Consider the following 105,174-nt stretch of genomic DNA (forward strand, 5'->3'; position numbering starts at 1 on the left):
GGGTGAAAAAATGTCTTTAAAAATAAAAAAAAGCTTTTGATGATCGAGCGGCTCAGCTGGGATCATCAGAACCCTTTAAAAGCTTTTTTTTAACAACCTCTTCGGCTGAAGAGGTTGTAAAAAAAAAGCTTTTAAAAGGCTCCTCTGGAGATCCCAGCTGTGTTGCCTGATCGCCAGAACCTTTAAAAAGCATGTTTTCTACAAGCCCTTCGGCCAAAGAGGTTGTTAAAAAAATCCTTTTAAAAGGTTCTGGCGATCAGGCAACTTCAGTTGGGATCATCAGAGGAGCCTTTTAAAAGCCTTTTTTCCTTTGGCGATCCCAGCTGAGTTGCCTGATCATCACAGACTTTTAAAATCATTTTTTTACAACCTCTTACAACAGCCCCCGCCCAGGCCCACGCAATCGCCCGGTCCCCACTTGCCTACTTGCTGCTTCTTTCGGGCTCGCTAAGCCTTGCTTTGCTTCGGCTGCTGCAATCGATTGCATCAGATAGCAACTGAATCTGCCTGCCTGCAATCTATCTCATCGGTGAGCAACTCAATCTGCCTGCCTCCAATTGGGTAAGTAACTGGGCGAGGGGAGCTTTAAAAAATAGTTAATTGGGGTTTTTTTAAGAGTTTTTTTTAAGACAGCAATTTAAAGTTAAGGAAGTTTTAAATTTAGCTGCTTTTATCTAAAAAATATAAATAAAATAAAATAATAAAATAAAATATTTGTGCAGTTTTCTGAGATTTGGTGCGTTTCTATAGTGTTTCACTCTAACCACATAAACACACAAAATCTCACAAAGCTGTATGTGGCATTTTGTGTGTGTGTGTGTGTGTGTGTGTGTGTGTGTGAGTCAGTTGTGTTGTGTTGTGTGTGTGTAAAGTGTGAAAGTTGATTTTTGGTACCTCTTATTGTGTACTTTGTTTATTATTTTTATTATTGTTGGCCACGCCCACCCGGCCACCTGACCACTAAGCCACGCCCACAGACCCGGTAGGGAAAAATTTTAGATTTCACCCCTGCCTCAAGGTGACGTGTCACATGCAGGGGTCCATCTCGAAGTCAGTTAAAACTCAAAAGGGTTTTTTTTTTGCATTCCCCCCACCTGCATTTCAACTTTTAACATAAATGACATGGTAAAATGTCTAAACAAACCAAATCACCACCCCCAAAAAATAGATGACCGAAGCATTGCCCTCGTGCTCTATGCAGATGATGCTGTGATCCTCTCCAGGACACCAGGAGGCCTTATGAGCCCTTCTCCAGTATTCTAATCACAATAAACTGGACATAAATTATGAGAAAAGAAAGATCATGGCCTTTGCAAAAAGGCCAAAACTTTATCCATGGTATCTAAATGGCCACAAAATAGAGCAGTTAACCACCTTCAAATACCTGGGGGTGGTCACTCAGGCCAATTTGTACCCTATGACTATCATTAAGTGTTGTACCTTAGAATTCTTGATGAACGTATTTTTTTTTTATGTACACTGAGAGCATATGCACCGAGACAAATTCCTAGTGTGTCCAATCACACTTGGCCAATACAAAAATTCTATTCTATTCTATTCAATGGTTCAAGAAAAGCACATGAACAATATTCAGTGGCCTTGGGCCAAAGATCAGCAAGCACCATTCTTAAATTTTTCCGTACGAAGGGAAGATATTATGTCCCAGCTGCAATTAAGCTTTTTCTGGCCAAGTCGCTAGCACAGCTTCTTTATGGGACCTTGCTCGGACCATAAGCTTCACGTTTTACATCAATAGAAATAGTTCAATCCAAATTCATTAGATCAATTCTCCAGATGCCACATTGTGTCTCAAATGCACTTCTGCGCCTGGAGACAGGATTGACAAAAGTCGAAGCAAGAATCTGTATTCTTCTTCTTCTTGTGCCATATCCATCATTGGACGGTGGCGATCATGTTGGCAATCCTATTTTTGTCAACAGCTGCATGAAAAAGTGCTGCTGAGCTTTTTCTAAACCAGTCCCTTAGGTTTTCAAGCCATGATGTTCTTCTTCTGCCTGGACCTCATTTGCCTTCAATCTTTCCCTGGAGGATTAAGTGAAGGATAACATATTTTTCTGGGTGTTGCATCACACGTCCAAAATATTCTTTTGTTTTTTAATGGCTTTGATGAATCTGTATAGCATCCTTAAATCTCTGGCTAAAGGTTAACTTTTTTCCTCAAGGTCTTGCTCCATTAATCCTCCAACACAAATTCTCTTCATCATGGATCAAGGCTGTTGAGTCCAACCTTGCCAAACTAGGCTTCTCCCCAGCTTTAATACTCAAGATGGACTATGATTTAGCAAGGCAAACCTTGCGACGAAGGGTGGAGGACATCAAGAGGCAAGTGGACTAAGGGAAAACTCTTCTGTTCCTGGCTCCAGATGCCATTAGATGTGTTGTTGTTCCTGCCAGCTATCTTAGTCAGTTGGAGTCAGCAAACCACTGGAAAGCATTTGCACTCGCACCGTGCCATGCGCTTCCATCAGCCATCCTATATGGCAAGTATAAAAGGATACCCTTCACGGAAAGACTCTGTCCCTGAAGCTCAGGAGAGGTGAGACTGTGGGTCACATGCTCCTTAGATGTTCCTTTTATACGGATATTAGGAAAAAACATATTCTAGCCATTCCGACACTACCTATCTTCAGTGGCTGCTTGGGGATGAACACTCCATAATTACAGCACAGGTGGCCAGATTCTCCGTAGCAGCACTGTGGATTCATTGCAAACATGTGTCTTCTCCACCATAGTGATGTTACATAGCAATTTGTGGTAAACTCTTTACACTGCTTAGACATTTCCCCTTTAGCGTTGAACCTACAATGGGCCACACAGTTTAGGGATTGCAACTATCGTATAGTCAGACCATGTATAATTGATTGAATTTTATTATCTATCTCGATGGCTTCTCTGATTATTCTGTTGTTAAAGTGTTAACAGAATAATCAGAGAAGCCATCGAGATAGAAAAACGCCCACACAGCATGAACAAACGAAATGATACCTCCCGCCTACCAGCCATTTGGAAACCTGCCCTTATTGACAAACGAGTCCCTAACACGAGGAATGACACCAGACCCACACTCACGAGGTCCACACAGGATGTCACCACCACACATCCACCCAGAAAGCAGACCCAAACCCACACTGATCAGGAAGCACGACCAAGGACCAGAAGCCAGACCGCAGCTGCAACATTAGCCATTTCAAACCCCTCAAATCCATACATACAGCAGACAGACACCCACTATGAAGATGTAGCACCACCACAAACACGAAGCCAAACAACAGCAATGCAGCTCACCAGCTCAAATCCCCCTGCAACTCAGACTAATCTGAGCACAACAAAGCCCCCACCAACACAGGACACACCTCCAGCCAATCAGAGCACAAAAAACCCCCCATCCAATCAGAGCACAGCCAAGCTCCCACCCAATCAGTTCAAACCCCCACTAGCAGTTAAAAGGAAGAAACAGCTGCGATCACACATTGCTCCCAGAAGCACGAAGCTGAAGCCTGAAGATGACGAATGAGACTTTGTCGAACGTCGCCAAGACACTTCCAATTTTACGGAGAAAACCGAATAACCAAAGACCTACATACAAACACCATGAAAACCTCAGAAAACAAATATATATATATATATATATATATATATATATATATATATATACATACATACATACATACATACATACATACATACATATATATATATATATATACACACACACACACACTGAGTGCTTTTATTTGTTCTGGTCTCTGGTCTAAGATTAACAATAAATTACTGTTGTTGTTTGTATCTTATGTTTTTTATTTATCACTTTGTTGTTTGTATGTACATTGAGAGCTAATGGACCAAAGACAAATTCTTTGTGTGTCCCATGATACTTGGCCAAAAAAGAATATTCTGTTCTATATGCTTTCTATTCTAATGGTGGTGTTTGATTTCCAATATTTTTTATTGATTTACACATATGAACAGTTTTGGGGTTCGCTTAGATTGCTTGTATTCTTCAGTGGAAGTGAAAATTGGAAGAGAAAACTAAGTCCATCCTAATCAATTTTCTCCCTTCTTGATGTAGTCTAAGAAGCACAACAGCTGTTCTAGCTGGCTCTCTCTGTTACCCGTTCTTGGGGTTGCCTGAAATCCATTGCTGGAAGCCTAGCTGCCCCCTTGCCCTGAAAGGCAGGGACACTTCAGGGCTGAAGCACAGAGAGGGGCTGCTGGCGTCTCAGCTTCCAGGCTGCTGGGGCTAATGTTTGTCCTAATTCTTCTGGGAGATGGGAAGAGACCGGCGAGTGCACAGAGCTGCCTCTTTTCCTGGCCCAAACTGTAGCAGCAGAGAAGGAAGAGGGCCTCATCTTCCAACTCTCCCCTTAAACAGAGGCCGACTTGGTTGCCCTCCAGTTGAAAGGAAGCCTTGAGGCAGTGCAAAAGCTTTGACCCCAAAGAAGGATGCTTGGGATGGTTGTGGTTGTATGTCACCGGCAGGTTAGGTTGCAGCATTTCACAGACTGCCTTATTTGTATTCTCCCCATCCTGGATCAGCATATCAGGAGAGGAAAAACAAACAACCCGAGAGACTGGAGAAGGCTGTCTGGTATGCCCCACTCTGGCTCCCCCACTACAAATAGCCCACAAGGCATATCAGCTACCAGCAGGATGCTACTTTTAAAATGATAAATATCACGTCTGTAACCTGCTATAATTTTAGGTCATTCACAAGCATAGCCGGAATGCCTTGCCTGAAGGCATCACTGCAGGTATAAAATTAGAGGCATTACTTTTCAATTCCTTTGGGGCTGTAGAATATGGTTTTACTCTTAATGGCTACTGCTCAACTGGCAAAATCCTTAAGAATCTATTTGTAACCAAGACATTTTCTGCTAGAGAGAGAGAGAGAGAGAGAGAGAGAGAGAGAGAGAGAGAATTGCACACAGTAGTTTGCAGGAATGGGAATGGAAATCTGGGCCTCCCAGGCAAAAGTCTTCCTCCCCCAAGCGAACACTGCAAATCACAGAGTTAGAAGGTCCTTATCCAGTTTAGCCTCTTGTTCATTCTGGAAGATGACTGTGTCTCGGGGACAGAGCAGGCAGAGGTATGATGATGATGGTGGGCAGGGGGAGATATGATGGGAGATGAGGGTGGTTCCCTCTCAGGGAAGTGGCTTCAGTGTTAAGCAGCAGTGCTGCATTCCTGAGTCTTGTAATCAGACCCAAGGCCCAGTCTTCAGACTTTCAGTGGTCTTACTCCCTTTCTGCTGCTCCTGGATGCAAGTCTGGCCTGTAATAGATTCACCTCCTCTATGATCTAGTCATGGATATTCTCCACTACTGAAACCTGGTTGGGCTCAGTTGGAGGGAGGCTCTCCTCTTGCAATTGTGCTCACACGTGATGTCAGCCATGACCCAAGCGCAAGCGAGGAGGTGTAAGCAGTTGTCATCCAGAGAATTCAAGTGGCTTTCAGGGCTGCTGTGTCAGTCATAAAACCATTTGTAGCTAAGAGAGGCACAAAGAGCCATGGGAAGTATTGTATATTAAATAGGAATGAAGCATAGGCTCCACTCAGATCCACCAAACCGGTGGGAAAATACTTGAAGCTCATTGGCCAAGCTGTCAGACAGCTCCCTATAAAAAGGGAAGCTGTCCGACGAGCCGGCTGCTGGGTTACTGATCTTCTAATAAAGAGCTGTTGTTACTTTGAGAGCTGCGTCCTGTCTCTTCTATCGCCCAAACCAACACTGGCGACGAAGGTGGGATCAGAAGGGGACGGACAAGAGTGTAATTAGCAGATAATAGTTCCCAGCGGAGGAGGGGATCACTGGCTGGCATCTAAAGGCTGTCTCCGCAGCGAACGAGATCCACATCAGCCTGCATAATGACCGCCCATGCCTCGCCAACGCCGTTCAACCCAGTCATGGACAATTGGGACTCATACATGATTTGGTTTGAGTGCTTCATGGAGGCCAATGACCTCCTTGGACTATCGGACAACAGAAAGTGAGCGCTGTTTCTCAGCTATTGTGGAACTGAGGTGTTTGACATGGCCAAGGTACTTGTAGCGCCAGCCGCAGTGCAAACTGCGGGCCTGGGCCAATCTTCAAAATGCACTACAAGCACACTATGCTCCAGTGCAATCCAAATTTGTAAGAAGGCAGGAGTTCCACAGCAGAATGCAGGAGGAAGGTGAAACAGTGAACCATTATGTAGCGGTGCTTAGAAAGGCCAATGCATATTGCGAATTTAGAGAACTGGAGGACGTGCTGTTGGAACAGTTAATCAGCGGAGTGAGGGATGTTAGCTTGCAAAAGCGATTGTTAGCAAAGCTGACCCTCACTCTACAAATCACTGACCCTCACTCTACAAATCACTTTAGATGAGGCTAGAGCATCAGAAGCCTCACATAAATCAGCAGCAGTCCTGACGAAGGTGGTAAATGCGCCGACTTCGCGCCCAATCGCCATAGTCCACCAGGAGAGCACTGAGCAGATCGAGTCACCGAATGACGAAAATGACATCTATCGACTCCAATACGAAAAAAAAGAGAGCCTACATTGCCGTGGAAGAAAGACAGCCCTTATGCGCAGGGTGCAGGGAACAACACCCTAGGGCAGCATGCAAGCACAAGGAAACTATATGCCATAGGTGTGACATAAGGGGCATCTGGCAAGAGTTTGCCACGCTAGCCACAGTCTTCCATGCCAAACAACCTCCCACTGCTGCTGCCACATCTGAGAGACAGAAAGCAACATCCTGGAACCCCAGGCACAGAGGGAAGCCCCCAGCTGAGGAAAAGGAGGCGTACCAGACCAACATCAGGCAGACAAGAGCAATGGCAGGAAAGATACATGTAGATAGATACATGCAGATAGAGGGCTCGAACTGCGAGATGGAAATAGACACGGGGTCATCCCTAACTATTGTTTCATGGGAAACGATAAAAAAGACTGTACCCAGCATCAAGAAATGAGATCTAGGGCCCCAGGGGGTGCAGCTCAAAGACTACCAAGGAAACCGCATCCCTGTTCTAGGGAGCAGAACCTTTCAGGTCCAATTTAGGGAATTCTCCGGGCCCCTGAAAATAACTGGTTAGCGGGGCATTGCTAAGCCTGCTCGGTTTGGATTGCTTTGAGGCCCTGGGCATGGAAGTCACTGGAATCAATGCTATCGCCAATGACAGCTCAGATGACCTGATCCAGAAGTTCAAGGACGTTTTCAGCAATGGCCTAGGCACGTATAAAGGAACGCCTATTTCTTGCAGCCTAAACTCCAAAATTGCCCCAATTAGATTAAAACTGTGGAGGGTTCCTCTTGCCCTTAAACCAAAAATTGATAAAGAATTGGATAAACTAATTGGCCAGGGAATCCTTGAACTGGTTGATCATGCCAGTTGGGAGACCCGTATCGTCATGCCTGTGAAGGCTGACAGCTCAGTCCATGTCTGCGCGGACTATAAGTGTACATTCAATAAGGCCCTACAACAGAGCGCCTATCCTGTCCCCATCATTCAGCACCTACTACACTCATTGGGGTACATTTGCCAAACTTGACCTGGCGCAAGGGTATCAACAGTTGCCAGTCGATAACAGTACAGCCGAGGCACAAACTATCGTCACCCATAGGGGTGCCTTTAAGTGCCGCCGCTTGCAATTCAGCGTCAGTGTGGCACCAGGACTGTTCCAGAGCATTATGGAATGATTGTGCAGGGTATTCCTGGGGTAGTACCCTATTTTGACAACATCCTGGGTGTCCGCCATCAGCAAAACGGTATTACTCGACCATTTGAGAGCTGTGCTGATGAGATTCCAGGAGGCAGGACTTAAAGTGAAGCATGAAAAGTGCCAGATAGCCGTGCTGTGGGTGGAATTCCTGGGCTACTTGATCAACGGATCAGGGATTCACCCAATAAAAAGTAAAATCGCGGCAATTACAAATGCCCTCACCCCTAGAAATAAAACAGAATTGCAAGCATTCCTAGGTTTGCTCAATTTTTACAGCATGTTCCTGGCACAGAAGGCAACTATGGCAGAACCATTACATAGGCCCGTGATGGCGAACCTAATGTCCTCAACCACTGTGGAGGTGGTCATCCGTGTGCTCCAGAGACGATTCGCCACACATGGCCTCCCCAATGTGTTAGTGTCGGACAATGGGAGGCAGTTCACAGACAGTCCCTTTGAATTATTCCTGGCTGAGCAGGGTATCAGACATGCCCTCATTGACCCCTTTCATCAGCCAGTAATGGGCAGGCTGAACCGATGGTGAAATCCGCAAAAGAAGCATTGTCTAGAATGGGCCCAGGGGATTGGCAAGCATGAATCTACAAATTCCTATTAGTGCAACACCTTACACCCTGTGCCACAACAAACAGAAGTCCGTCGGAACTCCTCATGGAAAGGAGAATCCACTCCCAATTAGACCGCTTGCACCCAAACTATATTGCTGAAGCACCTCCCAACTTAACAGGGAAAATCCGGTCATTTGAAATAGGAGTCAAAGTTTATGCTCACAACTATGCCAGGGGAGCCCTCTGGATTCCAGCCACTGTGGTGGAACTGTCAGGTCCTCACTCATACAAAATAGAGCTAGAGGACAGGAGATTGTGGCGATGGCAATTGGACCAACTCTGAGGCCATCTTGAAAGCTCACTGCTAAGACTACCAAAGATAGCTCAAACCAACAAGAGGCTGATCCCTGAAGACTCTAGGCAACAAAACAAATGTCTAACCATAACTCAAACTTAATTGTACAGCGGGAACACCCACCTGAGGAACCGAGACTCCAGCGCAGACTGCAGGAAGGGTTGGGCCTAGAAACTGCAGCCACGCCCCATGACAAAATCCAGATGGTTCCATTGGCGAGCACTGAACCAGCAACAGGTCCACCTGTTCAGGCTGACAACCAGGAACCAACTGAGCTGCACAGGTCAACTAGAGCTCGACAATCTCCCACCTGTGACTACAAACATAGTCACCTATGTGACTATGTTTGTAAATAACTTACCTGATTGGACAATGTCTTATCCAGGAGGGGAGAGGTGCTGTATATTAAATAGGAGTGAAGGATAGGCTCCACTCAGGTCCGCCAAACCAGTGGGAAAATACTTAAAGCTTATTGGCTGAACTGTCTAACAGCTCCCTATAAAAAGGGAAGCTGTCTGATGAGCCGGCTGCTGGGTTACTGATCTTCTAATAAAGAGCTGTTGTTACTTTGAGAGCTGCGTCCTGTCACCCGATCCAACAGGAAGATACTATAGATGCTTGGAATCACAAGACAAGATAGAAAGACCTGCACAGGGATTAGAGAACAAACACAAGCGTACAAGGCCATCAAGAGAGTCAAAGAATTGCAATGGAAATGGGCTGGTCACATAGCAAGAAGAACTGAGGCAGGTGGACCAAGAATGGCGGTCATAGAATGGATCTCACGTGATAAAAAGCATTCACAAGAGAGACCTAAAACAAGCTGGATCGAGGACATCAACAAGTATTATGGGTCCAATTGGCAAAAGAAAGCTCAGGACTGTATTGGTTGGAAATATGTGGAAGAGGCATTCATCCTGCAGTGGCTAGACAATGGCTAAGATGATGATGATGATGAAAGCCATTCATGAAACTGTTCCATAAGGATCAGTTGGGATTACTGCTGCACACTGGCTTCCCTGCCTGTGCTCGTTGACTGTGGGGCTCCTTGACATGGAGTTCCCCTGGCTTATGGTTCTGGGACACTTCAACCTGCCTTCTGTGGCCCCAGAGCAGAGGTGGTTTGGAAGTTCATGATCACCATGGACCTGCTCCGCAATACTGCCCCCCCCTGCGTGTTTCGCATGCTCTAGATGTGGTTTTTGTTTTGGTCACCCAGAGCTATTTGCTTAAGGTCACAATTTTATTTCTAAATACATAAATGGACTAAAACCTAAATTCACTCAAGGAAGTTTTCTATCACGTGTGTATTGTCCTTCTCTTTTTAAATTCAATTCTCCCTCCTGTTAATATTGCATCCTGTTTTTGTGTCAAATTCTCTTAAAGATCTTAAGATTGGATGGGGAAAAACAGGCTTCGACTCAACCCTCAACCCTTCCAAGACTGAGTGGGCTGTGGATGCCGGCTTCCCGGTACAGTCAGCTGACTCCATCGCTGACTGTAGGGGGCGAGTCATTGGCCCCCATGGAAAGGGTCTGCAATCTAGGCGTCCTCCTGGATGTATGGCTGTCTTTAGAAGAGCATATGACGGCCGTCGCCAGGGGAGCTTTTTATCAGGTTCGCCTGATATGCCAGTTGCGTCCTTTCCTAGACCGGGATTCCTTATGCACGGTCACTCATGCCCTCGTCACTTCCCGCCTGGACTACTGCAATGCTCTCTACATGGGGCTCCCCTTGAGGAATACTCGGAGGCTCCAACTGGTCCAGAATGCAGTTGCACGGGTAGTAGAGGGAGCAACTTGAGGCTCCCGTGTAACACCTCTCCTGCGCAAGCTGCACTGGTTGCCGGTGGTCTTCTGGGTGCAATTCAAGGTGCTGGTTACTACCTTTAAAGCACTCCATGGCAGAGGACCGGGTTATTTATGGGACCGGCTGCTGCCACCGAGTGCCTCCCATCGACCAGTGCACTCCCATAGGGAGGGTCTCCTCAGGGTGCCATCGGTCAGACAATGTCAACTGGCGACCCCCAGGGGAATGGCCTTCTTTGTGGGGGCTCCTGCCCTCTGGAACGAGCTACCTCCAGGGATACGTCGACTCCCTGACCTCCAGACCTTTCATCGCGAGCTCAAGACATTTCTGTTTCATCGCGCAAGGCTGGCCTAATAGTTTTAATGAGGGCTTTTATTAGAGTTTTATTAGAGTTTTAATCATTTCTAGCCAAACTGAATCAGTTTTTAAATAATGTTTTAATTTTTGTATTTGTGGTTTTTATTCGGCTGTAAACCACCCTGAGTCCTTCGGGAGAAGGGCGGTATATAAATCAAAATAATAAATAAATAAATAAATAATAAAGATGATCTGGAATCTCACCCGGCCTAAAAGAAAGCAATTGGTGACTAATTGGGGCTTTTTGTCAGTTCAGTAGCTCCCAGACGGTTTCTAGTCTGTTGCCGAGCTTTAAAGACTTTAAAGCTTTAATAGTTGGATGAAAAAAGATTTATATCTGAACAGATCCTTAGATCATGTTGGAGACCATCTAGAAGTCCAGACTGGTCCACCACTGGCAAAGTGCTCCTTTTCCCAGAGTCCCTTGCTTCTCTTTGTATTAGTTGTCCCGTCACTTAGAACAGCCTGCCTCAACATGAAAAACTCAGGCTTGTCAGACTACAACACCCATAATAATTTCAGTCAATATAGCCTTACAGACACCAGCTGGAGGACAGCTGCCTTATGAGACCATTTCTCAGCTCTGCAAAAGTCTTTGCTTTAAAATCACCTGGCTCAGATATCACATAGGTGAAAACAGACAGGCTGAGCCAAGTTAATGACTCCAAGTGCATTTTAACAGCTCCTAGCCAATTAATTCTTATTTTTCAGCTACTGCAACTTCTGGGCTATTTGAGAAGGAGGAAGGCCAGGTGGATAAAACACTCTCGGCCAAGCAAGTTCCTTCTTCTAGCTATTCAACCCCTTTCCTGCTAGTGCTTCTGCAGCTTGGAGAAGGTTAACTTGCTTTCCTCAGGAAACTGTCTTAATGTGAAAGACCATCCTGGCATGCAGAAAAAAGATTCTGCACATTGAATATTTGCTTGATCTGGGATAGGTCCCTGGTGGCCCCGTTCCCCAGCTGAAGAAAGTGCTCCTATCTAGAGAAAGTTACTAGCATACTTCTCTTGGAGAGAGAAAGGCTATCTCTCTGAGACAACACCATAAATAAGGTATTTTAACCCATGTTGTTGTATGAATCTAGTGCATGTGTTTAAGTGTATGGTTAAATCAGGCATCCAATTTAATTATGCATGAGAGATTAGTTCAATGTATACAACGCGTAGAGTATGCAGATACATTTTGCAAAAATCCTATTGGGGCGATATACCACACCAAGCAATAATATTTGTTCCGTCTTTGGCTCTTTTCTCTCACCTACCACTATCTAAAATGGGACCTTTGCCTGATGAAGACCACATTTTTATAGGATTGGAGGAGGTCTTGGAGGTCTTGAAGTCCAAGCCCCTGCTCACATCAGGAATTCCCCTACCATTATGGACAAATGGTATCCTGTTTTTTTCCTGGAAAGCTCCTGTGATAAGAGGCAAGCTGCTCTATTATTCATAACTCTCACAGTTAGAAAATTTCTCCTTATTTCAAGTTTAAATCACTCTCTTTAAAGCTGCCAATCATTTGTTCTTGGACAATCCACATCTTCTTAACATCTTCTTAACAAAATCTGTGGCCTATCTAACCATCTATCCAACAATGCAGTTCAATGGTAAGTAAAGTACCATTTTCCTGCACTTAGGCAGGAAAAATCAAATGCACAGGTACAGAATGAGTGGTATATGGTTCAACAGCAGTAACTGTGAAAGGGATATAGTAGCTCTAGTGGACAATCATTTAAATATGAGCCAGCGTGCTACAGCTGCCAAAAAAACCCCAATGCAATCTTAGGCTGCATCAACAGAGGGATAGCACCAAGTTCACAAGAAGTGATAGTACCATTTTATACAGCACTGACCACCCTTGGAATACGGCATCCAGTTTTGTTCACCACAATACAAAACAAGACCCTACAAGGTGTGTAGAGAAGAGTAACAAAGATGGTAAGGGGTCTGGGGTTAAATCATAAGATGCGTGGTTGAGGGAACTAGTATGACCAGCCTACCAAAGAGGAGGATTAGGACTGATATGATAGCAGTCTTCCAGTTCTTGAGGGGCTTAGAGAAGAAAGGATCAACTTATTCTCCAAAGCACCAAAGGGCAGAATAAGAAGCAATGGATAGAAACTGGTTAAAGAGAGATCCAACCTAGAAGTAAAGAGAAAATGAGAACAATTAATCAGTGGAATAGTTTGCTTCCTAGAATTGTGAGTGCTCCTTCACCACAGATTTTCAAAAATAGACTGGACAACCATTTGACTAAGATTATATGAGGCTCCTGCTATGAACAGGGAGTTGGACTAGAACAACACCATGGGCCCTTCTAGTCCTATGATACTATGTTCTATGACATCCCTTCCTTTTCACAAGGACTTTGTGAGATTGGTGTAGTCAAATGGTGTATCCCTCATGTTGATCTTACTCCTAAACTACAAAGCATGTTGCAATGCTGCTTACTGCAAGGGTACTGTTGTGGCTTAATTTCATGGGTGTTCATTCTACTCCACAAGAAAAAAATGCTTCCAAAGAGGTCAGTTGTAAACTGCCCAATTGGCAAAACCAGGAAAAGCAACTCCTGGAACATTATTTTACCAAGAGTTTAAACTTTACTGAATAAACCACATTGGCACAGAAGAAATGAAACCGCCTCTGGGTTTCCCGCTCAAAAGCAAGGAGAGTCAATTCCCTCTTTTCCCTACGGGCCACCCACAGGCCAAAACATCCGCCCTGTTCATTTTTTTAAATAGGATTTTTTATAGGAAACAGCCAGCCATGCCAGGACATCTGCTCAGTGTGTCCTTGAGATGCCAGCAATGTTTTACAGAAGCCGACAGATGTTTGATTACTATCCCCACCCCTGCATTCCATCCACCCCTCTCCCTGTTATTGTCAAGCTGAGAACAAAGGAAGAATGTAGGTGAAAGTGCGAATCAGTCTTGGCATGTCAACCCCCTGGAAGAAGGGTAGACCTGAAACAATAATGAACTTATTATTGTAACGTTATTACTTAAAATGCAACTATTGCACAAGTCCTAATAGGTATGAAACTTCTTGACTAACTGTCAGGTATGCCTCCTTTCAGTACACAAGAAAGAAAAACCCCGACTCCATTTTCATAGAGAAGGTACTTTTACTGAGTACGAACTGAATGCAATCGAAGTAAAGCAAGATCTGAGATATTAGGCGTGAGATTCACATATAGGAAATATCCCGAGAGCCCTCCTCCCTTATTTCCAGTCAGTATTGTCCAATCCATGTTCCTTCAGATGGACACGTGGTGTGTATCTTCAATTTGCTCCATCCATCTGGTATGCACGGATGGTTGGCTTTGACCGTTATCAGCACGCCTCTCAACTGCCGAGAAACACAGAGGGAAACTTCTTCAAATCCTCTTCTCCACCAGCATTCTTTCTCCCCTGCTACCTATAGCCAAGACAACTCCTCCCCTCCGTTTTCATGACAGCCGTAGCAAGCAGAGCACTAAATGCATAAATCAGTCGAGAGTAAACAGAGTAATAAAATAATAGCAAGCGGAGCCTGACATTCGGCCCTCCTGCAGAAGAGACTTTAGTCCTATAAAAAACATAAAAAGGTGTACTAAGATTTATCAGGGTATTTAGAATAAAATAATTTCAATTGCTTCAGAGCTCTTACATCATACTTATTTACCCATTCAGCTTGAGCCAATGGGAAGTGTTTCCAGGCCAGCAAATACTGCACTTTCCCCCTATGTTTCCTAGAATCCAATATTTCCTTAACTTCAAAGTGCTGCTCTCCTATGAGTATAGGAGCGCCTGGAGGTCTAGCCGTTCCGAGGCTGATCGGACACTAGTGAGGTCTTTTACTAAGACCTACCTAGTGGCAATGAGGGAGGCGAAACATTCTTACGTTTCCATCCTCATTGCATCAGCAGATAACCACCCGGCCGCCTTGTTTCGGGTGGCCCGTTCCCTCCTTCATCAGGAGGGACGGGATGACCCCTTACAGGGACGTGCTGAGGAGTTTAATGGTTATCTATACGATAAAATCGTTCAGCTTCGGGATAGTCTGGACCAAAATTGCGATGTTCCTGGTGAGATGACGGAGCTGCGTCTTGTTGAGGTGGTTTGGGATGAGTTTGATTCTGTGGCTCTCGAGGATGTGGACAGGCTGCTGGGGAGGTTACATGCAACTACATGTTTACTGGACCCGTGTCCCTCCTGGTTAGTACTGGCTACTCAGGAAGTGACACGAGGCTGGCTCCGGGGAATTATAAATGCTTCATTGGTGGAAGGGGTTTTCCCCGCTGCCTTGAAAGAGGCGGTGGTGAGACCCCTCCTCAAGAAGCCTTCCCTGGACCCAGCTATTTTGGGGAATTACAGTCCAGTCTCCAACCTTCGCTTCACGGCGAAGGTTGTAGAGAGTGTAGTTGCATGGCAGCTTCCCCAGTACCTGGATGAAGCTATCTATCTAGACCCGTTCCAGTCCGGCTTCCGGCCCGGTCATAGCACGGAGACAGCTTTGGTCGCGTTGGTGGATGACCTCTGGAGGGCCAGGGATAGGGGCTGTTCCTCTGCCCTGGTCCTATTAGATCTCTCAGCGGCTTTCGATACCATCGACCATGGTATCTTGCTGCACCGGTTGGAGAGTTTGGGAGTGGGAGGCACCGTTTATCGGTGGTTCTCCTCCTATCTTTCTGATCGGTCGCAGACGGTGTTGACAGGGGGGCAGAGATCGTCCGCGAGGTGTCTTACGTGTGGGGTGCCTCAGGGGTCGATTCTCTCGCCTCTCCTGTTCAACATCTATATGAAGCCGCTGGGTGAGATCATCAGTGGATTCGGGGTGAGTTACCATCTGTACGCTGATGACACTCAGCTGTACTTCTCCACCCCGGACCACCCCAACAAAGCTGTTGAAGTGCTGTCCCGGTGCTTGGAAGCCGTACGGGTCTGGATGGGGAGAAACAGACTCAAGCTCAATCCCTCCAAGACGGAATGGCTGTGGATGCCGGTACCCCGGTACAGCCAGCTGCAACCGCGGCTGACTGTTGGGGGCGAGTTATTGGCCCCAATGGAAAGAGTGCGCAACTTGGGTGTCCTCCTGGATGGGCGGCTGTCGTTCGATGATCATCTGGCGGCCATCTCCAGGAGGGCCTTTTACCAAGTACGCTTGGTCCACCAGTTGCGCCCCTTCCTTGACCGGGATGCCTTATGCACGGTCACTCACGCTCTGGTTACATCTCGTTTGGACTATTGCAATGCTCTCTACATGGGGCTGCCCTTGAAGTGCACCCGGAGGCTGCAGCTAGTCCAGAATGCAGCTGCGCGAGTAGTAACGAGAGCCACTCGTTGCTCCCATATAACACCACTACTACACAGTCTGCACTGGCTTCCTGTGGTCTTTCGGGTGCGCTTTAAGATTTTGGTTACCACCTTTAAAGCGCTCCATGGCTTAGGGCCCGGGTACTTACGGGACCGCCTGCTGTTACCTCATGCCTCCCACCGACCCGTACGCTCACACAGAGAGGGTCTTCTCAGGGTGCCGTCCGCCAAACAATGTCGGCTGGCGGCCCCCAGGGGTAGGGCCTTCTCTGTGGGAGCTCCTACGCTTTGGAACGAACTTCCCCCTGGTTTACGCCAAGTGCCTGATCTTCGGACTTTTCGCCGTGAGCTGAAAACGCATTTATTTATCCAAGCGGGACTGGATTAAAAGTTTTACTTAATTTTAACTGGGGTTAATTATTAATTTTTAGGTAATGGGGTTTTATCATTTTAACTGTAATTTTAAATTCTGGCCTATTTAAATAAGTTTTTTAATTAGTTTTTATTGTGTATGATTTCTGTATTTTATCTGGCTGTAAACCGCCCTGAGTCCTTCGGGAGATAGGGCGGTATAAAAATTTGATTAAATAAATAAATAAATAAATAAATAAATAAATAGGGACCGGTGGGGATTTATGTTCTGGATGGAAGGAGGAAATACGCTCGGGCTTCAGTAAACTAACATGAAACACAGGATGAATCCTCCTCAAGGGTTTTGGTAATTCCAATTGTACTGTAACAGGATTCACTATGCGTACAATAGGGAAAGGACCCACATATTTAGGTCCAAGGTTTTTTGACTTTTGGGTAGTTTGTAGGTACTTGGTGGATAGGAATACCTTATCCCCTGCTTTGTAATCTCTAGCCGATGTTCTTTTCTTATCAGCTTGTTTCTTATGTGCGTCGTGTGCTTCATCTAGGGCTTTATGTGTTACCGATCAGGTACTCTGTAGCTGTTCGATCCAATCAGTTAATGAAGGTATTTGCGGTTTCTCTCCAGGTAACTCCGGGGTTCAAATTCCTGACCTGAGGCTACCTTGAACGGGGTGAAACCAGTACTACTATAGATAGAATTGTAATAGACGACCCCTGCAAAAGGCAGGAGGTCCACCTACAGGAGGTCTTGCTGATAATTTATGTAACATCTAAGGTATTGTTCCAACACTGAATTGGTTCTTTCACAAGGTCTCAGAATGGTGGGTGAAGCTTAACCCCTGGGCGGAGCCTAACAACCCTAGGAACTCCTTCCAGAAATGGGAGGTGAACTGAACCCCTCTGTCTGAGATTATTCCCATGTAAACTATACACATGTTGGACAAACAGTTTAGCCAGGGTTTTAGCCGAAGGGATTTTTGGACATGGTATAAAATGCACTTGTTTGGAGAACAAATCAGTAACCATCCAAATAACTGTATTTCCCCCACTCTCAGGCCATTCAACAATAAAATCCATGGATATTTCTCTCCATGGGGCTCCAGGCCTGGCAACACTCTGAAGTAACCCAGGGGTCTTCCCCAGAGGTTTCTTTGCTGATGCACACATGGGGCAGCTCGCCACATAGGCTTCTATGTCTTTCTTTAGAGCCGGCCACCAGAATTGTCATTTAACTAGATGCAATGTCTTTACAAATCCAAAATGACCACCAGCTTTAGTGTCATGGCTGTGCTGCAATATTGCCCCTCTCAGGCTTGCGGGGACATACAATTTCGCGCCCACCCAGGTGAGACCCTCCCCAAGTGTGCACTCATTAGAGTGGACTAAAAACCAGTCATCAGTTTTTAATGCTTCTTTTAGCTGCTCAGTCAGGTCTCTGGATATGGGTTGGTCTGTTTTCGCTTGGCCCCGGGTGACTGCTGGGGCTGCCAGTTGATTCGAGGGAACAATCGGATGAATCACTTCCGTCCAAGCACTATTGTATTGAGGTAACCTTGAGAGGGCATCTGTTAGAAAGTTCTTCCCCCCTGGGATGTAGCGCAAAGAGAAGTTAAAACGGTTAAAGTGTTGGGCCCAGAGGGCTTGCTTTGGCAACAGTTTGCAAGGTGTTTTTAGGGCCTCTAACTTTTTGTGATCAGTCCACACTTCAAAAGGGTGCTTTGCCCCTTCCAGAAACTGCGTCCATGTTAACAGTGCCCAGCGAATGGCAAAAGCCTCCTTCTCCCAGATCGTCTGTGTCAGACAATTTACGGGAGGTATATGCACAGGGTTGCAACTTCCCCTCGGCATTGGTTTGAAATAACACTCCTCCGATGGCCACATTGCTGGCGTCTGCCTGAATGACAAACGGGGCTTCCATGTCAGGGTGTTTAAGGACCAGCTCGGTAGCAAACAGACGTTTCAGTTTCTCAAAAGCTGCCTGACATTCCATTGTCCATTTGAGAGGCCGGGATGGTTTTGGCTTTGCCTCTCTGTTGGGAATCATTATGGCAATGGTCAAGTAATTCTGCTTTGCATTAGCCAAATAATCTCTCAGATAAGCAATATAAAACTTGTAGATGTAGATTCTTGTTAGAATCGGATCATGTACAAGAAAAACTAGCAAGCAGACAAAGTAGCAAGCAGACAAAGTAGCAAGCAGACAAAGTAGCTGCATTATACGTGTATTTCTGTATATCCTGTTCCAACCACATAACCATTAACTGTGATGTTTCCATGTCTCGCTGCAGTTGAACATTCTGTAACAGGAAAAGTTCTGTAGAAATGTACCCACACCTGCTGTTGCAAACTGCTCAGAAATGCTAACCACAGAGCCTGTCCGGGTAACACCGGACATGATATGAAAACTGCTTTGCACACATAGAATATTCATCTTACTTAACTGTGCTTGCAAACAAATTGCCGTATATGTATATTCCAACCCAATGTGTCAGTTTATGTATGGTTAATCAGGATCACATGCTTGCCTTCTGAAACTCTGTAACCCACCCCTAACCTCAATAAAAGAGTTGTCTCGAGCTAGCTCGAGGCTCGCTCACCCCGAGAAGAATTGGACTCCGTGTCTTCGTTCTCACTCCGTCCGGCGCGGGGACTGCCCGGACCCTCTCGTGGCGAGCCCGCTGGCCACACCTCTCCCTTTGTTTTATTATTATTATTATTATTTTATCATTTATTAGATTTTTATACCGTCTTTCTCCGAAGGACTCAGGGCGGTTCACAATCAAAATAAAAACAATAGTAATATACAATTAAAATAAACAATTTAAAAACTTATTATAAAATTGGCCAAAAATTTAAAACATAGTACAATCTAAAAACCCTTAAAATTCATCTAAAAATTTAAAATTTAAAATTTAAGCCAGCCCCTTGCGAGTAAATAAATACGTCTTCAGCTCGCGGCGAAAGGTCCGAAGGTCAGGCAATTGTCGCAAGCCAGGGGGAAGTTCGTTCCAGAGAGTAGGAGCCCCCACAGAGAAGGCTCTTCCCTTGGGGGCCGCCAGCCGACATTGCCTTGCGGACGGCACCCTGAGAAGTCCCTCTCTGTGTGAGCGTACAGGTCATTGGGAGGCATAAGGTCCCGTAAGTACCCAGGCCCTAAGCCATGGAGCGCTTTAAAGGTAGTAACCAAAACCTTAAAGTGCACCCGAAAGACCACAGGCAGCCAGTGCAGCCTGCGCAGGAGTGGTGTTACACGGGAGCCACGGGCGGCTCCCTCTATCACCCGTGCAGCTGAATTCTGGACTAACTGAAGCCTCCGAGTGCACTTCAAGGGGAGCCCCATGTAGAGAGCATTGCAATAATCCAAGCGAGAGGTAACAAGAGCATGAGTGACCGTGCATAAGGCATCCCGGTCAAGGAAGGGGCGCAACTGGCGAACCAGGCGAACCTGGTGAAAAGCTCTCCTGGAGACGGCCGTCAAATGATCTTCAAATGACAGCCGTCCATCCAGGAGAACACCCAAGTTGCACACCCTTTCCACTGGGGCCAGTAACTCGCCCCCAACAGCAGCCGACTGTTGCCGGCATCCACAGCCACTCCGTCTTGGAGGGATTGAGCTTGAGCCTGTTTCTCCCCATCCAGACCTGTATGGCTTCCAAGCACCGGGACAGCACTTCAACAGCTTCGCTGGGGTGGCCTGGGGTGGAAAAGTACAGCTACGTATCATCAGCGTACAGTTGGTATCTCACCCCAAAGCCATTGATGATCTCGCCCAGCGGCTTCATATAGATGTTGAACAGGAGAGGTTCAGGAGGTTTGTAATCAGTAAGGCAATCTTTGCAAACGAGGGGATGAATTGTCGATAGAAGTTAGCAAAACCCAGGAAGCTTTGTAGTTGTTCAATTCAGATAATTTACTAACAGCGCAGGTATTGCTCTACCAATGAATTAGCTCGTTCAAAAGCTCCATTGGTACAAGGATGATAGGAGTTAAATTAAATCTCTGGAAGGACCCTATCATCTTCTAAAATCCCTGCCAAAACTTTGCTGTGAACTGCACTTCCTGCCTGAGATAATGTGCTTTGAGACCCCATGTAGTCTGTAGATATGCTGCAGAAACATGTCGGCTAGGACCAGGGCTGAGGGACACTTTGGACATGTCACAAAGTGTGCTTGCTTCAAGAAGAGGTCAATTACAGTCCAGATTACTGTGTTCCCAGCACTCTCAGGCAACTCCACAATAAAATCCATGGATATGTTGTTATATGGATGGCATGCGTATTTATTTTATGAAAAAAAAGTGGATAGGGCTTTTAAGAATCATGTGTTGAGAAGTGCTCTTTTGCGGGTCTGGAAAAAATATTCTTATAAACTAGACTATAAGATTCCTATATGGGCGAGCCCCAGACATGCAATAGAGAATATAAATATAGAACAGAAACAGGAAATGATTACTTATAAAGAACTTTTGTATGCTGAAGGAGGTAGATTGCAATTAAAATCATTACAGGTATTAAATGAAGAAGGGAGGAATTATACTTGGTTTCAATATGGGCAACTAAGTGCTAGATGGAAAGAAGATCAAAAAATTGGTATAATGCAAAGGGAGGAAAATTTAATAAAGCAAATTAGAAATCAGACCCAGGAGCATATAAAGAGATTGTATAATGTGTTGCTTGAAATAGATTCGGAAAAGGATTTGGTAAAGGACTGTATGATAAAATGGGCACAGAATATTCAGGAACCAATAATGTTGGAAACATGGGAGAAAATCTGGGTTAGAAATGTTAAGTTTACACAAGCACAGAATTTAAGGGAAAAATTTTTAAAAGATGTTTTATAGATGGCACTTAGATCCCCAAAAATTATCATGTATGTATCCTGATATCCAAGCAAAATGTTGGAGATGTGACTGTGATGATGCTACATATTTTCATATTTGGTGGACTTGCAAGAAAATTAAGGCCTTTTGGATAAGAATTTGGTGGATTATTCAAAATGTCCTGAAGAAGAAGATAAAGTTCCTGCCACAATTTTTCCTTTTGGGAATTATAACGGATTGTACAGGGATTGAGACTAAATTGATTCTGAATTTAATAACAGCAGCAAGGCTGTTGATTGGGCAATATTGGAAGAAAAAAGAGTTACCTACAATAGAAGAATGGATATTGAAAGTTACTGACTTGGCTGAGATGGCTAAAATCTCAGCTTTTTTGAAAGATAATACGCAGGAAAGATATTTAATTGAATGGAAAAAATGGATTGATTATCTACAAAACAGATATCAGATTAAGAAATATTAGATTGCCTTTGAATAATTAGGAAATATTATTTTATGTAATGGGGGAGCTGGGAAATGAAAAGATTTGGATGAGGTTAATTGGATTAGAAGGGAAAATTTTACTCTATGTTTGTTTTTTGTATAACTATACCTTGTGATTGACCGGGAAGCCGGGGGAAGGAGGGGAAGGGAGTTTGTGGGGGGGAGGGGGGGGAAAAGGGGGGGAAATGTTTTTGCTTGTTAAAACTTTTTCAATAAATAAATAAATAAATCCATGGATGTCATGGAGAAGTCCCATAGCGGGGTCAGCTACTGACTGTAGCAAACCTGGAGGCTTCCCAAGAAGGTGCTTCATGGAGGCACAAACGTCACAACTGGCCACCTAGGCTTCTATTTTTCATTTTTGGCCACCAAAACTGTCTCTTTACCAAATGATCTGCACAAACCTAAAATGCCCTCCAGTTTTTGCATTATGGCTCCCCTGCAGGACTAAGGTTGGCTGGGATGTACAACTTGCTCCCCAAGCCATTCTTTACCATCAAGTCATGCTTATGTTTTCGGAACTACTCGTTCCCTCCCCACTCAAGGCATCAGTTAGCAGCTGCATCAACGAGTCTCTAGCTGGCTGCAGACAGACTGTTCTCTACTGTCTCGTAAGTGCTGGTGCTGTGAACTGCTTGAATAGGATGACTTTTACTACTTCCTCTCAGGCCTTTCTATACTGGGGCATATAACAGAGGGCAACTGCTAAGTGATTCTTCACCCCCGATAAGTAGTGAAGGTTAAAATTAAAGCTGTTAAAATACTGAGCCCATTGGACCTGCTTAAGGAATAGGTTCCTTGGGGTCTTTAATGCCTCTAGGTTCTTAAGGTCTGTCCAAACCTCAAATGGGAACTGTTCTGACTCAGCCTTAGCAGAAGCAAGAAATAGATGCCTTGTCATGAGAAACCCCTTTATTTACCTCTTGTGAATTAATTGCATTCACCCACCAAAATCTCCCCAGCTGTTCTTCCTCCTCACTCATTTCAGCCTCCAAAGGTAGCTGCCTCTCTGGTGGCTGGGAAATGTTGGGTGGCCCTGACTCTATCTCTGCGTCCGATGGAGAGCATCCATCAGAGCATTCCCCAGACTCCAAAACTGGCCCAAGTTCCTCCCCAACCTCATCGTCTGAGTCTGCTGCCAGCTCTGCTGCCAGTTGGCAGGCCACAACACTATACTCACTGCAGAGCCCTTCCCCCAGGTCTGACCATTCGGGTGCAGCTATGACGAGAATTGGTCGTGGAAGGCCTGCATCAAAGCAGGTGCTTTGTACGGAGGTCGCATCCTCCCATGTGAAATCCTCTGGCCCATAACCCTTCCACTCGATCAGGTAGTGAAACTGTCCTTTCAGCCACCGGAAGTCCTGAATGCTGGCATACTCAGGCAGTCCACCTCCGTCACGTGGGTCTGGTGGGGGACGGTCTGGTTGGTGGAGTGGACAGGCTGGATGTTCTGCAACAAGGAGTGATCGATGAAAGACCGGATGGACTTACAGCATGCGTGGCAATGTCAGGCGATAGGCGACCGGGTTGATAACCACTTCAATGGGGAAAGAGCCAAGGTACCAGTGGTCTAACTTCTTGACTGGCCTCTTGGGTGCCTCTTGGCGCCTCTTGGACAGCTATACCCAATCCTCCATAGCCAATGCTGATGTCTCTTGCCGAGACTGGTCCGCAACTTTCTTATAATCAGGGGAGGGATGGGGGTATCCCTGGGCATGTGAGCCTGGAGTCACACTGCTCCAACTGCAACATCGGACACATCCGCTTCCACTACAAATGGACGGTGGGGGTTGGGATGTTTCAAGATGGGCTCTTGCATGAATGCTTGCTTCAAGGCCTGGGACCTTGTTTCCCAGGGGTACTCCATTGAAATGGGATCTTTTTCTGAAGGAGTTGAGTGAGGGGTGCTGTCAGGGAACCAAAGCCGGGGATAAATATCTGATAGTAGTTGGCGAACCCAAGGAGTCACTGGACATCCTTAACTCACCGAGGAGGTTGCTAACTACACAGAGACTCGATCTTGCTTGGCTCCATAGCAATGCCCTCAGGAGAAATGCAATGCCCCAGGAAATTGATGGTTGATTGAAAAAACTGGCATTTCTCCAGTTTAGCATTCAAGCGGTTCTTCCGGAGCTGTTGCAGGACCAGGCATTAGGTGCTGTTGGTGGCTCTCCCAGGAGAGAGAGTAGATCAGGATGTTGTTTAAGTAGATCATGACAAACTGATCCAACAAGCTCTGGAAAATGTCATTCATAAAATGTTGGAAGACTGTCATGCCCAAAAGGCATGACAGTATACTCGAAGTGTCCGTACCTGGTGCCAAACAAAATCTTCCATTCATCCCTGGGCCGGATCCAAGCTAGATTATAGGCTCCCCGCAGGTCTAGTTTTGTGAATATGGTGGCCTCCCGGAGCTGTTCCAACAGTCCTAGAAATGAGGGGCAGAGGATTCCGATTGCACAGGGTGATGGCACTCAATTTGCGATAGTTGCAACTAAATTCTCCAATCTTCTTCATGAACAACACTGGTGATGACGAGGGCCGGATAAAACCCCGAGCCAGATTTTTTGTCTAGGAAGTCCTGCAACCCGGCCAACTCAGGGTCAGACATAGAGTACAAATGCCCCACTGGGGGTGGCACATCCAGACGCAAATTGATGGGGCAGTCTCTTCTGTGGCTGTGGGGCAGCTGTAGGAGTGGGGGGGGAGACAGGGAAGGCAGCAATTTCATGGCACTCATCCCGGTTCTCGCGGTCATTGCCTTTTTTTTTTAATTGAAAAAGCTTTTACAAAAATTTTCACCCCCCTTTTCCCCCCTCCCCCCCTCCATCCCTTCCCCCCTCCCTCCGAAACCACCCTCCCCACCCACCTATTTCCCAGAACAAACACAAGGTATAGTTCAAAAAACAATCATTCACTAACTTTTCCCTAACACAAATAATCCTCCCCTTCTTCTCAAATCCTAACTTCCCCCATACAAATCAAAGATAAATACATCCTAATCATTCAAAAGCAATCTGATATCTCTTAATCTGATATCTATTTTGCGTATATTCAATCCATTTTTTCCATTCAGTTAGATATTTTTCTTGTGTAGTGTCTTTCAAAAAGGCTGAGATTTTAGCCATCTCAGCCAAATTAGCAACTTTCAATATTCATTCTTCTATTGTAGGTAACTCTTTTTTTCTTCCAGTATTGTCTTATCAATAGTCTTGCCGCTGTTATTAAGTTTAAAATCATCTTAGTCTCAATTACTGTACAGTCCGTAATAATTCCCAATAAGGAGAATTGCGGTAGGAACTTTATCTTCTTTTTCAAAACATTTTGTATAATCCACCAGATCCTTATCCAAAAAGCCTTAATCTTCTTACAAGTCCACCAGACATGAAAATATGTAGCATCATCACAATTACATCTCCAACATTTCACTTGCATATCTGGATACATACATGATAATTTCTTAGAATCTAAATGCCACCTATAAAACATTTTATAAAAATTTCCCCTTAAGTTCTGTGCTTGCGTAAATTTAACATTTCTAACCCAAATTTTTTCCCAAGTTTCCAAAAATATTGGTTGCTGAATATTTTGTGCCCATTTTATCATACAACCCTTTACTAAATCCCTTTCAGATCTATTTCTATCAGCACATTATACAATCTCTTTATATGCGCCTGTGTTTGATTTATAATTTGTTTTACCAAGTTTTCTTCATTCTGCTTGATACCAATTTTCTGATCTTCTTTCCACCTAGCTCGTAATTGCCCATATTGGAACCAAGTATAATTTCTCCCTTCTTCTTTTAATTGTTGCAAGGATTTTAATTGTAAATTACCTCTCTCAAAATATAAAAGTTCTTTATAAGTAATCATTTCCTGTTTCTGTTCTATATTTATATTCTCTATTGTATGCCTGGGATTTGCCCAAATAGGAATTTTATAATTCAACTTGTAATAGTATTTCTTCCAGACACGCAGAAGAGCAATTCTTAACACATGGTTCTTAAAGGCTCTATCCATTTTTTATCATACAATAAATATGCATGCCATCCATATAATAAATCATAACCTTCTATATTCAAAATCCTTTCCTCCATTAAATTAAACCAATCACTTATTACCGAAAGAGCAGCTGCTTCATAATATAATTTAAAATTGGGCATTTTTAAACCTCCTCTTTCCCGTATGTCTTGAATTATTTTCATTTTAACTCTCGCTTTTTTACCTTCCCATATAAATTTATTAATTCCAATCTGCCATTCTTCCAAATTTTTATCTTTCTTAATTATTGGTATCATTTGAAACAAAAATAAAAATCTAGGTAAAACATTCATTTTAATAGCTGCTATTCTCCCAATAAGGAGAATTGCGGTAGGAACTTTATCTTCTTTTTCAAAACATTTTGTATAATCCACCAGATCCTTATCCAAAAAGCCTTAATCTTCTTACAAGTCCACCAGACATGAAAATATGTAGCATCATCACAATTACATCTCCAACATTTCGCTTGCATATCTGGATACATACATGATAATTTCTTAGGGTCTAAGTGCCACCTATAAAACATTTTATAAAAATTTTCCCTTAAGTTCTGTGCTTGCATAAATTTAACATTTCTAACCCAAATTTGTTCCCAAGTTTCCAAAAATATTGGTTCCTGAATATTTTGTGCCCATTTTATCATACAATCCTTTACTAAATCCCTTTCAGAGTCTATTTCTATCAACACATTATACAATCTCTTTATATGCCTCTGGGTTTGATTTATAATTTGTTTTACCAAGTTTTCTTCATTCTGCATGATACCAATTTTCTGATCTTCTTTCCATCTAGCTCGTAATTGCCCATATTGGAACCAAGTATAATTTCTCCCTTCTTCTTTCAATTGTTGCAAGGATTTTAATTGTAAATTACCTCTCTCAAAATATAAACGTTCTTTATAAGTAATCATTTCCTGTTTCTGTTCTATATTTATATTCTCTATTGTATGCCTGGGATTTGCCCAAATAGGAATTTTATAATTCAACTTGTAATAGTATTTCTTCCAGACACGCAGAAGAGCAATTCTTAACACATGGTTCTTAAAGGCTCTATCCATTTTTTTATCATACAATAAATATGCATGCCATCCATATAATAAATCATAACCTTCTATATTCAAAATCCTTTCCTCCATTAAATTAAACCAATCACTTATTACCGAAAGAGCAGCTGCTTCATAATATAATTTAAAATTGGGCATTTTTAAACCTCCTCTTTCCCGTATGTCTTGAAATATTTTCATTTTAACTCTCGCTTTTTTACCTTCCCTTATAAATTTATTAATTCCAGTCTGCCACTCTTCCAAATTTTTATCTTTCTTAATTATTGGTATCATCTGAAACAAAAATAAAAATCTAGGTAAAACATTCATTTTAATAGCTGCTATTCTCCCCAATAATGATAATTGTAATTTTTTCCAACTAAGCATTTCCTTCTGAACTTTTTGCCATAACACCTCAAAGTTATTCTTATACAATTTCACATTTGATGAAGTAATATAAAGCCCTAGGCGGTCATTGCCTTCTGTGAGGTGGTTCCTTGGACTTCCAGCCCACCAAACTTCTCCCTAAACTGGTCCATTAAGACTGCGAATTGAGGCTAGGAACTTCCACTCGGTTGGGTCATCCACTTGGCTACTTGCCTAGCTTCCACTTGCTCCCCTGGGTCACCGTGACCCCAGTGGGGGTTGGTTGATTCTGATTCTGCTGCCTTCCTCACGTGACTGACTCACTGGCCCTTGGGGACCAGATAGGGTCCCTCTGTTGCTCACTCCCCCTTGAGTTTGGTTTGTTGGTCCAGCTTCTCCGCTTTCTGTTTGGGGCCTGTGCCGGCTGCCCTCATTCCAGCTTTGACATGACCTGCCACCAGGACCTCTCGAGAGGAGGCGTCCCCTGGTTTGCCCCCCCCCAATCCATTTCTTTGTTGGCTGCCAACATCTCAAAGCTGCCAACCTCCTGGTGGAGTCCAGGTAGGCGGCTACATAGAGAGTTGGTTTAATGTCAATTGTCCAGTTGGCAAATCCAGAAAAAGGAATTCCTGGAACATTATTTTACCAAAATAGAAAACTTTATTGTACAAGCCACTTTGGCACAGAAGCGAAACCAGCTCTGGGTTTCCCATGCAAAAGTAAGTGTAGTTAATGCCTCCATTTTTGTATGGGCCACCCATGGTCCAATACATTCACCAATCACACATGTTCATTTTGTCATGGGAAATACCCAGCCAAGCTGGGACATCTGCTCAGTGTGTCCTTGAGATGCCAGCAATGTCTCACGGAAGCCAACAAATGCTTGATTACCATTCTCCCACCCCTGTATTCCATCCACCCCTCTCTGTTATTGTCAAGCTACGAATGAAGGCAGAATGCAGGTAAAAGTGCAAATCAGTCCTGACACCAGTCCTCATTATATTGGCACAGATCTGGTGATTTTTAGATTATATTATCTGGAGTCACTATAAAAAAATGTATCTCTATGGATCAAAAATGACTGTAGCAGATGTTAGTAAGTTTTACTCAAAAGCATCATAAAACCAGAGCTCTGGTGCATTGGTCCAGCACAGCCACTGGGAAAAATGGTGGAATAGGTTCTCATGGCACCTCACGGGCAATGAAGGTTTTTATGCAGGCTTCAGTTGAAACACCCAGAGATCCATCCACTAATCCAAACATGAAAGTGATGCTCATGCAAAGGGGGATGTCACCGTTGGTTAAGTAGGTGGTGATTTATCCCCTCTGTCAGAAGACATTATCGGACCCACCATGTTAGAGAATGTCTGTCCTGTCTCCAATTTTTCCCTTTTAGGGAAGGATGTTGAAAAAGGTGGCTGCACTGCCATTTCAGAGAACCCTGGAGGAAGCAGATTATTCCAAACCCAGCGTCAGGTCTGGATACGGGCCTCAAGCAGCACTGATCTCACATGCATTGACCTCTGGCAGGAGCTGGGTTTGGCACCTCTGTCCTGGCTCTCCTTGATCTTTTGATATCCTTAACCACAATATTTTTCTGGCCAGGTTTGGAAGTTAAGAATGGAGACGTGGTGCTGTGCTGTTCTCTTCCTTCCTTTGGAGTAGGTTCCAGGTGGTGCTGATTGAAGAGAAGAGGTCTCACCTACAGGCGCCCTGCAGGATGTCTCAGGGCTCGACATTCTTTTCATCAAGTCCCTCCATCGGCTCAACGTCACACTCCACCTCAGGCTGCTCAAGTGCGGTCAATCGATATTCCGTCTCAGTGTCCTGAGGGTTTGGATGGGGAAGAACCAGTTTTAGCTCAATTCTAGGAAGACTGCATGGCTTCAGGTTTTAGGATTCCCTGGGTCCAACGGTTTCCCACCCATAGTTTTGGACTGGCATTACAGCTAACAGAACCAGCCCGCAAACCGGGGAGTCCCCCAGAACTCCTCTTCCACGAACACACGGCAGCTGCGGTCAAGAGCCGCCGTCTCGTTTCCTGTGCCCACCGGGCCTTTTGACAGCCAAGCGTGCCCTGGGCAGCTTCAGCGTGGATGGCTGCGATGTGCGGGACACGGGCTGCCCTTGAAGAAGGCCCAGAAGCGGCAGCCGGGCGATGCGGCCACGCACAGATTTCTGCTCTGGGAGCCGCAACGGTTCCCTGGGTTGCCACAGGCCCTTCCTCGCACGGAGTTGCCGGGGCCGCCGCTCTCAGACGGATCCTTCCCGTCTCACCAGGCGCGAGAGGAGCGGCGGGCTCCAGGTCTCCCCTCTGAGGATCACCGGATGGGACCCAGCAAGCAGGCAGGGCCGCTCGCGCTCCTGACCTGCCGGCTTCTGGTTTGGGCCGCGCGAAGGGCCGCCAGCCGCTCCTGCTGGTCGCGGATCCCCTTTTCCGCGAGGCGCTTCCGAGGCCCGCTTCTCCCAGGGGCCGCCCGCGGGAGGGAGGGAGGGAGGGAGGGGCCGGCCAGGCAAGGAAGTCCCGCCGCCCTCGCGGCCCGATTGGCCGAGGCTGCCAGACGCGGGGCCTGCGCTCCTCCCGCGCGGCTGAGGCAAGTGGCGGCGCTCCGTCCCGCCGGGCGGTGGCACCGGCAGCGGCAGCGGCAGCATGAAGAGCCTGAAGTCGCGCCTGAGGAAGCCAGAGGCCTCGCCCGCCGGGAGCGGCCTCGCAGGGGTGAGCAGGGAAGGGCGGGCGGGGGTCTTCCTCGGGCCCCGGCAACGTTCCCGGCCGCCGGGGCTCCCTGGACAGGCGGCCGGTTGTCTCCGCAGGCGAGGTTCCCCCCCCCGCCCCCGAAAGTCCGGCCGGGCTGGGCGGCTCCTGCGGGTCGAGCGAAGCGGCCGGGACCGCGGCGGAGGAGGCGCCGCCTTTGAAGGAAGAGAGGCCGGGAAAGCGCTTTGGTGCCATCCATGCAGACTCCAGAATTGGCAGCCGAGGATGGAACTGCAGCTGGCCAGAGGAGCGGGCGGGGGGCGGGCGGGCGGGCATGGAAGAGGCCGGCTGGCTTCTGCTTTCCAGACGAGTCGCCTCTTCCCAGCGGGGAGGTTTGGCTGCAGCCTGAAGTTGTGTTTCTGCCGTTTCTGAACTTTGGACTGACCGCTTAGCAGCTTTTATTTCTTAACTCTTGTCCGGTCAAGGCTGGATTTTAAACTATGAATTCTGTCTGGTGAAAAATGGAGTTTGGGGCTCTTTTGGCACCACCCAGAGGGTCTCTGGGTGGGTGAGCTTTTCCTATTGTTATTGATCAAAGTAGCTCTGAGGCGGGTGTGTGTGTGTGTGTGTTACCTTTGCCCTAATCTTATCCATTATCGTGTGTGCCAATCGGAGGGAATCCAAAATCAAACTTGGAGCTTTTACGAGCTTCTTTGGAATGCCAGAATGTCTGTTTTTCCATCCGACATCTCCTGTGTTTCACCAGATTAGGGCTACATCTCTGGATGCCACTTTGCCAGATGTGGACTAGAATGTTTGGTGTGAATGTTGAATCTTCTCTAAGCAAATCAATACCAAACAACTGTTGTAAGCTGCCCGTGGGATACAGCAGAACATGAACGCTGATCACATCTGTTTCTCCCATGTAGAACTCTGGCTCATGAAGTTGAATTGGGCCATAAGGTCCTCAGCACAATAAAGGGGGTACTTTTTGTCTTGTATTCAGTAACCACGTGAGTATTGCTGATGCTTGACATACTGAATGAACAAGACAGGTACACCTTGGATACATACTCCAAGTCTGATGTAAGAGAGCAAAGACAAGATTAACTGCCCTGCAAAACACTTGGCCAAGTGTTGCAACTTGTGGTGTTCTACATTTGGTTAGCAGCTGCCTGTACTGCCCAGTGTGTGTGGTTTTAATGTTCTTGGAAGGTAGGAGTGCTCAGGTGTGTTTGTTGAGTTTTAGCTCATCTGCAGTAGATTCATTACTATACTCAGTAATCTTTGTCACAACTGATAGTGGGTTTTTTTCCTCATGGTTAGTAAGGTTAGGTTAGGTTAGTAATGTTGGAGGTTTGTAAAATTTGTTAAATAACACCAATGTATGGAAATTGGCTAATGCCTTAAAGGACAAAATCACAATTCAAATTGACCTTATACAGCCAGTCCACTTTCACCTGTGTAAAGTGTGAGGACTTGCCTCTGAATAGGAAAAACCAAATACCTAGAGAGATCTGGGAAAAGTGGTTTAATAAAACATGTGAGAAAGATCGAAGAGTCCTTGCAAACTAGTGGATGAACCTTTTTCCAACTGATACATTCCATGCATTCTGTAAAAAGAGTAACCTAGCAAAGACAGTTCACTTTTTCTTGTTGAGGTTGATATAAAAGTGCTTATTTTACTGGAACAGCTATCTGAAAGACGTAATCTTGCAAGGAGTTTCTGTACTACCCTTTTAGAATAGTATTTGCACCCAGGTTTATTCTTAGTCCCTACTGTGCACGTTGTGTAATAAATTGTCTTGTATTGTCTGATATGATGCATAAAGTCATATTCTAAGTTATATTGCATTTTGTGCATAAATCATGTTTCTTGTATACTTTTAAAGTTCTATCTGTAATCTAGTGTCTGGCCTGTAAATGCTAGTTATTGTAGATTTTCTGGAATTAAAAATGCCAACAAAAACAATATAGGAAAAGTGGTCCTGTTTTTAATGACCAACAGTTATTCAGCAATTGAACAAATGGTAATTGTGACTTGTCCTTGTATCCTTATGGAGTGTCCGACCTCATCTGTGATCTCTATTTGCTACTAGATTTGCTCAATTGGGGAAGCCATTGAGAAGTTGTGAATGGTGATCACATAATGCCCTAGTTGCCCAGTTATTTGTGAGGATTACATGTAATTATGATTAATGATTACATTAAATTTCCTTTGAAATGTTTCTGTTCAGTTTGGGGACATAGTAATTCTGTTTGTGTGGTTATATGTTACTTTTTTTAATCGGTTATGTCACAATTTGAGTCTGGTTCTGAATGTGGCCAAACTATAATTCCAAATTCTGAAGTATTCTGGTATATTTGGGGGACATGAATTTAGCAATTCATGAGAAAGATTAGAATTTTAGTTTGCTTGTAAGATGAACAAAAGGTGTGTCCATTTAATCACAATATCTTGGTTGAGGATTATTTGTTGGAGAGGGCAATTGAATACATTACAAGCTAATTTTTCAAGGAGTTTTTGGCTTTAGGTGTTACGGCTTTGAAATAGCTTCAAAGACTCTTCTGTGAAATAATTTTCTTTTTAGGAGGCAGTCTTACTGGGTTGTTTACTTTTTTTTAATACAAAGAATGCATGTTCATCCACCAATTTAACCATTAATAATACTTCATAATAGGTGTTCAGTTTTCCAGAAGAGTTGCATAATTAGTGGATAAATGAGTTAGGACTTGCCTGTATTAATTAAAGGGTGGTAATGGAGGCTCATTCTAAAACCTGCTGTTCTAGAGTTCTGTTCAAGAATGTCTAAATTTTGTCCCTCCCCAGATGAAGAGCTGTACTCCATGAGAAGAAGCCCTTTGCATCAGAAAAGCTTAACCCTTAAAAGGCTGTATCAGGGGGGCCCATTATTTCAGTCTGGGGTTTAGCAAGGGAGTGAAGCCATTTGTGTGGGGGGAAGGCTTTAAACCTACCTCTCAACAGTCTCAGTGAAAGAAGATGGAGGAAATGGGGACAACTGTTTTCTGGAGTCCAAAAGGCAGGAAAAGAAACAAGGGGTTATTCATCATGATCCTTTTAGCCATTGTCTATCCATTGCAAGATGAAGGCCATCTAGATCAGGGGTCTCCAACTTTGGGAACTTTAAGAGGAACTCTGAGAGTTGAAGCCCACAAGTCTTAAAGTTCCCAAGGTTGGAGACCCCTGATCTAGAGCATGCCAAACACGCGGGGGGGGGCAGTATTGTGGAGCAGGTCCATGGTGATCATGAACTCCCGAACCACCTCTGCTCTGGGGCCACAGAAGGCAGGTTGAAGTGTCCCAGAACCATAAGCCAGGGGAACTCCATGTCAAGGAGCCCCACAGTCAACGAGCACAGGCAGGGAAGCCAGTGTGCAGCAGTAATCCCAACTGATCCTTATGGAACAGTTTCATGAATGGCTTTCATCATCATCATCTTAGCCATTGTCTAGCCACTGCAGGATGAATGCCTCTTCCACATATTTCCAACCAATACAGTCCTGAGCTTTCTTTTGCCAATTGGACCCATAATATTTGTTGATGTCCTCGATCCAGCTTGTTTTAGGTCTCTCTCGTGAACGCTTTTTATCACGTGAGATCCATTTTATGACCGCCATTCCTGGTCCATCTGTCTCAGTTCTTCTTGCTATGTGACCAGCCCATTTCCATTGCAATTCTTTGACTCTCTTGATGGCCTTGTACGCTTGTGTTTGTTCTCTAATCCATGTGCAAGTCTTTCTATCTTGCAAGAAAGGAAATTTCACTTGGACTTCAGGAAAGATGTTTTACTACTAAGTGCTATTCAGTAATGGACAAGGAGGTAATCCACTGTCCTTTGCAAAGAGGTTTAAAAAGAGGCTGTCGTGTCCCACTCCTCCGCTGACGGCCGGGTCAGGGAAATCCGAATCAGGCTTGCCTCTGCAGCTCTGCCCAAAGTCCTAGCAAAGTCCTCAGAGCAGGCAGGAGACCAGAAAGTGACTTCAGCAAGATAAGTTCAACTTTGCCTGACTCAGAGACTGCCAGAAAGCAGATCCTTTATATAGGCCATGGGGTGTGGCTCCATGACTCAGCACTCATTAAGGCCTGCCCCTCCCTTCCTTCTGTTGCCTCCGCCTATCCAGTCTTCTGATGCGAGGGTCACTCCAATCAGCAGCTGTTGGAAATAAACCTTCCTCAGGCTCACATGCTGTGGAGGAGGGGGAGGGGTCTAGCTGCTCCGTTTGCCTGGGCATGGAGCCAGGGCTGGGGCCGGGGGGTGCTCCCTCCTCTGCAGCCTGCTTGGGCATGGAGCCAGGGCTGGGACCGGGAGGTGCCCCCTCCTCTTCAGCTTGTCTGGGCATGGAGCCAGGACTGGGGCCGGGAGGCATACATTCCTCCGTGTTCGGGAGCAGATAAGAAGGCCCCGGCTGCTGTGAGAGCGGGCAAGACACAACAGAGGCCTTCTTGACTGGCTATCCTGCGCAGGGGCTCAGGACAACTCTCTCTGACCAGCTTGCCACCACCAACTCGCCTCTGCCAAGTCACCATCACTAAGTCACTGCAGGCCAATTCCTCATGGCCAACTTGTCACAGGCAGATGGAGGGAGAGCCAGGTGGGTGAGCAAGTAGGTGGGCAGAGCACAGGGCAGGGTGGACGATGGGGAGGCAGTAGCCGAGGACTTCCTGTTTTCACCCCACACTAAGCTGCAAGGGGAAGAGGCCAGGAGGGTGGCGATGGCAGTTGTGGTGGGCAGCAGGGAGGCAGTGGAGACTGGGGACGTCCCATTTTCACACCCACTGTCACTGCTGATGCAGTGGCTGCGAAGCTGCCACTTCACTGAACTCACACAGCAGCAGCATTGGTGGCGGCTTTGAGCCTGGTGTGGTGCCTGGTGTGGCATTACCAGCAGCTCTGAGTCTGGCACAGCTGTAGCATCAGCAGTGGTTCTGAGCCCTCTGGCTGCCCATGGCGAGTTGTCCCTGCGGTGAGTTGGCTGCATGGTGTTATCCTGTGGCGACTTGGCGGCCGCGACTTGGTGGCAACCAGTGCTGGCCACCATGAGTTATCCCATTCTGTTGGGCAGTGGGTTGGACTACCGTAGTTGATACCCAAAATCTCTTCTAACCTTCAGAATCAGTAGAGAAAACCAGGAATCAAGATAATTAGAACAGGGTGTAAAGCTTACCTCCCCTCCCCCCCATTTTTAATGAAAGTTGCCTGGGAACTTTCATTATGGGAAAAGGAAACTTGACTTTGATTGTTTGCATAGAAGGTTCAGTTCTATCAAGTGAGACGTGGAAGCAGGATTAGTTGCCTTTGACTAGCAGAAAACTTTCTCAGTTGGGCAAAACACACACTTCCAAGTCCATTTGCCAATAATCATCTTCAAGGAGTGTCTCCATTTGTATTTTGATTTATAACCAAAAAGGAAGTTTTCATATAATCACAAGTGATGGTGTGTAATTATCAACTGGATTTAGTTTTTCTTGTTCCTCAGAGTCAATGGGTGTGTTATCTGGTATGTGTTTGGAGGGAGTGTCGTTGTTTTTGGAAATAGATTGTAACTTTTCCGGTATACAGTATTGCCTAACTTCTAACTCCCTTTTCCTGAAGTATGTAAAGCTATTTAGGCTCATGGGAATGCATTCCGCTCTCAAGCCATCTCTAATTGGCTTCAAAAAATTTTTGCATAAAATAACAGTACTTTCCTTGTTCATAAACTTTTTTCTCAATGTCAAAATTATGAAATTGACAAAGCACATGTTTAAAAGAGTTAAATAATAAATGGAAAAAACTATCAATAGGCTAGTATGTGTTGGTTGCTTCTTTTCCTTACATGAGAGAGAGAAGGATATTTATGTGTTAGGATTTATAACTTCTAGAATGGGAAAGGAGGTTCACTGAAAAAATGACACCATGCCAGGCATGACAAGTCAAAGTGTTCACTTAAGTGAAGCAAACTTTGCCACCCTTCCATCCTTCCAGAATATTCTCTCCCATCTCTACTTAATTTTGATTTTTTTCTGGATATATCATTACATCTCTAAATCTGATTAGCTGGATACATTTCAATCGGGTTCATCTGGGAAATGGTGGGAGTGCATGTCAAGGCCCAGCCCTAGAATGACAGAGAGCAATACAATCAAGATTCTGTTTTTATTTGCTCACACCCAACAGAAGACTAAATATTTCCTACTCTCAGCCTGATGGATAAGCCCTTTGAGATGCTTAGGGGGTGGCTATCCTAACACACTTCCTCTCCAGCTCCAGGCTGTGTTGTGTCTTGTCTTGGAATGTGCTCCCTCTTTCCTAGGAAATTGCTGTTTCACTATACTCCATCACAGTGCAGCTCTTAGTTCTGGACCTCTTCACTGCTTTTCCTATCATCAACTATGGTGTCCTTCTAGGTTGTCTGGTGGAGTTGAAGCGGGGAGATATTTTTGCAGTGATTCCATCCATTCCTATTGGGATATAGCCAGAAGGTGGTGCTGGGTGGGGGACTCATGTTCATCCACTTGATCATTGATTGGTGTTGTCCGATAGATCTCTGTCATGTCCCCAGGCTGACGTCTGTCCAAAATAATCTCAACAACTGCAATAGGGCTTCCCTTGTAAAGTGGCCAAAATTGCATTTGGTGCAAAAGGTGGTGAAACAGATTGGTGCAAGAAACAGGGATCATATAGGGATTGGCAGAGGCTGCCAATTTGCAATTTGGCAGAGGTTGCTGGCTGCTAAGATGCTGGTCTTTAAAGCCCTGTGTGGCCCCATGGTTTCCCATGAAGCTGTCCATTTACTTGGAGAAGAGTCCCTTCCAAAGACGACCCCATTGCCAGAAGCTCTTCTCTCGCCAATGAGAAGAAGATCCTCTCCTGTGTGGCTCCGAGACTGTGGAATCATTCCTCAAAGAAGTATGTTTGGAACCACTCTTTGAATATTCAGGACGGAGACTGAAAAACCAAGTATTAACTGGTAACTGAACAATATAATGAGACCGATTTTAATTGCATTTTTGGCTTGTATTTTTGGATTCTTGTTAAGACATCAGGCTAGAAGCTGGGATACAGAGTTCTAGTCCTACTTGAGACACAAAAGCTTGGTGATCCTGCGCCAGTCCTGTTTTCTACCATCCCTTCTATCCTCTCTGTCTTTTTATTATCTGCAAAATTGGTACTCACATTTTCTATTCTCTTAACCATCTTTATAAATACAGCAAATAGCCCAGGCCTAGATGAGAGCTTAATGTTCTCCCCTTGGAGCTTTCTTCCAGCTTGATCAGAAGCTATTGCCACACACGCTCATGGTTGGTATCCTCTAATGGTAGTATAAACAATCCATTTTTGCAATATTCCGTGATAGGTTGTCACAGGAGACTTTGGAATGCTTTGCTGAAATTAAAGTACACTGTGTCCACCATATTTCTATGGTTAGTAAACTGGATACTCTTGTCAAAAAGGAACAGCAGCAGGTTGGTTTGCTGTGATCTATTCTTGATAAACTGGCTCTTGCCAAATTATCTATTGTTCTCTAAAGTGCTGAGAAAATGACCATTTAATCTATTGTAAAGTTCTTCCTGTTATTGATGTCAAACTGACCAGCCTATAATTAGTCATTTTCTTTTTCTCCACTATTTGAAGACAGGAACATAATTTGTCCTTTTCCAATTACCTGACACTTCATCCATTCTCCATACTTTTAAAATAATGCAAAAAGAGGCTCTGAGATAACATAAGAGCCACAGTGGCGCAGTGGTTAGAGTGCAGCACTGCAGGCTATTTCTGCTGCCTGCTGGCTGCCTGCAATTTGGCAGTTCAAATTTCACCAGGCTTAAGGTTGATTCAGCCTTCCATCCTTCTGAGGTTGGTAAAATGAAGACCCAGATTGTTGGGGGCTATATGTTGACTCTGCAAACCGCTTAGAGGGCTGTAAAAGCACTGTGAAGCAGTATATAAGTCTAAATGCTATTGCTATCCACAAGCTTTGTCTTGGATGGAATTAGTCCATTTCTGGTGATTTAACATTCATTCCCCTTTACGTTCCTTGGTTCCCATTCCTTTCTTTGCCAGTTGTTCTGCTAAGTTTGATCTGAACTCTATTCCACTTAGGAAAAAACATAAAATTTGATTAGGAGTTGATGGGTTCTACTATTTTGTTATGTAGAGTGCAATGGATAAGAACTAGAATCAGTTATGTCAAAAAAGAGAATTCTTGTTACTTTCAAGAAGGGAGCTGATGAGCAAAAGGTGATGGTGATTGGGTTCTCCCATTGTGTAAGACTATTGTGTGCTTAATGCAGCCGATGACTCTGGCCCAGTCTTTTCTTAAATTCATCATTCCTAAAGTGTATTTTACTTTAACTGGAGACTCTATGCATGTAATTTTTTGACTCACAGTTACTGGAAGGAAAGGTAAAAAGATGAGAGGAAGTAAGATTGTTGTTGTTGTTAGTTGCGAAGTTGTGTCCAACCCATCGCAACCCCATGGACAACATTCCTCCAGGCTTTCCTGTCCTCTACCATCCTCTGGAGTCCATTTAAACTTATGCCTACTGCTTCAGTGACTCCATCCAGCCACCTCGTTCTCTGTGGTCCCGTTCTTCTTTGCCCTCAATCTTTCCCAGCATTAGGCTCTTCTCCAGGGAGTCCTTCTTTCTCATTAGGTGGCCAAAGTATTTCAGTTTCATCTTCAGGATCTGGCCTTCTAAAGAGCAGTCGGGGTTGATCTCCTCTAGAACTGACTTGTTTGTTCGCCTTGCAGTCCAAGGGACTCGCAGGAGTCTTCTCCAGCACCAGAGTTCAAATGCCTCAATTCTTTGGCGCTCAGCCTTTCTTATGGTCCAACCTTCACAGCCATACATTGCAACTGGGAAAACCATAGCTTTGACGATACGCACCTTTGTTGGCAGGGTGATGTCTCTGCTTTTTAGTACGCTGTCTAGATTTGCCATAGCTTTCCTCCCCAGGAGCAAGCATCTTTTAATTTCTTGGCTGCAATCCCCATCTGCGGTGATCTTGGAGCCCAGGAAAATAAAATCTGTCACTACCTCCATTTCTTCAACATCTATCTGCCAGGAATTGAGAGGGCCTGATGCCATGATTTTAGTTTTCTTAATGTTGAGTTTCAAGCCAACTTTTGCACTCTCCTCCTTCATCTGCATCCAGAGACTCTTTAGTTCCTCTTCGCTTTCTGCCATTAGAGTGGTATCATCTGCATATCTGAGGTGGTTGATATTTCTCCCGGCAATCTTAATTCCAATTTTTGATTCATCTAGCCCCGCCTTTCTCATGATGTGCTCTGCATATAAGTTAAATAGACAGGGTGATAGTATACAGCCTTGCCAAATTCCTTTCCCAATTTTGAACCAATCTGTGGTTCCGTGTCCAGTTCTCACTGTGGCTTCTTGACCCGCATACAGGTTTCTCAAGAGACAAATAAGATGGTCTGGTATTCCCATCTCTTTAAGAACTTGCCACAATTTGTTGTGATCCACACAATCAATAGTAGGATAGGATGCTATTAAACTTCTGAAGAAAAGCGAAGAGCCAAATACAGAAAGCGAGAAGCAGGGTACCCTCAGTAATAAGGACCATTGATACAGTTTTCTCATTCCTCGATTATCATTGAGTCTATTTTTTTCATTCTGCAGATCTCAGAATCGGTGCATTAAATTTTGACTAGAAATAAATATTTTCATTCCAAGAAAAACACCATGTTTCCCTGTCTTACATTTTTTCGAACCCTGAAATAAGCGCTTGGCCTTATTGCCATGCGCTCAAAAGCCCGATTGAGCTTATTATCAAGGGAGGTCTTATTTTGGGGGAAACAGGGTACACCCTATTTTGCAAGATGTAGCCCTCTTCAGCTATCAATAGAGCTGCCACTGGCTGCTCAGAGGACAATCAGATACCATCTATCTGCAGATCCGTGAAAAATCCTAGAGAACAAGTGAAAGCTGATCTGACAAGAGGAACTATTTTTAAAGACAGAAAAGAGGAGAGTCCAATCAGTCGGACATAAACACCTAGGAAGTCTCTAGAACAGATAATAAAGCAATTTGATCTTATAAATAATGCAGTCATTCCAATAGTCAGTAAGCATTTACCAGCAACAAATCTCAAGATGAACCTTATTCATTGTTTGACTGCTAATTTCCTAAGTAAGTTGTGGGGATTCTGTGGGCATTATATACTTCAATTTCAGCAAAGCACTTCTTGAAGTATTCCATGATAATCTAATTACAAGCCTTTTAATATAGTTTAGATGGCATGTCTATTAGGCAGATGGATGTTCACCATTATGAGAGAGAGGAGAGGGAGAAGGGCTCCTGCATTTTTTACATTGAGTATTTTCACAAGCCTTTTCAACAAGTCTATAGGAAACAGCAACAGAATTAAGCTGAACCTTTCTTTCTGAATGGAAACTCCTATGGAAACTTCTTTTTATTTTTTAAAAGGCAAAGGTACCTGGTAAATTTTCTAAGTTAACTTCTGAGAAGTTTTTTTCCAAAATCAATTTGTAGATTCTTTCTGTTAGATCAGAGGTGTCAAACCCAAGGCCCACGGCTGGCTTAGATCTGGCCCGTGGGACCACCCTGGAAACAGTGAAGGACCAGTGAAAAGATACCTCTGGAGGGTTGTGGGAAGCCCTCCGGAGCTCGGTTTTTGCTGGCAGAGGGTTGCGGGAGGCCATTGCAGCCGAATACAAAACTCGGGAGCCTGTTTTCGCAGGCAAAGCGCTCGGTGCCCCCAACATGAGTGATGTCAAGCTGGCTACGCCCACCCGGTTACACCCGGCCCTCCAAGGTCAGACATCATCCTGGTGCGGCCCTCAATGAAATCACGTTTGACACTCTTGTGTTAGATAGTCATAAGTCACTTTTTTCAGCGCTGTTGTAATTTGAATGGTCATTAAACAAACAGTTGTAAGTCAAGGGCTACCTGTACCTGAAGGCCGTGCTGTGCCAGGCCATCTGGCTGGTATTTAGAAAGTCAGTGGCTTCCCTTGGAGCTGCTCCTGTTCAAAGCTGTTCCCCTTTTTTGGAGAAAGTCGCCCACTTGTGGCCGTAGCAACATATGCATTCTTGCCTTACTAGTTGACACATTACTCACTGGTTGAGCATGCACTGAATGTATTATTAGCCCTTTTCCCCCCTATTGCCCTGCTATCAAGTACCAGGAGAATCAGAAAATAGCTCTGGGCCCATGTGAGACTGTCTGCATATTGTTTACAGGATATTTTGGACCTGGGTAATACTTACTGTGTCAGAATTGCTGCAGCAATAGTTGATGCCACTGCCCAAAGGCTGCAAAACAGAGCCAGACCCTCCCCACTGCCAGGCAGGACATGCTGGGGAGACTGTTGGGCTTGGCAGAGTTCTGGAGTCTTTTCAGCCATGAGGTCTGAAGAAGAAGCCGGGGATGAAGAGAGCCTGGCTGAGGATCCGAGTTAAGACAAGCATGGCCAGGATGCTTACAGCAGGGCAGCAAAGTCCCAGATGACATCGTGTCGCCTCAGGCGGGCTATTTGGGTTCTGTAGCGGGTGTTTTGTTTGCTCTTGGTTTCAAGGATTTGGAATTCTAGGATGAGTTGCTGGTTTTCATGTGCTTTTAAAAACGTAGTACGTACCATGTATTTGACAATAAACCAAGCAATTTTTGCCAGTGCAATCTTAAATTTGTTCCAATACGTATTATCCCTTTTTAATTTTGGTTGACTTACACCGTTGTAAAGTTTTTGTTTATCATTTTCTTCAAGTACTGCTTAATTTACAACTACTTTTACATCAAAGGTTTTGGATAAATTTACATAATAAGCTATTTAGTCTAGAAAAAAATTGATTTTATAGACGTGCTTCCAAGTATTTGTAGAAAGTGTCATTTTTAAACGGTTACTGTTACTGTGATAAACCCTCCAGAATATATTTTTTTAAATGTTACTTTTGACATAAACTGCAATTTTTTTGAAAAGTTAGATCATTGGAACACTTGTGAACTGTTGCAAAGTTAACTAAAGGAACATTTATTGCCCTAGGATTGAAACTCCAAGACGCATTTTGGAAGAAGCCAATATATGTGTTTAAGTCTGGAATATGTAGATAACATGAAGAGGAAAGTGGCTGAAATAACATCTTTCTTGGATTCAAAATGTCCCTGCCTTACTGGGACTCCCCTATCTTGGAAGGATTGTGCTAGTGATTTCCCAGTCCAATTCAGCTGTATATTTGCTGCAAGTGTTTAGTCCATGCTCAAAGCTAATGAGGCATTTTGGGATAAGCAGTGATTGGAAAGCATAATTCTTCCTGTAGATGCTTGGTTTCTTTGAATGTTTGATTTCAGAATCTGGCTGCAGTTTGAAAGGAATGGAAGGCAATCTGCAGGACATTTTGGGAAGGCTCATCTAAGCTCTGCGTTTTCCATCATTTCCTTGGTGCTGGGAGGAAGTGCGCATGACTTCCAGTCTCATGTTTGTGATGCTCTTGCAGTATCTGATTTGGTTTTGAAAGGGAGATTTCAGATAACAGATTAACAGAGTTGGAAGGGATCTTGTAGGCCATCTAGTCCAACACACACACATACCCCAAGCAGGAGACCCTACACCATTTTATTTTATTTTATTTTATTTGGCTTGGAAAAGATAAAAATGGATCTGAATAATGTTATGAAGTCTGTCTGGCAAGTGGGAAAGAAACACCTTGAAAAGTGGTAGAAGGAGAAGGTTTAGAGAGCAAGAGGGCCAGGAGATGGAGTGACCCCAGGCTACCCTGGTCCAATAAAGGCCACCATTAGTTGTGGGCTCATGAACTAAAATGTCTGCATCAGTTTTGCTCATTGATTTTGAGCAGGGGAAATTGAGCAGGCTCTTGCCTGAGTCTGAAGGGACTTGGCGCATAAACAGATGGCGGCCTCCTTCTATTTTGTTGGAGCCATTTAGACAACAAATGCAGGTGTTCATTTTTAAATTGGATTGTGGAGATAGGAAAGATGCATGTGTACATCTCATTTTAACTGCTGTCTGAGGTTTTCCTTCCGGTACGAGAAAATGTGTGAAACCAGAAGACTAGTTTGTAAATGGTGGCTGCAGTGCAAATTGGACATTACTTCTTCCTTGATGTGTGGATGTGAATAAACTTGCTTCAAAAAAGTCACCTGCTCTATTCCTCCTCTGGCAGCTCCTGTCCTCTTCGGCTTTTCTTTTTATGTAGTGTTTCCCAGAGTATTGATTGAAGGGAGACTGTGGTGCTTATGCCTTTTGTTTCTATCTCATCTGCTAGATGAGACAGAGTCTCTGCTATTCAGATGGTTATTTTTTCCTGGAGGTTTAATCTCCAAAGAGTCTGGAGAACAGGAGGAATCTCATGAACCATATTATTTGAATTGCAGTTCAGATGCTGTTACTATCATATGAGAAGCTGTGGGATCACACACAGATTCTATTCTTTCAGCCTGTGGTAGTGATCTGCCGTTCTGCAAATGCAGAGACGCTCATTGTAGGGTATAGAATGGAATCTCCCATCCCAGACTATTGTGTCAAGTTGCTCGAATCTCTTTCGCATAAATATCTCCCTAAGATGTTTTGGCAGTTGTAACGTGAAATGGTTGTCTACTTGAAAAGTATGTTTGTATTTGCTCAGCCATTTCAAGTTACCCACCTTACTAAGGATAGCTGTATCATTTTGTGCTTCTATATCCTTAATTCTTTGGGCAGCTCTTTTTTTGAATTGTTCTCCTGTTATGCAAGAGGCAGGAAGGCCACAGCTCCTTACAAAATTTGTTAGTTTGGTGAGCCAGGAGATTTGTGATTGTAATTTTATTTGCTCTAGTAGACATACTTGGGGAGTCTAAGTCTCCATTTCATTCACTTTGCGCCGGTAGTTATATTTTGGATAGTGCATGAACAACTACAACGTTCTCGGTCAATCCAAAATGTTAATAAACCTCAAACCTAAATATTGAAGAAAGTCAAAGTGAGGTTTTAGCTTTCTTAGGAGAATAACTATGTGTTAACAATTATTGGGCAACTAGTAGTGTGCAGAATTATTATGCAACTATATGTAAAACAAAAGTTTGCCCATATCACTTGTTTATTTGCGTCTGTTAAAGTGAATAATAACTCAAAATGTACAAATAAACATTTCTGTCATTTCAAAATGTTGATCTGTTGACGATCAACTTTTTGTGCAGCAGCAACCACAGCCTCCCAGACACCATTCAGAGAGGTGTCCTGTTTTCCTTCACCATAAACCTCCCGTTTAAGAACCCACAAGTTCTCAATAGGGTTTAGGTCAGGTGAGGAAGAGGGGCATGTCATAATTCTGTCATCTTTAAGGCCTTTATTGGCTAGCCACACAGTGGAGTATGTTGATGGACGCGATAAGAGCATTGTCTTGCATAAAAATCATGCTCTTCTTAAAAAGATACAGACTTTTTCCTGTACTACTGCTTGAATAAAGTGTCTTCTAAAAACTGGCAGTAGGTTTGGAAGTTGATTTGGAGTCCATCTTCAACCCAAAAAGGTCCAGCTAGCTCACCTTCAATAATACTAGCCCATACCAGTACCCTGCCTCCACCTTGCTGGCGTCTTGAGTAGAAGTGGAGCTCTCTGCCCCTTACTGATCCACCCATGGGCATTTCCATCTTGTCTGTCAAGAGTCACTCTCATCTCATCAGTCCCTAAAACCTTTGAAAAATCTGGCTTCAGATATTTCTTGGCCCATTCTTGCCATTTCAACTTATGTGTCTTGTTCAGTGGTGGTCGGATTTCATCCTCCCTTACCTTGGCTATGTCTCTGGGCACTGAACACCTTGTACTTCTGGGCACTTCAGGCAGGTTGCAATTCTGGAATATGACAGCACTGGAGGATAATGGATTCCTAGTAGTTTCACATTTGATTCTACTCAAATCTTTTGGCAGTTAATTCGCATCTTTTTTTCTCAAAACATTTCTTGTGGCCCTGATGACTATTTGCAACAAAATGTTTAATGGTTCTGTGATCACACCCCAATATTTTAACAAGAGTGCTGCATCCCTCTGAAAGACTTTTTACAATTTTTGACTCATCAGAGTCAGTTAATTCTCTTTTTTGGCCCATTTTGCCTGAGGAAAAGAAGCTATACTAAAAATAATACTAAATAGTACTAAAAGAAATAATACTAACAAACTAAAATAATAATCAGTTTAAGGTGGCTGCTAAAAATTGAATTGAGTAGATTTATTTCTTGTATTCTTAGACTAGAGTAACGCGTCCTCCAGGGAGTTTGCCTGCAGAAGTGCTTACAACCTCACTCTTCAAGTGGTTTCTTTCTCCTTTTAGCAATGTGCCAGATGAACAACAATTCTTTTAGCTCATCCATTTTTATTGGAGACGCTCAATAGTTGCTTATAACAAATATTTTCGGAATTCCTGTTAGATTTTCCAATACTGATGTTTATTATAATTTTTCTGCATTTTTCAAACAGTTGACTGCAGATTGGAACAAATATGATGATCGTTTGATGAAAGCAGCTGAAAGGGGTGATTTGGAGAAAATCTTGTCTGTCCTTGCTAAAAAAGGAGTGAACCCCACAAAACTGGATCTGGAAGGGAGATCTGCGTAAGTAGAAGGATAAGTTTGATTGCAACTATCCCCCCCCAACCCAGGGCAATTTTTGGAGGAGCCTGCATGGGCAGCTCTTCATCTAAGCTAGATTTTAGATGGATGTTTAGATGGAATAACAGAGGGATGTTATTCCTAATAGTCCTTAATATAAACTTGATTTAGTGTTTATTTCTTAGGAAACCACCTTAACCCTTACAAAAAAATGCAGTATAATTTTTTAAAAAATAAATAGAAATTTGTTGGGGCTTTTATCCTGGGAAAAGAATTTCATATATTTATAACTCGTGTTGTGTTTTGGAATAACCAGCTTTATTTGAAATTTAGAAATTTAGAAATATTTAGAGAAGCATTGGAGGGAATCAGTTTTGCAAACATTTTATTAAATGCTGACAAAATTGATTAGCCTTAAACCTTTCTCTTTAAGCAACATCTGAAAATTCAAATGTTTTTTTATTTAAGCCAAACATTTCACAATATGAAAGTTCTCTGAAAAAAACTCAGATGTTATTCAATGAAGAATACCTGACATGATATTGTGGATGAAAAGAATTTCAGGTTGAAATGAAGCAGAAAATGAGTGAAATGTTATACAGGTAGTCCTCAGTTTATGTCCATTTGTTCAATCATGGCAGACCTGAGAATAGGAATGTATGTCAGATACGCTTCCTTTCAGTACTCAAGAAAGAAAAACCCTGACTCCATTTTCATAGAGAAAGGTATTTTTACTGAGTATGAACTGAAAGAAAAAGCGAGATCTGAGGCAATAGGCGGGAAAATCACATATAGGAAATATCCCCAAAACCCTCCCCCCCAAAGGTCCGGTCAGTATTATCCAATCCATGTTCTCCAGGGGATCATGTGGGGTGCAGCTTCAGATGGCTCCATCCCACTGGTATGCCCGGACAGTTGGCCTTGACCCGTTATCAGCACGCCTCCCAACTGCAGAGAAAATGCTGAGGGAAAATTCTTCCAATCCTCTCCCTGTTTCACAACATTTCCACCAGCTTGCTTCCTCCCTTGTTCCATAACCAAGACAGCTTCCCCCTTCCCCCCATTACAATGACAGCCGTAGCAAGCAGAGCAATAAATCAATAAATCATTAGCAAGTGGAGGCTAACAGACCGGCTATGAGATTCCAGCTGTTGCAGCACCCATGCAGATGCTTGCTCCTGAGCTGGGTGCCCAGCTCATGATTACAGCGTCATAGGGAGCCACAGTAACCTTTGCAACCTTCCCTGCTGACTCTCCACAGCCAAAGCCAATGGGGAAGTCAGCAAGAAGTTTGCAAGTCCCTTCAGATTTTTCTTCCACCTACCCCCAGGATTCCCAGGTGACCTGTGCCAGCCCTGCAGGCCCTCTCCTGAGACTCTCACTAAAAAAAGGAAAGATGTTGGTAATTTCCAAATCTTCTAATACCCAAAGAATATCAGCTGTAAATGATTTCACAGAATGGCTTTCTCTCTGAGGTTGAAAAGGGTGAGAATGATGATTGCTTGGAATATTCTGTGCAAGGTTTCTTGAATCCTTTGTGGCAAGTGAGCCTAGGAGCCGGAATTAGTTGGAATGGATTTGAGGGTAGCACCTCTTGGCAATATCAAGCCTTAGGGGGCTCAAGGGCCAGGGCAGCTATTCAAAACTAAACAAGGTAGGAAAGGGAGTAAAATGTGACCATGCTGCTCTGGGGAGACTCTCGGTCTGTGCGAGAATTCCGGCGCACCTTTTGCCCCCTGCGATAAACAAGGCAGCATCTCACAGGGCCACTTCTTGGTTGGTATTGTGCACTTCAGTGACATTCCCCTCCTTAATCTGCTGGGGTTGATCAGTCAATCCTAGCAACACCATAAGCTTTACAAGCATTTTGTTGCACATATTAGTGCAGGATTTAGTTCTACTTTAGCTGGAGCTCAGGAAGGTCATGTTCTAAAGTCCAGCAGCTACTGGAAGGTTATTTATTTGGATATTTTTCTTCTCAAATGTTTATCTCTTCCAATTCGCATGTTGGAATAATTTCAGCTCTAGAACTGGGAGCAAATTCTCTTGGACCCGGTAGGATTTACTTGTACAGAATGAAATTGTACTTTTCCCCCCCTTTTGTTTCACTCAGATTCCATGTTGTAGCCTCAAAGGGTAACCTCGATTGTCTGAATGCTCTCCTTGTTCATGGAATTGACATTGTCGCCACTGATATAGCAGGTATGATTTCCTTGTTTAAAATAGAACAATTGCATGTTGTTACTTAAACAGCTTTGAAAGGCCAACTAATGCAGCGGTGAAATGCACTTACCTTCGCTACTTGTTCGGGAATGTGAGTGCGTGCGCCTCTTCTGCGCATGCGTAGAGTCTTCTGCGCATGCACAGAGGGTAAAAAACGTGATGTAATGACGTCCCAGCGGATGGGTGCAGCCTCCCGTCGCCGGAGCTACCGGTTCGCGTGAGCTGGATAGATCCGACTGGATTTCACTGCTGAACTAATGTATTGTGTACCTGGCCCTGTAAGCCTGTTGGGTTCCATGGTGCTTGTTTTGTTGCTTTGAACTATAGTATCTTATTGACCAACGCCCCCTACCCCACCCCAAAAAAGAGAGGTATGGAACTATTTATTTTGCACTACAAATCAATTTAAATTAATTAAAAAAAACCAGTTTTCTTCTTTTCCTTGAGATATATAATTTAGTTAAAATACAATGACCAATTTAATCTGTAATTGGAGCTACACAGGGTTACCTATATCTTTATAAATCTGTGGGTGTTTGAGGAGAGGGAGTAGGCATTTCTTTGCTTATATATGTAGCATATATATTTTGGCTATGTTCAGAATTTCCTTGTTAATTCTTCTTTTCAGGAAGGACTGCTCTACATTTAGCAGCAAAATATGGACATGCACTCTGTCTGCAAAAACTGTTGCAGGTATTAAATAGTTGACAAATTGTTAAATGTTATGTCGAAAAGAAAGCATGATAGGGAATTCTTTTTCTTTGCATGGGGAAAATTCAGGACCTTGATTAGCTATATATAGTAGTTATCAAATGTCCAGTGGGATTTCCCAAAAATGTAAAAAAATTAAGCAGAAGCGGAATAACTTTGCATGATAGAGACGCTTTCTCTGAATATGCAAGGTTCTTTTTCTTTGAGGAGGTTAGTGGAGGTAAATGCAGGTTTTGTGTGTAGCAAATCTGTCCGTAGGGTGGGAGGGAAAACGCTTAGAAAGGAAGCCCTGCAGATCAAGAGACCACGTGGAGCTTGTGGACTGATTTTGTAGAAAGCTGCATATTAGAGTAGGTAGGATGTTACCTAATAACATCTTAAATGAGTATTCCTGATCCATGCATGTAAATTTTTGAATGAAAATGTATTTGAAGTGCCGCTTGAAATGTTGTCAGGTTTAGATTCTGTTATTATTAAAATGTAATGGTAAATATTGAAGGTATTAAATCTCAACACAATGGTAATAAGATTACGCTTGGCTCTTCTACAGTACAACTGCTCAACAGAAAATGTGGATTTGCAAGGACGGACTGCTCTTCATGATGCAGGTAAGGGACAGGCTATATGTGCAACCAGGATTCCTAATGTAATGTGAAAAGTAGCAGAGCTACTATAACAAAATGGAAAAACCAATGATTAATGCAGATGCTGCTTGTGTTTCACCAAAAGTTGGATGATAATTTTTAAGGAATATTTTCTATTACCTCAGTAGTTTGAAACAGATGCATTCTGATTGAGAAGTTGACTATTAGATATTAGTAGGTATTATTAAAACAGTCCAGAGACTTGTTCCATGGACCCTGCAGCCAATAAATAACCTGCCAGTTGTTAAATCTTGAATTTTCCACCAGTAATATCTGTTGTTTTGCTTCCCAAAGCAATGTCGGATTGTACATCCAGCGTACAGTTGCTATGTGACCATGGAGCCTTGGTGAATGCCAAAGATGCTGTAAGTTCTTTCAGAATCTTCTTTCAGGAATGGCCAAGTTCTGGGTGCTTTTTCTTTCTTTTTTAATAAAATTTTATTAAACAGTACAATTACAGTGGTACCTCGGTACTCATCGTTACCTGGTTCTGGGAGGTGCAGTGAGTACCAAAAACGACAAGTACCAAACAATTTTTTCCTATAAGGAATAATGTAGTGTGTCACAAGGCAGCCAACACTAACAAGTTTGTGCATTCTGTATCAAATGAACAATGAGTACTGGGACAAGATTTTCATGTCAACACACATCAAATACCAAATTCGATGAGTTTCAAAGCAGTTGAGTACCGAGGTACCACTGTACATCAATAAAAACAAATACAAGCCAAAAAAAAAAAGAATAAAAAGAAAAAATAGGACATGTGGAAAAGAAAAAAAAATAGAACAGAAAGAAATAAGAATATAATAAAGGAATGAAATAAATGAAAAAGAGACTTCTGCATTATCACAAATATAATTGCAGTAACTTAAATACAACAAATGATCTTTTCTTCCTATATTCCATCTTTTGTCTAAACAAATCCATAAAACCTCATTTCAGTCCTGATGTCAGCAAAAGTCCATTAAGGATTATTGGATATAACAACTTGCCTATTTAACTTTGATAAATAAACCAAATTATATTTCTTCCTTTTCTTCTAACAGTCTTAATCTTTAGTCCCTTCAAATAATGTTATTAAACTTGATTTGATTTAATTCATTCTTTGTCCCTGCTCACAAAATTCTTCAAAATGTTGACAAGTTATTTTGTAAATCCAATATAAGAAAATTTAAATCACTTTCTTGATTTGTTACTTGTATATCTCATTTTTAAAGAAATTCAAAAGAAAAGCATTTTCCCATGGGAAGGATTCTTTTATAATGAAGTAGCTGGATACCTGTGCTTCGCTACAAAACTATGTGCTCGGGCTTGATAAATTGACACTTATAGCCTGAAATTTAATGTGAAATGTGTAACTCCGTAGCATCAGAGTGTGTTAATATAATGCAACTGGCAGTTGGAACAGAGGGGGAGGGGGAGTAGAATGTCCCAGCCCACAGCATCCATCGGTATTCATCTGGCTAGCATCCTGTCAGTGTGTGAGAGAGTTGAGGGATGTTTGGAAACTCAAAATAGTATTTGCTGTGTGAGCAAGAAGGAGACAGGAAGACGGCTGGCTTAGCTCAAGTGTTCTGTATTAAAGCTGCTTCCTGCTGTGAAAGTAAAACTAAAAGTGAAGCTCCTCTCCTCTGCTTTTGTTTTGCATTTGGAACATATTTCTTTTCAGGTGGGGGAGGGGGAGTAGAACTCTTTAGCATAAGACCATGTTAATAATAATATAGGAAATACTAATGCTCATATGGTCATTTCAAAAAATCCTTTCTTAGTGAGCACCTAGAAGCCAAGAAGAACATGCATGACAAATTTCAAGTTTGTAGGCTTTATGGTTCTAGAGATTTCGTGATTACAGTGTGAATGGTTTTCACTTTTATATGTATAGATTTCAAAATCTTGTTTCAAATTTATCTGGACCCTAAATCCATTTGCAACTTTCTAAAATCGAAGCTTTGCTTTTGCTGTTTGTTCCCCCCAAAAAAGTTCTTAAACTTGTAGTTAAATTTTTTTCCATTAAGGATTGAAGGAAAATCATCACTGTCGGATCATGCGCTGCAACCCCTCAGACCTCTCCTGTTCCCTGGATGGTCAGGATCCTCAGAGCTTGGACCTTCGGTTGATGTTGTGCAATGCACGATCTGTGGTAAACAAAGCCCCCCTTATTTGTGATCTTATACAGGGGGGCTCCGCGGACCTTATGGGCATTACGGAGACCTGGTTGGGCACAGAAGGGGGGGTGCCCCTTGGAGAAATGTGCCCACCGGGTTTCCGGGCATTCCATCAACCGAGGGCCCAAGGTAGGGGTGGGGGGGGGTGGCGGTTGTGATAAAGGAGAGTCTAGAGCCGAGGGAGACCACTGTTCCTCAGATTGCCGGTTGTGAATCCCTCTTTGTGAAGTGGGGCCATAGGTGTCAGTTGGGCTTGTTAGTCACGTACCTGGCTCCTTGCTGCATGACCACAGCCTTGCCCGAGCTGTTGGAGATGCTTGCTGGGGTGGCAGTTGAGACCCCTAGACTTATGGTCATGGGGGACTTTAACCTGCCATCTACCGGCATGTCATCGACGTCGGCTCGGGAGTTCATGGCCTCCATGACGGCCTTGGACCTGACGCAAGTAGTGGATGGCCCTACGCACATCGGGGGAGGCACACTGGATTTGATTTTCATCTCTGGATAGTGGATGAGTGATCTGGTTTTGGGAGATGTAGTCATTGAGCCGTTGTCATGGTCAGATCACTCTCTCCTCCGCCTGGACTTTCAGACCACCACTCACCACCGCAGGGAGACGGGACCAATATGGTGGTTCCGTCCCAGGCGCCTGATGGACCCAGAGAGGTTCCTGACGGAGCTTGGGCCATTCCCTGAGGATCTTGCCCACGACACGGCTGAAGAACTAGTCGCGGCTTGGGAACTGGCCGCAGCTGGGGCTCTTGACCGTGTCGTGCCTTTGCGGCCTCTGACCCGGCGTAGGTCTCAACCAGCTCCTTGGTTCTCTGAGGAGCTGAGGGAGATGAAATGCCGGAGAAGACGCCTAGAGAATGCCTGGAGATCTAGCCGTTCAGAAGCTGATTGGACACTAGTTAGGTCCTTTAGTAGGACCTACCTAGTGGCACTGAGGGAAGTGAGGCGTTTTTATGTCTCCTCCCTCATTGCATCGGCAGATAACCGCCCGGCCGCCCTGTTTTGGGTGACCCGCTCCCTTCTTCAACAGGGGATGCGGGATGACCTGTTGCAGGGACATGCCGAGGAGTTTAGTGGTTATCTATACGATAAAATCGTTCAGCTTCGGGATGGTTTGGATCAAAGTTGGGTGGATCCAGGTGAGATGTCGGAGACACGTCTTGTTGAGACTGTTTGGGATGGATTTGATCCTGTGGCTCCTGAGGACATGGACAGGTTACTGGGGAGGTTGAATGCCACCACATGTTTACTGGACCCGTTCCCCTCCTGGTTGGTGCTGGCCACACAGGAAGTGACACGAGGCTGGCTCCAGGGGATTATAAATGCTTCATTGTTGGAGTGGGTCGTCCCTGCCGCCTTGAAAGAGGCAGTAGTGAGACCCCTCCTCAAGAAGCCTTCCCTGGACCCGGCTGTTTTAGGTAATTATCGTTCGGTCTCCAACCTTCGCTTTGTGGCGAAGGTTGTAGAGAGTGTGGTGGCATGTCAACTTCTCCGGTACCTGGATGAAACTGTCTATCTAGACCCGTTCCAGTCCGGCTTTCGACCCGGATATAGCACGGAGACAGCTTTGATCGCGTTGGTTGATGATCTCTGGAGGGCCAGGGATAGGGGTTATTCCTCTGCCCTGGTCCTATTAGACCTCTCAGCGGCTTTTGATACCATCAACCATGGTATCCTGCTGCACCGATTGGAGGGATTGGGAGTGGGAGGCACCGTTTATCGGTGGTTCTCCTCCTATTTCTCCGATCAGTTGCAGACGGTGTTGGCAGGGGGGCAGAGGTCGGCCCCGAGGCACCTCACTTGTGGGGTGCCACAGGGGTCGATTCTCTCGCCCCTCCTGTTCAAGATCTATATGAAGCCGCTGGGTGAGATCATCAGTGACTTTGGGGTGAGGTACCATCTGTACGCGGATGACACTCAGCTGTACTTTTCCACCCCGGGCCACCCCAACGAAGCTATCAAAGTGCTGTCCCGGTGTCTGTAAGCCGTACGGGTCTGGATGGGGAGAAACAGGCTCAAGCTCAATCCCTCCAAGACAGAGTGGTGTGGATGCCGGCACCCCCGGTACAGTCAACTGCACCCACAGCTGACTGTTGGGGGCGAGTCATTGGCCCCGATGGAAAGGGTGCGCAACTTAGGCGTTCTCCTGGATGGACGGCTGTCTTTTGAAGATCATTTGACGGCCGTCTCCAGGAGAGCTTTTTACCAGGTTTGCCTGGTCCGCCAGTTGCGCCCCTTCCTAGACCGGGATGCCTTATGCACAGTCACTCATGCGCTCGTGACATCTCGCTTGGATTACTGCAACGCTCTCTACATGGGGCTCCCCTTGAAGGGCATCCAGAGGCTTCAGTTAGTTCAGAATGCAGCTGCGCGGGTGATAGAGGGAGCCCCTCGTGGCTCCCATGTTACACCAATCCTGCGCAGACTGCACTGGCTACCTGTGGCCTTTCGGGTGCGCTTCTAGGTTTTGGTTACTATCTTTAAAGCGCTCCATGGCATAGGGCCGGGTTACTTACGGGACCGCCTACTGCCACCGATTGCCTCCCACCGACCCGTACGCTCTCACAGAGAGGGACTCCTTAGGGTGCCGTCCGCCAGGCAGTGCCGACTGGCGACACCCAGAGGAAGGGCTTTCTCTGTGGGGGCTCCCACCCTCTGGAACGAGCTTCCCCCAGGGCTGCGACAACTTCCCGACCTCCGAACCTTCCACCACAAGCTTAAGACACATCTATTTATTTGCGCAGGGCTAGCCTAGGGTTTTTAGTTTTAAATTTAGTTTTAATGGGGTTTTATACTATTTTAGTGATATTTTAATTTCGGCCTAATTAATCAGTTTTTTAATTGTTGTTTTTATTTGTATTATTCTTATGTTTTTATTTGGCTGTACACCGCCCTGAGTCCTTCGGGAGATAGGGCGGTATAAAAATTCGAATAAATAAATAAAATAAATAGATAAATAAACTGTAAAACCTCTCGATGCAAAGACTCCCAATAGCTGAAAAGCAGTTAACAAACAATTTCTGAAGGAAGTGTTGTGTGTGTACTTAGTGATGTTTCAAAGGCACCAATTGTGCTTCGAGCAAGATGGCTTTCACTTTTCTCCTGGAGCTCTAAACGCACTGGAGATGGCTGTCCTGCATTTTCCATGTGAGCTTTCTGGAGCACTTGTGGGTGATCTCAAGTCCACTCCTTGTCTGCGGAGGAATTCCCGAAGAACAGGTCTACATTCTGCCACAGGCATCAGCTCTCCTTTACATGATGCTGCCTGCCATTTCTTCCCCAGAAGTCCGAGTTTCTTGTTCTTTTGCCAGGATGGAAGGACACCATTGGTGCTGGCCACTCAGATGTGCCGTCCAACTATATGCCAGTTTCTGCTAGATAGAGGTGCTGAAGTTAATGCAAGAGATAATCAAAATCGGTAAGATATCTTCCTGAAAGTCATCTGCAGATAATCTACCTATATGCTTCTGGAAGACGTTAGAGTTATTTTCTGTGTAGTAAAACCCTACCGAGACCAAGAAATTGTGAATTTTGGGTCCCATGGATTCTGTAACTGGAAATATTTCATACTTGACTCAGAAAGATCTTGAGTTGCCTTCCCTGAATTTGGTGTCCAGTTTGGAGGTTCTCCTGGATTCACAGCTCCTGCTTAGAAGAGCAAGCTGGCAGCTGTGGCCAGAGGGGACTTTGTGAACTCCATCATATGTGCCGTTTCTGCCTCTTCCTGGGATGGGGGCATTGGTGGGTTGCTCCCGGTTCGGTCCGGTTCTATACAACTGGTAGTAAAACCAGCGGGAGTCTCCACCCACCCCCATGATGTCATCATGGGTGATAGGCGCATGCGCAGAAGCGCGTGCGCTCCCGTTGCAAACCAGTAGTAAAGGTAAGTAGAACCCACCCCTGGATGGGGCCCCTGTTCTTAGCCATTAATGTCTCATTCACCTCCTTGTGGGCTATTCAACACTATTTGTGGACTGCCCTTGAAGACTGGAAGCTACAATTGGTTCAAAATGCATTGACATGGGTAGTTTTGGGTATCTTTTGTAGTAGCCATGTGGCACCTGTATTCTATGACCTGCACTGGCTTTCAGTGGGCTTCTAAGAAGAGTCCAAGGTGCTAGTTACACCACTAAAGCCCTGTATGGCATATGACTGGGGCATTTGTGGGGCCACATTCCTGGAAACATATCTGAATGTCCCACACAAGCCTTCCATGAATCAGAACCACCTTACCGGGCCCAGGAGAAGTCTCTTCTCGCTGGCAGCTTCTGCCTTGACCTATTAGCAGGTGGTCAAAATCTGGCTTGTTCCCTGGCCCTGTGGGGCAGGAGGAGCAGAATCTCCAATTTGAGCAGTCACAATTGATTTCTGCTCTAATTTCTGATGGTTTTGAGTCGGTTCTAAGGATACCTGTTGTTTCTTTTTATAGTTGTTGGTTTGGCTTTTTTCCATTTTTGTACACTTCCAAGATTCACATTGTCTGAGTTGGGAAGCCATATGAATGATATATGGAAATAAATAACTAGGTCCTTAATATAATTAAAAAATAACTACATGAAAAGCCCACCTTCTGGACATTCACCTGACCTGGGGGGCCAATAGGGGAGAAGAAGGGCAGGACTGTGGTCAGGAGTTGGCGAAAGAGGCCTTGCCTCAGGCAGCTCAGTTGAGTGAGTGAGGGTCTCTTGTATTCAAACGGCATTTAAATTCCTGCAGATTTCTGTGTTTCTGTAAGCCGCTTGGCATCACCATGGGCAGCCACATAGATGTTCTTCATTAATAAATAATATACATCAGTGATGTGTGCATGGGGAGCCTTTGGATGTTGGTTGACCAGACTGAGCTCCCAACTCCCACAGTTGCTGCTGGCTTTCCCTTTGTGGGAATCTCTTCAGGTTTCTCTGGCTCCTGAAGTGGGGAAGGGAGGACAAGCAGCAGCGGCACTTGAGAAACCCAGGTGCTTTCTCCCCACCCCTCCCACCCCCCACTCCAAAGGGGCCTTTGCACTTCCCCCTCCCATTACAATATTGCAATTTTCTTTCATAGTTTTTTCATAATTTCGTTTCTTCCAGTTCTGTTTGTTCAGGGGCACTGAAAAAAGTGACTTACAAGTGATCCTCACTCTTAGGACTATCATAGCAACCTCATGGACACATGTTCAGAATTCAGGGACTTGACAACCTGTATTGTATTTGCATGCTTTTTTCTTTCTCCTGCAGGACCGCTCTGATGTTGGGCTGTGAATACGGCTGTAAGGATGCTGTAGAAGTTTTGCTCAAAAATGGAGCTGATGTTACTTTGGTTGATGCGCTAGGCCATGACGGTTTTTATTATGCACGAATTGGAGACAGTGCTGAAATCCTGTCTCTAATAAAGGCTGCCTTTGAAGAATCCAGCAAAGGTACATCAGCTTTCTTTATATTTTCAGGGGAAATTTCTTCTTCGCTCATGATACTGCCATCTCCTGGTTGTTTCTGCCCATCTGATAAGCTCTGGTGGAAGAGGTTACCATTCGGTCCCTTTGTTCATTGTCAGAGGCTCAGAGGGTTGTTGTTTTTTAGTTGTTGCCCTCCTTCTTTGGAAGTGCCCTTGCCCTAAAATCCCAAAAGCCACCAAAACTGTTTTTTTCCCCCCAGAAATTAAGAGACAAAAACTTAGCGACTCTTGTAATTTGGGGTGGTTAATTGATATAGAGCTTGTCAAGATTGAAAAACACTTAAGCTTCCTGTGACTATTATTGCTTTTCAGTTTGCCAAAGAACTGTGGGGAGGGAAGGGTGAGATGGAATGCAGAGGCTAGAGTCTTCAACTGTGAGAGCCAAGGACATGTCTGCAGGTGTTGGCCAAGATGTGGAACAAAAGGCTGATTCCTAATTGGACAATATGACTTGTTCCATGGGCGGAGGGGATGAAACTCATTTTTAACTATGCAGGGTTGTGTGGGAAAATTTAGAGTTGGTTTTGCTTTCTTCAGTGCTGAAATGATGTATTCAATAAAGTTTTGCTTTGGAGATTTTAAAGTTCCTGAAAATGCCTGCTTTTATTGGGCCTGTTAATTGGACTGTTGACAGAGCTATTTTCTTTCTTTCTGCCATGAAACTTTGTAATTATTTGCTTAATGATTTTGTGTTTTTTGGTTCTATCATTTTATTGTTGGTCTGAGTGGCCCAGACTTTAAGACTTTAGGCTACACAAATATAATCAATCAATCAGTCAATCAATCAATAAAGCAAGCAAGCAAGCTGGTGGTTTATTTATGAAAACAGGGTTTGTAAGCTGCTCACAGGGCACCTTCAAGGAAGCAGGGATTAAATGATATGCATTTAATGCAAAAAGTCCAAGAAGACATTCTGCCTTGAGGAACTCACTAATCAAAGACAACTGGAATCTCCTATTACATTTTTCGAGATTCCGTATGGAATCTCGAAAAATGTAATAGGAGATTCCAGTTGTCTTTGATTAGTGAGTTCATCAAGGCATAATGTCTTCTTCTTGGACTTTTTGCAAGCTAGACTCTACTGATACTTTTGAGATGAACTATTAATTGACTTCTTTTTCATTTGCACATTGTTTTTATCTAATATTTCTCCAGTTCCTTCTGAGCCTCAGAGGCATTGTTGATGTGAGGGGCACATAAGCCCTTTAAATAAACCAGCATATATTCTTTTCTTGTTTTCCAAGTGCTTTTAGAGTTTTATCAATTTCCCATCAGGCTTTACTCTCAACATATCCAGCTCATGTGGCTAGTGGGTGTGTAATCCATTGAATCACAAAGGGTTTCAGCTTGAGGCGGCTATTCTAAATCATCTTTGGAATTGATGTTCTGTATTGTTGAATATAAAACATTAATGAAGATACAGACTAGTAGCTTCTAAAGGATAAGTTTGTTTTGCTTCATATTCTCCCTGAGCTTGGACGGAATATCTAAACAGAAGAGCTTTGTTTTTAGCAGGTTACGAGGTAATGAAGAAAGGGCAGCAACTATTGAAGGTAAGGATTCTAAGTGATGTCCAATGTAAGCCTCTAATTTCTGCCCCTTGGAGGTGGTTTGGAGGAAGATCTGCCCTTTGGGGAAGATATTATATTGTCGGCATCACCAGTGATTGTGGCCTTTCTCAATGTGATCGTTTATCAGCATCTGTGATCAAACTTGCCATCTCTGTCCAGTCTGCAGTTGCCTAATGTGACTGTAAGGAATAGGGGACTTGTGCAGATGAGATAATTAGTATTTCTGAAATATTTCCTTACTGAAGATGAACTTCAACATTCTTTTCAGGTGCCCAGCATGCTACCCAAATGGACTCAACCTAATATCTTGGATGAAGTGAGCAATAAACCATTTCTGAAGGAGCACCAGAATGTACAGGTGAAGGAAGTGCCTTTGACTCTGAAAAGAATATGCCACTTAATCTATCAGCTCTTGAAAACTCTCACTTTGTTCCTAAACTACTACTCAGAGTCCTGCAATGCCTGGTGCAAACGTTAGACAGTTGCTCGCCTTGGCAGGATATTTGCACAGTCCTGCAAAAGGAACACATACAAACGAACCACCAAAAGAGAAAGATAATAATGGTTTTTGCCAAAATGTCTAACTTGCACAAATGTCTCATTGATGGACATAAAAGACCAAGATAACATCTTTTGAATTCTTAGAGTGGCATGGTGCTCCTCTGGGCCATGGCAGGCCAATTACATACAAGCAGAAACTCATTAGGTAGCCTATGAGGTGTGATGTTGGTGATGGAATAGTACCTGCAGCCAGGACACCATTTTAGGAATACCATTGGTACAATTTCTTTATGGCTCAATCATTGGACCTTAGTCCATCTGAAGGTCCTTGAAGAAATGAAGCTCTTTAGAGCAGGCTCACACTTGCTTAGATGTACCCCAAATGCTTCTTTATCACTGAAGGTTGGTCTTCAGAGAGTGAGAACAAGAGTTGGGTTAGTAATTGGTTACTGATGATTGAAAATACATGATTTCCACTAGGTCAGATCTTACATGTATTTTTAATAACTATATTAGAGCTAGGCTAGGTGAGTGTTCCTTTTTTTTTGTAAACAAGTCTTATTAAAAAAAATTCTTTCATCATACGTATTTTATGAACAGTGTGTTGACCGGGTCACATCTTATACATTTTATATATCTTTAATTTTTATAATCCATTCCAATCTTCCTGCTTTTTCCAAATTCATCCCTTTTATATAATTCATTATTACAAATTCATCATTTTTCACCATATCTTCTTATTTATTTCATCTCTTTTTTTTCTTCCCCCAAGAACATTTTACATATTTCCAGTTTTGGCCATAATATTCTTTTTTCGTATTTCTTTATCTTATCTTAATTTCTTCTTAATACATAATAAATAAACAGTATTACTATCCACCCTTTAATTCCTAATTTCTTACAATAAGATCAATTAATTATCTTATTTCTCCAATGGCAAAATATATTTCTCAAAATCCCCATCCCACTTTTTAACTATACACTATATATCATCATATTCAATTCTTAGATTGAAACCCTTTAACTTAATTAACCATCCACATCTTATCTTAATCTCTTCTTAATACATAATACATAAACAGTATCATTATCCGCCCTTAATTCCTAATTTCTTCCAATAACATCAATTAATTATCTTATTTCTTCTCCTATATATTGCACGAATCAAAAAAAGGGCTGTGAAAATATTTACAGATTCCTCACATCCTGGACATAAACTGTTTCATCTCCTACCCTCAAAATGACGCTAGAGAGCACTGCACACCAGAACAACTAGACACAAGGACAGTTTCTTCCCGAACGCCATCACTGTGCTAAATAATTATGTCAAACTAAATCTGTACTACTATTAATCTCATTGTTCCCATCACTCATCTCCTTCCACTTATGACTGTATGACTGTAACTTTGTTGCTTGTATCCTTACGATTTATACTGATATTGTTTCCTGATTGCTATCATTAAGTGTTGTACCTTGATGAAGGTATCTTTTCTTTTATGTACACTGAGAGCATATGCACCAAGACAAATTCCTTCTGTGTCCAATCACACTTGGCCAATAAAAATTCTATTCCATTCTTCATTTACAGTATATCCCCATTCCACTTTTTAACATTTCAATCTTGTTTCTTAATTTAACTTGTCTTCGTAATTAAACCCCATTGCCATTTCATATTTCATATTTCATCTGCTATTCTGCTTTGCTATACGCAATATACATATTCACTTCTTACATTAAAACCCTTTAACTTATTTGACCCACAATTAATAATATTAATACAGTTCCCTTAAATCTACTAATACATTTCTTATTTCCCTTCCTCCTTTCCACTATTCTTCCCCTCTTTAACCATTTTCTCTTGATCTCTCCAAAATTCCACTCTTAATAATTTCGTCCTTTTATCCCATTCTTTTAACTTCTTTTTTATCTTTTTGTATTTATTATATCTTTTCGCCTGAATCCTTTTTCTCACTTTTGGATATATTACTCGAGTAATTCTCCTCAAGCTTTCTCCTAATCTCTTTCCACTCTTTCCTTCTTTTCCCTTTGATTGATTCTTTTGGGGGGGATATTCCCCCCATCCATTCTTTTTATGCCACTGTTAATCCCAGTGAAATCATCTAACTGCTTTTTGCATTCAATTCCTTTTCCTTCAATATTATTTTCTTGCTCCTCATTTATGCTCTTTTTCCTGTTCTGTGTGTTCCAGCAAAATTTCTTACTTTTTATTACCCTTTAGTGATTCACGCATGTTTTTAAACATCTCGGTTAATTCCTCACACATCCAAGACTCCATATTTTCAATTTTAAAAAAATTGTTTAAAAAATTGATTTATATTTAATTAAAATTTTAAAGTTCATATAGTCACCTTTTAATTCCAAATTGTATCCAATTCAAATATTTATTCAGTCCACTCCAAGTTAAAAATTTATTATCTTCCACAACCATTAAAAGTCGAAACCAAGCAATTCAGAAAAACAAATATTCCTTAACAGTTCTCACAGTTTCTGAATTATCTTTTATTAGTCAAGGTCACAGCTGTTATTTTCTCTTCTATTTTCCAACCAAGATTGCAGTTCTCTCTTTCCGCCAGTAGATGTCTCTCTCTAATCCACAATATTCTCAGAGCAATTAAGTATCAAAGCTGTCAAAAATATTTTGAATCCACATACAGAGTACTTTTCCTCGGGTTTCTTTTTTTAAAATTATTTTTAATTTCTCCAAATCCAATTTTAAATCTAGTTATGAAATTTTATTTCTTCGGTTTTGGTATTTTAACCTCTTTGTTCTTCTCCCTCCATTAACTTTCCCAAGTGCCAAGTAGCCATTCATTTCCGCTCCAGGATACCTTTTAAAGTTATTAAAAATTTTCTTTTTTACCTGTGAGTTGACTAATCACTCACCCGGTACTAGCACTCCGTTCAGACACCTGTCCTGCAGAAAAAACTTAGTCTGGTTGCCCCGGGTTCAGAGTGGTCATTTTTCAATGGCTGCCACCCCCGCCGCCAGTTTGAAAAGCAGCCTCTGATCTTTTGAGGCACTTCCTGTTCCTCTTGGTCATCCGAGGCACCTCTCCTTTTTCAACGTCCCTACAGGACGGTTCCATTCTGAAGACCCCTGACAGCAGTTTGTCCAACTGGATTTTCGCTGAGCTCATTGGAGCCCACTATTTTTCCAGCCTGTTTTGCCGCGACGCTTCCGGTTTCTTGGGGTGTATGTGTGTCAGTGTTTCTTGAAGAGTGGCCCTAGAACTCCTCTAAGACCCTCTCAAGGGACCTTTAAATCAAAATTAAATATTTAATCAATATTAAAATTAGATCAAACAATCATCAGAAAAAGTAATGGCAGCAAATGCATCAATTTTAATTTGGAGGGTTCAATTGTTTTGATTAGCTTATTAAAATATACAAAGCAAAATAAAAATAATGGGAAACTAAGGGAAGGGAGAAATGTGGGAAAGAGGGGAAAAAGAATCAAGCATCAAAATACAATTTGAAATCCATTAGACTCTACCCCCTCTCTCCTTAGCATCATGCAAAAGTTTATATCTAATTCTTGGTGTTTTCCCTTGCCGTGTGAACTTGGAAATGGTCTTCTGCCATTGTTTAAACGGTGTATCAGTTGCAAGTATTGGTAATGTCTGAAACAGAAAAAGTACCTTTGGTAAAATATCTTCTGCATCTTTTCCTGGGATTTTTTTCTTGTCTAGGTGACTGCATTGTATAAAATAACCCCTCATAACTGCTTTGCTGGCATCCCATACAGTTATTAAATTTGTCCCTTTACCCAAATTATCAAAATATTCTTTCAGCTTCTTTTTACAGTCCTTTACAATCTCCTTTTAACTACATCTATAGTTCAAATTCTTTTTTCTAAGTACCAGAAGAACTGGATTATGATCAGAAAAAGATAAATTAGGTAAAATGTCAACTTTTAGGATTTTATTTGTAAGATTTTTAGAAATCTGTATCATATCAATCCTTGAAAAAGATTTGTATCGTTCTGAAAAAAAAAGTATATGCTCTAGCAGAGCCATTTCTTTGTGTCTATTAACTCTAAATTAACCATCGTCTTAAAAAATGTATTTGGTAGTTTACTCTGGGAGGATTTCATCCTTTATAGATGTTCTATCCAAAACTGGGGAAATCATCCTATTCCAATCTCCCAGAATAAGCCAATTTTATACGAAAAAGGTAATTGATCCTTAAGATATTTTTAAAAATTACTTTTATCACCATTTGATAAAATCTATTGATTTTATTCCATTAAACTCAATTTCCATTTCTGCAAATCTACCAGGTTCATCTGATAAAAGTAACTTAGGTTTAAATTGGGGTTTTATATATAAAGCAATTCCATTAATCTTTTTTACACCAGCAGATATAAATTCCTCCCCTAGTTTTTAGTATTTATTAAATACTTCTTGTTTTGTTTTTTAATATGTGCTTGAAGACAAATTATATCAACATTAAGTTTCCTTAAGTAATGAAATATTTTTTATTTATTTATTTATTTTTCAAATTTTTATACCGCTCTTCTCCGAGGACTCAGGGCGGTGTACATCACAAATAAAACATAAATACCCAAAAAAGTTAAAATACAATATTAGTTAAAAAACTGATTCAATGCACTAAGTAATTAAAATAGAGATGTAAAATTCCAAAAATTCTAAAAGCCCCACTAAAAAACCCTCAATAAAATCGTTATGCTTATATGGGGCATTTGCCCCATTAATATTCCATGTTATAAATTTAATCTCCATCCTTGGATAAAATAGTATGTTCCTGTATGGACATGTCAGCCATATCTTCTTCGGTGTCGACTTTCTGAGGTCGATTTACTTCTAGTTGCTTGTCTGTATCCATTTCTTCAGCTGGGTCCAAAATTAGTTTAAGTTTGATCAAGAAGTCTTTTGCTTTTTCTATAGAATTCAATCTGAATCTTTGCTCTTGATAAATAAATACCGTGTTTCCCCAAAAATAAGACAAGGTCTTATTTTCTTTTGGACCCACCCCCCTTGGCCTTATTATCAGGGTTTGTGTGTCTTATTATTTTGGGGGTGCAGGAGGCAGCGAGCATGGGACTGGATGTCCCGTCACTACCATCGCCTCCCCTCCCCCCCTCACTAGGTATGACGGTTTCTGCCCCTTGCTTAGCCACCCGCCCCCTTAAGGGATGCAATTTGGGAGTGGCAGGTGGGGCAGGCGAGAAGTGGGATACATGTCTTACCTTTCCAGCACTGTCGTGTTCCTCACTGTTGTGTCCAGGGAAACACGTTGTAAAAGAAAACTCGCGAGTTCAAGGAGTTTGATTGAACATGCAAGGTTTTTTTTTTACAATGTGTTTCCCTGGCTACAATGACGAGGAATGTGACAGAGCTGCAAGTCTCCAGTAAGACTCGCATCTCACGGTGGGGCACAATTTGGGGGTGGAAGGTGGGGCAGGGGATGGGGCGGGGCGGGACGAGCTGCAGAGAAACTTGGAAGCTGCAGAGGCAGAGTTTGGGAGAGAGAAAGAAAGACTTCTGTTGCTTTCCTTGCGTGCAGCCAAAACCAGAAGCACCAGAAGTCTTTCTCACTTCCATACTCTGCCTCTGCAGCTTCCAAACCCCAGCCAGGGCAGCTGCCGCTCTGGGAGTGCACTTCCCACTCTATGGTGATGGTCGCTGGGGGCCTTCCCTCCCCCCCTGCTCCTCTCCGCTCCAATCACCCCACCCGAGTGCTGATCAACTGGAGTGCCCATTGGCAAGCCCCTGCGCCTCGGGAGTCACTGCACAGGATGGCAACCAGGCCAAACTCTTCATGGGAAGGGGAGCCTTGTGGGACCCTTGCCCACACTCCCTTTCTCCCGCAGGCCCCGCTTACTCTTCCCAGGCACCCAGCAGCAAGATGCTATGAAGCCGCACCAAGGGCAGCCCTGACAAACACAGCTCAGCCAGCGCTCCCCGCCCGCAGTTGAGCTTGGCCGCAGGGAGCTGCCAGGGCATCTGCAGGCAGCGGCAGCAGCACCAGCAACACCCGCAACACCTCAGTGATCCCCGCCAAGACACCCACGCCCAGCTGCGAGTTGTAGTCCACTGCGCCTGCCCCACCGCTCTGCCTTGCTCCCTCCAGAAGCGTGTGCGCCACCTGCCAAGCATGGAGGCCTCTCTGCCGCCACCAGCTGCCCTGCCGAGGAAGACCTGGGGAGCGATGCTGGGGCTGGGGCTGCTGTTGTGGGCACCCGGTAGTGCAGGCTATGTGTTGTGACCTAGGCCCAAGTAGTTATTACCAGACACAATGGTCCTAAACAAACATATTTTATTAGAACAACTGAGAATTACTTCATTCTCAGCTTAGTCTAAATTAATTCCAAAACAAGTCCTTCAGAAAAAGTCCTTCGGGCTTATCACAAACCTTTATTTTCTTTGGCACCCTGTCAAAGACTTTTCTTGGCAAAGCCCCACAAAGTTCAGAAACAAGAGATGCCAAATAGAAACAGATGTAGCAACATTGCTGTCCTACAAAGAATCGAAGAACCTTTGCTGCTCTTTAAGCCTTATGGGAGGGGCCAATCATCTCCTGGCCTTACTCCCGAGTCGTCCTTTTTGCTTTAGCTGCTCTTGCCTTTTGGCAGCTCTTTGCATGCGTGCACAGCCTCCTCCTGTTCCTCTGCCTCTCTGCTGTCCGTCTCTGGAGGCCCTAGAGTCCACACATTGCTCCCAGATGGCCCTGGCACCATCTCTGCGTCTGATGCAGAACCATCATCTGGGCCTTCCCCTGACTCCAGGACTGGCCCATTGTCCTCCCCAGCCTCCTCACTGTCCAACTCCGCTGCTAGCTCTGCTGACTGCTGGCAGACCACAACACTATGTGGACACGGGCGAGAGCGAGCGGGCTGCCGTCGTGCTGCAGGAACGGGCACTCGAGGTCTATGGTTGATAGCGGGGGCAGTGGAAGGGATAGGAGTTCGCAGGGATGTGGCTGCCTTGGGAGGGTTGGGGGTGGTGAGGGACCTGTGTGTGTGAGAGAGAGGCGGGAGATGGAGAGAACATTGTTGCCAGCCCTGGATAACTCTCCAAGATTGGATTGGAGCTCTCAATCTCTCTCTCTCTCTCTCACACACACACCCCCACACCCACACACACACATACCCCGTTCTTTCTTTGGAATCTCAGTAGAGACGCCCCTCCCAGGATTGGAAGGCTGAAGGTTTCAGATGGAGCATTTTGGGGATGTGTGTCTGTGCTGCGATCCCAAGTAAAGAACGATTAGCGGGAAAAGGGGGAGGAGGCCAGCAGCTGGGGAGATGCTCTGGAGATCTGGGCCAAGTTGCACAGCTGGGCTGAACCTCAGTGAGGTGACCGGGGAAGGGAAGGGCTGCCTCTTGTGCTGGCCATACCCACCCCTTCACTAGGGCTTATTTTCAGGGGAGGGCATATATTTATGGCCACCCTAAAAATCAGGCTTGGCCTTATTTTCAGGATATGTCCTTTTTGGGGAAACATGGTATCACTCCTTCAAGTTTATCCCAGCTGAAGGGAATTTTTCAGTAAAGAAGGAATAAGCTTTCTTTTTTCTAAGATTTGATAGGACCGTGATGGCAAACCTATGGTACGCGTGCCACAGGTGGCATGCGGAGTCATATCGGTGGGCATAGGAGCGTTGCCCTAGTTCTGCTCCGGTGTGCACCAGGTGATTTTCAGGCCTTCCAGGACCACCGGAAGTCAGGAAACAGGCTGTTTCCGGCCTCTGGGGGGGAGAGGGGAAGGCCCGTTTTTTGCTCTCCCCAGGCTCCAGAGCCTTTCTAGGAGCCTGAGTAGGGTGAAACCAGCCTTCCACACACCCCCGGAGACCCTCTGGAGGCCGGAAATGGCCTGTTTTCCGACTTCCGGTGGAACTGGAAGGCCGTTTTCACCCTCCCCAGGCTCCTAGAAAGGCTCTGGAGCATGGGGAGAGTGAAAAACGGACCTTCCGTCCCACCGGAAGTTGCCAAACGGGCCATTTCCAGCCTCTGGAGGGCCTCTGGGGGGCTGAGGAAGGCTGTTTTCGCCTTCCCCAGGCTCCTATAAAGGCTCTGGAGCCTGGGGAGGATGAAAAACGGGCCTACTGGACCCACCGTGCCATCGCGTGCCAAAATTAGGGGCAACATGCGGGGTGTGTGTTGTGCGCGCATGCACGGGGGGTGGGGCGCATTGAATTATGGGTGTGGGCACACGCGCGTGACCCCCGCATTCTCTCCTCATTTTTGGCACGTGATGGCAAAAAGGTTCGCCATCACTATGATAGGAATGTCCTTCAAAACAATTATATCCACATTATTCATTTTAATTTATATTTGAAGTGGCTATCCAAAACATGATCTCTTGTAGTTCTTAAAAAATGGATCTTGGTAATTTTCTTGTAGTAGCAAATCTGGAATTTACTCTATAAATTTTATCTATTTCAAAGTCGAGGGTCTTTTCTTCCTAATTAATTAACTGGGCCAAGGCTTTAATCATCCTTACACTAATATCCTTTCCAGACTGTTCAGGAACCACTCAAAATCTTAATTGGAGTCGTTTTGCTGCCTCTGTCTGTGGAAGCTTTACTTTTCCTGCTCCATAGGTCAATTGAGGATGTATTGAAGAAACCAGAGCTAGCTCCCCAATGGGTTACATATTCGTGAAGAAAGCCCACCAATCATATTTCCACTTCTATTTCTCAGAGTATTTATTAAAGAAAAATGAGTGCAATGTGCTTCCTTTTGCAGTCATTCAGGACTGATTCCAAAGCATCCCCTATAAGAAATGCATTTCCGCTTCTGGCTTGGGAATTACAGGCAATGCCAGCCTTCTTTATTCTGCTGGCCTCCTGTAGAGATGCTCTGGGTTCATGCCAGTCTTCTTGTTGCATTATCCAGACCAACCGGAATAATTCTATGTGTCTCTGCTGCTTTCAGATTAAAAAATATATTACTTACAGTGCTGCAAAGTTTTCTGCAATAGTATGTAGGGGTTTTTTATTATAATTATTAAGAATTTTAATTACAATAGTAAAAAAATTAATACAAATGAAAATTAAAGACAAAATGGAAAGAAAGACTAAAAGTGCGGGAAAAAAAGAAAAATAATAAAGAAAAATATAAATATGAAGAAATGACTTTCAATATTTTCTGGGGATGGGGGATGGGGAAAATGGCCACTGGCTGCTTTCTGCCAGTGAGGGGGGTGGGGGGTGGGGGTCCTGTTTTCCTCTGCTCAGAGAAGTCCAGTCTTTGGCCCTTGGCAAGTGACCAATAGGAAAACAGGAAAGAGAATCTGGATGATTCTCTTATGTCATTAACTGCAGTATCTGATGATATCCTCACTTTGAATAAGATTTTTTTCTTCCCAGGAATTAGAAAGAGAAAACGAAGACTTAAAAGGAAGACTGAGGGAAATCCAACAGGAACAACGAATCTTACTAGACAGAATAAATGGATTGCAGTTGCAGCTGAATGAGGTAAGAAGCCCCAGTTTGTGCCGCAGGCTTAACATTTAATTGAGATTGCTGGTAGCCTCAATCCCCAGATTTTCCTTTCTTTTTGTCTTTTTACCTGCCGTCCCTTTCTGAACAATGGTTAGAATAAAGGTGACGACATTTTGTCTACTCTGAGGCATGTTTTCTGGCAGAAGAGTTCCCAGTCTGCCTTTTGAAGTGGGGTCCCCAGTGCTGGAATCTGGCACCACTTTCAGCAGCAGCGACAATGAAGCTGCCCAGGAGAAGCTTTGCCTTCTGGAGCCGGATGGTGATTTCGCGGTTGAGGCCAGGAGACATTTCCGTGGTCACCCCGGCTGCCCTCTGCAGGATGCTTCTCATGATGATTAGAGGAGTGAGGGATGTATTCATTTTCTCTGGTTTTTCATTTTAAACAGAGTGATCTAGAAGTTTAAATGCTAATCTGCATTTGGGGATCAAGCTATATTGTTGTTACCAAACACTCATCCAGGTTTTGATTGACTGTTCTACCTCTTGTATCGGAACAGTATTTTTTAAAAAAAGCTGTACTGGCATGGCTTCCAAGTCAATGGATGTGCTTTATTAAGCTTTTCTTTATTATGTGGAAGGAAAGGAGAGGCTGATCTCTTTCTTGCTTTCCCTCTTCTCTTCTGCAACTTTGGTCTCAGAATTGCGGCTTCTTTGAACTGTTAGAAAATTGGCCAGGAGTTGGCATTTGAAAGGAGACAATTTATCGTTTGTCCACAAGTCTAGTTCTTAGAATAGAATAGGATAGGATAGGATAGAATAGGATAGGATAGAATAATCCTTTATTGGCCAAGTGTGATTCGACACACAAAGAATTTGTCTTGGTGCATACGCTCTCGGAGTACAAAAAAGAAAAGATACATTTGTCAAGAATCATAAGGTACAACACTTAATGATAGTCATAGGGAAACAGTCAGTATAAATCTTAAGGATACCAGCAACAAGATTACAGTCATACAGTCATAAGTGGGAGGAGCTGGTGATAGGAATGATGAAAAGATTAATAGTAATGCAGACTTAGTAACTAGTTTGACAGTGTTGAGGGAATTATTTGTTTAGCACAGGGCTTTCAGGAAAAAAATGTTCTTGTGTCTAGTTGTTCTGGTGTGCAGTGCTCTGTAGTGTTGTTTTGAGGGTAGAAGTTGAAACAGTTTATGTCCAGGATGCGAGGGGTCTGTAAACATTTTCATAGCCCTCTTTTTGACTCGTGCAGTATAGAGGTCCTCCATGGAAGGTAGGTTGGTATCAATTGTTTTTTCTGCAGTTCTAATTATCTTCTGAAGTCTGTGTCTGTCTTATTGGGTGCGGAACCGAACCAGACAGTTATAGAGGTGCAAATGAGAGACTCAATAATTCCTCTGTAGAACTGGATCAGCAGCTCCTTGGGCAATTTGAGCTTTCTGAGTTGGCACAGAAAGAACATTCTTTGTTGTGCTTTTTTGATGACATTTTTGATGTTAGATGTCCATTTTAGGTCGTGAGATATGGTAGAACTTTGATGGCTAACCTTTTTGGCATTGCGTGCCAAAAGTCTGAGGGCGCGAGTGCTGTTGCAATGCATGCCCCCATTTGCGCATGTGCCCCCCCCCCAAAATGCACCTTTTTCCAAGTGAGCTGACATACCTCTTATCGGAGGATAACTAGGTACTGGCCTGTTCCCTGGTGGAACAGCCATTCCCCAGCCAACACATGGCGCTGCCGAGATGTCAAGGCCGAGAGCGCTGCCAGGGAAGCTCTGAACGTACGGTTTTGCTGGACTCTTCCCCACTAGGAGTTGCCCTTCCCTGGCTGATGGTTGCTCTCTCAGCCCTGCCGGGGAAGCTATGAACGTGTGGCTTGCCTGGGCTCCTCTCTGCTGGGGCTTTGGCGGACCAGCAGCCAGTGAGCTCCGAACGCATGGCTTGCCTGGGCTCCTTCCCCGCTGGGAACTGTTGTTCTCTGGCTCAGCACGGCACCCCCACCCGACCCCCACCACTATACTTCCTGCAGTTGGGCTTGTCACCTGACCCCCGTCACACCTGCTGCTGCACCGTCGGCCAAGCCAACGCCGGGGAAGGAGCAGCAGGCAGGGCAGCCAGCTGCCCAGCCAGCAAATGCTGCCCCGTGCACCTGAGCTGGCCAGTTGCTCTTGCCCTTCCTCCTGCAGCCTGTGGCTCCCAGCAGAGAGGAGCCCAAGCACACTGTGGATTAGGAACTTCCCTGTTGGGGCTGAGAGCACTTTCGCTGTATGCCGCCATCCCTTCTCCAGGGAAGAAGAGAGCTGCCGGAGGAGCAGGGAGCTGGTTGGGCGGTCTCCTCTGACCTGGCTGGCCTGCTCTCCACGATGCTGGTGACAGTGGCGGCTTGCTTTCCTGCCCCGAGTGTGGCGCACAAACTTTCCCCGATGCTTCCCAAACTTCGTTACAGGGCTGAGGGCGGGCAGGAGGCAGAGAGGGAGGAGCAGGCAGCTGCTATGCTCTGGTGAGAGGTGGCCAAAAGCTCCATGTAGAGGCTGCCAATCATGAGCCCCAGGGGTGCCTGCTTCATGGAGAACGGCTCGGCTACATTGAAGTGAGTGGCCGGGAAGCTTCCTCGCCAAAACAGGCAAATGGACGCTGCACTTGTAGCGGGGAGTGGCACCAGCCCTTTCCCCTCTGACTGACTCCGATACCAGCCCTGCTGCTCCTCCGCCTCTTTCAGCTTCGGAGTTTGCCACTCTGTGCAGCTCAGTGCTGTTTTCAATTGGCAGCTGAAGCGGAGCTCCCATTTTCCCCGCACGCAGCGCGAGGGAGGTAAGAGTGTGCGCAGCATCTGTCTGCCTGTCTCAGCGAGAAAGCTTCCTGGAGAGGCGGCCAAAAGCTCCATGCGGAGGCTACCAATCACAAAAACATTCCAAAAGTGCAATCAAGGCAGGCCTATAGCTTTAACTTTGCCTCCTCAGTCCAGATCTTTACTGATTTAATTGTTGGTTTTGTGGTTTTAAGTCTTTGCCTGTAAGCAGGTACAAGGTGCAATGATCAGACTTTCTCACAGCTGCTCGTGGTAAGGATCGATGAGTATCTTTTAGTGTTGTGTAGCAGTGGTCTAAAGTATTCTTGCCTCTAGTGTGACAATTGACATGCTGAAAGTATTTTGGTAGCTCTTTCCTTAAGTTTGCTTTGTTTAGATCTCCCAAAATAATGGCCAGTGAATTAGGATATTTGGCTTCAGCCTCCATAATCTGGTCAGCTAGAGTTTGTAATGCCTTGTTTACACAGGCTTGTGGGGGGGCATAAACAGCAATTAGTAGAAATGAGGAGAACTCACGTGGACAACAAAATGGTTTTCAGTTGATAAGTAAAGACTCTAAGTTTTCGTCACAGAATTTATATATTATAGTTATATCCTGAGATCAGCTGTTGTTGATATATAAGAATAGGCCTCCTCCTTTCTTTTTACCTGATGATTCTGCAATTCTGTCTGCTGTATATATCTGAAACCCTGGAATTTGCATGCTGTTATCATCAATATCATCATGTAACCAGATTTCAATAAAGCATAGGGCAGCTGCACTGTGAAAATCAGAGTTGCATCTGTTTAAAAGTAGTATTTCTATTTTATTTATTTATTTATTTATTTTGTCACAACAGTATATATAAGCATAAGCATGAAATAACTATACAATATATAAGCATATATATAAGCATAAGTATGTAATAACTATATTAATTGGATATAATGAAAGGAAACAATAGGACAGGAACGGTAGGCACACTTGTGCTCTTATGCACACCCCTTACAGACCTCTTAGGAATGGGGTGAGGTCAATAGTAGACAGTTTTTGGTTAAAGCTTTGGGGATTTTGGGAAGAGACCACAGAGTTAGGTAGTGTATTCCAAGCATTAATAACTCTGTTATTGAGGTCATATTTTCTGCAATCAAGATTGGAGCGGTTAACATTAAGCTTAAATCTATTGTGTGCTCATGTATTGTTGCAATTGAAGCTGAAGTAGTCTTCAACAGGAAGGACATTGTAATAGATGATTCTATGAGTTAAACTCAGGTCATGTCGAAGGCGGCAGAGTTCTAAGTTTTCTAAACCCAGGATTTCAAGTCTGGTGGCATAAGGTATTTTGTTGTATTCAGAGGAGTGGAGAACTCTTCTTGTAAAATATTTCTGGACAGGTTCAATTGTACTGATGTCTGAAATGTGGTATGGGTTCCAGACAGGCAAGCTGTATTCAAGAATTGGTCTAGCAAATGTTTTATATGCTCTGGTTAGTAGTGTAGTGTTTCTGGAGAAGAAGCTACTTTCATCCCTCTTGTTAGCAGGTGAATGTAAATTTATCAGGAAGATCAAAGGCAGAGCAGTTCTGCTTCCCCTACTTTCTTAGCTTGATTAAAATTCCCACCCTTTTACCTCGTCTCCACTTCCTTTGTTTGGTTTTCTTGGTAATCCATAGCGCTGGGGAAATTGCTTCTTCTTGTGTTAGAATCTCCTCCGCGTTTGTAAAGACGGGGTGGGATGTGTGTCACAGAAAATTGCTTCTTAAAGAAACGTTGCTTAATTCTTAGCAGATGGTTTTGTGAGTAAGAAATCTATACTGAGTCGTAGAGAATAATTAAAAATAAAGAAACCGTTAGAGAGCATTTCACGGAGGCAGCCTTTGGCACGCCATCTTGGATCAGTAACTTGTGGTTATTTTTGTGGGGGTATGAATGCAAGGCAGAAGAAGTCTGTGTAGAGAATATTTTTTGGCCAAATCTGGGACAATATATGAAATACAGAGGGAAAATATCCTTTGCCAGGTGAATTATAGCACTAGCCATTCATGAATGATAGAAGAAACAATAATTTCAAATATCTGAATATGTGTACTGTTCTGTTTTTAGGAGCAAATGGTTGCTGATGATCTTGAAACTGAGGTAAAAAAGGAAATTCTTTCTATTGTTCACTCTCATTAACTTGAAAGGAAAACATTTTTCCATCTCCTTGGATAATTGCCCAAAAGATCTAAAATCATAAATTAGTGGGAATGGGTGTTTTAAAAACATTTTGGGTTGATTGTGCTGACACACCAGGATTTATGTAATGGCAGCATATGTTAAGTCTCAAGTAACTTTAGCCTGATTGACTGCTGCACAATGCGGGATATTTGTGTATATCAAATCTATAAAGGTATATTATCTTCTAGAAAGATGAGCTGAGGAGGCTTCTGGCCACAAAGGAAAAGCAACAAGAAGAGAGTCTGCGAATGCTTGAAGCTCTGAAGTCAAAACTCAGGTTCCATGAGGTAATGTCCCTTAATTTGGAAGGCAGTCTTGATTTCTAGCGGTCTTTTGCAGAACCAGAATGTGTGGGGATGGGGGAGAGGAAGGAAATGATGGTGTGTGAGAGAATCACAGAATGTAAGGGTTGGAAGGGATCCAGGAGATCATCTAATATGATCCCCTGCAGGAATCCACAATTACAGCATCCTCAACAGATGACTTTGGTTTCAAACTTGCAGTGAAGAAGAGTCTACCCCACCCCCGTCCCAGCATTCTGTTTCATGGCTGAATGGCTCCTGCCGTTACATATTTTTTTTCCTGATAAATCTACTTCTTGTATTTTAAACCACTGTTTCTTGCCTATTTTCTGGATCAATTCTACCCAGTTGCCTGTATGACAGCCCTTCAGAAAGAAATTGGCCTTTTCTTTCTACAGTCTCCTCTGTTCAGGCTAAAAGCAGCCAATCCATTCCTCACCTTGAGCCTCCCAGGTAACAAGGTGATTGTGGGGTTAGTGCGCACACATGGTGATTCCATGCAGCTACCCTGGCACTCTAAAACCATAGGAGCTTCATGCTCCAGTTGAACCCAAGCAGCCAGGACTTCCAGGAGCTCAGAAAGGAGAACTGGTTAATCAGAAGGCTTCAGAGCTATTGCGTTCTGGTTTGTGAGCTCTGGTTCCAATTCTCGCTATTTAAATCCCTACTCTTCACAGCCAAGACTTTGGTCCACCTGGGGATGGATCCTGTAGTTCAAGATCCTGTAGTGGATGCAATGAGTCCCTATTTTTGGAGCCAGCTACTACAGCAGAGGTGATTCCATTGTCTAAACTGTTCCTGGATGTGGTCCAAAGGCCTCTCTGGGCATTAGTGCCAACCCGCCATCTTCCGAGAGGAAGTTTTATAGCGTGGGTCCAGAACTGGACTGAGCGCTTCAGACACTCAAGATGCACCACTGGCGGCCCTATCCTCCCCATCTGTCCTACCTGGTGATCCAGAGGAGACCCTGAAGGCAGAGGAAAAAAGGGCAGAGCAGACCCTTCAGAGAGGCTACCAGGCGAATGCCTGGGCTATCAAAACCTCAGCAGCGGCTTCCTTCTTTACCAGGGCTTCACTGATCTGGCTTTGCCAGATGCAGGACCGCATTCTGGCTGGGGATGTTCAGACCCACCAAGATATCAATAAGCTTATAGTGGCAGCAGAGTTTACAGTGGACGCTACTCTCAATGTGCCCAAGTATGCATCTGAGGCCATGGTGTCCTCGGTAGCTAGCCAACGCCTGCTTTGGCTCCGCAAGCCTCAGCCCCATTCAGGGGACAGACGTTGTTGGGGGTTGTTTTGGACCCCGTCTTAGTGGAGTCCAAGGACAAAAGGAAGGTTCTACCGTCCTTTTCCAGGCGAGGAAACATTCGCTCTTCCGCTCCTACCTTTCGTTCGGCGGACTCCGGCTTGGGGTTCCAGAGAACAGAACTACATCATATATTATTTTACAGCTTGCCGTATCGACATAAATATATATTCTCTGTTCTTATTCAATCGATCCTCTACATGCTTATATTTACATTGTTATCTATTTCTCCTGCCTTATCAGAGGTCCGGCAGGAGCAGCCAAGGTTCGTGTTCCCCCAAAGGTGATCCGGTCCTTCAGCTGGTGGAGATCCCTAGCCATCATCAAGGGCTGTCATTTCAAAGAACCCATCCACCTGACTGTCACAATGGGAGCCAGCATCTTCGGGGGGGAGGGCTTACCTGCAGTCCTTGATGGCTCAAGGGCGGTGGACTTAGGAGGATTGGAAACACAACATAAACTGGCTGGAACTAAGGACAATCTATCTCGCCCTCAGGCAGTTCAGGGAGATGGTTTCCAGGAAGCTTATTCTGGTTTTAACAGACAAGGTGGCCACCAAGGCACACATCAACCGCTGGGGGGGGGGGGACCTGGTCCAAATCCCTAATGCAGGTAGCCGAGCAATTGGGTCTTTGGGCAGAGAGCCACCTTCTCTCTCTCAGAGCAGAACATATCTCTGAAGTTGACAACGTACAGGCGGACTGGCTCAGCAGGGCTTCCTTCAACCAAGCAGAGTGGTGCTTGTACCCCTCTCTATTCCGGAAAATTGCAGAATGATTCAGCCTCCCGGTCGTGGACTTATTTGCCACTCCAATCAACAGCCAGCTGTCCAGGTTTTTCGCACGGTTTGCAACTCCGGTGGCGGAAGGGGTCGATGGTCTCCACAGTCAGTGGCCTCCAGGATTGCTGTATGCCTTCCCCCTCTTCCACTTATCCCAAAGGTGATCAGGAAGATGTTTTCAGAGAGGGCGGAGGTCCTTCTTTTAGCACCTCACTGGCTCAGACGACCGTGGTTTGCTGACCTGGTCAACCTGTCAGTAGCCCGGCTGTGGAGAATACCTCACAACAAAATCTACCTCAGCCAGGGGGCCTTAATCCACCCAGACCATCAGTGGTTACATTTGACCACTTGGCGATTGAGAAAAGACAAGTTTTCCACCAGGGTTATTCAAACAATACAGGCCTCTAGGAGGCCCTCCACCAACTGCATATATAATGCCATGTGGAAGGCTTTTTGTGTCTGGTGTGTCAAGGCAGGGGCAGACCCTATGGATGTATCGATTGCCCAGATCCTGGAGTTCCTACAGGATGGGCTTGATAAAGGGATATCCCCTAATACTATCAGACGACAGGTGGTGGCACTGTCCTCAGTATTGACTTGTGGCAAACTACAGTCTCTCTCTCAACATCTTACGGTGTGCAAATTCATAAGGGGTGCAACCAACTTAAATCCGCCGGTGGTGTACAGGTACCCTACCTGGGACCTGGCCAAGGTCTTGCACTCTCTCACCGGGGCCTCCTTTGAGCCGTTAAGATCGGCTGGTCTGTGGTTTCTTACCTTTAAGGTGGCATTCCTGATGCTGCTATATCGGCCAGGTGGATCTTGGAACAGGCAGCCCTCTCTGTGAGGAAGGACCTCTGTATTTTTCATCCAGACAGAGTAGTTTTGCGGTTAGACCCCTCCTTTGCCCCCAAAGTGAGCTCCTAGTTCCATAGGGCCCAGGAGTTGGTGCTACTGAATTTCTGCCCAGAACCTGTCCACGCACTAGAGAAGAAGTGGCACACCTTAGATGTAAGGAGGGCTCTCTGCATTTATCTTGAAAGAGGCGGTGGTAAGACCCCTCCTCAAGAAGCCTTCCCTGGACCCAGCTGTTTTAGGAAATTATCGTCCGGTCTCCAACCTTCGCTTTGTGGCGAAGGTTGTAGAGAGTGTGATGGCATGTCAACTACCCCAATACCTGGATGAAACTGTCTATCTGGACCCATTCCAGTCCGACTTTCGGCCCGGATACAGTACGGAGACGGCTTTGGTCGCGTTGGTTGATGATCTCTGGAGGGCCAGGGATAGGGGTTATTCCTCTGCCCTGGTCCTATTAGGCCTCTCAGCGGCTTTTGATACCATTGACCATGGTATCCTGCTGCACCGGTTGGAGAGTTTGGGAGTGGGAGGCACCGTTTATCGGTGGTTCTCCTCCTATCTCTCTGACCGGTCGCAGGCGGTGTTGGCAGGGGGGCAGAGATCGACCCCGAGACGCCTCACTTATGGGGTGCCGCAGGGGTCGATTCTCTCGCCTCTCCTGTTCAACATCTATATGAAGCCGCTGGGTGAGATCATCAGTGGTTTTGGGGTGAGATACCAACTGTACGCTGATGATACGCAGCTCCAGGCCACCCCAACGAAGCTATCGAAGTCCTGTCCCGGTGTCTAGAAGCCGTACGGGTCTGGATGGGGAGAAACAGGCTCAAGCTCAATCCCTCCAAGACGGAGTGGCTGTGGATGCCGGCACCCTGGTACAGTCAGCTGCAGCCGCGGCTGACTGTTGGGGGCGAATCACTGGCCCCAATGGAAAGGGTGCGCAACTTGGGCGTTCTCCTGGATGGGCGGCTGTCTTTTGAAGATCACCTGATGGCCGTCTCCAAGAGAGCTTTTTACCAGATTTGCCTGGTTCACCAGTTGCGCCCCTTCCTTGACCGGGATGCCCTATGCACGGTCACTCATGCTCTGGTTACCTCTCGCTTGGATTACTGCAATTCTCTCTACATGGGGCTCCCCTTGAAGAGCACCCGGAGGCTCCAGTTGGTCCAGAATGCAGCTGCGCAGGTGATAGAGGGAGCCGCTCGTGGCTCCCATGTGACACCACTCCTGCGCAGGCTGCACTGGCTATCTGTGGTCTTTGGGATGCGCTTCAAAGTGCTGGTTACTACCTTTAAAGCACTCCATGGCATAGGGCCGGGCCATTTACGGGACCGCCTACTGCCACCGACTGCCTCTCACCGACCCGTGCGTTCTCACAGAGAGGGACTCCTTAGGGTGCCGTCCACAAGGCAATGTCGGCTGGCGACCCCCAGGGGAAGGGCCTTCTCTGTGGGGGTTCCCACACTCTGGAATGAACTTCCCCCAGGACTCCGCCAACTTCCTGACCTTCGAACCTTTCGTCGCAAGCTTAAGATATATCTATCTATTTGCGCAGGACTGGCGTAGGATTTTAGTTTTTAAATTGGGGTTTTATTGTTTTAATGATATTTTAATTTGGGCCAATTTAATAAGTTTTTTAAATATGATTTTTATCTTGTATTTATTCTTGTTCTATTTTACCTGGCTGTAAACCACCCTGAGTCCTTCGGGAGAAGGGCGGTATAAAATCCAAACAAACAAACAAACCAATCAATCAATCTTAAAAGGACTTCCTCATTTTGGATATCGTAATCACTATTTGTGTCCTTCCAGCCCACTGCACTTGGCAGGCAGGTCACGTCGACAGTAGGTCGGTGGATTCGGGCGTGTATCACCAAGGCCTACGAGGTCCAGGCTGTTCCATTGCCTTTGAGAGTGATGGCCCATTGCACCAGGAGCGCAGTCACCACTGCAGTGTGGGTGACACAGGCTTTGATTGAAGAAGTCTGTCCTCCCCGTCCCCATTCATTAGGCATTACAAAATCACTTTGGCTGAGGTGGCCTTCAGCAGACGTATGCTCCAGAGAGTGCAAGTGGAATCGGGGGCTCAGGACCAGACTGCAGCCCACCCATAAGGCAGCCAGCTTTGGTATGTCCCATTCCTGGATGCTATCTCCACCTATAATGGAGAAGGGGTGTTGGTTTTACCTGACAGGATCCTTCTTGTTTGGTGGAGATAGCATTCAGCCCTGCTCTGGAGACCATCTGGTCCTGGGTACAAGAGCTTGATCCATCAATTATGACACATCGAGTCTGTTGCTTCACCTTCGCCAAAAGCTGGGGACTGTCAGTAGAGGAGGTGTGTCCTCACAGCTTCAAACAGACAGTCCAATCAGCAAGGAAACAAAGTTAATCCATCCCTGGATGCTATCTCCACCAAACGAGAAGGAGCGTGTCAGGTAGGACCAACGCACTTTCTCTTGATCTAGTTAGAGAGCTTAGTTGTGTGCTACTATCTCGTACATACATTTTGTTGATATGAATGAAAGTTCTGTACATTTTACTTTGAATTTTATCATTGGTAATTCTGAAGGAATTTTAAGGAAGGAAAGAAGTCTCATTTAAAGCTCCTGATTGGCAGCCAATTAGCTATACGAAACCATGCCTGTTTTTTGTGATTTCAGGGTGACCATGCCGGATCTGGAAGCAACCTTAATAACAGTACGTAGCTTTTGATATTTTCTTCAGCATGCCAGGCAGTCTTTCTGTACAGTTTTGCAGTTGCTTATTTGTGCAGCTTATTTGTGCAGCCTGTAATTGTGCATCCTTGTCTTCCAGTCATTTGTCTTCCAGGAAGCAAATGAATTTCTAGCAGACTTCTTCCAAAACAATGTGTGGGGTTTTTTCAGTAAGCAGGCAGTGGGAGGCAAGTTGAGGAGATGTGGTTTGGTAGGCTTCTCAGTGGAAGTGAGTCCATGTGCAGATGGAATATGGATGTGCCCATTGCAATCAGATTCTGGTGAAGCCTCCCAAGGGATGGACAACAGGAAGATGCTCAGATAGCCCAGAGTTGGGCATTTTGTACCTTTAAGAGTTGAGAGAAGGCTAGTTCTTCTAACACCATATGATATTCCCCCCTCCTTGCCTCCTTTATCTTCTGCTCTCTGCCTCTTTTCTGGAGGAACGTTTCACCCTCAATGTTGATGTTCATGATTCTTGTGAAATCTGTTTTGTGTATGTGGAGGTAAGCAAGGCTTCCATTTCAGATAAGTGACTGTCCAGTCTCTTCTTAAAAACCTCCAGTGATGAAGCACACAAAACTTCTGGAAGCAAGCTGTCCCACTGGTTAATTGTCCTCACTGTTAGGAAATTTCTCCTTAATTCCAGGTTGCCTCTCTCCTTGATTAGTTTCCATCCATTGTTTCTTGTCTTGCCTTCTGGTACTTTGGAAAATATATTGACCCCCTCTTCTTTGTGGCAGCCTCTCAAATACTGGAATACTGCTGTCATGTCACCTCTAATCCTTCTTTACTCTAGACTGGCCATACCCAAATCCTGCAACCATTCTGTCAGGCCTGCCTCCATTCAAAACTCAAGAAAGAAAACCTCTAACTCCATTGATTTAAGAGAAGAGGTACTTTTACTAAGTTTGAAATGTTAGCAGCGAAAACGAGGCAAGATCTGATTCAAAACACTTGAAAGTTACAGATTTAAGTCACCCCAAATCCCTTCCCCCAGGGTCCAGCACTGGGGGTCCAATCAATGTCCAATATGATGTTGTGAAAAAGCCCGTCTTCAGGTATTTCTCCCATCTGGAGTCTTAGGATGGTTGACCTTGAGGAAGTGTAAACAACTCCACTCAGCAGTGCCATAATTCATGTGTGTAAACCTCCCTTTCAGTTCTCATGGGACTACACCAGCTCACTTCTCCATCCCAAATCCCTGAGGCCCCAGTCCCTGTTACTATTGCAGCTGATAGCAAGCACACTGAAGAAACCCATGCTGGAGATCCGGCTGACACGTTTGTTGTATATTTTAGTCTCCAGACCCTTAATCAACTTAGTTGCTCTTCTTTGCATTTTTTCCAAAGTCTCAATGTCTTTTTCATAATGTGGTGACCAAAACTGGAGGCAATATTCCAGGTGTGGTCTTACTAAGGAAACAAAAACCTGGACTTCCCTGCTCCTAGTGCAATGTCTCAAATGCCACACCATGCTAGCTCAATTTTAAGAAAGTGTTCTCTTCTTTCCATGTCTCCTCTTGAAAAACCTCCAGTGATGGAGCATCCACAACTTCTTGAGGCAAGCCATCTCACTGTCAGGAAATTTCTTCTTAATTCTGGTTGGCTCTTTCTTTAATGATGTTCTACCTGTTGTTTCATGTTCTGCTCTCAAGTGCTTTGGAGAATATGTTGACCCTCCTCTTCTGACGATAACTTCTCAGATATTGGAAGACTGCTATCATGTGGATAATCTTTCTCTTCGTTGGACTCGGTTTAACCTTTTTGTCTTTATTGCTCTTTGGACTCTTTCTAGGGTCTCAACATCTTTTTTGTATCAAGAGGACCAGAACTTTATGTAGAATGCCAACTGTGGTCTTATCAGTGCAGTATAGAGTGACACTGACTTCTTGTGATCTTGATACTATTCCTCTGTTGATGTATCCTAGGAGGACTACATTGGCTTTTTTGGCAGCTGCAGCACATTGCTGGCTCATATTTAATTGATTATTCTTTAGGACTTCTAGATCCCTCTCACAAATACTGCTGTTCAGCCATGAACAGCATTATCTGGCATGATTTGTTTTTTTAAAAAACCCATGTTGGCTTTTAGTAATTGCATCAATAGTTTCTAGGATTTCACCCAGGTATTAGTGTCAAGTTGATTGGTCAGTAGTTTCCTGGATCCACACCTGTTCCCTTTTTGAAGATTGAAACCATATCAACTCTTTTCCAGTCCTCTGATGCTCCAGGAGCTTTGAAAGATACGGTTAAGTTGTTCTGAGATCTCATCTGATAGCGCTTTCAAAACCCTGGGATGTAATCCATCTGGTTTTAGCTGCTAACTTTAGAGTAGCCATTCATACTTGGAGTCTCAGAGGAGATTCCACTCTGAAACTGCTAAACTATCTTGATTTGCAGATCTGTCACCTGTAGCCGAAATAAAATAATATTTTATATCTCACAATAGCAATAGCTTACTATTGCCAGGATGTTTGTGGTAACAACTTTTCTGTATAAAGCCAGCGCTAGAGTATTAATATTGCTTTAATAAGCTTAATATAATTAGTACTGTGTTTTTCACCTCCCAAATGTGTGTGCAAGCATATGGAAATACTTGGTGCATCTGAAGAGATGGAATATCATTTCAAAATTGTTGGTGCAACCAGTGTATGTGTTTGATTTTCTTTTCTTTTTGAAAATATAATATGTGGACATTTGTTTCAAATTAAAGAAGGAACGTGTTCTGTTTCTCTTAAGGGAAAGAAAATGTACTAATGATGGACCCAGGCTATTCTGCAGGATCCCAGGTACCTGAATATTCTTGGTTCCAATGGAACTCCAGTTTGCTTTCCAAGTACAATCCATCTTTGGCAACTATTATTGGGCACCCCCTGGAGATGCCGCATTCCTCAGCAGAGCTTCCTGTAGTTCCACCCATGAGGAGGCTGGGGCTTTGAGAAGCAAGAACATGCCCCCAAAACTGCCCTCTTCCCCCTGCCTTTTTTTTTTTTTTTTGCTGTTGGTCTCTCCCTGCAACTGTGGTTATCGACAATTGGCTTTTCTGCCCTTTTGAGGTGGGGAATTCATAAAAACTATAGCTTCACCACAAAAATAGCACTGAAATGTTGGTTTAATTCTATTTAAAAATAAGGCCTCTTCAGGAAAAAAAAGGAACATAATCGAGGCCAGGGGTGTCAAACGATTTCATTGAGGGCTGCATCAAGGCTGTGTTTGACCTCATGGGACTGGGGGTTGGGCCTGGCCAGGGGGCGTGGCTGGAATGGGCCTGGCCAGCTCGACATCAGTCATTGAGGCTCCGTTTTTGGCCACAATGGCCTCCTGCAGCCCTCTGCCAGTGGAAAGAGCCGAGGGAGGACGTGCGTGGCCCACCCAGGCTCAGTTTTTGGCCACGTCAGGTTCCTGCAACTCTCTGCCAGTGAAAATAGTTCTCAGGGAGGCTGCACGTGGCCCCCCAGGCTCCGTTTTCACTGGCAGAGGCACTGCGAACTGGTCCTTTGCTGTTTCCAGGGCACCCCCATGAGTCAGCTCTAAGCCTCCCGCGGACCGAATCCAGCCCAGGGGCCTTGAGTTTGATACCCCTGATCTAGGCTGTCTCTTTTCCATTGTGGCCCCACTCGCTGCAGCCTCCAAACCTTTCCCAAATGCTTTTCATGGCCATTGGCTGCAGACATTGGGCCACTTGTGCTCTCTCTGAGCTGGGGAATTGCTGACAATTTAAATCTGGAAATGAGGATGCTATTTTAATCTCCCAAGTTAGTAAAATTTAGAAGCAATACATTTATGTTAGCGGAAGGATGTCCTTACACCTATTTTCTACTTTTTATCCTAAGTATAATTGGTGATCCAACAAGTCATCATATTTCCATTTTTCTAAGCAACATTGGCCTGCCTTTTAATCTGAAAAATTGTGGAATGAAATTGGGAGTGTAGCATTTAAAACACCATAGCTGAACTAGAACTAGAACTAGCTTTTCCTTTTACATAAAAAAACTGATAAAGTTATTGTTTTATAGAAATGATTGTATGAAACTTAACGAATACTTTTGTTTTATTTAAAGCAAACCCTTACTTTGGCGCCTGCTAATCTCCAGAGCCGATCAATGGTGAGGCCTTTGGAGCTCTTAAGCCCAACACAATGTGGCACCTCAGAGACTGATACTCTCAAGCGAGAGCTCAGCAGCATCAAGAGCTGTTATGAGGCAGCAAGAGGTGACCTCAGCAGGCTTCAGGCAGAGCTGTCCCACAAGACTGCAGAATGCAAAGCCTTGGTCTCCGAGTGTGAAAGAATTAAGCAAGAGTCGGATCAGCAGATAAAACAACTGGAAGATGCTTTAAAAGATGTGCAGAAGAGAATGTTTGATTCAGAAGGGAAAGTGAAGCAGATGCAGACTCACTTTCTTGCCTTGAAGGATCACCTGACAAATGAAGCTGCTGCAGGTAGCCCTAAGGTGGCTGAGGAGCTGAAGGAGCAGCTGAAAGACATGAAGGCTAAGTATGAGGGAGCTTCAGCTGAAGTGGGCAAGTTGAGGAATCAGTTGAAGCAGAATGAGCTATTAGTGGAAGAATTCAGACGAGACGAAGCAAGGCTGGTGGAGGAAAACAAAAAGTTGCAGAAAGGACTTGGCATGTTGAAAGTGGAACGTGAAAAAAGGGAGAGGACTTTTTCTGAGGCAGAAGAACAGCTGAAGGAAGCTGCAGTGAAGTTGGCTAACAAATTTGAAAAGATGAAGAGTTCTCTGTCCAATGAAATTGATGAGAAGGACTGGAAGGTAGCAGAGTTGGAGAAAGAGCGTGAAAAGCTGTGCATAGAAGTTCAGCATCTAAGGACGGAGCTTGAGAAGCAGAAAGTTCAGTTTGCTCACTATGTGAAGCCAGAGGAACATAAGCATGTCAGAAGCAGATATGAGCAAAGGGCCCGTGAGCTGGAGAAGGGGCATTTGGAACTGAAACAGAAAAACCAAGCCTTGCAGAAGGCAGTAGAAAGGGCTCAGATGGACCATAGCCTCTTAAAGCAGCAGATGGAGACTCTCAGGGGTGAAATGAAGACCCAATATGTTCCTTTGAAGATCACTGAAGACACAAGGAAAGTGGTAGGAGAGCTGAACAAGAAGGTGACGGAAACCACTGAAAAATATCACCGGTATAAAGGAGAAACAGAGAAACTACTAGCAGAGAAGCTGTGCCTGCAGGAGAAGGTCAGTAAGCTTCAGACAGTTTACATTCCTCCTGAAAAGCATGAGAAGGAAATAGGAATCTTAAAATCTACCTTGGCAGACTTGCAAAAGCAGCTTAGTGAACTTAGCAAAAGATATGAAAAAGAGGAGGCCAAAGTTTCTGAATTGGTAACTAAAAATGCAGCTCTCCAAGATGTCATGAAGGAGCAGTATGTCTCTTTAGAAACTCACGAAGAGGCAAAAACTGCCTTGAACATCATGCTGGAAAGAACAGGTGAAGAATTGTCAGACCTGAAAGAGAAGATGGAAGAGGTGAAGCAGGAATATTTGAAAGTAAATGAGGAGAACGGTGAACTGAAGCAGAAGTTGAGGGGGCTGCAAAGTCGAATGCAGGCTGAATATCTCAGTACGAAAGACCACGACAGTAAAGTTGCTGCTCTGAATAAAAATATTCAGGACCTTCAGAGAAACAACTCTGCAGTGCTGGCAAAGTACCAAGAAAAGCAAGAAGAAGTGGCCCAATTGCATGCAGAAATTGAAGCCCAGAAGAAAGAGATTGACTTGATTCAAGAATGCATCAAGTCCAAATATGCTCCCCTTGCCAGTCTGGATGAAAAGAAGCGGGACTTTGAGGCAACTGTGATGAAGCTGAAAAGCCAGCTCCTGGAGCAGGGGGAACAGCTCAGAATCAAAGAGGAAGAAATCCAGAAACACATGGAGGAAATTAAAAAGTTAACAGCTGGGATCCTGACTGTCCAAACTGATCTGCAACAAAACTATATCCTTGCAGAGAAGTATCACGAAATGGAGGGAATGTTGGCGAGCAAGGTGGATGGCCTGAACAAGGAGTTAAGGGAGCTGCAGCAAAAGTTTGCGGAGGTCACGGGAGAGAAGGAGGGGCTTCAGGAGGAGAGTGCCAGGCAGCGCTCAGAGGTGCTCCTCCTGCAGAGCCGCTTGCAGGGCCAGTATGTTCCTCTGGAGCAGGTGGAGGCCCTGGAGAGGAAGCTCAACTGCACTATTGAGGACCTGAAAGCAGAACTCTATAGCCAGGCGACCAGAAACCAGCAAGAACTGCAGAGAGCTCAAGAGCTGCAGCAGGAACTGGTCCATCTACAGGACACCTCGATGCCTCTGGCAGAACACTCCCAAATCAAAGAAAGGCTAGAGAAGGAAATAGCAATTCTCCAGTCCGGATTGAGAGAGAAGGAGGAAGAAAACCAAACCAAAAAAGAAGAGGTCTCCCAGCTGCAGTCTGAACTTCAGAGCACGAAGCAAGCACTAAACAAGCTGGAGAAGAGAGAGGTGGTGGAGGCATCGGAGCACAAGAGGATGAGAAGCAGGCTGGAAGGCCAGGTGAGCAGCATGGCTGAGAAACTGGCTGAGCTGACTAAAAAGATGGAGAAGCTGCAGCACGATTCGCTGAAGGCAAATGCAGAGGACCCATCCTTGAAGGATGAGAAGGAGCTGCTTCAGCCAAGAAATGTCAACATTGAGCAGGAAATCAAAGACCAGAAAGAGCGGTGTGACAAGTCTCTGAGCACTATTGTGGAGTTACAGAAAAGGATCCAGGAGTCTGCCAAGCAGGTGGAGGCCAAAGATAACAAGGTGAGCCAGTTGAAACGGGGAAGCTGAGATGCCTGATGAGGCAAGCTGACTCCTCCCAGATTTCCTTTCAGTAACTTTGGAATGGAGTCGCATTAGAGAAGCATTGCTTGTTGCATCTAGCACACATTATTACACAAAGCTGCATTTATAAATCCCACACAAGTACTTTATGGAAACCCCCAAGGACATTAAATGGCCAGTAGCAGCCCTAAACTCTTGGGGACCTTTACAGGGATTTCCAGATGAGCAAAAGCTGCACCATCAGGTTTTGTGCTCACATGGAAGCCACTGGACGTGCCAGCATTGCATACATTTTCCTCTGAGACATTTGAGGTCATGTGTGGGGAATTTGAAAAAACTGCTACAATTTATGGAAGCCCTTCCTGGAGTTTTTCTGTGATGAAAACATCTATCTTGTGAAAGGCTGAATAGGACCCTACTCTAGGTTAAAAGGGTTGTCTAAACCTGCCATTGTTTTTTCATGGATTTTTTAATTACAGTCGTCATATGCCCACCGTCTCCATTTAGACTCCTGGTAGCTTACACGCAGTCACGGTAGCATAGCTACTGGCAAGCTCTGAGGGGACATTGCATTATCACAGCATTCCCATTTAATAAAAAATAACATCATCTTAAAACTCTCAGGAGTTTGTTTTTCTGACCTGAAGTCTCCCTGGAGTTGGGTGGCCTCCTTTCCTTCTTCCTTCTGCAGTTGGGTTTGGTGGTCTAGCGGATAATCATTCCAAAGCTGTTGATGTAGCTGACAAGAGCTGCTCAGGGTGGAGATATCTGCAGTTGTTTCCTACTAACTGCCTTTTTATGTTATGCAAGAATTCCATGTAAAAATGGAGCCAGCCCTCTGAACGTGCCCAAATCCCAGCGATTGGGTTGTATTTTTTCTCCTTATTTGTGGGCTGGGGGTGATAGGAGGGCAGGGCTTTTCTGTTCTTTTCATGGGAATTTTATCAATATCTCTCTTGAAGATAACGGAGCTTCTCAATGATGTGGAACGGCTCAAACAGGCTCTTAATGGCCTCTCACAGCTTACCCACAACATTCCTGCAAAAAGGCAAAATCCACAGATGGAAGTGCTCCGGAACCAGGTGAAGACTCTGCAGCAGCAGCTGGCTGTAAGTAGGGATCTGGGACACGAGGACCCATTGCAGGGGGCTACGGGTGCCAGGCTTAGATATGGTGGGAAAATAATCTCTCAGTCCTTGCATGACTTGCAACTCTGCACATCTGCAGAAGAAACCGGAATGCTGTCTGTGAGTGCATGGCCCCCTCCCTTCCGTTCACCCTTATTTCCTATAAAAGACAATATATATTGCTGTGCTGCCCCTCTCAGTCACACACACACAAAAGTGTGGTTGTAGAGAGTTTATTAATGTTCCCCAGCAGTTCCCTTCACCCAGCCTTAGAACTGTCCTAAATTAATTCAGCCACAAGCAAGCCAAGGTTAGTCCACAAAACAATGACCAATAGTCCATAAAACAGTGGAAAGTTGCTCCAACAAATAAGTCCACCAAACAAACTTAACTCCACCAGACCAAACTGAAATACATCCACAAGAGCTAACTTGGTGAGCTACATTCAGAGTCTCCAAGGCACAAAGTCAAGCAGGAAGCACAAGGAACACACAGCCATAAACACACTGCTTCCCTCTGCCTGCTGTGATAAATAGCTTTCTGGTGCAATCCATCAAGACAGGCAAGAGCCTTCTCCTGAGTAATTGGTAGATCTCTATTGCTCTTGTCTTTCCTCTGTCTTGCGTGCTCTTGGATCCACCATGGAAGGTAGCTCCTCCTCATTGACCTGCAAGCTGTCCCAGCCGACGCTGCCTGTAAATCTTTTTTGGCTGACAGTTCAGTCATTAATTAACCCAGTTTCTGATGTGCCAGGAATGAGCTCATCCTCCCTTGAGCTGGCCTCCAAGGAAGAGTCAGAGGAGCCATCCAAGGGAGACGTCACAGTAGCTTAGGTGGAGCTGTGAGTCCTCTCTGACGTTGATTGTTCCTTGGCATTTCATGACCGGACTAGATCCCATCAGTGCACTGCTAGTTTGCAAGCAAACAGCCAAGTTCAGAGGGCACCAAGGGTTCCTTGACTGGCTGACTGGCTGTCTTGTTTGTCTGTCCATCAAATTTATTTGCCACCGATCTTATAATCAACAACTTTGAGTGGCTTACAGCATAAAAAAATTAAAAAATCAACAATCATAGAACACAGTGGATAAAATCATTAACAAATACAACCATTAACATTAGATGGGAAAGAGCAGGGCCAGACACACGGGGTGGGGAGGTGGGATTAAGTTTCAATTCAACAACTTCCTCCAGTATGAAGCTCCTCCATTGGATCCCCAAGCCGTCTGGCACAGCCAGGTCTTAAGGCTCTTAGAAAACACCAGGAGGAAGGGAGGGAGGGAGGGAAGATGTTCTTAGAAGGCTCTTCTTCTGGAGCCCACCAGTTTTTTAAATCTTTTCCTTTTAAATATGATTTTTTTCCTGGTATACACCAATAATTTTTTAAATTTTTTTAATTTTTTAATTTTTATAAATTTTAAATTTAATTGATTTTAAATTTGTTATTTATTTTAAATGGGGTTTAGTTTTATAAATTTTTAAAATGCTAGGCTAATTATAATAAGTTTCTTAATTTCTATTTTAAATTGTACATTGTATTGTTATTTTTTACTGCTGCCTGTACACCGCCCTGAGTCCTTCGGGAGAAGGGCGGTATAAAAATCAAATAAATAAAAAAATAAAATATTTTACTCTGCAAGAAAACAAGCAAGCTCAGAGAGCACCAAGGAGTGTTCCTCACTGTGGGCAGTGGATTAAAATCTCAGGAGGAATTTCTAGGGGTGTCAGAAGCATCAGTCCCTTGTGTAACATCTCGCCTCTCCTCAACGAGCGTGAAGCCCATCAGTTTGATCATTTCAGGGAGAAAATTAATGGAAGATTCCTTTGCTTTAGGATGCTGAGAGGCAGCACCAAGAAGTCATCTCAATATACCGGACACACCTTCTTAGTGCTGTTCAGGTGCGTGACCTTGCAGGGACTTTGGGGGGGTGGGGGGTGGGGGGGTGTTGCTTGGCCTGGGTGACTTCTTCTGGGACAATTGCTCTCATGTGTGACTGCTGCCTCCTTTAAGGAGACTTATCCAAGCAATCCAACTTCAGAACAAGAGTGGACTGGTCTTAAATGTTTAGCAGTTTCCTTTTTTAGAATAGAATAGAATAGAATTTTTTATTGGCCAAGTGTGATTGGACACACAAGGAATTTGTCTTGGTGCATATGCTCTCAGTGTACATAAAAGAAAAGATACGTTCATCAAGGTACAACATTTACAACACAATTGATGATCAATATATCAATATAAATCATAAGGATTGCCAGCAACAAGTTATAGTCATACAGTCATAAGTGGAAAGAGATTGGTGATGGGAACTATGAAACGATTAATAGTAGTGCAGATTCAGTAAATAGTCTGACAGTGTTGAGGGAATTATTTGTTTAGCAGAGTGATGGCCTTCGGGAAAAAACTGTTCTTGTGTCTAGTTGTTCTGGTGTGCAGTGCTCTATAGTGTCATTTTGAGGGTAGGAGTTGAAACAGTTTATGTCCAGGATGCGAGGGATCTGCAAATATTTTCACGGCCCTCTTCTTGATTCGTGCAGTATACAGGTCCTCAATGGAAGGCAAGTTGGTAGCAATTATTTTTTCTGCAGTTCTAATTATCCTCTGAAGTCTGTGTTTTTCTTGTTGGGTTGCAGAACCGAACCAGACAGTTATAGAGGTGCAAATGACAGACTCAATAATTCCTCTGTAGAATTGGATCAGCAGCTCCTTGGGCAGTTTGAGCTTACTGAGTTGGCGCAGAAAGAACATTCTTTGTTGTCCTTTTTTAATGATGTTTTTGATGTTAGCTGTCCATTTGAGATCTTGCGATATGATAGAACCCAGAAATTTGAAGGTTTCTACTGTTGATACTGTGTTGTCAAGTATTGTGAGAGGTGGAAGTATGGAAGGGTTTTTCCTAAAGTCTACCACCATTTCTACGGTTTTGAGTGTGTTCAGTTCCAGATTGTTTTGGTTGCACCACAAGGCTAGTCGTTTGACCTCTCGTCTATATGCGGATTCGTCATTGTCTCGAATGAGACCAATCACTGTTGTGTCATCTGCGAACTTCAGTAGCTTAACTGATGGATCATTGGAGATGCAGTCATTGGTATACAGAGAGAAGAGAAGTGGGGAGAGGGCCCCTGTGCTAATTGTACAGGTATTTGATGTGATCTTGCTTAGCTTCACCTGCTGCTTCCTGTTTGTTAGGAAGCTTGTGATCCACTTACAAGCCTGTTCCGGTACCTGTAGCTGGTTTAGCTTAGTTAGGAGAGTGTCTGGAATGATGGTATTGAATGCTGAACTAAAGTCTACAAAAAGGACCCTTGCATAGGTCTTTGGAGACTCAAGATGTTGTAGGATGTAGTCCAGAGCCATATTAACAGCATCATCTGTTGATCTATTTGCTCGGTATGCAAATTGCAAGGGGTCTAACAGCGGATCTGTGATGGTTTTCAGGTAGGAAAGCACAAGCCTTTCAAAGGTTTTCATGACGACAGATGTTAAAGCAACTGGTATGTAGTCATTCAGTTCCTTGATGGTGGGCTTCTTCGGCACTGGGATGATGGTAGAGCATTTGAAGCAAGAAGGAACATAACACATCTCTAGTGATTTATTGAAAATATGGGTGAAGATGGGGGCCAATTGGTCAGCACAGACTTTTAAGCAAGAAGGAGTTATCTTGTCTGGGCCTGGAGCTTTTCCTGGCTTTTGTCTGTGAAATAGGTCCTGCACTTCCTTTTCTGTGATCACTAGGGGTTGTGAACCCAATGAAATGGGGTCAGTTGTAGGAGGCTTGGCTGTTGTTGGTGTGTCTGAGATGGGGGTTGTGGAGATAGGTGGCTGTAGTTTCCTTTCAAACCTGCAGTAAAACTCATTCAGGTCATCTGCCAGTTGTTGATTACCTTCAGCCTGGGAAGGAGGTTTGCCATAGCCGGTGATATTTTTAAGAGTTTTCCACATGTTTGCTGGTTCATTTGCTGAAAATTGATTCTTTAGCTTTTCAGAGTAGCTTCTTTTTGCTGCTCTTATCTCCCTTGTTAGTGCATTTCTGGCCTGATTGTACAGCATTTTATCACCTTTTCTGTAGGCTTCCTCTTTGGAATGTCGTAGCTGCTTAAGTTTAGGTGTAAACCAAGGTTTGTTGTTACTGTGTATTCGCAAGTTCCTTGTAGGTACACATAGGTCTTCACAGAAGCTGACATATGATGTTACAGTATCTGTGAGTTCATCCAGGTCTGCAGAGGGATCTTTAAAATATTCCAATCAGTGCAGTCAAAACATGCCTGTAGCTTTAATTCTGATTCCTCCGTCCAGGTTTTCACTGATTTAATTATTGGTTTTATGGCTTTAAGTCTTTGCCTGTAAGCAGGTACAAGGTGAATCATGCAATGATCAGAGTGTCCTACAGCTGCACGTGGTAAAGACCGATAGGCATCTTTTAGTGTTGTGTAGCAGTGGTCTAGAGTATTCTTGCCTCTGGTGGGACAATTGACATGCTGAAAGTATTTTGGTAGTTCTTTCCTTAAGTTTGCCTTGTTTAGATCTCCCAAAACAATGGCCAGTGAATCAGGGTGTTTGGCTTCAGCCTCCATGATTTGGTCAGCTAGAGTTCGTAATGCCTTGTTTACACAGGCTTGTTGTGGGGCATAAACAGCATTTAGAAGAAATGAGGAAAATTCACGAGGCAAATAGTAAGGTTTGCAGTTGATAATTAGAGTCTCTAAATTGTTGTCACAGAATTTGTAAATTATGTTAAAATCTTGACACCAGGTTGAATTAATATATAGGCATAAGCCTCCTCCTTCCTTTTTACCAGATGTTTCTGGAATCCTGTCTGATCGTTCAATTTGAAATCCTGGAATGTTCAGGCTGCTATTTTCAATTGATTCATTTAACCAGGTATCATTTAAAGATCTCCTTTTAATTTTGCAGGGTCATATGGATGAAGATGTGCAGGCAGCCTTGCTCCAGATCATCCGCATGCGGCAGGGACTGATTTGCTAGGGGAATTGAGGCTCTGGCTGGCTCCTCAGGCTGCAGGCAACTTTGCCACCTTCTTAATGCTTAGAAGTTGGTAAACCCCGCCCCCCAGCTGCTTGTAGCAGGAATATGGAAAAATATTTACACAAACCCATTTTTAAACAAAAATGAAAAGATCACTCGTGATTCAAAAAATAGAACTTTTTATTTATAGGTAGTCAAAATGATGACTAAAGTGAAGTTCTCCTGAATGTCGGATTGACAGCCCTAAAAGAATGCTAATCCTGCCCTACCCAGACATCTCCCCTCCCCCTCCTTGTAGATGTCAAGTCCTGAGCCAGGGAGCTCAGAGAAGTGGGAATCCTGCGTCTTCTGGGGTGGGGGCTGGACCAGACTGCAAGTATCCTCCTGGGACTGGCCTCCAGGCTCCCCCTGTGTTCCACGGTGGCTTGGCTGGCCAAGCTGCCTCTTTGAAGACTAGCTAAAAATAATAGTGCCTTTTTTATTGCTGTTTTCATGAGAGAAAAATACATCGGATAATATTTTGCTTTTTATAAGATCGTTTTTCACAGAGTGTTGATTTACTTGTAGTTTTAAGGACAGCAGGACTGGGGTAGATAAAAATGAAAAGCTGTTATGAAACCTTGAAATACAGTAGCCTAAGATTTGTGTTTGATCATTCATTACTTTTTTAAAAAAGAAGAAATTGACTTTTTACAGATAAACTAATTCACAACTAAAGTAGTTGGGAAAATTTAAAAAAAGTGGTTTTTTTTTAAAAAATGCAGAAATGAAAGGATACCTGTGCCTCTTGTAGTGGGCTTGGCTGTAGTGCTGGACCCCACTTTGCAGCCACGAGTTGGAGGCAGGTCAAGGGCTGAAGACCAGTTTGTCCTTTCCAGATCTGTGGCTTACTAGGAAGGGACGTCAGTCTTCCTAGAGCAGCAAGCATGCCTGTTCAATTACCCAGGGAACTTAATTGTATTCTTATGTATATTCGATGAAATGGTGGCCATGGCTGTCAGCTGTGGGTCCATTCAACTTGGAGTGGGGAACTGCTGAAAGGGGCTCCCAGAAAGACCCCTTCCTCTGGGGAAACACTGCTCCTGCTATGAGGTCTGTGCCTTAGCTTGTGCCAGTTGGATTCAAACAATGGACCCCAATCACTCAAATTCTTTGATTTTATGCTGAGGTGATTAATAGCATCCTAAAATAGAGTATTTTGTAAATTATGTATAATAATCCACTATAAAGGATATTATTTATGCAGGAAAAGCCTTTTGGTGAGAAAATTAATTTGGCATAGATGCTACGTGTTTTAGAAATAAACATAAAAGGACTGGAAAGTTTGGTGTTGCTTTTTAAGTAACTTTGGAATAGTTCCAAAAGCAGATATATGGAGTTTTGGGTTTCTGGGGGAAAAAAACCAACCTTTTTACATGGAAATATTAAAAGCAGATTGCTTCAAAAATGCCAGTTACTTATGTTAAGCGTCTGAAGTTGAGCATGATCTTGAATAATTGCAAAGCCACATTGTGCCTGTTGGAGGTACTTGTGTGCTAAGACTGGATGTTGCCCTGATGGACTTCAGAAGATGGCTCCTTGATTGGCAAGAGTCACTCTTGCCACGAGCATCTCAGTTGGAAATTGGCTGTGGTGCTGCTTCAACAAACTGACAGCTGATTCTACCCTCCACAGTGCTGATCAAACACAAAGGCCTGGATTTCCAGAGTTGCAGATAACTGGGCATTCCTGCCTTTTGCCTACTTGCAAAGATGTCCTTCCAGGCACAGGGAACTAGGGTGTGTTGGATTACAATGACTGCAGGCTCTATTGCCATTTTTCTGAAGTGACAGGAATTACAGCTGATTGTAAACGGAGGAAAGGAAATAGGGAAGGTTAACCTGTGCATAGATTGGGTGGGCTTAAAATGTCTTTCAGAGAATGCCTCTTGTGTTGCTTTTCTGGAAGGCTTAGATTAACCAATTCACCAAGTGCTCTTCTTCTCGTCAACTTGAATAACTGACAATAATTGCCTGGTTTTGATGTACTAATACTTAAAAGTATTATCATTATCATTCTCTTATCTCTGGGAGGTATTTATGTATTTCTAGTCTCCCTTTTACACTATATATCAATAAACATTTATTTTCTGTGTCACTTCTCCTGTGCTTTATTGAAATGACATGCTGGCGTTTTGGATGGGTGAGCTGAGATACAGCAAAACATCCTGTGGTTCCCATCTTTAAAAAAGAAAAAAGAAAAGAAAAACCAGACCCAGGAAACTACAGACCGATCAGCCTAATATCAATACCCGGGAAGATACTGAAAAAGATAATCAAAAAACAGATCTGCGAACATCTAGAAATGAGTAAAGTATTAACTAGAAGTCAGCATGGATTTGTTAAAAACAGATCATGCCAAACCAATCTGATTTCATTCTTTGACATAGTGACTGAATTAGTAGACCATTGAAATGCTGTGGACATAATAGACTTGGACTTTAGCAAGGCATTCGACAAAGTAAACCACAACCTACTTCTTGGTAAGCTAGAAAAAAGTGGGATGGAGCGGCTCCAAGCCCCCCAGGCTGCAAGGCAGGTTGCACTGCCAGAAGGAGACCTAACCTGCTGCTTCCCCGCTGGAAGGGAGTTGAGGGGAGGGCTTCTCCCCTGAAGGGCTCTGGCCAGGCCAGCGGAAGTCTTCCAGGAGAACAGGGAGGAGAACCCACCCCTTGGGCAGATGCCAACCTGGGCGAGCACGTGTCCAGAGACGCCAAAGATGCTTGGAGACTCCAAACATGGCTCAGGGACTGCCAAGCTCTCCCTTGGGAGGACAGTCAATGGCCGCCTGAGGAAATCATGCTCTCCTTAGTGTGCTTAAGCCATCTCAGCTGGGGCTGCCTTTGGTTCTGCAGGGCATATTATCTTTAGAGAAGAAGGATACAACTTTCTTTGCACAAAATATAATCAACACACCTTGGAAGTAAGCGATAGCTTGAAGAAACTGTAAGATGAGTTGATTCAAACACTGTGTACCTTGTGAGAGAACCAGACACCTGAGTAGGTTATTCACGGGGAGGGGGAGTAAAAGATTGGCTGTTTTTTGTTTTAGAGAAAAGATTTTTTTATTTCATAATCCACCAAATTTTTATCCAAAATGCTTTGATTTTTTTACAAGTCCACCATATATGATCATCAGTAGCATCGTCACAATCACATCTCCAACATTTAGCTTGCAAATTCAGATACATACACATCAATTTTTTTGGATCTAAATGCCATCTATAAAACATTTTCTAAAAATTTTCTCTCAAGTTTTGAGCTTGCGTAAATTTAACATTTCTAACCCGTATTGTTTCCCAAGTTTCCATCATTATAGGTTGTTGAATATTTTGTGCCCATTTTATCATACAGTCCTTAACTAATTCCGTTTCTGAATCTATTTCTATCAACGCATTATATAACCTTTTAATATGCGATTGACTTTGATCCCTAATTTGCTTTACCAAATTTTCCTCATGTTGCATAATACCAATTTTTTGGTCTCTCCATCTAGCGTGCAGCTGTCCATATTGAAACCAGGTATAATTTATGCTTTCTTCTCATTATATTTAAAGGTTTCAATTGTAATTTATCCTCCTGCATAAAAAGGAGCTCTTTATAGGTAACCACCTCCTGTTTTTGTTCTATATTTATATTCTTTATTGCATGTCTAGGGATTGCCCATATGGGAATTTTATAGTTTATTTATATTGGTACCTTTTCCAAACCCGCAAGAAAGCACTTCTAAGTACATGGCTTTTAAAAATCCTGTCCACTTTTTTATCATATAATAAATAAGCATGCCAGCCATATAAAAGATCGTGACCTTCCATATTCTTTCTTCTGTTAGGTTAATCCAATCACTGATTATTGACAGGGTAGCTGCTTCATAATATAGTCTTAAATTAGGCATTTTAAGACCCCCTCTTTCACATGTATCCTGTATTATTTTTAGCTTCAATCTTGGTTTCTTACCCATCCAAATGAATTTATTAATCCCTTTTTGCCATTCCTGCAAATTTGCATCTTTTTTAAGTATAGGTATCATTTGAAACAAAAATAAGAACCTAGGCAAAATGTTCATTTTTATTACTGCTATTCTTCCCAGCAATGATTTATTTATTTATTTATTTATTTATTTATTTATTTATTTTGTCAGAACAATATATGTAGGAATCATACAAAAGATTATATAGTATATAAACATATATGAGTAAATATAAGGAGGTATAAGCATATATATATAGAAAAAAGAAAAGAAAAACAATAGGACAGGAACGGTAGGCATGTTTGTGCGCTTATGCACGCCCCTTATGGTCCTCTTAGGAATGGGGTGAGGTCAATAGTAGAAAGTTTTTGGATAAAGCTTTTAGGATTATGGGAAGAGACCACAGAGTCAGGTAAAGTATTCCAAGCACTGATGATTCTGTTACAGAAGTCATATTTTCTGCAATCTAGATTAAAGCGGTTGACATTAAGTTTAAATCTATTAGTTGCTCTAGTATTATTGCAATTAAAGCTGAAGTAGTCTTTAACCGGAAAGACATTACAATAGATGATTCTGTGAGTTAAGCTTAGGTCTTGTCGAAGGCGACGGAGTTCCAAGTTTTCTAAGCCTAGGATTTCAAGTCTGGTGGGATAAGGTATTCTATTGTTTTCAGAGGAATGGAGAACTCTTCTTGTAAAATATTTCTGGACACGCTCAATTGTATTGATGTCAGAGATGTGGTGAGGGTTCCAAACAGGTGAGCTGTATTCTAGAATTGGTCTAGCAAATGTTTTATATGCTCTGGTTAATAGTGTGGTGTTTTGGAAAAGAAACTACGCAAGATTAGGTTTACAACTCTTAGAGCTTTTTGCTATGTAATTGCAGTGGGCTTTGGCACTTAGATCATTTGACATGAAAACTCCAAGGTCTTTAACGGGATGGGGTCATCTGTAAGGTAATGTCCATCTAGTATGTACTTAGTTTTGGGTTCTTTTTCCTATATGTAAGACTGAGCATTTGCTGGTTGAAATTTGAGCTGCCAATTTTAGACCAAGGTTAGATGATCAAGGTCGTTTTGAATGATAGAAGTATTGTCTGTGATGTTAAATAGTTTGACATCATCAGCAAAGAGAACACAATTACTTGAGATATGGTCACAAAGATCATTAATGTATAGTATAAAGAGTGTTGGTCCAAGAACGCTGCCTTGAGGAACGCCACTCTTGACAGGAACAGGATTTGATAGAGCATTGCCAATTTTGACCACTTGTTGTCTGTTAGACAGAAAAGCAGATATCCATTTGTGGAGGGGTCCTGAGATGCCATAGGATATTAGTTTTAGGAGAAGTTTAGCGTACTACTGAGACAAAAGCTTTGCAGAAGTCTATGTAGATTGCATCTATTGATTTGCCTTGATCAAGATTTGAAGTCCATATGTTTTTGCAGTGGAGAAGTTGTAAGTTACATGATAATTTTTTTCTGAAACCAAATTGTTTGTTGGAGAGTAGGTTGTTTGTTTCTAAGTATGAGGTAATGGATTGGTTGATGATAGATTCCATGACTTTGCAGGTGACACAGCAAAGGGAGATCGGTCTGTAGCTTTCGACTAAGCTGGGGTCTCCTTTTTTGAAGATAGGGATGACTGTGGCTAGTGACCAAAGTTTGGGAAGAGAACTGGTAGTGAAAGCTTTTTCAAAGATAATACTTAGGGGTTCTGCTATAGTAATGGAAAGTTTTTTTAAGACGTATACGCGCAGTCCATCGGGTCCAATAGATAGCGATGGTTTTAAGTTGTGAAGAGCTTTTCCAACGTTGTCTTCTGTGAAATCTATATGAGTTAAGTCATCATAATCATTGCTGGTATGTTTGTGGAAAGTCGGATATGTGTTATCGGAGTTAACAAAAACTGAGCCAAAGAAAATGGTTAGTTTTTATTGGCCCGCAGCAAATTCTGAAAATATAATTGAATATGGCCCGCCGCCTTCACCATTCTGCCCGGCTTCCCAGGTGGGGTGGCCTGGTGCAATAGAAGGTTGCGCAACGTCTCGGGTAAAATATGTAATAAAAATCGAGATGGCTCCTGTTTCTGCACGTGACTCTTCCGCCCCGCGCGGGCTGTTGCAAAGAGGGTTGGGGCAGTTCAGCCGCCGAGCAGCAGGGGAGCTCGAGCAACGGAAAGGTGGCGCCTGCGTAGCTGCGCCCGCCAAAATGGGCGACTCTGAGGATGAATTTCGGTGGCGGGATCCGCTGGGCGGCGGCGGGGAAGCGGCGCTGGATAGGCACAGGCGCTGCTCCCGCCGCCGCCCCCGCCCCCGGAGTGCGGACTGAAGCGAGGCGGTGCCTCGGCTGCCCGGGAGGAAGAGGCAGCGGAGGCGGACGGAGAGCCGCTGGTGGTTCCGCCAAGTTCCGCTGGAGGCCGGGCCAGGCGGGAGGCGCCCAGGGCTGGTGAGTCAGGCGGGAGGCGGGAGTGGGGAAGAGGCTGAGGGATCGCCGCCTGGGAGCCACTGACTGCCACCTGCCTCCGCCTAGAGACGGCGGGCCACGGAGGCCGCCGCCCGCTGCTGCTTCAAGGGCCGGAGGACGCCAGTCATGACTCAAGGTCCGGGCGGCCCTACTGCTTTTGAGGCCCCGGCCGCCCGACGCCCGCTGCCCACCAGCTGCTGGAAAGGGGCCCTGGCTAATGCGAGGCCGGGCTGGCTGTGGGAGCTGAGCTCGTTGACGGGCACCCCGGGCGTAGCTGCGCCGCCAAAATGGGCGACTCTGAGGATGAATTTCGGTGGCGGGATCCGCTGGGCCGGCGGCGGGGGGAAGCGGCGCGCGGGATAGGCACAGGCGCTGCCCCCGCCACCGCCCCATCCCCCGTCCCCCCGGAGTGCGGACTGAAGCGAGGCGGTGCCCCTCGGCTGCCCGGGAGGAAGAGGCGGCGGAGGCGGACGGAGAGCCGCTGGTGGTTCCGCCAAGTCCCGCCGGAGGCCGGGCCAGGTGGGAGGCGGCCCAGGCTGGTGAGTCAGGCGGGAGGCGGGAGTGGGGAAGAGACTGAGGGATCGCCTGGGAGCCACTGACTGCCACCTGCCTCCGCCTAGAGACGAGGGCCACGGAGGCCGCCGCCCACTGCTGCTTCAAGGGCCGGAGGACGCCAGCTGACTCAAGGCCTGGGCGGCCCTACTGCTTTTGAGGCCCTGCCGCCCCTGACGCCCGCTGCCCACCAGCTGCTGGAAAGGGGCCCTGCCAATGCGAGGCCGGGCTGGCTGTGGGAGCTGAGCTCGCTGACGGGCACCCCGGCCGTAGCTCCTGGGAGGCCGATCAGGTGCGGGCTGCCGGCCGGGCTCTTCTCCGGGTCCTCCTTCCCTTGGGGCAGCTGAGCTGCCGCTTTTGCTTCTGTCCCCGGAGCATCCCGAGGCCGAGTTCGCCTTCAATCCAAAGGACAGCATCACTGCTCCCACTGAGAGCAATGTTCTTCACATTATAGGTGAGTTAGAAATACACACAGTAATCATGTGTCAATATGTCACTTTTGTGTGTGGCCCGGCCACACATGAATTTACTAGGCTTATATACTGTTTGTTGTCCAGCCGCATGCCTTTCTGAATAATTATATTTAAAAATATTACATTAAAAATCAACACACACACACACACACACACACACAAACATAGAGATACACATGCACATATATATAACTCACATATAGTATACTTAAGCCTAAACTGTGCATAGGGACTACCCAGACGGCTGAAAAAGTGATTTCTGACAGGTTCTCACACTTTGACTGGTCCTCACACGCATAACTATCTTTACATTTTGCACCCTATCTTGTAACCGTGGTGAAGAGAAGCAGTTGTGAAATGAGTGATATGGTTGTTAAAAATGCTGCAATGGGCATAAATGTGAGGATGGTCATAAGTGTGAGGACTGGTCAAAAATTACTTTTTTTAGCCCTCTGAGTAGTTTCTATGCCCATAGCCACATCCACTCAGTCACATGAGCAGTTAGCCACGCCCACCAGTCACATGACCACCAAGCCACACCCCAAAATAAGCCACGCCCATCCCCGTGGCCCGGGCCTTTGCTTATTTTTCTGTATTTGGCCCTCACTCAAAAAAGTTTGGACACCCCTGCTTTAACTGTTTCGTCATTGCATTCTTTGTTGTTAGAATCTTTTTTTTTTTTATTCAAAAAGTTTTACAGAAAATTTTCCCCCTTTCCCCCCCTCCCCTCCCCCTCCCTTCACAACCCCCTCGCCCGACTTCCGGAACGAGCACAAGGTATAGTTAAAATAAAACAAACATATGCTAAAAAATTTCGTCCCAACTTAATTATACCCCTACAATCATCAATTCCTAACTTCCCCAAAACAATCAAAATAATACATCATAATCATTCAAAAACAGTCTGATAACTCTTAGTCTGATATCTACATTGAATATAGTCAATCCATTTTTTCCATTCCTTTAAGTATCTTTCTTGCGTATTGTCTTTCAAAAAGGCTGATATCTTCGCCATCTCAGCCAAATTGGCAACTTTCAATATCCATTCTTCTATTGTAGGTACTTCTTTTTTCTTCCAATATTGTCCTATTAGTAATCTTGCTGCTGTTATTAGATTTAAAATCAATTTAGTCTCAATTACTGTACAGTCCGTAATAATTCCCAACAAAAAAAATTGCGGCAGGAACTTTGTTGTTAGAATCTTTTAGTGGTGGGATGGATCTAGAGTCATTAAGTTTATTGTTAACAAAATTATAAAAGGCACGATTGGAATTTGTGCGCAGAAGATTCTCTTCTTGCTTGGTGTGGTAATTTGTGCATTCAGTTATTTGGTTGCATATGTTTCTGTAGCGGTTTTTGAAATTTGTAACATAGCCTTTTTTGTTTCTTTTCCAGAGGGATTTTTTTTTGATTGAAGCTTTTTTATTGATATGGGTAGTTTGTTTTTCTTGATCATGGTAGTCGTTTATGGTACATATAGTTTGATGACTCTATTGATTTCAAGTAGGAAGACTCTATAGTGGTCTTCAGCAGATATGCAGGTTGCAAACAAATTTTGCCAGTCCAGAAATGAAAGATCGTTGTTTATAAGGTCGTAATTGGCTTTTTTGAAGTTGTAGTTGGGAGTACTGTTGTTATGACGATTTAAGTATGGACGTATATTGAGACGAAAATCAATCATGCAGTGGTCACTGTTGGAAAAAGGTTCTTTAATTTCTAGTCCATAAATTGAGTTTGAATTGTTGCAGAAGATGAGATCAAGGCAGTTGTTGAGTCTTGTATTGTTAGTTACAAGTTGTTCAAGACCTAGGTTTGTAACAGCATTGTATAGTGTAGTATGGATTGGGTCAGTTGAACATTCATTAGTTGTCCAGTTAATGAGAGGTAGATTTAGGTCACCCAGGAAGATGAGAGGATATGGGCAAGAGGTAGCCCATGTTAGCATTGAGGTTAGCATATTTGCATGGGTAATGTCATAGTCAGGGGCTCTGTAGCATAGTAAGAATCGAAGAATAATGTCAAGTGATAGGTCGCATACAATAGTTTCAGGAAGAGAGAGTTTGTGTGCTACTTGGATATTTTTTAGATTCAGTGACTTTTTGTAAAAGATAGCCACTCCACCACCTCTTCGGTTTTCACGATCTGATCGATGAACTTGATATTCTTTGTTTGAGATAATGGAGTCAGGAAGGGATGAGTTCAGCCATGTTTCACAAACAAAAATGATATCGAATGTGCCACTTATTAATAAGAGGATAAGTTCAGGTAATTTGTTGACTATGCTTCTTGCATTTATCAATTTGCATTTGAGATCTGAAGTGATTGGTGTTGAAGAGGTAAGGGGCGTGCATACCTAGTTTTGGATGTAGGTTGGGGGTTGTATACAACATATGGTTGCATAGATGGTTGGATGGTAGTTTGGTTGTTTGGATGGATGGTTGTTTGGGTGGCTGGTTGGGTGGCTGTTTGGATGGCTGTTTGGATGGCTGATTGGATGGCTGCTTGGATGGCTGCTTGGATGGCTGCTTGGATGGCTGGTAAGATGGTTGGTTGAATGGGTGGTAGGGTGATGGGTGCTTGATTGAACACTGGGATGGCTGGTTGATTGTTATGGGTGACGGATGGTTTGGAGGTGACTTTATGATTGTAGGTTTTATTTTTTATGCAATCGGCACGGTAGTCGATGTATAGGTTGGATTCGCCATTGTCTTGTCTTCTTTTAAGTTCTGTGCGAAGTTCACGAGAATGTATCCGTTGTAGAAAGGATAGATCAGGGCGTGATCTAAGTTTACTGTAGGTAGGGTTGGTTTTAGCAATTGAGTTCATAGTATAAATAAATTTACGTTTACAGTCCTTGTTTATGCATGTGACCCTACAAAATCTTGGTGCTGTTGACCCATCACTGTTTTTATATTCTGGTCCATCTCTGGAGACAGCAATTATTTCATTTGGGAATATGGTTGATGCGTTATAATTTCCAATGATGTTGTGAATCTTATTGATATCTGGTTCGTTAGTGTTTTCAAGTCCAAATAATATTGCATTATTTATTTTTTGACTCCATTGCATCTCTGATTAGTTGGGTTTGTAGTTATTTGTTGCTTAGGTTGTGTTGTATTAATTTGTTGACTGGGTAGAGTTGTAGGTTGTGCATTAGGTTGTGTATTTTGTGATGATAGATGAGTTTGGAAGAGATTTAGATCATTTGAGTTTTCATTTTTTAGTGTTGAAATTTGTTTTATCAAGTTTGTGAAACTTTGTTCAATAACTGTTAAAAATTTTTTTTCTAAGTTTTGTTCAATATTTTGTATTCTTTTTTCTAGATTTTGTTCAATAGCTTGTAATCTTTTATCTAAGTTTTGTTCAATAGTTATTAATCTTGTTTCTAAGATTTTATCAGCATTGGATTTTCTGGCTGGCATGATGATAATATTTCTTATTCCTTTGTTTTATTTCACACTCTTTCCAATTTTAGTAATGATTAAGTATCTGTCACTTAATCAAGTATCTTTAATTTTATGTCTCTCTCTTTAACTTTAAATGGTAATCAATTTGGCAATTGCTATGGTAATGGAGAGTTACTATGGTAACAGTGAGATTTGGCGGGAAATTTAAAATGGAGAGATTGGGTGGTTGAAGAAGCTTCTTTAAGGGTGGCCATAATGGCGGGAGTTTCAAAAAGTCAGTAGAGGCTGGGAGACTGGAGTCTCCTAGGAACTCACCAGGGTCCTGCAGCAGTCCTATGGGGGATAGGTGGTTTTTAATCCTTTTAATTCTAGTTTTTTGAGTTGATGCAAATGCTGCTGGGCTTACAAAATTAGAAGTGGTGAGGGAGGGCGATGGCGGAGGGCGGCAATGGCAGCGGTGCAACTCACGGCAGTGGCAGCGGCAGTCCTGGGTCTGGCGCGGTGGCTCTGGCGGCAGCGGGCGTCCAAAGCCGCTTTCAATCGGCGGCTCGCATCAGCGGCAGTCTCGGCAGTCGTGCCGCTCACGGCAGCGGCAGCCCCGGGTCTGGCGTGGAGGCTCTGTAGGTAGCGGGCGTTTCCAGCCGCTCTCGATCGGCGGCTCGCAGCAGCGGCAGTCCGGCAGAATGATAGTTGTAACTTTTTCCAATTCTCCATTTCCTTCAGCACTTTTTGCCATAACACCTCATAATTATTTTTATATAATTTCATGTTTGAGGTTGTAATATATATTTAACCTTTTTCACTATTTCAAATCCCGTTACTCTTTCTAATTCTTCCTTTTGGTCTATAGTCATATTTTTAGTTATTATCTTTGTCTTATATTGATTTACTTTAAATCCAGATACCTTCCCATATTGACTAATTATATCCATCATATATGTAACCGATTGTGTTGGTTGAGATAAACTAACAACCAGGTCATCTGCAAATGCTCTTAACCTGTAATCTTGATGTCTAATTTTAATTCCCTTTATTTTACTTGACCTGCGTATTTTATTCAATAAAATTTATAAAATTAAAATAAACAATAATGGGGACAAAGGGCATCCCTGCTTTGTCCCCTTTTCAATTCTAAAAGCTTCTGTTAAACTACCATTAACTATTATTTGTGCTGTTTGTCTCTGATATATTGCTCTAATTGCTTGTATAAAATGTTCCCCAAATTGCATCTTTTCTAATATTTTAAATAAAAATTGCCAATTCAATCAATCAAATGCCTTCTCAGCATCCAAGAAAAAGAGCGCTGCTGGGACCTGGTTGTTTCTATCCAAATATTCCAGTACATTTATAATCTGTCTTACATTATATCTCATTTGTCTCCCTTCTATAAATCCTTGATCATTATGAATCATTTGTCTCATAACTACCATTAGTCTATTTGCTAGTATTTTAGCAAAAATCTTATAATCAGTATTCAGAAGCGATATTGGTCTATAGTTTTCTGGTTTGCTACAATCTTAATCTTCCTTTGGTATCAGTGAAATAAAGGCAGATCTCCAAAATGGAGGCACATTTCCTCCAAATTGGATTTTGTTAAATAAATCCTTGAGCGGTTCTACCATTTCGGACTGTAAATTTTTATAATAAACAGCTGTTAATCCATCTGTTCCTGGGGCTTTACCCATTTTTAACTGTTTAATTGCTAGTATAATTTCTTCAGAGATTATAGGTTGGTTCAGTCCTTCCCTTTGTTCCACTGTAAGTTCACAAATATTTTCTTCCTGTAAATATCTATCTATATCTATACCTTGAATTGAGTCACTAGCATATAACTTCGTATAAAATTCTAAAAAAGCCTTTTTAATCATATTCTGTTGGAATACTTCTTTACCTTTGTATTTTATCTTTGCAATAATACGTGATTTCTGTTTTTTCCTTATTACATATGCTAGCCACCTGCCTGGTTTATTAGCATTACAAAATGTATTATGCTTAGCATATTGTAAGTTAGTTGCCACCTGGTCAGCCATCAACATATTAAACCGCCCTCGTAAGATGTTTATAATTTCTTTTACTTTCTTATCTCCTGGGTTGGAAACAAGTAATTGCTCTTTTTTTTATTTCCTCTTCTAATTCCATTCGTTTCTTCTGC

The 105,174-nt window shown here is 43.9% G+C and overlaps 1 protein-coding gene across 5 annotated transcripts; it reads left to right on the forward strand.

The window, feature by feature from the left end:
- The first annotated feature begins 29,756 nt into the window (after nt 1-29,756).
- UACA (uveal autoantigen with coiled-coil domains and ankyrin repeats) lies at nt 29,757-94,252 on the forward strand. Of its 5 annotated transcripts, none has more exons than XM_058156146.1 (19): nt 29,757-29,965; nt 45,398-45,531; nt 47,642-47,730; nt 48,380-48,444; nt 49,013-49,070; nt 49,401-49,471; nt 54,595-54,701; nt 56,503-56,684; nt 58,232-58,272; nt 58,559-58,648; nt 68,146-68,253; nt 73,129-73,161; nt 73,431-73,529; nt 79,153-79,189; nt 81,948-81,997; nt 83,270-85,990; nt 86,974-87,093; nt 88,969-89,034; nt 92,048-94,252. In XM_058156146.1, exons 1-19 carry the CDS (start codon nt 29,900-29,902, stop codon nt 92,117-92,119), a joined length of 4,209 nt encoding a protein of 1,402 aa, XP_058012129.1. In that variant the 5' UTR covers nt 29,757-29,899; the 3' UTR covers nt 92,120-94,252. The 5 variants fall into 5 exon arrangements, with proteins under 5 accessions (XP_058012129.1, XP_058012126.1, XP_058012127.1 ...); XM_058156143.1 differs by having other exon boundaries at nt 29,763-29,965; nt 86,974-87,120; XM_058156144.1 differs by having other exon boundaries at nt 29,763-29,965; nt 58,235-58,272; nt 86,974-87,120.
- The last annotated feature ends 10,922 nt before the right edge of the window (nt 94,253-105,174 follow it).

This window comes from Ahaetulla prasina, chromosome 13 (genome assembly GCF_028640845.1).
Source record: "Ahaetulla prasina isolate Xishuangbanna chromosome 13, ASM2864084v1, whole genome shotgun sequence".
Lineage (NCBI taxonomy): Eukaryota > Metazoa > Chordata > Lepidosauria > Squamata > Colubridae > Ahaetulla > Ahaetulla prasina.

Bases quoted from the DNA above. Each gene is read 5' to 3' on its own strand.
- UACA (XM_058156143.1), top strand. From the start codon at position 29,900: ATGAAGAGCCTGAAGTCGCGCCTGAGGAAGCCAGAGGCCTCGCCCGCC. The intron at 45,532-47,641 runs GTAAGTAGAAGG...TGTTTCACTCAG, and splicing joins GATCTGGAAGGGAGATCTGC to ATTCCATGTTGTAGCCTCAA. The intron at 49,472-54,594 runs GTAAGTTCTTTC...TTCTTTTGCCAG, and splicing joins TGGTGAATGCCAAAGATGCT to GATGGAAGGACACCATTGGT.